At 37.6% G+C, this 144,179-nt stretch overlaps 1 protein-coding gene and 1 pseudogene across 3 annotated transcripts; one reads left to right on the top strand and one right to left on the bottom strand.

Annotated features, from left to right (window-relative positions):
• Window positions 1-71,712: 71,712 nt before the first annotated feature.
• On the top strand, window positions 71,713-137,337 carry ZC3H12C (zinc finger CCCH-type containing 12C). Of its 3 annotated transcripts, XM_028516006.2 has the most exons (7): window positions 72,109-72,505; window positions 88,229-88,231; window positions 104,157-104,911; window positions 123,623-123,762; window positions 127,819-128,053; window positions 129,779-129,885; window positions 130,548-137,337. In XM_028516006.2, the coding sequence occupies exons 1-7, from the start codon at window positions 72,428-72,430 to the stop codon at window positions 131,942-131,944; spliced, it is 2,715 nt and encodes a 904-aa protein (XP_028371807.1). In that variant the 5' UTR covers window positions 72,109-72,427; the 3' UTR covers window positions 131,945-137,337. The 3 variants fall into 3 exon arrangements, with proteins under 3 accessions (XP_035884491.1, XP_035884492.1, XP_028371807.1); XM_036028598.1 differs by lacking the exons at window positions 72,109-72,505; window positions 88,229-88,231 and adding an exon at window positions 71,713-71,890; XM_036028599.1 differs by lacking the exons at window positions 72,109-72,505; window positions 88,229-88,231 and adding an exon at window positions 71,986-72,076.
• On the bottom strand, window positions 128,061-129,131 carry LOC118501210 (annotated as a pseudogene).
• Window positions 137,338-144,179: the final 6,842 nt, after the last annotated feature.

Raw genomic sequence — 144,179 nt, 5'->3', positions numbered from 1 at the left:
AAATATATACTATGCAAGCATTTTACACTTACCTAATTATATACAATATTTACTGTGTCAAGCATTTTCTAGTTGCTTTCCAATAATGGTATAAGGTTATTACTGATTTTATCTCCAATTTTTTTTTTAAATCATTGTTCAAGTACTGTTTTCTCCTTTTACTCCAATCCATCCCACCCACCCACCCCTCCCTTATCTCCAATTTAAAGATAGGAATACAAGGCAAAGAGAGATTCAAAAAAAATTTTTAAGGTCACATGTGAGCAAGTGTTGTCACTGGGATTCAAAGCTACATTGTCAGATTCCAGAGTCTATGCACTGAATGGATTTAGAACAATATTCAAGGGACAGTATGCCAGTCACAGGAGTCTAACACTCAGGTTCCATTCAGTTGTAAGGAGTTCTATAACTGCAGGATACAGTTATTTTACAATCCAAAGCTTTTGACCCAAGGCCCACCTCTTCCTGGGCTGTCCTAACCAACAACCACAAGATTAGGGTACTGGATCCTGGCTGCTTCTGTCCAAAGTGGGACTCCTGTTAGCTTGGAGGAAGCTGTCAGATCTCTTCTCACCAAGATGGAGGTGTAGGTAGATCACTGTGCCTCCTCGCACAAGCAAAAGGACAACAACAAATTTAAAAACAAAAAGCAACCAGAACTACCAGAAAATCAAACTGCATGGAAGTCTGACAACCAAGGAGTTAAAGAAGAAACATTCATCCAGACTGGTAGGAGGGGCATAGACAGGCAGCCAGGGCGGAGAGGACACACAGCAAGGAGGAGGTTGGAGGACCAGGAGGGCAAGGAGGTGGCTGGTAGACCAGGTGGTCCCACATTTCCATGCAGATAAACCAGGAGGAACAACTGAGGAGCAGGAATGAGAAAGACCACACAACCCAGGGTTCCACTATGGGGAAATAAAGTCTCAAAACCTCTGACTGAAAAAACCTGTGGGGTTACTGCAGTGAGAGAAACACCCAGCCTTACAGGAGAGTTTGTTTGAGAGACCCACATTGTCCTAGAATGTACACAAAACCACCCACCCAGGAATCAGCATCAGAAGGGCCCAATTTGCTTGTGGATAGCAGAGAAAGTGATTGAAAGCCAGCTGGGAGCCCAACAAGGGTCATTGTTCCCTCTCAGACCCCTCTCCCACATACAGCACCACAGTACCACAGCACAATGAAGTGGGTTGCTCCACCCTGGTGAACACCTAAGGCTCCACCCCTTACTATGTAACACATGCACTAAGACAAAAAAAAAAATGGCCCAAATAAAAGAACAGATCAAAGCTCCAGAAAAAATCCAACTAAGTGATGAAGAGATAGCCAACCTATCAGATGCACAGTTCAAATGCTGGTAATCAGGATGCTCACAGAAATGGTTGAGTATGATCACAAAATAGATGAAAGTGAAGCCTATGAAAAGTGAAATAAAGTAAAATGTACAGGGAACCAACAGTTATGGGAAGGAAACTGGAACTCAAATCAACTGTTTGTACCAGAAGGAAGAAATAAACATTCAAACAGAACAGAATGAAGAACATGAATTCAAAAGCATGAGGAGAGGCTTAGGACCTCTGGGACAACTTTAAACATTCCAACATCTGAATCATAGGGGTTCCAGAAGGAGAAGAGGAAGAGCAAGAAATTGAAAACTTCTTTGAAACATAATGAGGAAGAACTTCCCTAATCTGGCAAAGGAAATAGACTTCCAGAAAGTCCAGGAAGCTCAGAGAGTCCCAAAGAAGTTGGACCCAAGGAAGCACACACCAAGCCACATCATAATTACATTACCCAAGATTAAAGATAAGCAGAGAATCTTAAAGCAGCAAGAGAAAAAGAGATAGTTACCTACAAAGAGCACCCATATGACTATCAGCTGATTTCTCTGACTTCTGCAAGAAATCTTGCAGGCAAGAAGGGGATGGAGAGAAGTATTCGAAGTCATGAAAGGCAAGGACCTACATCTAAGATTAGTCTCTCCAGCAAAGTCATCATTTAGAATGGAAAGGCAGATAAAGTGCTTCCCATATAAGATCAAGTTAAAAGAGTTCATCATCACCAAGCTCTTATTATATGAAATGTTAAAGGGACTTATCTAAGAAATAGAAGATCAAAAACTATGAACAGTAAAATGACAACCAACTCACAACAATCAAACCTACAAAAACAAAACAAACTAAGCAAACAACTAGAACAGGAACAGAATCACAAAAATGGAGATCACATGGAAGGTTATCAGCAGGGAGTGGGAGGGGGAGAATGGTGGAAAAGTTACAAGAAATAAGAAGCATAAATGGTAGGTACAAAATAGACAGGAGGAGATTAAGAATAGTATAGGAAATGGAAAAGCCAAGGAAATTATGTGTATAACCCATGGACATGAACTAAAGGTTGGGAGATGTGGGTAGGAGGGCAGGTACAAGTCAGAGGAGAATAAAGGTGGCGGGGGGGGAATGGGACTACTGTGAGAGCATAATCAATAAAATATATTTAAAAGAAACTGTCAGATCTGCACAGTGGCCTGAGGCTCACCCTGCTCAATCCTGCTTCCTTTCTCTTCCTTCTTTCACAGAGGTTACCCCCAATAAACATCTTGCACTACAAATTCTGTCCCTGCATCTATTCCCCAGATGAAATATTTGGTCTTCCCAGGCACCAATCTCACTGAGATCTCACCAGTAAGGAGCAGTATGAAACTTTAATAACAAAAGTCCAAACTGAAGGAGAGGATCACAGACTCAGCATGTCATCAAATGGCCTCATTGTCTCACCAGCACTAAAACATTTCATGTTCACTCAAGAACTGATTTTAATCTTATGCTGGGATACCTGTTTTCCTCTTGTGATTTCAACACAGGTAAGTGGATTAAATCTGACTTAATTGCAGAGTACTGACATTTTGGCAGATACAAATGCTTCCTACTCCTCCAGATTTTCCTGGAAGAGAATACAATGTCTTATGCCCCACGCAACTCCACAACTGAGCTGACTTCATCCCATATGAAAGGTGACAGTTCTCTTTCAAAAGGCTACTAATCTTTTATGTTCAGTCAAAACTAGATGTTTCCTTAATTAATGTTCTAGTAAAATTTATAGAATCATATTGTAGTAAGAAGAGGAAGATGGGAACACACTGAGATTTCTCTACCATGGACTAAGTCTCCAGGAAATAAAGATAGCACATTATAGATGGAACTGGAGAGCATTATGCTAAGTAAAATAAGCCAGGCAGTGAAAGACAAATACCATATGATCTCACCTATAAGTGGAACCTAATCAACAAAACAAACAAACAAGTTAAATATAACCAGAGACATTAAAATAAAGAACAAACTCATGGTAACCAGAGCGGAGGCAAAGGGGGATAATGGGGAAAAATGGAAAGGTCATCAAGGAACATATATAAAGGACAAATGGACAAAGCCAAAGGGGGATAGGATCAAGGGTAGGAGGTAAGGATGGGTGGGGCAGGGGTAATGGAAGGGGGAAAATGGAGACAACTGTACTTGAAAAAAAAATTTAAAAATGTGAAAAAGAAAGTATTAAAGAAACCATTAGGGAGTAATATGAGACCTGTTTAGAAAAAAACCAATCATGGTTAATATAACCAGAATGGTTTGTGCAACATCGATGTAACCTGGCAGCCAAGGAGAGTGGACTGGAATGCGCATGAGTGAACAATGACGACTTCACTGTACTAGTTATTGGGGGTGGTAGATGCTGTTGAGTGAGCATGTGTACCATGTGGCCATCACATTCAGAATGACAGAGTGAGTAGAACAACAAGTCTGCATCAAAGAGCAGCAATTTTGCATGAAGCTTGAACATTCCTCCACAGAAACTATTTGGATGATTCAGAAGGCTTTTGGGGGTGATGCAATGACAGCAGCACAAATAAAAGTGTGGTGCAAATGCTTCAAAGGTCTTTGAGAATCTGTTAAAAGTGATCCACATTCTGGAAGGCCTATAACAAGCAGCACCTGAGAATGTTGAACGTGTATGGGCTGCAATCAACAAAGACTGGTGACTGACAGTGCAGAAGCTGGAAGCTGATCTTGGGATTCCAAAAATTACTGTGTCTGAGATTTTGACACAGGATCTTGGCATGACACAGGTTGTGGTAAAATTTGTTCTGCAGCATCTGCTACCAGAACAGAAGAAACATCGTGCTACAGTTGCTAATGATACTGGGAGAACTGTGGAAGATCCCAAGGTGCCTACTTCGAAGGGGACTGAGACATCATTTTCTTATGTACAGTGTTTCTTGTATCTTGTATCTTCAATAAATGTCTCTATTTTTCATATTACATGGCTGGATACTTTCTGACAGACTCCATATTGTAGAAGTATTTAGATAGTATTAGCTGGCACACCACCATGTACAATGGTAATATTAGTTAAGGTTCTTTAATTGTAAGCAGTAGGCAGCAACTTTAACCAACTTAAGTCAAAGGTATGTATTAGGAAGGTGTGAGGTTCACAGAAAGAATGGAGAGAAAGAAAGCAGAACTGCAACAATGGAACTACAAACAAATAATTGTGTAATCTAGGAGTCTTGCTAGGGTGGAATGGAAATCCAACTACTTTCAGCATCCTTCTGTTCAAGATTCAAATTCCAGGGGAAAAACAGCAGACTGGCCTAGTTTGCCTCCCAGTCTTTGGGGAGAAGTAAACAGAACTCCTGATTATAATCCCAACAGACGATATCCACTGGGGAAGAGATAATTCCTAAAAAAAAAAAAAAAGAATCAGATTGCTTTAAAAAGAAAGGAAGGAAGGAACTAAAAAGGGAAGAAGGGAGGAAATGAATGCTGAACAGTCAAATAACTTTTAACTGTCACACTACCCAATTAGTACAAGTTAACAGATTCAGTAAAATGGAGATGACTTCTATCAGCCTTGAGGCTAATCAGCCTTGAGGCTACTCAGCCTTCAGTGGAAAGCATACACAAAAATAAGGAGATGTCTCAGTACTATTGGATCAGTTCCTTGAGAGAAATATAGATAAATCAAAGTATCTTTTGAGAGGGTAGCATCAGGATGGCAACAGAACCATCCTGATAAAACAATAATAAGAAAAGTTAAAGGAACTAGGAATATTTATTCAGAAGAAGATCTCAGAGGGATTGGTCACTGCCATATATTAGTGACTTCCAAGCCACTGTATTCCCAAGAATTAGACTTGGAACCAATGGGGTTTAGCATCATGAGATAAATTCAGAATAAATAAGAGGAGCTTGGGTCTATGTTCACTGGGATGAAAGGTCTACCTTTCATGTGCTAATATCATAGTGGCAAAACAAAGAAAATGCTTACTCCAGATCCCAAGAGGCAAAACAAAAGAATCCGTAGAAATGGTAAGATTATTGGGGGTTTTTGGGTTTTGCATTAAAAATTTATGGAACTTTTTATTGTGTATTTGTATTATGGATTGTTTGTGGACTCTTGGAGCACCATTGCACCCTCTGTGGGTATGCATACTACAGTTTCTAAGGGGCAGTCAAATATTTACAATATAAAATTTTTTATATTTTAAGTATAATATACAATATTACATATACAATATATATGTGATGTTTTTAAAAATATTTAGGACTATCTGAAGATGGAATGGACTATCTAAGGAAACTTATAAATAAACAGGATAACATCCAGGATAACAAAAGGGTGAGGTTAAAACCAAGCCCATGGACAAGAGTCCTTCTACTTATCTATCAGAGACACTCTCAACCCCTATCATTCAGAATCATCTCAACACTAGAAGCTCCAAGCACAGTGACCAGCAAAGGGGAAAAAGTAGCAAAATGTCAAGGACCCATAGAAGCTTTAAAAAGGCTCCCAAGTAGACAACCCAATAGGACGAACTAATTTTTTTGCTACTTTAATATGCTCTAAGTCCCATTTCTCCTATTTCTACAATGAACAATAACATGTTCAACAAACTTTTGTCTGTGAGCCAGAGAAATTATTACATTTGTTGAATTATTCAGACTGTAGAGCTGAGAGAAATCTTCATATTCATTTTTTCCAACCTCCCTCATTGTACAGTTGAGAAAGCTGAATTTCTGGGGAGTCAAATGGCTTGCCCAAGATGTTGAATATTCTTTCTGCAAAGACAAGGTATGCTGTGATGCAAAGAGAAACTTGAAAATAGCACACTCCACCACAGCCAATGTCCTGGCCTGGTGACCTCGGGCATGTTGTTACCCTTTCTGAACACATTTCCTTATCTGTAATGTGGTAATCATATTTCAGTGGACTCTCCTGAGGACTTAAAGAGGGAATGTTCTCAAAGAAGGAAGCACAATACCCAGCACGTGGAGGTTGCTTACAAAAATACTCTTCTTCTCCAGTTTCCTACCTTTCTTATTGGATCATTTCCCAAGTCTTCCTGGTGGTACATAGTTCTAATAAGAGTGGACTTTCCTCTTCCCTTTCCAAGTCATACAAATGAGAGAGAAACACAGAGACAGGGAGATGGGGCCAATCAGTGAAATATTAGCTGAGGAATCTGGATCAGGGGCATCTCAGAGCTCTTTGTTCTTGACTTGCAAGTTTTCTGTTTAAGAATTAAAATCATTTCAAAACAAATAATTTTTAATGGAAAGATAAACCCTATACCATCACATTCTAAAGCCCCATTGCATAGCAACTGGACTAAAGTCTTTAACACCACATTCATCTTAAACTGTATGTTAGTAAGGGCACCCTTCCAATCTCTCTGTTCTAGAGGAAGTTACGGTTTGTGATTAGTCTTTCACTTGTTGAACATATGACACAAGGAGGAACTGTGGCCAGGCTTAGGGAACAGGCTGAAGCTCAAAAGTGCCTCAGTTTGAATGATAAATATATGGTCACCCCCACATTAACCACCAATTAAGAAAAGGTCATGTGCTAAATTGGAAAAGTCCCAATGTAGGAGAAAGCAACTGAGAGTCTTTTGTACCCAAAATAGTACAAGTAGGTTCCATCTGAGAGGAAACACAAATTTGTTTTTCTTTCACAATGATCTTGGGCAAGATGGACAACTTTGCCTTTTGGAGCCTAATATACTACTTCTGTTATAAGAAAAAAAAATAGGCTCAGCAAAAATGATGTCTAAAGATCACATTATGTCAATAACTCTAAGAAACAAACTTCAACTAAGACTTTTCTGCTAAGACTTTTCTTAAAGGTCTCTGTATATGCATCTAGATATAAGGTTAAAAGGAACATGAGGAACCTTCTAATCTACCCCGGCTAGACTGTCTTATTTGTCTTTACATTTCTTATTTCTAGCATAAAAAACACTCAAATGTTTTCCAGCATTGAGCCACTGCTAATCTGATGTGTGAGTTTTCTTGAACATTATCTCTAACACATGGCCGTTGGCCAATGCATAGAATGCACACCTCAAAGGCCAGGAAGCTCACTACTTCTGGAAGCAGCCCATTTATTTTTCAGGCACCTGTAAGTGCTGCTGGCTGTCTTTACACTGAGCCAAAATCTACTCCCTGTAATTGAACTTATCAAAGAAAAACACTTTAGGACACATGAGAAGAGAGTAGTGAAAGGACAAGGCTACCCATGATTTAACAAGCCATAGAGTGACAAGTGTCTTTAAAGGTTTTCTTTGAGCTTCCATTTCACCCAATATGTAAAATATTCTATGTGAAGAGAGAAGACAAGGATACTAACATTGTGAACAAAAGAAAATGGGGTGAAAGTGAACCAGGCCTCTCTATGAACAGGGAGAGTGTTCATGCTTTTTTATGAATAAAGGATGAGAGGGGCCAAAGTCCAAACTATAAATGACCTAAGGGTTCTCCTAGCAATGAAAGAGAGAATGTGAAAAACTCAAATGAATCACTGTCTTGATTCAGACTACAAGGCAGACATGACAGTGAAAAATGTGTCCCAAGAGTAAGGGTCGTGCCTATTAAGACAAGTACAAAGTCACTTCAAACACAGATTCCCTGTGCTCTGATGAAAAGTCTTGCTGGCCATTCTCTACAGGGAGTGTCCCATTCATTGCCAACAGCCCTGAGAGCAGGAGCAAAGGCTGAGACTGAAAAGATAAGTTGTAAGTAAAGTGCAACATAGAGTGGCCACCTGCCAAGGGTCAAGGGTTAGGTTTAGGGTCATTATCTCATTGGTCCATTTTTGTCCTGTGAGGGCATGAAATATTGCTGGCTGTACATGAAGAATGTAGTTTTGTGGAAAGAAGAGTGATGCTTTATCTCTAATTGATCAAATCCCTTAACCCCTTTTTATTCCCCTTAACCTTTTTGTAATGTCATGTGTCCATCTCTGACTAAAGGTGGAGGGATGTGACACAGGCCTTCTATTAGGTCTATTTATCAAATCTTGTATTCATGTTATACAAGATCATGTTATTTTCTCTATCACAAATGCTCTGCTCCTTAGATTCTGAGAAGGGAATGTGTAAGTTTTCCTACTAAAAACACTTCCCCCAGCAAACACCCATAGTAGTGGGCAGCACTGTTGAGGAGTTTCTTGGAACTCCACCTTTGCTATGATCTCCTTCTAGGGTCTTTCATTGTTCTCATCTGAAACCCAGCCCAGAGCTACTGAGGGAACAAGTTGTTTCCAGAAATTATGAGTCACTCACAAGACCTATTACCAACTTCCTCCCTCAAGGACTCAGGGCTTCCCAAGCAAGTCCAAAGCCATGGCCAGTTTTCTTCATATTTTAGTGTCATTACCTACAACCTACACTAGACTTGACACAATTACATAAAACAGTTCCCAGAGGCCTTGAAAACCAGAGAATAGGTATCATAGGGTTCAAAAATGGCCACTGAACAAGTCAATGAGCTTATTGGTGTCAGGGGATGGGCAGATACTTTATGGCTAAACATGTTAATCTCAGATCTAACATTTTTTGCAGTTTTTAAATATATTTTTCTTTATTTCTTAAATGTATTTGGACCACTTGATCTTTTTTAAATAATCACTGAGGATATGTCTTTTTTTTATTATGATTTTAGAGAGAGAAGAAGGGAGAAAGAGAGCAAGAAACATTGATATAAGAAAGAAACATCTATCAGCTGCCTCCTGTACACTCCCTGACCAGGGATTGAACTTGCAACCTAGGTATGTGCCCTGACCAGGAAACAGACCTGCACACTTTTGATATAGGCAAATACGTTCACCTATACCTGGGCCACCCAGCCAGGGCAGGAGCTCTTGATTTTTTTAAAAAGCAGCATCAATTAAAACATTTGTAGTAATATACACATCTTTTCCTTTTTTTTTATTGTTATTTTATTGTGGTAAGAACACAACATGAGATACCCTCTAAACATATTTTCAAGTATATAATACAGTATTATGGACTATAGGTTATAGAGGAAGGGGAATTCCCTCCCCACCCCCAACCAAAGGTATTAGGTTGGCCAAAAATTCATTTACTTTTTTCTGTAAAATAAAACATAGATTTTTTAAAATTTTCACCAATAACTTTATTGACCTGGATATTTTGAGTATGTCAGCTATCTCCCGTTATAGGCCTCTAGTGGGTAGAGGCCAAGGGTGCTGTTAAACATTTTCCAATGCATAAGACAGCAAAGAATTATTTGGACAAAATGTCAATAGTACCAAGAAACTTCACAAACCACTTTTGACATGTTCAATCAGCCACAACACCTTCCCCATCCATACACTGCACAAATTTTTTTTTGTTTCAGTTGCATTTTTTATGTTTCTTGAAATAATAAAGGGTAATATGCTGAAAATGTTGTGTATCTTCTTTTATCTTCAGTATTAAAATGGCTGCACAAAAATTCACCAACTTCAATAAGCCTTTTTTAATGCACACTCCTATGACAGCTATCACAATACAATCTAACAAAATGGTTTTAAATGAAGTTAAAGACAGCTAAGCACTACTAGAGCCATCCTATGGGAAAAACTAAATGAACTTTTTGACCAACACAAGAAGTCCCCCATTTTGAGTTCTTATGACTAGACTAATAACAAAACTGATATATGACCAGATTAAAGGGAGAAAAAACAATTTGATACATGTACACAGGAGATCATAAATGCTGCTCAGAGAAATAATGAACCAACCAGTTTTTTTATACTTCTTAGACGAAGAAATAATAAATCTGTGAATATTTGACAAGCAAAGAAACTTAAGCTTGGTTGCTCTTTAGTGAGGCATCTAAGCAAAGTCTGGGATTGGGTAGTAAATTAATACAGAAGTAACAAGGTTTGTCAATTACAGGCTTCTTTGTCCTGGATTCTTAACTTTAGTAATAAGAGTATCTCTCTCAGCCACTCACTGAAGCTAGGAGGACACCTTTCACAGGGCAGATTTATTTTCTTCATTAAAGGAGATAAGAGAGGGTCAAAATGCCCTTCTTGAACCAGCTGCTGGTCAAGTACTAACCTTAATTCAAAGTAATAAATATGTGGGATATTAGGGGGCAGCCTGCCCTGGGCCTTAGTAAGATACAGTGTTGTTGTACAAAAGATCTCTAAAATTTATTCATCTTGCTTAACTGAAACATTATGCTCATTGAGGAGCAACTTCCAATTTCCTGCCCACCTCAGTCCCTGGAAACCACCATTGCACTCTTTGACTTTATGAATTTGACTATTTTAGGTACCTCATATAATTGGGATTATGCAGTATTTGTCCTTCTGTTACTGGCTTATGTCTCTTAGTATAATGCACTCAAGTTTGATCCATTTTGTTTTATGTTGAAAATTTTCCATCTTTTTTTGAGGCTGAATAGTATTCTGTTGTATGCATATACCACATTTTCTTTATCTGATCCTCTGTTGATGGGCATTTAGGTTGCCTCTCATCTTGTCTGCAAATAGTACTGAAATGAACATAGGAGTGCTATTATCTTTTCAAAATCCTGATTTCAATTCTTTTGGATAAACACCTGGAAATGGAATTGCTGGATCATGTGGTAATTCTATTTTTAATTTTTTGAGGAACTTTCATACTGCTTTCCACAGAAGCTGCCCCATTTTCTATTCTTACTAATAGTATACAAGAGTTCTAACTTCTCCAAATGTTTGCCAAAACTTCTAGTCTGTCTTTCTTTCTTTCTCTCTCTCTTTTTTCTCTCTCTCTAAATACTAGCCATTCAGACAGATGTGGGGTTTTAGCTGCATTTCCTTGATGACCTTGAACATTTTGTTGGCCATTTGTATATCTTTTTTGGAGAAATGTCTGTGCAACTTCTTAGCTAATTTCTAATCAGATTATTTTAGAGCTAATATTTTTTATGATACCTTTCTGAATTTTACATATGCCAGTAAAGACCAAAGTAATATTGAATGGAAAATAATACAATAATTAACAAACAAGAATAAACCCTGTGTTTCATTAATCATAACTATAAATGTGCTTTTGCCAAACCTTTTATATTAATCATAGTAACTGAAAGCAATTCCATCCTGTGACTTTCATGAATTATAATAATTATATTTTATTTAATTTTTCCAATTTTCCAAATAAATTCAACCATGTGCTATACCACTAGAGTTAATTAACAATGTCTTAACTTTAATTTCATAAAGACATCGTTATTTCTTGTTTTTGGCCAAGTATTCCAAAGGCTCTGAAGTATTCCAAAGTATACCCTAAAAAGAGCTATTATTTTTCAGTTTTAATGTATAAATTTCCCACAAATCCACACTTCACCTGTTTTTTTCTTTGTTCATTCATTGTCTCTTCTCTGAGCCAAGGTTCATGTCGTGCTTCTCTGTTCCTTTTCCAGTAGTCTTACCTTTTCTCTGTTTCCAATGGTTTTGGCTCCCTCCCATTCATCAGCATTTTCTATTCTTCCTCACTGACATCTGCTGCTGAGGGTTTCTTTGTGTTCCCTGGCCTCAGTGCAGGGCTTCCCTTCCATTTTCCTCCCTCCCTCACTGTCCTTCCTTCCTTCAAGCTTCTTTGTCTTTTATGCAGCTGATCACAGCCGTACAGGCTTTGAGAAGGTCATGAGGAGGCAGAATTCTGGCCACAGCTAATGATCCAAGGCTCTTTAATCTGCAGGCAACTTGTAACATTCAGGCAGAAAAGGGGTGCACAGGGAAAACCTCTGCTGCTGCCTTTCCATTAATGTCCATGTTCTAAAAATAGAATAGGGACTGATTGTACTTAGTGTTCAAATCAGCTTACTCCTCATTCAACTAATATTGTACATCTTGTAGTCAGGCTCCTGGAGTGGGTGCTAAAGATCTTTTCCCTTCTAGTGAAGTTTGGGTTTGGTTTACGTTTTGTTGTATTGTTTGTTTGTTTACCAAGAAAGCAGTTTCACTTCCTATGCTTTGCTTCACCCATCTGCCTTGCTGGGAGATTTTCTGGTGCTTATTCATGGAGACAATTGTTTCTCCTTGCTTGGTACCACCCTGGAGAGAGTTTTCCCAGAGACAAGGGGGTCCCAAACACAGCAGTGCCAACATGGCCTCATGGGGCATTTCTCAAGCAGCCTTGTCCTACCAAATCAACATGGATTTCTTTGTCAGTTGATGATACTGGAATTTATTGGATACGTCCACTGCCCTCATCCAGGAGGCAGCAATTTAGGTAAGGTCACATGACTAACACAAACTGAAGAAATAAAGTACTCAAGTAAGACCACTTGTGATTAATTGAGGGAGACAAATTGTAAGTGAAACCAAGGTTCCTTTTGTCTTTGATTAAATTTAGCTTTAAATCCTAGCTCTTCAAACCCTGTCTGTCTATCTGTCTGTCTCACTCTCACGATGATAATCAGCAGAAGACAGTAGCCCAGACCTGACTGATGGTCACAGAGTCTAGACCTCTGGCAGGCACAAGATAACACCTTGACCTAGGTTACGTTTTGGTTCCTGAGCCCTAAGGTACAATAACCCCCCAGCTACTTTCCCATGAAACTGGACACCAGAACAGGCCTCAGAGTTGTCCTCAAACCCAGAAGAAATGATTCATCACCCTTACCTTGCCTCTGACCAATCAGCTCCCAGCACTACCCCTAACCCCTAACCTATAGGCTCTTGAGATTTTTCTCTATATAATCTGTAACCTACGTGCCATTGGGGAGTTCGAGCTTTTGAGCATCAGTTTCCTGTTCTGGGTACACCATTCATAATAAAATAGCCAGTCTTTCTCCACTGCAATTCGGGGTGCTTGGTATTCAGCTCTGCTAATGCTAGGTGGGCAAACTCTTTCTGTTCTGTAACTTAGGAGCAACTGGGATTGAAGTAAAGGCAAAATCAAGGTTGATTGGGAAAAACAGTAAGACTCTGGCTTTGAGCTGGGCCAAGAAGAGATAACATTAGATAAGGAAGATCCAGAGGATTCTAGGCCACAATTGTTACTTTTGTCACCCTACATGATTGCAGAGCCCCAGGCACCTGTCCTTGACCCTTTTTTCTTCTCCATCTGCATTCTTCTCCCATGGCTATACCACTACCTAATCTAATAGATTAATAATTCAGATTCATGACTCAAGCCAGGATCTTCCTATTCCAGACTTGTACTTTTATTGCTTACTTGATATTTCCAATTGGTTGTCTAATAAACATTTCCACTTTACATGACCAAAATAAAATTCTTTTTTTTCTTTTCCAAAATCCACTCTCCCCCATAGTCTTGCCTAACTAATTAAATTGCACCACCAGTCATCAGTTGCTTACACTGAGAATCTAGGGGTCATTCTTAAATTCCTCTCCTTCCCTTACACTCATTTTCAATTAGTAAGTTCTGATGTTCAGCTCTAAAGCTTGTCACATGTACTACCGTCCCTGCCATGTCTGTTGCTGAAACCCTAAGCCAAGCCACCATCATCTTTCCTAAACTACTTGATAACCTTCACCTGCTCAGCCTTCCTCCACTACTAACCCTATAGGTCCATTACCCACACAGCAGTCAGAGTGATCTTTTCTAAGGTGAGAGTCGGGGCATTTGCTCCCTGGCTGAAAATCCTCCAGTGGCTTTCTATTCCAATAGAATATAATCAAACTACTTACCATGGCCCTGCATGATCTGATGACCTGTCTCTGTTTCTGACTTCATCTCTCACCACTCAGCTCCATTTCCACTGGCCTTCTTTCAGTCCTTCCAACCTCCCAACCTGAGTCTAGCCTTGGCCTTTGGACCAGCTGTTGCCTCCACCTGGAAAGCTCTCTCCCCCAGTCTTTGTGTGACTTTCTTCTCAGTTTAGGATATTCAGATAAAATGTCTTCTTGAAAAAAGAAGAAAAAAATCTCTATTGTAGCTAAAAACAAACAAACAAAAAAATTCTCCCTGCCTTCCCCACTCTCTAATTACTGGTGTTGTTGTTGTTTTTTCTTCACAGAACTTATCTGGAATTATACTATACAGAACACTTATTTACTTTTGAGTTATTTTTGCCTCCATTGAGTGCAAGCTCTGTGAGTACAAGCACTTTCTCTAGCACTAGCAAGTGCTCAAAAGATAATTGTTAATGAAGGAAGCTGATGTGGAAGGAGGCCCTCTAAGGATGGGGAAAAATTCAGTCAGAATGAGGGATTACAAGGTTGGCATGGGGACAGAGCTCAGGGATGAGGTGGTGATCACAGGACACATTCTCTGTGCAGACACTGATACTATCTCCTCATCCAAGCAATTTGGACTGTGGACTTTGGGAAAGCCCTCCTAGAGAAGGGTTCAAATAAAAATGCACCCCACTACCATTTCTATACTTACTGAGGGCACAATGCAGGGTACCATATTGGTATGTCATTCTTTCCACCAGTTTGACAGGAAGGTAGTTTGAACTTACTGCAAGTCTTTTCCTACATGCTTTGTACTTACCATAATTAATTCACACAACAATTATACTGTAAAGTAGGCATTATTATTTCCATTTTATAGAAAAGAAAAATCTAGGCTCAGAGAGTTTATATAATGCCTGAGGTCACAGAGCTACTAAGTGGCAGAGAAAGAATACAAACACATGACTGCTAGATGCTGAAGCCAGTGCTCCTCCCAGCCAGCCACACTTTCCCGTAAGAGGGAACAGCCATAGTCACAAATCAAGAGCTGCTGGCTTATCAGTGGCCAAGGGTCTGCTCACAGTGCCCTCCAGGGGGCCATGGGCACTTTGACAGGAGCAGGCAGCTCTTCTTTTGAGCTCTGTCACCGTAGTAGGAAGCAGTGAAGAAGGAGGAGGCTGCTGGGCACTGATATGAGGTCTGTAAGACAATGTTCCCACTCCCCCCATGAACTTGTCCTGAAGTAAACAGAGGATGTGGCAGAAATGGTGTTTGAGATATACAGCTAGCTGGTGAATCAAAGAATCATTGTATGAATTTCATTATTGCTTGTGTCACCCGGGTGTTTACAGTCCTGACTCCTCATCCAGGTTTGGTCCCATTAGACCCTCTCTTGTCATCATGTATCTTTCCTTCATAGCACTTAGCATAGCTATAACTTTTGATTTTACATGGAATTTTGCACAGTGAAGGACAAATTCTATTTTATATTCATTATTATGTGAGTGTGTTATGTCACATCAGAAATACATATGTGTGGTAGTTCTAAGCACAATGATTCTAAATATGATCACTAAGTTGAGGCAGCAAGAGCCTGATATCTGCATTGTAAGGTACATTTCTCCCTGTGTGATTAGAAGAGTAAAATAAAAGAAATCTTCGGAGTGATATTTTGATAGCAGTAATTTGTAACCCAGGCTGCTCATTAGAAATCACTTGGAAGGTTTTAAATACCTTGATGTCCAGAACTCATTCCAGACCAATTCCATCAGAATGTCTAGTGGTGGCCCTGGCTGGTACAGTTCAGTGGATTGAGCGCAGGCTGCGAACCAAAGTGTCGCAGGTTCAATTCCCAGTCAGGGTGCATGCCTAGGTTGCAGGCCATGACCCCTAGCAACCACACATTGATGTTTCTCTCTCTCTATCTCCCTCCCTTCCCTCTCTAAAAATAAATAAATAAAATCTTTAAAAAAGAAAAAAAGAATATCTAGTGGTTGGATAGAGGTATCAATAGTTTTTAAAGCCTTTTAATGATTCCAGTGAGCAGCTAACTTTGAGAACCACTAATAATTCTGCCCCAGTTTTTTCACTAGGGGTTGAAAAATTAGTGCTTTTCTGATTCTATAATTCCTTCTCCCTGTTTTAAAAAGAGCTTTCCCTCATCAGTGGAGTTACCTGACTATTCTAAAATACAATTCTATGGAAAAGGCACAATAAATTCTTAATTCTTTTCTCATATGCCTTCTTACTTTGGGAAACTCACATGGTTAGATTATTCTGATGTCCAAGACACTAATGTATCATTTGTAATCATTGATATCCTTGTTGTGTGAGTCTCTGCTGCTGATTTTTTTTTTTTGGTTGACATATTAGTTTCCTACTGCCACTGTAACAAATTAATACCAACCAGGTGGCGTAAAACAACAGAAACTTAATTTCTCATAATTCTGCAGGCCAGAAGCCCAAGATCAGTCTCAATGGATAGAAATCAAGGTGTCAACAGGGCCAAGCTTCTGCTGGGCTCTTACCGGGAGAATCTTTTCCTGGCCTTTTCCAGTTTCCTGTGGCTACCAGCCTTCCTTGGCTTGTGGCCAAATCATCTCAATCTCTGCCTCTGTGGTTACATCGCCTCTATCTCTATTATGTGTATCACACGTCCGTCTACCTCTGTCTTATACAGATGCATGTGTTTTTATTTAGGGAAAATCCGGGATAATCTAGGATAACTTCCTCATGTCAAAATACTTACTTATATCCACAAAGACTTGGTGTGGGGGCGGGGGGGCAGTGAGCAGGCAGAGGTGCATATAAGGTAATATTCATAGGTTCTGGAGATTAGGAGGTGGATATCTTTTAAGGGGATACTATTTTTCAACCTACCACAGTCTCAGGAGAAAACAGGCCATTTGGGGAATCAGTTAAAGTATAGTTATCCTATTCTTTATTTTTTTTCTCCCTTCTCCTAAATTTTATTAATCTTACCTCATTTCCTATATCCTACCAGCAATCACCTACTAGAATAGGTGATTATTCTATTTTAATGCTTATCCTCCTGCAGTTATTAGCAACTCAGTTTCCTTAGCCCCTCCCTTTCTATCGCTCTATCACTTTGCTTCTGTTTATGTTCCAAAAGACATAAAAATGATCTTTGTTCCTACTGATTCTTCCTGGCCCCAGAATTCGGTCTCTCTTTGACCTTATACATGTTATCTTCTATTTCTCATCTTTATGTAGTTCAGCCTTTTCCTTTCTGCCTGGGAAATATTTGCTCCAGAGTTCATCTCAGAAAATGTTGCCTTCCTATCTTTTAGCACTCCTCAATAAATACAGGTGATGACAAATTTCAACAGACACGTGAATATGATTCCCATATTATTCCATATCTGTGCTATTTTCTGCAGAACAGTTTAAATTTGCCTTTCTGAAGCTTGGCTAGGCACATTGGATCTCAATTGGTTCCACACTCTTTTCCTCTCCTTGAGTTCTCAAATGACTCTATTTAACATCAATATTTCTTTCTGTGTTCATGGCAGGTGGTAATTCAGCTGTAAATGTTCATTTGGCCTTGAATATCTTTCACAGTATTCTGCTGCTATCAGAGGAAAGCAAAGTGCAGTACAGAGGTGCTTACCAGCATGCCAAAAAACAATCATACCTTATGCTGGGCATCCATTCCAAGAAACTTCACACCAGGCTTTTTAAAAAGAACCCCTTGCTTTCCAGTTTCCCAGGGAGATAGATGTGTGCCCTCACATTTTACAGGGGAACAAAATGGGACTTTGTATTTAACTATAGCAATCAAGATGCTAAATACAAGAACATTATTTTTTTCAGTTCTATTCATTTATAATAGAGAAAACCCTTTCTATCAGGCCAAATGAGGCCGATTTTTCATTAACTCCTTATCAAGCCAATATCACTACTGTGTGATTCTCACTGCTGAACCTCAATTACTTAGGAATCTTGAAAAATTCAATATGTAAATAATCTAATTTTCTGGTGACTCAAAAAAAAATTTATTCCCAAACTTTATTATTAAATATTTTTCTAAAATGTGAGTCTATTTTTTAGTCTCAGTAAACATGGAATAGTGGTCATGATTTACTCTATTTCCACATGATTAGGAATCTTACAATATTGTGGGCTGAGTATTCTGAAGAGTAATTATGATTAGAGCAAAGGTTCTTAATCTGGAGTTCATGGTTGAGCTTCACATTTCATGAACTTTCTGAAATTGTATACAAAATAGTTCACATTTTTCTGTGAGAAAATTGGCCATAACTTTCATCAAATTTTCAAATTGGAATGAAAATAGACCACTTCTTTATTATATGAAATATATCTAGAACATGATATTATTTATACAAAGTTGTCAAAACTGTTCATGGATCTACATAAATATAATACTATAAAAGTATAAATCCTACTTGGAATTGACAAACACCAAATTCAGAATAATTCTTACCTTTACAACTTAATCTGCTTGGGCTGCTATAACAAAATACCATAAACTGGTGGCTTAAGCAACAGAAATTTCTTTTCTCACAGTTGAGAAGTCCAAGATTAAAGTTCTGGCTGGTGAGTACCCTCTTCATGGTTTGAAGACAGCCACCTCCTCACTGTCTTCACATGACAGAGAGCGAGCTCTGGTATCTTTTCCTTTTTTTAAAAAAAAAAATTATTACACAAAAGAACTAATGATGTATTTAGAAACATTTGTAGTTGGAATAACAATCACATGATTTGCTACTGTTTACAGCTAATAAAAATACTTGCATCAAATGAAGTTGTCTAAATCTAGATTTTTTTGTACTTCCTGATCCAGTTGAAGGTCATACTACTTCTCCTTTACTATTGTATGTTGACTCTTTCACTGCCAATTCTATATCTTTAAGTGATGCTATGTCCTGTTGCTCTCTTAGAGGCTTGCCTTCACAATCATAGCCAAACCAAAGTGGAGGGTCATTAGGGCTGTATTCCTGCTACTGAACTATAGATGACATTTTTTTAGCTGCCTCCTTGGAAATAAGTCTGCAGTATTGCATCTTAAGGATTCGAAGTTGTTTGCAGCCTATCTCAAGGGTCTCAAACATTTGGTCAGTAAGTAGTACACAATCGGAAATATCCAAAATGTGCAGGTAATGGCATTTTGTTGATAACATCTCCATCACTGAGTCAGTAATTGTTCTGGAGTCTGAGAAGTCTAAGATCAAGGGGCCCACAGATTCACTGGTGAGGGCCTTCCTCCTGGCTTGCAGGAAGCTCTAGTGAGCAACCTTCTTGCTATCTCCTCACATGGCAGAGAGCTTTTGTTGTTGTTGTTGTTGTTTTTAATGCACCAGCTCTAAAGGGTCAGGACACAATTCTTAAGACCTCATTGAACCTTACCACCTCCTTATAGGTCCCATCTCTAAATACAGCTACATTGGGGGTTAAGGCTTCAATGTGTAGATTTTTGTGGGACATGATACAGTCCACAGCATTCTGAAAGGGGGAGATGGAAAGGGAATGGGTCTGATTTCCAGTACCCACCTGACACCATACATAGTTATACAATAATATTGACTATGTCCCCTATGCTGTAGTTTACAACCCCTTCACTATTTTGTAACTTCCAATTTGTTCTTCTTTATCCCTTCACCTTTTCCCCCAGCCCCAACAGCCCTCCCTTCTGGAGCCATCAGTCTGTGTCTGTATCTCTGAGTCTGTCTCTGTTTTGTTTATTTATGCTGTTCCTTAGATTCTACATATAAGTGAAATTGTATGGTAATACATTTTGTTATAGAATTCTCTTTGCTTAAAATGTTTTTTTAAAAAAAACAACCAAACAAAGCTGTATTTATATTTCTCTATAATATGAATGTCATGTGAGTAGGGTTTTTGTTCATACTGTTCCCTGCTGTATCTGCATTGCTTACAAGAGTGCCCAATCCAGACATGGCATTCAATAAATATCTGTTGAAGCAACCTAAGTGCTCATCAGTAAATGAATGGATCAAAAAACCATGGTACATTTACATGATGGAATACTAAACAGCAGAAAGAAGAAAGGAGCTCCTACCCTTCCAAACAGCATGGATGGATCTGGAGAGCATTAGGCTAAGTGAAATAAGCCAGGAGAGTGAAAGGCAAACACAATATGATCTCACCTCTAAGTGGAACCAAATCAACAAAACAAACAAGCAAGCAAAATATAACCAGAGACATTGAAATGAAGAACAAACTGACAGTAGCCAGAGGGGAGGTGGGAGGTGGGTGGGAAAGAGGGGAGGGTTGTCAAGAACATAAATAAAGGACACATGAACAAAACCAAATGGGAATAGGATCAAGGGTGGGAAGTGGGGATGGCTGGGGTGGGGAGAAAAAGGAAACAACTGTACTTGAACAACAATTAAAAAATGTAAGTAAATAAATAAATAAATAAATAAATGTCTGTTGAATGAAAGGAAATGGCTAGAGAATTAACTTGTCTTCTTACTGAGCCTGAAATATTCAGCAACCAAAAACTTTTAGTTAGGTTGTGTTCCTTTTCTAGAATTTCTTTACATAGGTGATTATTACAAACCACACTGACATACAGGAAATATGGTCCTAAATGTCAAAACAATCATTGTAGTAAACCTGGGTATGAGACACTGTGTCTTACTTGTCATAGGATTAATATGAGTCAGAAGAGGTTTGAGGTTAAGTATGATTTTTTAAGTGATTCCTGACAATTACATTCACTTCTAAAAGAATATGAGTTCCCTGCAGTTTTGCTAAAAGGGTAGCAGCCACGTCTTCTAACACATAACCTACCACTTGCTGACTATAACTGACTGAACCAGAATGGGAGCTGATCTCAGTGTAGCTCATCTATTGGTTGGCCAAGAGTCTACCACTGTTTCATAAAGATGAGCTGCACCTGTCAGTTTCCTTTCCCATGGGAGAAATTAAATGGAAACTGGCAGACTGTGCAGTTGACAGCAGAGACAAAAACTAAAAATTAAGAACTATCAGCAATTAGAGAGGAGAGTCTATCATCGTGGACCAGGTGAGGATAAAAGTTCTAAGAAAATGTAAACTCAAGAGGACTCACAGGAAGACAAATGGTGGAGAGAGAAGAATAGAACAGACCTACAGAAAAAGAGCTGTTGAGAGAGAAGGAAAGAGAAGAGCCTGAGGGTATTTCTAAAAGCCAAAAGCAGCCCAATTAAAAATCATTTGGTCAACCTTCTTAATTTATAAATGAAAAATCTGATGAGTTTGTAATTTGCCCAAGGTCAACAAAAGTAATAGAGAGAGACATAATGATGTTTTTACCATCCTTTAGTGCTTTTCTAATTCTTACAGTGTAGTGATCCCGTGGCAGAGGGGGATGAACAACTCCCAGGATGTGAAGGCACAGTCTAAAGCAAGTTAGTTTAAGAGAAAAATTTCATTTTAGATTTATTTTAAAATCTTGCACTCTACTCCATAGTGTCTCTGGTTTAATATACATATGATAGTTATATACATAATTATTAAAAATGTATCATATTTGGTCTCATGGTTCTAAGCCAAACTTATTTTCATGGGGGGTGTCAAACTCATTTTCACAGGGGGCCACATCAGCCTCACAGTTGTCTTCAAAGGGCCGAATGTAGGGCTCCTTGCCCCTAGTTAAGGAGTACACAGTCCAAAAATTACATTCAGCCCTTTGAAGGCAACTGTGAGGCTGATGTGGCCCCTGGTGAAAATGAGTTTGACACCCCTGTTCTAAGCTCTGCCCAGCACACTTACTATCTTCCCAATTTGAGAATGTCCCATGTCAATCCAGCACTTTCTTCTTTCCCAGAACACATCTGGCAGTTTCACATGGAGTTCTTTGAATGGTGAGCTCTCTTTCTCTGAGCATGTAGATATTCACTTGGACCAGACCAGGGAGACACACTTTAGGAGATTCTTGCATCCTTATGTATCACCTGCACCTAGGAGTCCCTAAAGCCTCTGGACTGCTCTGTAACAGCTTATTTCAGCAGCTTCATCCTTCTTTTCATAGGCTGTGAGAAGGCCACCATTTTCCACCCTCCTTGGGGTGCGTATGTTTTCACTGACACATTTCACCTCAGTAAGCTGCTCCCACTGCATTCTCAATCTGACTGAGTGCACCCTCAAACAATATAGCTGCATTGCTCCAATGTCTGAAACACATTGTGCATGTAAGTGTGAGCTATCTTTGTTCTTAAACATTGGGATATTGTTCCTATCTCTGCTGCTCCCAGAGCTCACACCCCTTTGTTGGGGAACTACCTATACAAACTTCAAATTTCTCTCTCTGTCGTAGGCAAAATGGCTCAGGCCTCTCTGGTCCTACTTTTCCTTTCAGGTCCATGTCCTGTGGGCATCACCTTCCATTCATGCATTTTTACTAAGGGAAAGAAACATCAGCCTAAGCAAATGGAAGTTTGTAGTATTAAATAGGTGAGTCAGGGTAAGCCTCATTATAATGTGAGATTTCAGCAAAAACTTGAATGCATTAGGGCAGCTGGCTAAAAGATTCTTTGGAGGAAGAGCAAAGGTGCTCCAGCAGGGAAGAAACTGGTGTGTGCACAGCAGAGTGAGCAAGGATATAGCAGTAGCAAAGGAGACAGGAGCATAAAGAGGGGCTGATCCTTACTGGGTCAGAGCTTGTAGCATGTGGTGTGAACTCTGGTTTTTACTCTGAGTGAATAAAAGCTATCTTAGGGTTCTGAGCCAGAGAAGTGACATGATCTGACTGGTCTTCAAAGGACGCTGCTTGAACTGGCTAAGAGGACATTTGTGTGGGTAGGCAGCCTGGCACAAGATATCTTGAGCCCAAGAGGGAAAGGAGGGTATCCCAGGCAGTAGCAGCAAAGAAGGGAGGTTGTGTTGGGGAGGGATTTCCACAGTAAAGACCACTATCTTTGTTAAAATGCCCGATTCCAAGGCTCAGATGGGTAAATTATAAGATGAACCTAGAACATCTTGTGCCAAGGAAGGAAAGAAGGGAGGGAGGGAGGGAGGGAGGGAGGGAGGGAGGGAGGGAGGAGAAAAGAAGGGAAGGAAAGGAGGGAGGGAAGAAGGAAGAAAATGTTTAAAGAATGATAGGAACATGGCAAAAGTATACAGAAGCCAGCTTGAAAGATCACTCACTAACAAAATTAGGGACAATTTGAGCACAAAATAAATAATTATAGTCACTAGTAAAAATTAAATAATAAAATAAATAAAATACATAAAATTAAAACTTACTATAAGAAATAATGAGTCCATACAGATATAAAAATACATAAATAAATTGTGTGATATGGAATGATATATCCACATAGTTTCCAAGTAACTTCATGCAAAATACTTATTAATTGCAAAGGGGAAAATAGTTACTTTACAGTGGAGAATATTGACAGACACTAAATGAGTGATCACATTCAGTCTCATCAAAGTTGTGTACCACCTGATAAGATGCTTCAGGAGAAACACTAAGCTCATTTTTGTAATATTCTTGCCAAAGCAGCATAATTTGAATCTATTTATAAGGAAATGTGAGACAGATTCATACTGGGAACAATTTAACAAAATAACTGGTCTGTGATCTTCAAAAATATCAACATCATGAAAGCCAAGGGAAGACTGAGGAATAGTTCCAAACTAAAGTTGTCTAAAGAGATATGACAATTAAGTGCAATGCCAGTTATAGAACTGAGTCATTTTGCTATGAAAGGCATTATTGGGACCAAATAATGAAACTTAAATATGGTCTGAGGATTAAGTAATTGAGATGTATTATTAACTTCTTGATTTTCATAGTTGCATTGTTGTTACATGGGATAAAGTCCTTTTTTGTAAGAACACATGCTAAGGAATTTGGGGAAAGGAAAGTGATGAGGCATCAGGTCAGCAATTTATGCCCCAATTATTCAGGAAAAATAAATCCTTTGTACTGAACTTCCAGTTTTTCTGAAATGTTTTGATTGCCTCAAACTAAAATAATAGTAACAGTAAAAGAACACTTAAGGCTGCTGGGTTCAGACATTTAGGAGGCTATATTATAGGTAATATACCATATTAATATAAATATTATAGGTAATAGTGATTTATAAAAAAACAGATAGTAGCTCTGGCAGGAATGAGCAGGGGTCATATTATAAATCTGTGTATTGGGATATACAGAATATTGTATAATCTGCATGATTTCCTGATTAATTAGATAAGGAATATGACAGAAAGAGAGGCATTCAAGAATTCCAGTTTTGGGGGTGGGGGGGGCTGAACAACTAGAAAGACAAAGTTAACTGAGAGAGAGAGAGAAGGGTGCCTGTAAAGCAGATTTGAAGCAGGGAATGGAAAGGAAGACCAGGAGCTCATTTTGGAACATGTTGAGTTTGATATGACTATCAGACATCTAAATGGAGAGATGAACCAGGCCTTATAATAGGTGAGTCTGAAGTTCAGGAGAGAAGGGTTTGCAATGAGGTATAAATTTGGAAACAGTCAAGATACAGATGGCATGTAAGCCAGGAAACTAGATAAGGTCATCAAGTGTATGACTATAAATAGAGGAGAGAAGAAGACTATATCCAAGGGTCCAAATTTATATACATAATCCCAAACACTTATTATTTTAAAAAGATAATATGGCAGTTTTATGCATAATGCTCAAACTTAGAAACAACCAAGATGTCCTTCAGTACGTGAATGAATGAATAAATTATGGTACATCCAGACAATGGAATATTATTCAGCACTAAAAGGAAATGAAGTATCAATTCATGAAAAGATATGGAGGAAACTTAAATGCATATTACTAAGAGAAAGAAGCCAATCTGAAAAAGCTACATACTGTATGATTCCAACTATATGACATTGTGGAAAACACAAAACTATGGAGACAGTAAAAAGATCAGCGGTGGCCAGGAGTTGAGGGAATGGAGGAGCAGGAATGAAAAAATAGAGCACAGAGGATTTTTAGGGCAATGAAACTAACTACTCTGTATGATACTATAATGGTGGGTATATTATATATTTGTCAAAATTCAGAGAATGTACAAAACCTACATATATACTATGGACTTTGGCTGATAATATGTCAATATAGATTCATCAGTTGTACCAAATGTACCACTCTGGTGGAAGATGTTGCTAATGGGGCAGGCTATGAGTGTGTGGAATATATGGGAATTCTATGTGCTTTCTGCTCAATTTTGCTGTAAACCTAAACTCGCTGCAAAAAAAAGTTTTAAAAAAGAGAGTGAATATTATAAAAGAAATATTATTTTTTATTTGCCACATCAAAATTTTAGTTCTGAAACTGAATAATATTCTACAAAGAATGCTTGTCTCCTAAGAATACCAAGAGAAAAAGAGACTCATTATACTGAATGTGGGGGGCATTTGCTTTAAAATTAAATTCTCCATAAACTGATGAACAACATGGAAACAGGGGCATGGTCACATGGAACAGGTTGACAGCTGTCAGAGGGGAGGAGAGGCTAGATTAAAAAAAAAGGTGAAGGGATTAGCCAAAGAACATATATGCATTTCCCATAGTCACTGACAACAGAGTGGTGATGGCCAGAGGGAAGGGGTGACGGGGCCTGGAGGTGAGCAAAGGGCAGAGTATAAGGACATCTCTAAAAGACACAAATATAAAGTGAATATAAAATACAATAAAAATGTCACTTGTTTACAAAATAACTGGTTTCTTATGCTGACCTGAATTGTCCTGGATTTTACATTCTTGTCCCAGGTGGCTCTGTCTTGGATTCTAACCCAGATCATGTCCTATGGGCTTGGCCCAAAGCTTCCCAATTCTAGGACACAAATGTCAATTTGTTTTTTTTATTGGAAATCTGAAATCAGAAATAGAGAAAAAATTAAGGGAATATTTTTACATATTTTCACATAGGAAACAATAGTAGACATAGTGGAAAATAGTAGACATGTAATCAAAGTGTGTTAAGAAGATATAATAGATTTATAATTGATATTAATTTGATGATTGAAAGAATAAATGTGTTTTAATTTGTAAAGTGATTGAAATGCTCAGCTTGTACTTAGTGCTTTTCTTTCTAAAGTTTGGCCTTATTTTTAATTTCTTATTTAATTTCTCACCTAAGAGGACATTTTGCCTTGGCTATTTATCCAACATTTAGATATTTTAACATCCTTAAACCCATTCTGCATTTTCATTTTCCCATTAGCCAGAAGTTGCAAGGTGCCAAATCTGGGCTGTAGAGGGGCTGAGTCATTTGGGCAATTAGATGTTTCACCAAAAAACTCTGCACAAGATGTGATATCAGGTGTGTTGTTGTGATGAAGCTGCCAATCACCAGTTGCTTATAGCTGCAGCCTTCTGAGTCACCTGAATAGTTTCTGTGGAGGAATGGTCAAGCTTAATGCAAAATTTGATGCAGATTCATTGTTCTACCTGCTCAGCCATTTTTAATGTGACAGCCACACAGTACACATGCCCACTCAACAGCATCTACTGCCCCCACTGACTAGTACAGTGAAGTTGTCATTGTTCATACATGGAAATTACAGTCTACTGTACTTGGCTGCCATGTTACATTGATGTTATGCAAACCATTCTCATTATATTAACAATGGCTGGACTTTTGGGACAGGCTGTGTGTGTATGTGTGTGTGTATAAATTGAAAGTAGAATGGTGGTTTTCAGGAGCTGGGTAGGGAGTAGAATGAGGAGATAGAATTTAATGGGTTCAGAGATTCTGTTTGAGATGATGAAAAGATTCTGGATCTGGATGGTGGTGATGGTTTATACAATGAATGTACCTAATGGCTGAGAACTGTACACTTAAAAATTAACTTGGTTAATTTTGTTATGTATGTTTAATCTATCTTAAAAAGGTATACTCCAACCTGAACACACAGTGCAGTACACCAATCATAAGTTTTTATTAACTCACAATATAAATTAAAATAGATAAAATTAAGTTACTGAAGACATAAGGAAAGAAAGTCTTAGATAATATAATAAAACAAGAAATATAAAAACAAAGCATAATGTTGAAAAGGAAGAGTGAAATTATTATTATTTATAGATAGCATAATTTTATAAATGGAAAACAGCATTGTATCTACACAAACACTAGAATAAATAAGTTAAATTACCAGGATTGGATCATATAAAAAGTTGAATTGTTAGACTATTTCCCACCAACAAAAAACTGGAAAATAAAACTTTTAAAAAATTGCATCAGCCCTGGCCAGTGTAGCTCAGTTGGTTGGAGTGTCATCCCATAACAAAAAGGTTGCAGGTTCTATTCTCCATCAGAGCACATATCCAGGTTGCACTCTCGATCCCCAGTCAGGGTGTATACAATTCCTGGTCAGGGTGCATACCATCCCTACTTCAAGTATGTGTGATCCCTGACCATACAGAAGGCAACCAATTAATGTTTGTCTCTCATATCAATGTTTCTCTCTCTCCTTTCCACTCTCTCTAAAAAGTAATGAAAAAATGCCCTCAGGTGAGGATTAAATAAATATGGTATTAAAAACATCAAGTTCCTGGAAATACATCTAACAACCAGTAAGTAAAATCACTAACTGAAAACTATAAAACATTGCTAAAAAAGTCAATGGACTTCTAATAAATGTTTATGGATTTGAGGATAATATTATTAAGATACCCATTATTTTAAAATTAATTTATGGATTTGATACCTGTCTATTAATATTTCACCCAGTTTTTTATAGAAATCAAAGTACTTATTCTAAAATTTACATGGAAATGCAAAGAAACTAAAACAGCCAAAACAATCTTGACATATTACTTTCTGATTTAAAGATTTATTACAAAGATACAATAATAAAAACAGTGTAGTATGGATTTAATGATAAACAAATAAACCTGTGGAATGGAATAGAGAACTCAGAACATATTTACATATGTGCTCAACTGAATTTATTATCAAGGCACCAAGTCAATTCAATGGATTAAAAAAGCCTTTTTAACAAATGCTTGTGAAACAAAAGGATATTTTTATGGGGGAAAAATGAAGCAACTTCTGGTCAAGATGGTGGCATAGGTAAATGTAATACTCACATCCTCTCACAACCACATTAGAACTACAACCAAACTCCAGAACAACCATCATTCAGAACCACCTGAAATCTACCTGAACAGAAGTCCTACAACTAAGGATATACAGAAGAAGCCATAGAAAGACCGGTAGGAAGGGTAGATACACAGAACAAGCTTGTCTTATGCCAACGTGTGGCAGATAAAAATCAGGAGGAAGCCCTGGCAATTGTGGCTCAGGTGGTTGGAGCATCATCCCATACCTAAAGGTTGCAGATTTGATTTCCAGTCAGGGAACATACCTAGGTTGCAGTTTCAATTCCTGGTCAGGGCACATATGGGAGGTAACTAATCAATGCTTCTCTCTTGCATCAATGTCTCTTTCTCTCTCTCTCTCTCTCTCTCTCTCTCTCTTCGTCTCCCATCTGTTCTCTCTAAAAGCAATGAAAAAACTGCTCAAATGAAGATAAAAACATTTTTTTAAAAGTTGGGGGGTATATATCAACTACTGAGTTCCTCCTAGAGGAGTTGGGGCCCCAGCCCAATACCAGGCCTCCAAGCCTGGGGTTCCAGTGCCAGAAAGAGAAGTCCACATAATTTCTGTCTATAAAAACAATTGGTGATTATGGCTGAGAGAGATGGTGGTTTTCTGGAGTCCTAGGCATTCCTCTTAAAAGGTCTGTGCTAAGACCTTTTACTTGGTCTTACTTGGACTCACTCACTCTAAGATCTAGGCTGGGGAAGCAGCTTGAAAGGAACCAGTGACATTCAGAGTGGAACTGAGTTGTCTGGCATCAGGATGAGAGCTGGAGGGGCAGGTTTTCCTAGCCAGAAGTGCTGGCAGGTGCCATTGTTCCTTTTCTGAGCAATTCTCCCATGGAGCCAGCAAGTGGGCACCACATCAGTTTCCATCTACTTGGCTATCACTGTTTTCTGGGCCCTGGTAATCCCTGAGATCCTGTCCTACCCTACTTGCAGACCCAGCTAAGGTGCTTCTGAATGGTTTGTCTTGGCTCATGCTTCAGACTTTCTAAAATATCTCAAACAAGCAGCATCTAGCCTCAGCATGTCCCATACCCCTTGTTTAGTGGTCCCAGGCCCAGCATTAGTGGCATTCAGGTTTGGTTCACAGTATGGCCTTTGCTAGACACCTCCAAGCCCAGCATAGGTAGCAGCCATCTGCAGATTACTTTGTAGCTCATGTGTGGTAGCCCCAAGCACAGCACAGTTGGCAGCTGACCAATGCCTGGGTCTCCCAGGTGGCCTCTGAGCCAGTGAGCAGGGTGGACAACTTCAGACTACACTGGAGCACCATCCAACAAACTCCACAAGTGACACACTCAAGGAGTAGACTCAGCGGGCACCAGAGCCCCACTGAAATAAGTCCTGCTCCATGGGTGGGGTGGCCCTGCACAACTGATCCTCCAAGGTGATCGAAACTAATCTTTGGAGCTGATCAGCCAGGGATAAACCCCTTCTATTGACACACCAACAGCAATCAAGGGTCAATATAACAGGACAGTGCACATAGCGCACACAAGGGTGGGAGCAGAGGCTGTACCTGCAGTGACAAGATCTGGTGAATGAGAGGCTGTGTCACTGTGCCCTGCAGGACACCTACCACATAATGCCATTCTACCAAGCCCAGGAGATGTACCAGCTCTGCCTAATACATACAAACAAACACAAAATGTCTGCAAAAATGAGGAGACAAAGAAACATGTACTAAATAAAACAGACTTATGGCCAAGATGGAGGTGTAGGAAAATATATTTTGCCATGTCACACAACCAAAAGAAGTACAACAACAAATTTAAAAACAAAAAATAACCAGGACTACCAGAAAATCAAACTATATGGAAGTCTGACAACTAAGGAGTTAAAGAAGAAACATTCACCCAGACTGGTACGAGGGGTGGAGATGGGCAGCCAGGTGGAGAGGACTCACAGCAAGATGGCAGCTGGCAGAGTGGGCTGTCCCACATGTGTGTGCAGATAAACCAGGAGGAACAAATGGAGAGTAAGACAGACCATGCAACCCAGGAATCCAGCATGGGCAAAGAAAGCCTCAAAATCTCTGATGAAAAACACCTGTGGGGACTGAGGTGCTGGAAGAAACTCCTAGCCTCACAGGAGAGTTCATTTGAGAGACCCACAGGGTCCTAGAATGTGCACAAACCTACCCACCCAGTAATCAGCACCAGAAGGGCCTTGTTTGTGGGTAGGAGGGAAAGTGACTGAAAACCGGCAGAGAGCTGAACAAATGGCATTGTTACTCTCTCAGACCCCTCCCCCACATACAGCACCACAACACGGTGAAATGGGTTGTCCCACCCTGGTGAATACCTAAGGTTCTGCCCCTTACTACATAACAGGTAAGCAGAGACAAAAAAAAAAAAAAAAGGCCCAAATAAAAGAACAGATCAAAGCTCCAGGAAAAATACAACTAATTAATGAAGAAATAGCCAACCTATCAGGTGTAGAGTTCAAAACACTGGTAATCAGGATGCTCACAGAAATAGCTGAGGGTGGTCACAAAATAGAGGAAAAAGTGAATGCTATGAAAAATCAAATAAAGAAAAGTGTACAGGGAACCAACAGTGAAGGGAAGGAAACTGGGACTCAAAGCAATGCTTTGTACCAGAAGGAAGAAATAAACATTCAAACAGAATAGAATCAAGAAGCAAGAATTTTAAAAAATGAGGAGAGGCCGAGGAACATCCAGGGCAACTTCAAACATTCCAACATACGAATCATAAGGGTGCCAGAAGGAGGAGAGGAAGAGCAAGGAATTGAAACTTATTTAAGAACATAATGAAGGAGAACTTCCCTGATCTGGCAAAGGAAATAGACTTCTAGAAAATCAAGGAAGCTCAGAGAGTCCCAAAGAAGTTGGACCCAGGGAAGCACACATCAAGACACATCATAATTACATTACCCAAGATTAAAGATAAGCAGAGAATCTTAAAAGCAGCAAGATAAAAGGAGACAGTTACCTACAAAGGAGTGTCCATAAGGCTATCAGCTGATTTCTCAAAAGAAATAATGTTGGCAAGAAGGGGCTGAAGAGAAGTATTCCAAGTCATGAAAGGCAAGGAGCTACATCCAAGATTGCTCTATCCAGCAAAGCTATCATTTAGAATGGAAGGGAAAGGAAGTGCTTCCCAGATAGGGTCAAGTTAAAGTTCATCATCACCAACCCCTCATTATATGAAATAATAAGGGAATTTATCTATGAAAAAGAAGAAGATCAAAAATAGAAATAGTAAAATAGCAACAAACACAACTATCAACAACCTAACCTAAAAAAAAAAAACTAGGCAAACAACTAGAACAGGAACAGATTCTCAGAAATAGAGATCACATGGAGGGTTATCAATGGGGAAGCTGAAGAATTGAGGAAAATGTGCAGGCAATAAGAAGCATAAATGGTAGGTATAAAATAGACAGGGAGGTTAAGAATAGTATGGGAAATGGGGATGACAAAGAACTTACCTGTATGACCCATGGACATGAACCAAGGTGGGGGAGTGATAGTGGGAGGGCGATACAGGGTGGAGGGGAATAAAGGGGAAAAAATGGGACAACTGTAATAGCATAATCAATAAAATATATTAAAAAAATAAAACTGAGAATGAAAAATTAAAAAAAGAAACATGTACTAAATAAAACAATAGAACAACACTCCAGAAAAGGAACTAAATGAAACAGAATCTACTGGAATCTACTAAGCAATCCACTAGGTGCAGAGTTCAAAACACTGGCTATAAGGATGCTCAATGAACTTAAGAGAAATAGTAGATAAACCACGAGAATTTAAACAAAGAAATAGGAAACATACAAACTGAACTAAAAACATAAAAAAGGACCAGTCAGAAAAGAAGACTACCTTAAATAAAATGAAGAATATATTAAAAGAATCAACAGTGGAGTATCTGAAGTAGAGGATCACATCAGAGATTTAGAAGAAAAGGAAGCAGAAAACACCCAATTAGAACAGCAAAAAAAAAAAAAAGGAATAAAAAAATGAGGATATTATAAAGAGCTTCAGGAAAACTTCAAGTGTAACATTCACATCATGGGAGTGCCAGAAAAAGAAGAGAGAGATTAAGAAATTGAAAATCCATTTGAAAAAATAATGATGGAAAATTTTCCTAACCTGATGAAAACAGACATGCAAGTTCAGAAAACACAGAGATTCCAAAACAAGATGAACCCAAAGAGATCCACACCAAAACAAATCATAATTAAAATGCCAAAGGTTAAAGTCAGAGAGAGAATCTTAAAAACATCAAGATAAAAGCAGTTAGTTACCTACAAGGGAGCTCCTGTAAGACTGTCAGTTGATTTCTCAACAGAAACTTTGTGAGCCAGAAGGGATTGGCAAGAAATATTCAAAGTGATGAAAAGCAAGGACCTACAACCATGACTATTCTACCCAGCAAAACTATCGTTTACAATCAAAGGGCATATAAAGACCTTCTTAGACAAGAAAAAGCTAAAGAAGTTCATTACCCTTAAACCAGTATTACATGAAATGCTAGAGTCTTCTTTAAGAAGAAGAAAAAAGATTAAAAATATAAATAATAAAATGACAATAAATACATCTATCAATAATTAAATTTAAGAAATAAAATAAACAAGCAGAACAGAAACAGACTCATAGATATAAAGAACATTTTGACAGTTGTCAGATAGGAGAGGTTTGGGGGGATGGGTGAAAAAGGTGAAAGGATGAAGTACAAATAGGCAGTTACAGAACAGTCATGGGAATGGAAAGTATAGCATGGTAAATATAGTCAATAATATTGTAATAACCATTCATGGCATCAGTAGATACAAGATTTATTGGGAGGATTACTTAGTAAGGTATGTCTAATCACTGGGCTGTATACCTGAAACTAATATAATATTGTATGTTAACTGTAATTAGAAAATAAAAAAGTATTTAAAGTAAAAAGTGTGACATATATAATGGAAAAAAAGGAACCTTGATTTCATCTCACTCTATATACAAAGATTAATTTAAAATAAATCATACATCTACCTATAAAAGCCAGAACTATAAAGCTTCTTGTAGAAAACAATGAAAATTATCTTTGTTACCTTAGGAGTAAGCCAACACTTCTTGAAAGGAAAAGAAAAAACCTAAATAAAATATTAATAAATATAATCAAATTTTAAATTCTCTAATTTTTCAAAAGTTACCATTAAAAATAAATAGTTAAGTTACAGAATAGGGAACAAATGGATTTCACAGTTTCAATATATGACAGATTATATTTATAGTGAAAATATATAAATATCTCCTAAAAACCAACAATAAAAAGACAATCAACTAAAAAAATGGGCAAAATATTTAAATAGTCACTTAAAGAAAGAAGATATGTGCATCATGGAAACGATAATTAAAATTAGAATGAGAGAGCACTTCACCCAGACTAGAATGGCTTAAACAAAAACTGGCTACGCCAAATATTGGAGAAGATGAGGAGCAGCTAGAATCCCATATGTTACTGGTGGGTACATAAAATGGTGTAACCACTTTGGAGAACTCTTTGGCAGTAACTTATAAACAGATATTTACATACGAACCAATAATTCCATTCATAGGTATTTACCAAAGAGAAGTGAAACATGGGTTCACTGAAAATAAAGTAATCTTTTGTAGGAATACTTATGGAAATCTTATTTATAATAGCCAAATAGTGGGAACAACCCCAAATGTCCATCAAGAGAAAATGGCTAAACAAATTGTTGTATATTTCTATAAAGGAATATTAGAAGTAAAAGGGAGCAACCACTGACAAGCAACAATGTGTATGACTCTCACAGACATTATGTTGAGCAAAAGAAATCAGGCACAACAGAATACATAATGTGTTTTCATTTAAATGAAGTCCAAGAACAGGCAAAACTAATCAACAAGTATTGAAATAGTATCAGAAAGCAGAGTCCTGACTTCCGGCAAGATGGAGGAATAGGTGGATGCACCGTACCTCCTCGCACAACCAAGATTAGAAAACCAATAATTTACAACAATAATTTACTATTAGAATAACACCCAGATCCGGCAGAGGATTTATCTGAATGGAAGTCGGGCAGCTAAGAAGTTGAAGTAGACGCGTTCATCCGGACTGGTAGGAAAAGACGAGCCTGGCAGGCGCAGGGCTGGCTCGAGTCTGCGGCGCGCAGAGGTCGGGGGAAGGTTTGGCGCGAAATCGGTGCAAAAGCCATCTGGCGTGCAAGAAGGCAGCGGTGATCCCTGAGTACGCAAGCTGCAGCTGGCAGACCCAGAGGGGTAGCGATTGTGGACCAGGGCAGAGCTCGCGGCCCAGAAGCCCAGACAAGGGTCTGAGCCCAGGAGAACGGAACTACCGCCATTGTTTTCTCCCGCCCCGCCCTGCCCCCACATATAACATCACAATCTAGCGACTGGGGTGCCCAGCCCCGGTGAGCACCTAAGGCTCCGCCCCCCACCGTAACTAGAGCAACCAGACCAGAAAAAAAAAGGAGAGACAAAGGGGAAAAAAAAAACATGTTTTCAACAGAGCAGATCAGTCCCCCAGGACTCATCCTTTTGAGCGACCAAGAATTAGCCAGTCTATCAGATGCGCAGTTCAAAACACTGGTGATCAGAAAGCTCACGGAACTGGTTGATTTTGGTCGAAATTTAGATGAAAGAATGCAGATTACCATAAAACAGATGCAGGAAGACACGCGGAGGAGAGCCAATAGTGAAAGGAAGGAATATGAGTCTCAGAACAATACAGTGGACCAGAAGGAAGATAGAATCAACCAAGCAGGAAAGCATGATGAAATAAGAATTCAAAAAATTGAGGAAAAGATTAAGAGCATCCAAGACACCTTTAAACGTTCCAATATCCGAATTATAGGGGTACCAGAATTGGAAGAGGAAAAGCAACAGATTGAGCATGTATTTGAACAAATAATAAAGGAGAACTTCCCCAAGCTGGCAAAGGGAACAGTCTTCCAAGAAATCCAAGAAGCTCAGAGAGCCCCAAAGAAGTTGGACCCAAGAAGAAACACACCAAGGCACATCATAATTACATTAGCCAAGGTAAAAATGAAGGAGAGAATCCTAGAAGCAGCAAGAGGTAAGGGGACAGTCACCTACAAAGGAGTTCCCATTAGACTGTCAGCTGATTTCTCCAAAGAGACCTTACAGGCAAGAAGGGGCTGGAAAGAAATATTCCAAGTCATGAAAGACAAGGACCTACATCCCAGATTGCTCTATCCAGCAAAGCTCTCATTTAGAATGGAAGGGCAGATAAAGTGCTTCTCAGATAAGGTCAAGTTAAAGGAGTTCATCATCACCAAGCCCTTATTTTATGAAATGCTGAAGGGACTTATCTAAGAAAAGAAGATAAAGAAAATACATGTATAGTAAAAGGACAGCAAACTCACAAATATTAACAACCACACCTAAAGCAAAACCAAAAGAAACTAAGTAAACAATTAGAACAGGAACAGAACCACAGAAATGGAGGGGACATGGAGGGTTAGCAGCAGGGGGGTGGGAGGAGGAGAGAGGGGGAAAAGGTACAGAGAATAAGTAGCATAGAATGTAGGTTGAAAATAGATAGGGGGAGGGCAAGAATAGTACGGAAAATGTAGAAACTAAAGAACTCATAAGTATGACACATGGACATGAACTAAAGGGGGAAATGTGGGTGGGAGGGGGGTACAGGGTGGAGGGGAGAGAAGGGAGGAAATGAGACAAATGTAATAGCATAATCAATAGAATATATTTTAAAAAAAAAAGAAAGCAGAGTCCTCTGGAAAGGATTATGAGAGAATTTTCTGATGTCATAGTAATAATCTACACCTTATTTTAGGTTGTGGCTGAATGGATAAACACAACTGAATGCTTAAGATCTGTGCATATTAGTATATGTATATTATATAACAACTTTTAAAATGTGACTTTAAAAAAATAGAAAGCTATGTTAAAACTGGCTAGAAAGTTGACTGTTAAAGAATATTCTGGTGAAACACCTACCAGTCACCATACTTAGCAGGGAAACACAAGGATTCCCATTAAATTCAGACATAAAACAAGGATCCTTAAAATGACTGCTATTCAACATCATCCTGGAAATGCTTGTCAAATAATATTACAAAAAAAAGAGGAAAAATTATCAGAAAAGAAAAGGCAAATTTCCCGTTTGCCAATGATTATCTAAAATATTAAAGAGAGTCAATGGAAACCTATTAAAATTGGAATTGCAGTAAGATGGTCAAATATAAGATCAATATACAAAAACAATTTTATTTCTATTTCCTTTATAATTACAAAGCATTATGAAAATCATTCCATTCATAATAGTATCAAAACTACAAACAGCTAAGAATAAACCTGCCAGGAAGAGTAAAAGAAAACAATGGAGAAAATGACTATGGGAAATAAGAACTGCTTTTAAAGACCAAAGTAAATACAAAAATTGTAAGTTTCTGGGTGGAAAAACTCAAAATTGTAAAAATGTCCATTTTTCCCAATCATTCATTCATTGGGATGATTGAATGTATGATTCATTCAATCACACATTCAATACAGTAACTAGATAAAGCCTCAACAAGAACTGTATGACTCTTAAGCTGATGCTAAATTTTATATAAAGAAAATACCAGGTAATAGCCAAGAGTTTTGTGTTTTTTTAATTTTATTTTAATCATTGTTCAAGTACAGTTTTCTCCCTTTTACTCCCATTCCAGCCCACCAAGAGTTTTTAAAAGAATTATAAAAGGAAACAGCTCTGCCAGGTATTTTTTAAAATACTTTGAAGCTATAGTAATTATTACATCTGTATGATATTGATGTTTAAATATGTAGATAAATAAACCATAAAAAGTCCAGAAACAGATTCATTTATAAATAGGACGTTGTTATATTCCATAAAGTTGGCATTTACAATCAGTTAGGGAAAGATATTCAATAAATAGAATTAAATAAATATCCATTTGGAAAAAATAAAACCAAACCTTTTCTTCAAATTCTACATACACACACACACACACACACAAAATAATAATAATAATAATAATGGCAAATGTAATAGAAAACTAAAAGTGAAAAATAAAATTAAAAATTAGACTAAGGACATGCACAAAAAAATGTTTTATTATCACAAGACTGAAAATGTCCTCCTAAATTTTAAAATTTTAGAATTCAGAATGGGAAAGATTGATTGATTTAGTTAAATGAAACTTTAAAAAGTTTTAATAACAAAATTTACCATAAATAAAGTTAAAAGACAGTATTGGTAGAAAATAATAGGACATAAAACAAATAGAGAATTATTATTCAGTCTGCATATAAATCAAAGTTATAAAAAGGTAATTGGCAGAAGAAATACAAATGACCAATAAACACCTATCAAAAGCTGCCTGACCTCACTAGTAATCAAGAAAATACACATTAACTTAATATTATATTTCTTCCATCAGATTCATAAGAATTTAAAAGATTTATAATACCTACTATAATCAAAGATGCAGGAAAATAATCACTGTTAGTGAATAAATTGGTAAACTCTTTTTGGAAAGGGATTTGGCAGTACTTAATGAAATTGCATATGAATATACATCTAGTCTTGCTATTTCATTTCTAGGAATTTAAAGAAATTTTTCCAAATGTACAAATAAATATGCATTATGATCTCCATGAAACAATAATGTGGACTACTTATACAACATTTACCAAAGCTTCTGGCATGCAAAAATCTCACATGCATAGTGCAGTTTACAAAGCAATACATATAGATTGAGCCCACGTACACATTTTAAATGCATATAATATATATATGGTATAAATGTTTAGAAAAATAGAAGGATACACTTAAAAACTTAGTAGATGTTACTTCTGGGAAGGCTAGTGGGAGTAAGGATAGACACCATTTAACATTTTGTTCTGCAGATTTTGTATTGTTTGAGTCTTTTATTAGGTTATACCTCTTTTATTAGATTGGGCTATTTGATATTGCCACTGTTCGACCATTTTGACCCACAAAAATGGAAACTTCATGAGATACAGTTTAGGAGAATAAGAATTTTTAGTGTATTGCCTTTATAATTTAAATAAATAGATAAGAAAAAAGAAAAATTATGTATATTATATATAATATAAATATTTACTCCCTTAGAACCAAGTGAAATGGGCAGAGATGCCCAGGATGCTCTAAAGATTTATGAGAAGCTGTCCAAAAAGAGGGCAGTGCTCAGTCAGTTCTCCTTTAAAACGGCTGCCCATCCATCATGTTGTCATTTTGCTCTTTGCCCAGAAATGTTATAACCTTCTTAGCATTGGAAAGACAGGCCCTTTGCCTTCTCCCTGATTGTGGGACCCTGGCTATTAAGTGTGGCAATGGTCTCAGAACAATGTATCCCTCCTCTTTGGACTGACTCATCTTGACATTTTTGCATGCTAGAATAAAAATTCCTCATTTTACAAGAAGCATTGAGAATTGTAATAGTCACTGTTTCTACACCTCCATTAGTAATTTTCTAAAATCATCCTGAGTACCATGGCAAATTACTGTAAAAACAATGACCCAGGCATCTTTTTTTTGTCTTTACCGAAAACCCCATTAACAATTTTATTTTAATAGACTGAGCCTTTTCCTGTAAATACTGCAAACAATTTTGAATTAATCCACTTTTTTAAAAATGGATATACAGTTTTTAAAACTTTCATTTAAAAATGTGCTTTTTAAATGATCGTTGCACTGATTCACTGAGAATATACAATCATAGTTAAAAAAAAAAGGGATCTCTTCTAGTCTATTCAAAGATGACAGGTATAATAATTCACTTTTTAAATTTTTATCAGAGTAAATTTGGATAAGGTCTGTAGGTTAGATAATAGTCTTAGGTTGATGTTAATTTCCTGATTTTAATAATTATTCTGTAGTTATATCAGAGTGTGTGTGTGTTTAGGAAATACTGAAGTATTTAGAGGTAAAGTGTCTTTATATCTCAATTTACTGTAAAACATCAAAAATTATACATACACACATAGAAAAAGAGACATATAAAATGAATAATAAAGCAAGTATAGTAGAATGTTAACATCTGGTAAAAATGATTGAAAAGTAAACAGGAGTTTTTACACTATTTTGCAACTTTTACTCTGAAATTGTTTTAGAACAAATTTTTTTTTAATATATATTTTCTCCTGTGGATGAAATGGGTTCCATGGAAAGTAACCTATCAGGGTGATCTGATAAATCCTAACTGGGCAAGTCATGGTGGGTAGTCAAATCCCAGGCATATAAATTCTTTAGTAAAAGTGTTATCTTTGCCCTGTTATTGTGCACATCCAGGTCAACAAACCTTGTAAATGCCCCTTCTCAGACCCCTACTCCTTCTGGTGATAGCCTTCAACAGAATACATAATCTTAACTATCTGGTAATCTAATCCCTGCCTTGCCTTCTCTCACTTTATACAATTCTTACACTCTCTCCTTAATCCAAATGCATACAGGAAGCTGCAAAATGTCATTTCTTTGAAGCATTTATCTCAGTCTGTTGAGATCTTTCTTTTAGGCATATCCTCTGTTTGACTCAAATAAATTTTTATGAAAATTATCTACAGGTCTGGATTTTCTTACATTAGCACTCCCAAAATGATCCATGGATTCAATAATTATTACAGCCCCTAATTGCCTCTATGTGCCAGACATTGGCTCAGGCCTTCATAAGAACTATTTCTAACTCCAGTCCTTGTGAAGTGATATTACTCTCTCCCTGTCTCTGGGCACATGAGGGTCTCCACCAGTAGCTCAGCAATGTTCTCCTGTGCCTCTGGGCAGCCCTGATCTACTGGCTTTAGGGGCTGTTCTAAGCCTTCAACACCCTCTTCAAACCCACTTCCTCCCTTAGTCTTGTTGCATCTTCCACCCCCTCAGCACATTAATTCATTCCTTTGTTCATTATGTAATTATTTCCTTCCTCTTCTATGTATTCTGAATCTCTTCTTCCCAACTGACTCTGCTCTGGCCATATATACATGGTACAGTTACTCCCATTCTATTTTAGGAGTCCCCTCTTAATCCAATGCCCTGTGCTTCTACCTTCTTGGCTTCCTTTGACAATCAGGCTTTTGAAAAGAATAATGCATATGCCTAACCCTCACTTCCATTCACAACAGTGAAGAGAACTCTATATCCTATTACATGACTGATTTTTGCTTTTTTTTTTTTTGGTATAGGCATGTAGTAAACAGGAAAACTGCATTGAAAAAAAAAGATAAGGATGGTGCCTGCAGGAAGGAGAAAACAGACTTTCTCCTGATACGCAAAAACATACAATGAATGAAATAAATAGCTACTAAATATCAATGTAGTTTAGCTACTGGATGTTTAAGAGAAACTTCTTGTTCAAAATCTATTTCTAGCTGTTAATATAAATCTCACTATCAGAAGCAAAACAAATGCTAAAGACAAAGTTTCTATTTTTTGAGTGTTTTATGAGTATTTATTTTATTTTATTTTTAGAGAGGGACAAGGGAAGGAGAGAGAAAGGGAGAAAAGCATCAATGTGTGGTTGCCTCTCACACACCCCTAACTGGGGACCTGACCTGCAACCCAGGCATGATCCCTGACTAGGAATCAAACTTGAGACCCTTTGGTTTGTAGGCCAACACTCAATCCACTGAACCACACCAGCAGGGTTAAAAACAAAGTTTCTTAAAGTAATACAACAGAATTGATTCAAAGAATCCTCTAGTTTTTTAGATCAAATAAGATACTGGCAACCAAGTAAAAGGAATAAAGACTGTTTCCAGGTCTTTTATCATTAAAGGAGAATCAAGTAGCATACTGAGGCAGGAGACAGCATAGAAAGAACTCTGAGACTGCAATACTGTCACTGGCCAACATTTAGCACCCTGGTTGCCAGGAAACACCTTTTACCAATTAGGCGGAATAAATAAGTAAACTGAGGCAGGAAGGAGGAAAAAGACAAGTCTCACATGCTAACTCAGCAGTCCTCAGCCTGGTCTGATAATATTGCCAGGTGTTCCAACATCACAAGAGACACTATATTAGTATGAAAGAAGGAAAGTCCTTGAAATTCTATGTAATATTTCCACTATCTGGGAAAGAAAGCCTTGAAACTGCTTTCATCCCAAGGCCTGAATGTGGGAGAGGGTCCCTGGTGCCCAAAGAAAAAGCCCATAAAACAACTTTGGTTAATTGCCTACCTCTGGTCACTATCTGTCTTACAAGGGAGTCCCTGATGCTTACAGAAAGAGACCATAAATAACTTTGGAAAGTGCCCCAATTTTAATTAACTGCCTCCTGTCACGTATTTGTTTTACAACAAGATGACCAAATGGAGTCTCAAGCAAGACAAGGATTCAGGCCAACAAACCCCCACACATCCCTAAGTTTGGGTAGTCACATTCCCCCAGGAAAGCTGGCACCACATTTACCCATTAATCAATATGTAACTTTTTTCCCTCCTATCCCACCAACTATATAAGTCCTGAGAACAAAGGTGTCCCTCTCTCCCTCCCTCTCTCTCTCTCTCTCTCTCTCTCTCTCAGGCTCAGGGTTCTCTTGGTTCTCAGCCACAGAGACTCTGGCCACCTGGCCTCAGGCTGCCCAGAGGCTTGCCACCCTGGTCTTCAGCTGCTTTTGCTTTTCTCACCCTGCTTTGCCCTGAAACTTTGCTTTTCACCCCCTACTCTACCCAGTCCTGTTCTCTTCCATGGGAACAGGCCACAAATAAACTGATTACATACTACTAGATTTGCTGATATGTAATTCTTTACATGCATTAGCAAGAAGAACCAGGTCTCTCCTGTCAACAACACCATTTAAAGAAAGCTTAAAATCCAGAATAGTTTGGGACTTTGCTTGTGTTTTTCGATGCAAAGTACCTTATGGATCAGGTGAGACTACCAGTGGACCCTAATCTCAAATTAAATAAGCCCCTCTCAGTTGCCTCCTCCCTCCAGAAGTGGGTTGTAGTTAGTTTTCTCACCATTCCCTGAGACCCACCCACACTCCACTCCCTGCATCTGGACACTTATCACCATACAAGGACATTTTGGAGCTGAAGGAACAGGAGCAACATTCAGCATTGTAAAGTGAAAGGATGAATGAATGGATTGTATCTCTAGCGTCCAGCACACAGATGAAATTTTATGAATATTTGTTGAATGAATAAATCAATTGCACCCAATAGATAATGGGACAAATTTACTGGTCTTGCAGTTATAATGCCAACTTTTTCCCACTGACCTCCCCAGCCTACACACCCACCTCCCCAGACTTGTCCCCATCCTTTGGAATCATGTAAGGGCTCAGCTAAGGCTGAAGTCCAGAATTAATCATGTTTTAATCTAAGATCATTTCAGAGCCAAATGAAGATAAAAACAAACAACTTGAGGTGATGGCCATCTCAGGGAGTTGTGGGGTTGACTGGTGGCTCAGTGCCATGAGATCGTACTGCACAGTTTTTCTTAGTTTCTACCTTGATTTACTTATCCATTCTTTCAACAAATAGTTATTTAAAAATTATTGTGAGCCAGGCAGCGTCCTAATCCCTGGGGCAGAGTGATAGACAAGCCAAAAAGGTCCCTGCTCTTATGGAATTTACCTCTTGATTCATTCAAATAACAAATATTAACTGAGGAGCTACTATGTACTAGGTCCTTTGCTTAGCAGAAGATATACATTACTACATTCCTGCCTCCAGGATATTTATATACTAGTAAAGGAAAAACAGAAAAATAAATAAATAACATATTGTATATTGGGAGATAATAAATTCTGGGTGAAGGTTGAAGAGTATGGGAAGGTAGTGAAACAGAAAAGGTGATGGAGTATGGATAGGACATGTGCTTTTAAATGAGGTGCTCAGGTAGCAGTCACTGAGAAAGTGATACTGAAGCCAAGTTCCATAGGAGCAAGGGAACAGGATATTTAGGGAAGAGCATTCCAGGGAGAAAAAAGCAAATTTAAAGGCCCTGAGCTAAGAACATTCTTGGTGTGTTCAAGAAACAGCAAGGAGCTCAAAATGGCTGAAGCACAGCAAATAAGGAGAAAAGTGATGAGGTAGAGGAAAAGGAAATTAAGTTGACCTTGTTGACCATTTTGCCCTTTTCTCTGACTGAGATAGGAAACCATCAGATAATTTCTAGCAGATGACTAACATGAAGTGACTCAGGTTTTAACAGGATCACTGGTGCCTGAGCTGAGAACATGCTGCAGGCTGGTGGAGAAATGACATGGTAGCTGTGGCATTTTGTATGCTGACAGATATGCTCTGGTGAAAGACAAAAAAATGATGCTCCAAGAAAAAGAAAGGATAATCCTGGAGAAATGACCCTAAGTAGTCAAGAGAAAGGGCTATAGTAGCCAAATGGAGGAGCTAGGGACACAGAGAGTTCAGTAATAGCATGAGGGGAAGGCAGAGTTTATGTGCAGAGATGAACACAACTGGTTAAAGGTGGTAGTGGGAGTTGGTGTTATGTCTCTCACACTCATCTCAATTTGTCAGTCAAGCGGGAAGCAAGACCATCAACTAAGAATGAAGATGGAGCAGGGGGTATTATATGTTTTAAAAGAAAAAAAATCATCCCTACATGAATACATCTTTAAATAATCCCTTGAAATACTCATAAAACAATACACATAGTAGCAAAATTCTGGCTATAGATGTGGTTCCAGAAAAAAAAAAAAAGACCAGAAGACATTTTCACACATACACACAGCATATGTAAAGCCATCTGAGTACAACAACATGTACAAATGAAGTGACATGATTTGACATGTTTCCATGAAGCAATAAACACTGTAAGTCAATTCTCTAAACGCCATTGAGTTTTGAATCAGGCAAACATTTTTTTATTACTGGAAGTCATTTAAATTTACATCACTGTAGTAAGAATTAAATACTGTAGTGTAAAACACATGTCCAGAGTTGGGCAACTGAGAAACATTGAGTAAGGAACATGATTGTAGCATCTACCTCATGAACTACACTGAATTCTAGTGTGAACTGCCTTTCTAATCCAGTTCAGTGTTGTACCTCCCCAGAGGAAGGGAGCCTGAAATTCCCAAGATTTTTTTAACTTTCTCTTCTCTGGTATTAGGTCAGCCTACAATTCCACTATAGGAAAACATGCCTAGAGTACCCTCAGTGCCACAACCAGATTTTACCAGCTGGGTAAGACAACTTTATGGTGCAACATGCAAACAGTTAAGATGAATTAAAAACCCAAGCTCCTTTGTCTGTTAATATCTTTAAACCTGAAACATTTGAAAGCATTATGCACTTTCTTGGTATTTTGGAGCCTGCTCTGCAGCCCAAACTTTGACATTTTCCAGCATCCAAGCTGTCGGTGTATCAAGCTGGGTTGTGTATGGTGGGTAGGCACAGCTGTCCCACAGCACAGAGAGCATTTAACATGGACAAGTGGACATGAGTGGGAACCAGCAGTAAAAGGGATAAGGGATAAGCTTATGGGTCCTTGATCTTGGCCTTCAGCAATCTGGGGACTATCTTGGAAGCTTTGGAGATTTGTTCCTACACAGAGGGGTTAGCCCTAGAATTTTTATCTGTTATCCATTTTCACTTTCATTTTTAACTCAGTGCATTTTAACTTTTTAAATTTTTTAATCTTTGGCTTAACTGAATTATTTTAACATACTATATTATTATCTTTATTTTTTAATATAGTCTGTATATGATGGTTTTCTTTTATCTTCATTATATTTAGTTTATTTTACTAACATCTCATTTTTAGTCAATTTTAATTGTTTTATTCTTTTACTACTTTTTATAAGAGCTATATATTTATTTCTGGTTTTTGGTTTTTTGCTTTAACTAGTTTCAGGATTGCCTAGTGACTCCCCTATTCTTAGCATTGCCTAGTGGCTCCCCTATTTCTCCCCGTTTTAACAGCCACTCCCCACCCCCTCTCCATACTGCAAAACTTCCATTGAAAACCTTTAATCCAGAGAATTCATGAATAACTCCCACTATTACTTCTTTGGACAATAAATATCCTCTTCTAACTGCTCATACTTGCACATTTGAAATGGTATTTATTTCTCACACTGTGCTCTGTAATGTCCTTCTAGTTCTATGGCCTCTACTCTACAAATCAATGGATGGGAACCAGTCCTGTGGAGGATCACTACTCAACAGGAGGAGGAGGAAGGTGCCAGCTTTCTTTCAGAGAAAGACCACAACATACTGTCACCATGCTTATTTTTACCAGGGGCGGTCTTGAGACATAACTTTCCTATGTAGAAGCCACATTAAGAGACCAACAAAACCTTCAAAACCTTCAAACACCCTCTCAACTTGCTATAACTAATATAATTAATCTGTTTCCAAAACCTGATATAAAAAATTCTATTCTTAGACTTCCAGCAAGATGGAGGCATAGGTGGACACACCGTACCTCCACACACAACCAAGATTAGATCAACAACAATTTAGAGGCAGAATAACACCCAGAACTGACAGAGAATTTATCTGAATGGAAGTCGGACAGCCAAGAAGTTGAAGTAGACCCATTCATCCAGGTAGGAGGGGCAGAGACAAGCAGCTGGGCTCGGGTTGCAGCCTGAGCAGTGGGTGCATAAGGCAACTGGGAGCACATAAGGCATCTGGGGCGCACAGGATAGCAGTGGGTGGACCCTGAGTGTGTGAGCAGTAGCTGGAGGACCCAGTGAGGCAGCGATTGTGGACCGAGGCAGAGCACGCAGCCCAGGATCCCATGGAAGGGACTGAGGTCCCAGGAAAGCAGAGCTACTACCATTGTTCCCTCTTGCCCCTGACCCCACCCCCACATACAACGTCACAATCTAGCGACTGGGGTGCCAAGCCCCAGTGAACACCTAAGGCTCCGCCCCTCACCATAATGGGAGCAACCAGACCAAAAAAAAAAGAGAGAGAGACATGTCTCAAACAGAAAAACAGATCAATGCCCCAGGGCTTATCCTTTTGAGCGACCAAGAGATAGCCAATCTATCAGATGCACAGTTCAAAACACTGGTGATGAGAAAGCTCACAGAATTGGTTGATTTTGGGTGCAAATTACATGAAAAAATGCAGGTTACCATAAAAGAGATGAAGGAAGGTGCACGGAGAACCAACAGTGATGGGAAGGAAACTGGGACTCAAAACAATAGAGTGGACCAGAAGGAAGAAATAAACAACCAAACAGGAAAGAATGAAGAAATAAGAATTCAAAGCTTAGGAACCTCCAGGACATCTTTAAACATTCCAACATCCAAATTATAGGGGTACCAGAAGGGGAAGAGGAAAAGCAACAGATTGGGTACGTATTTGAACAAATAATAAAGGAGAACTTCCCCTTCTGGCAAAGGAAATCGACTTCCAGGAAATCCAGGAAGCTCAGAGAGCCCCAAAGAAGTTGGACCCAAGAAGAAACACACCAAGGCACATCATAATTACATTAGCCAAGGTAAAAATGAAGGAGAGAATCCTAGAAGCAGCAAGAGATAAGGGGATAGTAACCTACAAAGGAGTTCCCATTAGACTGTCAGCTGATTTCCCAAAAGAGACCTTACAGGCAAGAAGGAGCTGGAAAGAAATATTCCAAAGCATGAAAGACAAGGACCTGTATCCCAGATTACTCTATCCAGCAAAGCTTTCATTTAGAATGGAAGGGCAGATAAAGTGCTTCTCAGATAAGGTCAAGTTAAAGGAGTTCATCATCACCAAGCCCTTATTTTATGAAATGTTAAAGGGACTTATCTAAGAAAAGAAGATAAAGAAAAAACATGTATAGTAAAAGGACAGCAAACTCACAATTATTAACAACCACACCTAAAACAAAACCAAAAGAAACTAAGCAAACAACTAGAACAGGAACAGAACCACAGAAATGGAGATCACATGGAGGGTTGGCAACAGGGGAGTGGGAGGAGGAGAGAGGGGGAAAAGGTACAGAGAATAAGTAGCATAGATTGTAGGTTGAAAATAGATAGGGGGAGGGTAAGAATAGTATGGGAAATGTAGAAGCTAAAGAACTTATAAGTATGACACATGGACATGACTAAAGGGGGGGATATGGGTAGGAGAGGGTGTACAGGGTGGAGGGGAGTGAAGGGGGAAAAATGGGACAACTGTAATAGCATACTCAATAAAATATATTTTAAAAAAGGAAAAAAAATAAGCAAAACAGACTCATAGGTGGAGAACAGGATGACAGCTAAGGGCGGGGGAAGGTGCTATTAGTGGGTGGATGGATCCAGCAAAAAAGAAAAAGGACCAATGGGCATGGACAACAGCGTGGTGATTAGAGAGGGTGGAGAGGGGTATGAGGGGGATTAAGTGGTACTGGAAAATATTCAATAAAGAACAAAACAATTTTTTAAAAAATTCTGTTCTTGAGTAGGCCTCCCACTTATCTTATTTGAAGTTTCAAGGAGAAATTAGCTCTGGCAGCAATTATCCCAAACAGGGTGTAGATTTTGTTTTACTTTACTTTGGTTTCCTACAGCTATATGAAAAAATATATATACAAACATTAGATTAAGCTGCTCTTTTGCTTTGAATCTGGATTGCTTGGAGACCAGAATTTTATTTAGCAGCCTGGGTACTATGAACCCCAAAGTCCCACAAGAATGTGTCAAGTTCTGTTCCCCTTGACTAAAAATGGGTCATTTTCCCACAAAGGAGGGACTAAGGAAAGATATCTACACTCTGTTCAGTTCCCCTCCCCCCACAAAAAAGCCAGATGCCATTTGGGTTAAATTCAAGTTTCTAAAAACAAGCAGATAAATTGTCAAGGCCTGGCCCACATTCACTATTCCCCTAAACTAAGGGAAATTTTGCCAGCTAATTTTTCTGCTTATATTGTCTAAAGAATGTTTTTATGCAAGAATCTACATCTCTCTCACTCTCTTCCCCTCCCTTACTGTAACTCCCTCCCTCTCTTTTCCCCTCCCTCCCTCACTTTCTGACATCTATTTATCCATTACTGTTATCATTGTAGTCCCTTTCTTTGCAAAAGTTCTCTTTGGGCTTAGAGCTGCTGCCTTTCTTACTAACATGTAACTCTTGTTGTCTGTACTGTCATGGTTGCAGGAATTCTTCTCAGTTGGCCACCTCAGGCCATAGGGACCCTTGTGTTCCTGCTGAGCTTTCATGGGTCCCTGAAGTCTTTGCCTCCATAAAGTGTTCAGTCATGCTCTGCCTTATGTACCTCAGCAGAGGTGCACTGAGTCAAGCCATTTCTAATTCCCTTCTCAGCCAATAGATATGCTCATGTCAAGATTGGCACCTGGCTTGCTAATGTCTTTCCTGAAGATGGTTTACACTAAAAGGATTATCTCCACATGGTGTGGACCACTTCTCTACAAAGACTTATTTTAACCTAAATGAAAAAACACTGTCAAATTTACAAACTTCACCAAATATTGCTAAAGGGCAGCCTAGTATAAATTCACTCAAATTTCAATTCTCTTACATTAGAAAGGTAGAAGGGAAAATCACTAAAATATATGGCAGGTGAAATTTGAAGTGTTACAACATTTTAGAAAGCAATATGGTAATATCTATAAAAATTTAAATTATTGCCTTAGCTGGTGTGGCTCAGTGGATAGAATGTCAGCCTGCGAACCAAAGGGTCACAGGTTCGATTCCCATTTAGGGCACATGCCTGGGTTGCGGGCCAGGTGCCCCCATAAGGTACACACAAGAGGCAACCACACATTGATATTTCTCTCATTTCTTTCTCTCTCCCTTCCCCTCTCTAAAGATAAACAAATAAAAATCTTTTTAAAAATAAATAAAATAAAAATTTAAATTATGTATACTTGTCAACCTATTAATTCCATTCCTAGGAGTTTAGCCTTTGGAAATAAAAGTGCCAGTATACAAGGACGCATGCAAGACCCAAGAAGTGAAAATATAAAGCCCATTAGTGAGAGTGGATGGCTGAATAAATTGTTGTATACCCATGGAATGTCACATAGCCACTAATAAACTAGAGCAATACAAGATGATGTGGAAGGTCTCCATAAGCTACAGTTAAAGGGGAAAGCCAGAAATAGAAAAAAGTATATAATTTGTTTCCTTTAAAATATTACCAAAAAATCTATATGTGATGGGCACAGATATAATAGGCCTAAACAGAATTACACAAATGTTTATTAAAGCAAAAAAAGACATTCACTAGTATTAACATGGGTCACTTGAAATGGTCGAGGATCAGAAATGGGATAGTAAAGCCTAGGCAGTTTGGGATGATGTATCTATGATAAAAACAGAATATATGGTATGATACTATTCCTGTAAAATCATATTTATGTATTTATTTGTATTTTTATTTATACTCCAAAAATGCTCATGAGAACAATGCTAACCAATAATGGTTATCTCAGGGTAATGAAATTTTAGATGTTCTTTTAATTTATTTTTTATTTTTTGTTTATTTTTATTTTTTAGATTTTATTTATTTTTAGAGAGAATGTAAATGAGGAAGAAAGAGAGGGAGAGAAACATCTATGTGTGGTTGCCTCTCTTGCACCCCTTCCTGGGGACCTGGCCTGCAACCCAGGCATGTGCCCTGACTAGGCAATCAAACCTGTGACACTTTGGTTCACAGGCCCACATTCAATCTATTGAGCTACACCAGCCAGGACTATCTTTTTATTTGTTTTATGTGTTGCTTGAATTCTTTAAAAAGAGCATGTGCTACTTTATTTTATGTAAATGTATTTATATCTTTTATCTGTAGAAATAAACAAAGACCAACCAAATGAGAAAAGCAAAGACTATTTATTCCAAGCTTGCTCTATAGCAAGAGAGTCAGCAACCATTGCTTATATTTTGGCAGAGACTCAAAGGCAGGCAGAGGAGTGGGAAATGTTATAGTTGGGAAAAAAAAAAGAGAAGGCTGCAGGTGTGTCCTGATTGGAGGCTGTAGGCATGGGGAAGCTGTGGGCAGGCTAACCAGAGCAGGTATCCTATGCAATTGGTCAGGGGTGTACATTTGGCTTTCTCTGGTTGGTTCAAAGCCAGAGGTGGGGACAAAAATTAAGGAAGCTGTTAATTATTAATCAACTTCTGGCCATTTTGGAGCATTTGTTACACAATTTATTGTTTAGCTTCCCGGATTGTTACTAGAGATAGCTATCTGGCTCCCGGCAACTGTGACTTATAGTAGGCTGGTTTCCAGGACTGACTATTCTAGATAAGAGGGTTGGTTTCCTGGGCACATGCTGCAGGCTGTGAGTCATAGTACTACTTTTAAATACAGTCAGGCCATTGTCTGTTTGTATATCCAGTCTCTCATATTTTACTATATTTATAAACAAATATATTTATATGTGTTAACAAACATTTTATATAATTTATATTGAACATAAATAACCCATTTATATTTTATATAAAAATAAAACTAACTGTGAAAAGGGCAAAAAATAATAAATAACAAAATAAAATAGGCTAATAAATGATGAAAAGCAAAAATGTCCCCTCTTCCTAGCCCTTATTACCATAATATGGTAGTGGCTTTCAAACCTATTTATATATATCATTGTACTACTAAAAATAGTTTATTAAACTGAAATGGGAAAGATATTTCTACTTATATAGGAATATTTTTTTAACTAGAAGAACTTCTTAAATTCCTGTCCTAATTGCTCTACCTACCTCTTATTGATGGACTGTTCCCTGCATCACCTTTGTTATGGGTGTTTAACGAGAACTGTTAGGTATTGAGAATAAACCTGGCTTGATTAGCAACATGCAAAGGAACACACAGAGATGTGCTGAAGTGGCCTGGAAGCACCAGGATCAGCCATCCCAATCACAAGTCCCAAGTCCTGTCATTGGGGAAATTAAAGGTGAGAAACACCCAAGATGGGAGGAGGTTGGAGTTAACAAACAGTTAGCCAGGCACTACAGCAGACCTGCTATTGGCTCCTTAAATAAACTAACAGTCACTGGGTTTGTTTTTCTCTCTGCAATCTGGAAACTAACACATGTACCCACTCAAGAAATAAATATCTAGCCCTGGCTGGCGTAGCTCAGTGGATTGAGCGCGGGCTGGGAACCAAAGTGTCCCAGGTTCGATTCCCAGCCAGGGTACATTCCTGGGTTGCAGGCCAGAACCCCCAGCAACCGCACATTGATGTCTCTCTCTCTCTCTCTCTCTCTCTCTCTCTCTCCCCCTCCCTTCCCTCTCTGAAGATAAATAAATAAAATAAAAAAAAATCTCAAGGCTTATATTTAAAAAAAAGAAAGAAATATCTAAATTTTCAAAAATTACTTCCAAAAATGAATTTAACAGATCAAAATAGGAGGTCCCATTCTTGTTTTGTATTATTAATTGTAAAGGTGTCTTTATTGAGTTTTCCACTGTATAGCTTTCAGAAAAAGGTATTGAAAGCACAGACCAACATTAATGTCTGAATGGTCTATTTCTTCTAGCTTTACAATTCTAAATGATTTTTGCATGCTCGAGTTTCTCATGTTTCATACACTGTAAATCCCTCTTGGATTGGACCTGGTCACTGATCTTGCAATTCATGTAAATAAGCTACTTAAATTGAAGTTTAGGGTGAATGACTATCCTTTGTCACAGAGCCATTTAGTTCCTGTTCACCAAGGACTTTGCTACGCTCTCATCTCATACAGCAATCAGAAAAGAAAAATTTAAGACTGAAGAGTAAACGACTACTTGAAAATAAGTCTGTATTTTTTTTCCTTCTCGTTCTCTCTAAACACACCTCTTAGGAAGAGATGAAGAGAGATTTCATGCAGCTACCCTTAGACAAAGACAAGACTGCAAGGATTAAAGTTAAGCAACCTTGAAAAGACAATGTAAGTGATAGGGGACTCAAGAGTTAGAAAATTTTAGTTTAAGTAATAGTTAATAAGCTTAGTAATCAATGCAGGTAAAAGTTGTTATTCCAGGAAATGAAGGTATGACCCACCTTGACTCTAGGAGACCATAAGCAGTTCCATCTTTGTGCCTCAGGAGGACTGCAAGCAATTCAAGATGGGGTCTGACCCATTGTACTCCAGAGTGAGATGACCACTGCCTGGGGCACAGCTAAAGACCACCCCCCAGGACAAGAATGCTGCAGTTTTTAATCCAATTAACTTTCCCCTGAATTCCAAACCCCTTACCTGCACTTTGTTCTCCTTATAAAAAGGGCCATTTTACAATGGAATTTAAGACCGTTAGGGTATGAACAGACCATCTTCTCAGATTGCCAGCCATCTGAATAAAGTGCCCATAAAGATTCAATCCCTGTCTCTGCTTATTTGGTTCGGTATGTGACAGGCAGCACAAATGCTGGTCTTTTCTGGCTTCATAAGGATTTAGGGTAGCTACCCTTCCAAGACAAATATGAGTAGTTAGGGTGGCCACCTTTAAAGGGAAGAAAGAGTCCCATTATCTGAAAAGTGGGTGAGAGAAGAAATGAGGTCAAGGGGGACTAGGAAAAGGACAAGACAATGCAGTGTGTCTGGGGTTGGATGCCTAGGCCTTACTCCCAAGAGAGTTCTAATTCCATCTGAGCTAGCACCAGGAGAACTATTCAGTGGGGCATCATGCTTTGCTCTCTAGAGCTGTAGCAGGCTATTCCCTGCAAAAGGGGAATATCAGGTCTTAGCCAGCCATTGCCAGCACATTGCAGGAGAAGGCCCACTGTGCCCCTAGTGCTTTGAGTCCACACACACCAAGTCACATTCAGGCAACCACCTGCCTCAATCCAGGACACATGTAAACCACTAGATACCCAGCTGGGGAAGGGAAGGGATGAAGGAGCTCTTTCACACCTGGATTCTACTGCCAGACAATGGTTCACTAGAGCAACTCTAGCAGGGAGAGTAGCACAGACACCTCCATCACTACTTCTTATGCTTTCAAATGTCCTGTCATTGGCCTTTCCTTTGGGAGTCAGGAAGTGGCTTTGGGCCAAGCTACATGACCTCAATATAGCCTCTGACTATTTATATTCACACAAAATGACAGTAAGCATGAGTGGTCCTCTGACAAGTCAGATGATAACCTCTAGTAGTATGTATTCTGCCCCAATGCTTTTTAATTTACACATTCATAATTTGAAATTAATTTAGATGTCCTGAAGGATGTCCTCTCCCATATATAATAATAAGACGAGTATCTTCTACATGCTATTAATAAGGTTTTGTTATGAACCAAGGATTGTATTCATAAACAACTGGTCCTTGAAATCTATTGGCAGAAAGGGAGGCTCAGTATTATGTAAATGCATTGTCTTTGATAGTCTCTAAAATTAAACAGCAAAGCTTAACATAAAACAACCAGTTACCGTTACAATTTGATTTGTTATCTAGAGGTACATTTGCAACGGTAACAACCAGTTACCGTTACAATTTGATTTGTTATCTAGAGGTACATTTGCTGTTAACTTATCTTGAAAAATGTCCCAGGAAAGCAGCAGAAAAGCTCTAAAATCCATCTCTTCCTCATTATCAACTCTGCAACTCTCTTAGTCTTGAGTGCTTCTTAACTGGACCACTACGACAGAATTCTAACAAGTCTCCATGCTCCTGGTCTGTCTCATCCTGGCTATGAAGCATTCAATAAATCCATTCTGCTCACACAAATGTGTGAAAATATAAGAGTCCCACCACATAACACTCCCCGCTGCAGGTGCTGGCTTTTCATCTTGGAATTGATTGATCATCTGTTCCATGCATTTCAGCCTGGTACTTTTTGGTCTTGTCTCTTCTGGGTCTCTGACTCCAGCTTCAATTGTTCCCTTTGCACATTCTGCTCCAACTCAACCTCAGCATCTCCCCTAGACATAATCCTGATAATCACCTTTCAGCATTCTCTATCTAACACATAGGTAAGAGATACTTCTAACCCTCCTCACACCCATCCTTTAGAACCTCTGACAAAGGAAATTAGAAAGTTTCCAGTCTTTTCTCCTTGAAATGTATCCTCTAAGCTGAAGTCAGATTTATTTCTCTAGAATGAACTCTGGCCATCTCTCTCATGCTTAAAACCCTTCAATGGCTCTCATGTGGCTTTAAGATAAAGTCCAAACTTTCTATGGGAAACACATCGGACAAAATCCTTCACGAGGCTGCTCTAACTATCATTTCCAGCCTCCCCACTCACAACTCCTTTCATTTTAACCATTAGCATATATTTGCATACCTCCCAATGTACCATGATTTCCCACCTTTGACATTCTTCCCTATCAGAATGTTCTTTCCTGTATTGTTTACCAAGTGAACTCTAAGACTTTAAATACAAATGCTGTCTTCCCCAGAAAACTTTCCTCAACTTCACCAAGCAGAGCTTACCATGTCATATCTGATGGTCCTACAATGTGTTTCACTGACCTTATCATACAGTTGATTCTTGAACAAGGCAGTGAGTAGGGGTGTTGACCCCGCGGGGTTGAAAATCTGCACACAACTTAAGTCAGACTTCCATATACATGGATTCCTAGCCACAGGTTCCCAACTGTTGATCAAAAATATGATTGTAATTAAATATTAGTAATAATTATTTTTAAATTATAGTAATGTTTTATTATTAATTTAATTATTATTATAATATAATGATAATTTTAATACTAATTTATAATTAATAATTTAAATATTATTTTTTTATCCACAATTGGTTGAATTTGCAGATGCGAGACCTGGGGATATGGAGGGCAAACTGTATAGTTATTCTTTTAAATTCTGCTATAGCTGGACCCATGCAGTTCAAAGATCAACTATATATCACTATAATCATATATTTTTAATGTTTGTCCTCCCACTAAACCACCAAGGGAGAGGACTGACTGTCTTTTATTATCTTTTAATCCCTAGTTCCTTGCATAGTATCTGACCCATAAAGTTGTGGAATAAAGCAACTGACAAAAAAAAAGGAATTAGTGAATGTTAGAGAGAATCCAAAATACATTTAGGGAAAATTTTTAATGTTACCCTTAGATATATAACTCTACCAGACTTGGATAACATCATTTGATTTTCTTTAAGGTGGAAAAGAAGAAGCATGTGTTCTATAGTTTGGATCAACACTTTGAGAGTTTCGCTGGGACCTGATGATTCTTGCCCATTCTCCAGGAATTCTGAAATAGAAGAGGTTGTGGTGGGAACAAAGGGAAGGAAAAGAAATCAATAAAAAAAGATAGTAGCTGATGGTTTTCCCATGTAAAAAAATTAAACTTTTGCTTTGATAACATTTTCAAATATATGAGCTAGCAGGAAAAAGAGCTATAACCAACCAATTATTACACAAGTTAGGAGAGAGTTAAAATTTGTACCCAGTGAGTAATCTTAGGTTGTGTCAGTGATGCCATAAGGAAAATCCTGCTGGCAGGCAGGATCAATCCTGTCTCAATCCTGAATCAATCTTGAATCATCTAGGAAGAGATGACACCATAGAATTGTCATTATTAGTAGAGTTATATCAAGGTGTTCATAATTCTGTTGTTATTTTCACTCTTAATGAAGGGAAAATAAGATATTCTTGTGGCATCGGAGAATAGAACCCTGAGATTCATTTTAAAACTTACATAACTGATTATGTATGTTTTTGATGGTTCTGTTGAATTTTTATTATTTTTCTAAATTCTGAAGAGTTGAGTGGGGAGGAAGAATAAGTTTCCTCCCCAACTCTCTACATCTCATAGGCACTGTACTTATGATTCTCTGGTTCATTTCCATGTAGAGGTAGAAATATGATCAACCAAGAGTGTACTTAAAGACCTTATATATTAATAATAAGAGGACTATCTGATTGCTATTATTTATTTTCAAAACACATATCAGTCTCAATCAGCCACCGAGACCACTGATGCATAAGGCTCTGGACAGAAAAGGTCACCTCAGCATTATCTGCCTCCTACCCAGCACCTATCAAGAGCCTCGCTAAGTGGTATTGTTTAAAACTTATCTTTTATGATATGCAACCCCACTGTTCTTCTAGGTACTATGTAATAGCCTTAATTCAAATCAAACTGTCAGATGATATGTTTATCAACAAAACTGCAAAAAGTACTCATTAAATTCCCTATTTCTTTTCCTATTTAAAAAAAAATTGAGGTCATTAATGACCATCTCTCACAGAGAGTTTCCTGTGTAATGTTTCTTTAAAAAAATGTCTTGGCTACTCTGAGAGAAATTGTGTATGTTTGCCCTTTCTAATAACATCAGTCAAAACTGTAGACCAGTAGCTGACTTTCCTGTTGCCTCTGAGCCCAGTTCACAGTGAAATCTCTGTCTAGTCATCTTCAGGTAATATGGTCACTCTTAATTTTACTATCTCTTGAGTTAAGAAGCTAACTTCTCCATTTCTTCTTGCTTTTTCTCTATTTTCTTTGGGCTTAAGTCTTTTAAGTAATAACTTATCAGTCTTATTCTTTTACTCATTCATTCAACAAAATATATTGAGAGGTATTGAAAGTCTACTATGTGCCAAGTATTGTGCTATGTATTGAAGACTGTAAACATGATAAACAATAATGGAGCTTACAATTTAAGCTAGGAACCAAGATATGCTAGGTTTTCTTTAGCTCTTTCACAAACCAACAATTCCTCTCTCAGAAATTCCAGGCTCTTTGCAACTCTGTCACCCCCCAATCTTTGTCCTTCCACCTCCTATTACCAACACAATGTAATTCTAGGTGTTGAATTTGAGTTCATTGGTAAAGGTCAGTAATTCTTGATGTCAGACAGAACTGGGTATGAATTCTGGCTCCAAGCCATTAACTAGTTGTATGACTTTGGGTATGTTACTTAACATCTCTGGACCCACTTTTCATATCTAAATAAAGTTATTTTAAAGATTAACTGAGATAACATATTTTAAAATTACAAGTATTGTTCTAAGTGCTTTATACGTATTAACTAATTTACACTTACAAGTGTCCATTCCATAAGAAATTTAGGAATAAATATCACACCACCATTTTACAGTGACTTTTACCAGCCTACACCTCCCCTATATGCCACACTCTGTGCCTCCCAAACACAAAATAAAGGCAGCTTTCTTACCCTGGCTGGCCTTGAGGTACTCCTAACCCTAGGCATGCAGCCCCCAAGCCCTTCTGAAGAAGGCCTTCGAGTTCACTGTGGCTGCTCCATTCAGATCAGCAGCCTGCCACACTTTGCACTAGCTGCAAATGCATCTCTGCATTTTCATCTAACAGAGCTAGGTTTGCTGACATTAAGGACATGGTGCAAAGCACAGCTCTTTAGTTTCCAAATGAATGAAAATGGCATATTAAAAGTGAGGCTGGCCACAGCATCAAGCTAGAAAACAATAATGACTCACAGGAAAGACAGAGACTGAGTAAGCACCAACGAAAGGCCATTCACGCCTTTATTCACATCACTTGGGAAAATACAGTCTCAGTATGGCACAACCACAAACACATGGACAAAAGGTTCCCAGGTTTTTGAGGATAGTCTAATTCCCATCTGGATTATAGTTTTCTAACTTCTAAATTAGCTATACTAGGAGTTGGGGGATATTAGACATTCTTCCATGAGGCATGCATCTGCATCCCAACTGGCATTGCTAATCAATTGTGAAATGACTGTTAGACAGCTTTGATAAGAGATCTTGTTATTTACTGCCTAGCTGTTGGACCACAAAAACATTCCACCGGTGACAAAAAAAGACTGAAGCTTCTTTCTGCATGTATGTACTGTCAGCAGTCTAGACAGAAATCTAAAAAATTAAATAAAATCTAAGAATAAATAAAATTTTAATGTTTTACTCTTCCCTTGTTTCTAGTATTATTAGTAGTAGTAGTATTATGACATTTAATGCTACATAATCTTGTCAAATCTTAAGCATGAAACTATCTTATAATACATAAGCTTTTCTTTCAATTTATTTGTTATTTTTATGGATGGGCATTTATTTAATGTATTAGCAATTATCTTTGCACAACAAAAAACCCACCTTGATTTTTAATGCTAGTAAACCTCCAAAATTCTGAACTAAAAAACTATTTGCATAGTATTTCACAGGGGGAAATTACTTAAGTTAAAGGGTCTAGTGAATCAGTACTGAAAGCTAAAAGGAAATGTGTAGAAGATTGGGAGTTGTATGCTAAAATATCTTGTATTAACTAAATCAAGGGTTTGCTGACCAAAATGAAGCATTCTTAGAAGACAAACATTGCATACATGTTTAATGCTTTTGTCTTTCTAGCATCTAAACCTCTTTGCCCTGCATGAGAAACCTTAGAGCAGAGCCCACCTACCAGGACAAACTTGAACTTACCAGGTATTAGCTTGCTTAGCTATCGTGCTGGCACATGACTTAGACTCCTCTGACTGGATGTGCTCACCTCAGATTTTGTACCAGGAGCTAGTGACTTAAGAAGGAACCTCATAGAGTCCATCTTGGCAACAGTAATAGCAGAGAGAGAAGCAATGTTCATTTTCCAGAGGCAGCAGGCACAGCGGTTCTAGTGTCCATCTCTAGTGCCAGCATCAGGCTGGAGGTTGGGCAGGCTGTGGTATACCTATCAACAGAGACATTGGTACCTTGCTGGGCTACTTCTGTGGGGTGATGCTGGACATGGTACCTGGATCTTATGGCCTCTAAGCCTAGTTTTCGAGCCTTTCTAGAGCTTATGTCAGATAAGCAATGTTCTTTAATAAATTCTATTGTATGAGACCAGAATTCTGACTATTTCATTGTATTTACTTTTTAAAATATTGGACACATTACTGCAGCTATATATTGTAGGCTGAGAAACAAGGTAGTTTCTTCTAGGTTTCTTCCAGGTTAAGAGAGAAGAAAATATAGAAACATAAGTACTGTAAGGCAGCTGGCAGCCATCTCAAAAACATCTGCTATCAGATTTGGGCATGCTGTCTTTGAATTTCAGAATGTATTTCCAGGTGGCAATAACTACGTATTAACATGTGATGGGTATCAGCATTTACCTGTTTGTTTCCTCTCACTTGTCCTGGAGTCCTCACACCATACCATGGCTTCCAGCCTGTTCTTTCTTCACCCTGACTGGCCCACTTGGGGTGCTTGATGGACTAATTCTCAACCACAGAGAACAGTTTTGAAATCCTAGGCCAACCTTCTTATTCCACTGGACTTTCCCTCATTGTATTCCTTCTATTTCTACTTTCTCATCAGAGTTCCATAGTACAATGTCTTCTTTCATTGAAGAAGTGCCTTAATTAGCTCTTCTATTCCATTTCACCGTAAATCTTAAGAGATAAATTCATAGCAGTAAAGTGTACATTTGTGGACTGTCTTGCTGAAGTTGGCCATATTACCCCTCATTAGCATCAAGAAATTTCTTCTTCTTATATGTCTGAAAATAAAAATGAAATATTTGGGGGGAATTACATACTTGTCCTACTCACTGAGTATAGTGCCATTTTGAGCAGTATCTTTAAAAAAGTTCCAGCAATTAGCAAGTCAATTAAAACCACCTCTACTACTAATCACAAAGGTTATTTAGGACCTGGATGATTCCAGGTGATTAGTTTACATGGAGCTTTCCAAAATGAATATTTATAAAATGATAAATGTGTTGACTTAATAAAAGAGAGCCTGGGCATCAAAGAAATTTACTGACTTTCTCAAAGCACAGAGCTGGTTCAAAGTGAAACTGGATTAATGGGACTTGAAACCAGGCATTAGACTTCACACCTCACACCATTCTTCAACATAACTGCATCTCTCAACTGTAAGTGCCAGTTGGGCAATTTGCCACACTCAGCACCCACAGTCACTTCTAATGAGAAGGAAACTACTCCTTCCTGAGTCCCTGCTGACAGGGCAGCTCTGGCCAGGCCTGATGGCTTGTGGTGGCTGGGTTACATCCCTCTCTCATCTCTACTTATTGAATAAGGATGAGCAGCTGACCCCAAGGAAACCAATCCACAGACTGGCCAGCAGTCTGTGAGGTGGCCTGACACAAAAAGTTTTGACTCAACAGAGGTGACCTGAGTCAATTAGATTCTAGCTGAGTCTTCTTCCTTCTAACAAAGAGACCCTCACTGACTCAGCTTATCTGCAGATAATGGCTGCATATACTATTCTGATTAACTGATTGACTGGAATAACCTTGTTCAACTTTCTATTTTACCACTGTTATGTAGACATGTCTTAACAGAACAAGACATCACATGTTTGGCAGTTCCCAATTTTCTTAACTTCTGATAACTACTTTTCTTCTAGAAACATTCTTCCAGTAGATTCCATAGCCCCATACTATCTTGGTCTTCTTTCCACTTTTTGCTCTCCCCTTCCTCTACATGCTAGGCAGCATTCTGAGTGCTTTACATAAACTATCTTATTTAAGTCTCATAATAACCCCATTAGATAAATGCCATTAATATCTCTGCTTATAGATGAAAAAGGCAAAGTGCAGAGAAATGGTGGTAGTTTGGATCAGCATGGAGGCAGAGGAGAAAATAGGGCATGTTGTGGATATATTTTGAAAGCAAACCCAACAAAGCTTGGTTTCCAGAGTAGATGTGGAGGTGAGGAAAGGGAAAAATCAAGAAAGTTGCATAACAGGGTGAATTTTGCTGACATTTATCTAACCTATTTGTCACCTCAGATTGAATGTTCCAGAAGCACCTCCAGAAGACAAGTTCAACTGAAATTATCATTTTTCCCATAAGACCTTCTTGTCCTTTTAATATTTTCCTTTTCAGAGTGTTATTGTTATAGTCTACAGGGGATTCCTCCCCACCTATCTGGGTTCGTTTTGCCCGCCGCCTGAGGAAAGATGTCTCTTAATACCAGAGATCAGTGAAAAGGAAAGGAACTTATTATTCATTTGAAATAACACAAACTAAAAGTTCCCCACAAATGCACACACTCCTCCCAGCACCCTCCACATGGCAAAAGGGAGCACCTCCAAAGCCTCATGGTCCTGACTCTCACCCAAGCCTCAGGGTCCCAACCAAGACACCAAAGCCACGTATTCCTAAATAGACATGTGGTCCCAATAAGAGAGACCTTGACTCTCACCCCATGACTATTGTGCCTCTGTTTAAATCCCAACGCTAATCCTCTGCAGCCCCATTTCCGACTCCCCTCAGAATTGGCCACAGCTGCCCACATTCTGGGCTGGTGTGTCCCTGTGGTGTGGAGCCAATTATCTCCAAGCTCTTCTGGACCCTATTACAAATTCCTATTTGGGGCTCCCCTCTTGGCTGCACCCTGTTACATTATCATCACTACTATCAAGTGGCAGCTACTTTACAGAGAGGGATGCAAATGACTATACTAAAGATCTTTCTAGATATTCAAATTGTTTTCTCCATATTATTCATACATTTACTAAACTTTTATCTCCCTCAGTTGATGGAAAGCTTCTCAGGGGCAGAGATTATGTCTTTAATTAGAGTTAACATTTACTGAGTATTTTTCAAATATCAGGGCTCATGTTAAACACTTTATGTGCATCATCCCAGGTGCTCCCAACAGCTTTATGAAGCAGCGACTAGAGCACGGTGGTTAAGAGGGTGGGCTGAACTGCCTGGGTTCAAATCCTCATGCTATCACATGATTTGGGTGAAGTTACTCAACGTTTATGGGCCTTGATTATCACATAGGATACTGGGAGCATAGAGGAGGGACATCTAACCCAGTTAAACAAGATCAGAGAAAGCTTTCTGCAATAAATTGCTAAGCTGAATCTTTATTCACAAAGTATTAAGGTAAAGGTATTATAGGCAGAGACAGTAGGCTATGTAGAAGCCCCAAAACAAACAAAAACATGGAACGTTTTTATAACTGACAGCGACGTTTACCAAAAACAAAGAAGGATTACAAACTCAAATACTTACAAGAACCAGGCAGGTAAATTAAGTAAGAGAGGCTGGTCAGAGGTGAGATAAAGCGAAGACATGAGGTCTGGAGCAAGTAAGTGGGCAGGACCTACCTAAGGGGACCACCCTCCACTCCCGCCAAGCTCCTTTCCTCTCACCAAGCTTCACTAAACTGCTCTTCATTCCCTTCCTTGAACCTCCACTTCTACCACCTGGAGGCTCCTTCACTTGCTTGTTCCTCTACCTGGAATGTGCTTTGAATGACTGGCTCCTCTGCATCATTTTAGCTCAAATGTGATTCAAAAGAGGCCTTCCCTAATCACTTTCCATGAGCCAGTCCCAAACCTGGTAGCATTCCACTCTAATTCATTTATTCAGAGCATCTACTATTATGTGAAGTTATTTTGTTTATTTGTAGATTTCATGTATTTATTTAATTGTATACTGGTTATATATAATATAAGTTCTATTGGAGTACAAAACTTTTTCAGCATCTACAATAATGGCTGACACATAACAGGAGCTCCACCACCCTCATCCACCTGCCAAAAATGCTGTTTATTCATTTTGAATAAATAAAATATGCTTGTATTGTGTACCTACTAAGTACTAGGTGCTAGGTAGGGGCTGCTGATAACGATTTGGCAAACATCAGAATATATGTGGTAGTTAATGCCACAGGATGGGTGAGAAAACCCAGAGTATGTGTGTGGATCCGTAAGATAATGGGTCGATGGGTCAGAGAGGAATTCTTTGTAGGCGTAGACAGAAGAAAAGTCCCAAAGAAACTGGTCAGGAGAGACAGGGAACCAGGAGAGAAATGGTAACAAAAGGCAGAAGAAAACAGAGTCCATGATGAAAACGACAATTTAATCAGATAATTTTCTTCTGGTATCTGGTGATGTGCAACAGATACCTGGACAGCTGAGACTTCTGTCACTACTTTGTCTCATTGTTATATTTGTTTAGGGACTTCTGAAGAAATCCTTACTTACATAACTACTGTCTGTCTGGGTTTCCTATGATTTCTCCCGCTAGGGATGTCATATCTGTTCTTTCTCTTTTTACCTTACTGAAATAAAATTTCATGCATTTTCATCTTCAGAAGAATAAATTCCACTTATACATGCATCTTATCTGGAGATTGGATATACATAGAATTTTTTAAATTTTATTTATTTACTTTTAAAGAGGGGAAGGGAGGGAGAAAGAGAGGGAGAGAAACAGCATTGTGCAAGAGATACATGGATTGGTTGCCTCTTGTATGCCCAACCTAGGACCTGGCCGGCAACCCAGGCATTTGCTCTGACTGGATATTGAACCAGCAACCTTTTGGTTCACAGATCAGCACTCAATCCACTGAATCACACCAACCAGGGCATACATAACATTTTTATAAACACTTTTTTTAAAAGCAGAATTAGGAGATGGATTGTAACCAGGATATATATGAAGGGAGGGAGGACATGTGTGATATTCTAGATAAGGTATTGAGGGATGGGTTCTCTAATAAGGTGGCATTTGAGCAGAAATCTGAAGGACATTAGGGAGCAGGCCTTATGGATATTTGGGGAAGGGTGTTCCAGAGTCAGGAAATAGCACAAACAAGAAAGCCATGCAGCTCATGGAGAATGAGTGGTAGAAGATGAGGATTTGGTTGTGTACAAGATAAACTGAGCAAAACAGAAGTGCCTTCAGCTTAGGAATTCTCCAAGTCCACCTCAGGAAGTAGATACATTCTCACAATGGCAGGCACAAAGTAAGTGCTCAACAAACATTTGCTAAATGAATAAATTCCTAAGGTGGACAGAGAATTGTTTTCAGATCCTAAAGATCACAGCTAAGTGAGCCCCTAACTCAGGCACGTTTGGCACTTGGTTATATTTAATTTAGTATTTTCTGTAGATTTTTTTCAAATGTATGTCTTATCTTTCTGAGAAAAATTTGATTCCTTTAAGATGTGGACCATGTCTTTTATTTTATGGTTCCAGTTGCAGTGTTTAAACCCAACAAACACATGTTTAATTAACTTAAATCAAGAAAGGTAGTGGAGCCCTGGCTGGTGGGGCTCAGTGGATTGAGCATGGGCCTTTGAACCAAAGGATCGATGGTTCGACTCCCAGTCAGGGCACATGCCTAGCTTGTGGGCTGTGTCCCCAGTGGGGAGCACTCGAGAGGCAATCACACATTGATGTTTCTCTCACTTTCTTCTTCCCTTTCCCTCTCTCTAAAAATAAATAAATAAAATCTTTTTTTAATTATAAAAAAAGAAAGTTAATGGAATATAAATGTAGAATGGAAGAAAATGAAAAAAGTGTAAGGTAGTTATCTCTGGTTGATGGGACAAGACATAATTTACATTTCTGAAATCTTATGTTTTATTGTGCCTTAAAATTTTCTACAATGAGCATGTATTACCATAAGGTCTCACTTATATGTGGAATCTAATGAACAAAATAACTTAACAAACAAAATAAAGACAGAAGCATAGATTCATAGAACAGACTGACAGCTGTCAGAGAGGGGGTTTGGAACTGGGTGAAAAGAAGGTATAGGGATTAAGCAAAATAAGTGGGATAAATGGGGGGTAAATTGGGATGGAAAGAGGCTTTACTCTGGGCAATGGGAGTAAATGCAGTGTGCAGATGATGTTTTGTCAAGTTGCACATTTGAAGCCTGTATGGTTTTGTTCACAAATGTCACCCCAATAAACTCAATAAAATAATTTCTACAATTATTTTGAGAATGAATTATTTTATAATTTAAAATAATACATTAGAATACTAGAAGGTACTAGATGCTAAAGGCAGTGAGATCCACCTCCATTAATTCTTGTTCAAGATTTGAATCTCAATTTCACTATTGGTTGGCTACACATATAAGAGTCTTAGAAAATGACAGCTCCTTCTTTTGTGTGGAAATAATTGACCACCAGAACAGTACCAGTAACTGTATACACCCAATCCTACCAACACTCTAGAATGTTCTTATAAACACATATTTTAACCAAGTAAACCACAGAAAGTGATGATCATATATTTTGTCAGGACAGTGTCTTCTAGTAAACAACTTGTTCTTGCCAAAGATTACTGAACATTTAACTGCCTCTTGTAGTTATCCCAAGTAAAATGACAAATTCCTGAATTTCCCTTAGCAAAATCTCCATTAAAAAGTAGGGAAGACACAAGACAGATAATGTTTACTTTTCAAAATAGATGTTTATAAGTATGACCCAGATGGCCTACCTCTTCTCAATAATCCAGGGTTCTGTGTATAAATTTAAAAACTAGAGGAAGTCACAGATGTATGAAGAGCTAAAGACACTTTAGACATTTTAGAGGACTACTGACATTCTTTCAAATAAGATGAATGTTTTGACCAAACTCAAGGGCCATGAGAAACAGCCTGACTCTACCTCTGCCTATAAGTCAAAACCTGTGTGCTCTGGATTGGTCAGAGAATAGATGAGATGGAAGACAAACAGTTTCTCTAAAATCAGACCTACCAAAACCATTAAAAGTCATCAGGTAGCTCCAGTCTATTTATCTCTTCAGCATCAATTATTTATCTCCTACCTAGGCTTATAGGTAGGTTCCACTTTGGATCCATGGAGATCTGCTTAACACCTCCTGCCTGGTTAGACTCTTCATTTCTAACTCTTGGATGCTTGTTGGCTGAATGTTCCTTGGAATCTCCACCTTCAAACAAAAAGTAGCTGACAGTGTAAATTTCCCATGGATGTGAGTACTTAAAACCACCTAGGTTGGCTGTTTCCCCTGATTCCTTCTGGCCTTAGTGACTAAGCTCACTTTTCTGTGTCCTATCCTAGACTCTGAAGCCAACCTAGACCCTTAGTCAATGGCTTGCCCACCACAGCCACCCAGCTCTCTGGGGATATAGTGACTCAGCAGCTGACCTGCTCTGCTGATAACCCTGCTTATCCTGTGAACCATAGCCCTAATTAGGTAACTATCCCTTCCATTTTATTGTTGTGATGTTTGTTATTTGCTTGGGGGAATTGTTTTTATTTTAATGTGTTTGCTGGTTGGTTACTTTTTCTTTTATTAAGCCAAGACCCTATTTGGTTCTGCTGGTTCAGCAGTAAGTTCCTTGGCTTATTACCCCATACGTATTTTTCTAACTCCTCAGTTCCTTTTAGATTTGAATTCTGCTTTGCCCACTATTTCAGAAACTGGAATCTTGAATCCTTCCTCCCATGGCCATGTCTTTACTACTTTCTAACAGATTAATGCCTAAATAAGCACCCAGCAGCTGAAGAATCACTGGATGTTATGGCCCAGAAGTCTGGAATCAACCTGAGTGACTTCCATGTGCCAGACACAGCACAGCTGGGGATGCTGCAGGAAGCAAGACACACAGAGCTCCTGTCTGCTGATGGGAACTTCCCTGAATGTTCCCCTTAGTTAAGCCAGTTCCCATCAAAAATCTTTTAGAATCTGCATTTGGAACTTTTGACAAGTTGTAAAATCAGTGACTAACACCATTAATGCTGGCTGGGAATCTTTTAGCAATTATGGGATCTCCCTTTCCACATGATCATAGAAATCTTTCCTTTGTCTGGGAAGCCCCAGACTCCACATGTGCAACTCATAGGACTCCCACAACTTCCTCTTCCTTATGGTGCTATTTGAAAAAAAAACAATAAATATTTATTTACAGAATCAAATAGAAAGGCATGAACAATAGCACACATAACCAATAAATGTGGACTTTAAAAATATTTTCTAAATAGCTCATTCAAATACCCAAATTTAAATCCAAAAGCTATAAAAGGATATAGAGTAAAAAGCAAATCTCTCTTTAACACTTTCTTCCTAGTCATCCAGTTCCTCAGCCCAGAACAACCACTGTTACTGGTTTCCTGTGTGTCCTTCCAGAGATATTATATCCATATTTAAGCAAATACAGAGATATTCTCTTTTTTTTACACAAATGGTAACTTACTACATACACTGGTTTTCACCTTAATTTTCCAATAAACAATGGATCTTAAAGTGTATTTCCATACGGATAAAGTCACTTCATTCTTTTTAATAGGTAAATGGCATTCTAATGTATAAAGATACTATAATTTATGTAAATAGTCTTCTATTAATGGACATTTAGGTTGATTCTAATTTTTGCTTCTGCAAATAATGCTGCAATTAATATTCTTGTGACATAATCTTTTAATGTAAAATGCACTCTAGCCAGGAAATTTTCAACTCTCTCAGTTTTGTGCATTTGTAATTCTACATGCCAATTTTCTTTTAAAAACAACAGATGCTTACAGCAGTATGCCTCAAATTCTATGTTGAAATAACAATTTCAAAACTTCTGAGCAGCATGAACTGCGATGACAGGTGTTGTCCTTGTCAAGATGGCAAAGTGCCACCTTAGGAACAATTTTTTATTCTATATTAAGTGCTAATTTTTCTCAAAACTCCTGTGTTGGCCAAATGCAGTGAGAACAGGGCAGCCATGCTGTCTCATTCAGGTAGAAAACCAAGCACATGACTGCACAACACAAGCATATTGAAACCGTGTTGTTCTGGCTCTCTGGTGGCTTCCCACAAATGCTGAAAAAGAGTCATGCTGCTAGTGTGGAATCTTGTGGTAACTCATCAAAAGAAAGAAGCTCTGGGATTGGTCAGCAGCACATATCTCATATACTCTAGTTTCCTTTCCCTAAGAACTTGGTATTAAGAAGCAGCTCTAACCAGTCACTAAAGCACATGGTCAAGAACCAATGTTATCCCTATGTATCTGTCTTACATAGGTCATGTGCTTAGGAAATGGTTGTTTAGAATAATGGTATTAAAGAAATCTTACATTTCATAGGTTGTTGGAATTAACCAGGACTTTTCTGAAAAACATAAAGAAACTGTGTGTGAAAAATCACAGTAGTCACTTGGCTATTGTGAGTGAAGTTCTTCAACTATAGGAAATTAAGTGCTGGCCAAGGAGCTGAAGATGAAGGTGCTTCTGAAGGACTTCTGACATTGTTTCAACTAAGGTAAGTGTTTTGGCAGAAATGGCAGAGGCAGGAGACATGAGAACAAGAGAAATGATTCTCTTGCACCCCCAAGTTTAGCCACTGGCTTCACACATGTTCAATGACAAAACTGCTCAAGACGCTGCTGGTAAAGCTGTGGATTGAACTAGAAGCAGTTGCCAGGGGTGTGTGTCAGCTTTGAACATGAGGGTGACCTACAGTCAGTCCCTGGAGGTCTTAGATAAGGTGGCCCAGGCAATTAGAAGTTCTAGGTTGAGGCATCGAGGTAGGATGTTCTGGGCACCTGAAACTTTGTTTTATAAGGTTCAAATGTGAATCTAGTTTTGTGGTAGTCTACCACAGTGCTATATTTTAAAGAGAAATGCAGCCCTTGCAATCATTCTCCCTCCCATCCCATCCCCAACCTATTCTTTTCAAAAGCACTTGCTTTTAACTAGTGAGGCTGTTCAAGGTTTGCCTGTTAGGGAGTCACAGCCACTCAAAATTTCAAATTATGTGCAATTCAAAGTCATAATTCAAGGCCTGGATTCAATATTATAACTCAAATACCAATTGGCTATACAGAGTTGGTAATAACAAATGTATCATACTTGGCTGATGCCTATTTTGAAGTTTTGCTATTAGACACTGAAAATTTGATCCTCAGTTTTACCATTTGCAAAATGAAAAGCAGAGTCAGATTAAATGATTTCTAACTTTTCTTTCACCAGCCTTACTTTCTCTGAGTCCATGAAATTTCTTTCTTATATATTCTCTTTTCTTTTTAAGCAAATATAACTTGGAGTAAAGAAAAGAGGAATTCCCTAATGTTCATTTATCTCAGAAATTTTCTTTCAACTCTAATACTTATCACTTATAATTTTCATACTCTCTCAATAGCAAATAAAAGCCTCATTTACCCAACTATTTGCCCTTTCTAGATAATACTATAATATATATTTCCACATTCATAACCTACTATTACCACAAATATATGCCTGAAACCAAATTATTCTAAACATTTGCCAAAAAAAGGTAGTTCCTCTGCCTCTAAACTTGCCCTTTTTTCCACTCAGTAATACTATAGGCTTCACAGTCACACCCACTAAGTCATTTTGGACTTCTCCCTTTTCTTAATTTCATCTCCATCAAGTTCATCCAATCATTCAACAAAAACTTGCTGATTGTTAAGTCACAGGGGCTCACTAACATGTTTTTTTTTCTCTTTCTCACTGTTTACTTCATTATTTCATGTCAGTGCTTCCATATAGGTCATTAAACTTGTGTTCCTGCTTCAATCTCTCCCCTTTCCAAGCCATCTGATAACCATCACAACGCTGGTTTTCCTAAAATAGGATATTCTCCATGGCACCTTCTGTTTAAAACCCTTCACAGAGTCCACACTGTATAACCCCCAACTCTCTCTCTTCTTCCCTTCTTCCCTCTCCCTCTTTGTTCAAGTCTGTATAATTTAAAGCTCTGCAGCTTTTTTTTAATCCCTATTTTCCTTTTCTCCCTGGCATTCTCTCTTGGTTTATGAAGTTTCATTGATATGCCCTTCCTTATCCTCTCTGCTTATCAAAATATTACTCATCATTGCCTAGCTTAAATTTCCCCTTTTTGAAACTCAGAATCATCTGTATAGACTTCCCAACCACTCCAACCTAAAGAGACTCCTCTGTCCTCTGACTAACCCTTCATTGTATTTCTTACCCATGACACAAAGTTAACACTTATAAATTCTCTCATTTTCTTTATTTGTCTGTGTTTTTATCTTCCCAACTACACAGTAGCTAGTAATTAAGAGCAGTATCTTATTCATGTAATGGTTCCTGATTCTAGAATCAGACTGCCTACATTTCAATCATTGTTCTGTTACTTACTGATTGTGTTTTTGGTCTCAGTTTCCTCATCTGTAAATGGAAATAGTGATAGTTATTCTCTCACAGGGATTTTGGGAGCACTGTATGAGAGAACATATCCAAGTGCTTAGATCATAGTAGGCATTCACTAAATTTTAGCAATTATAATAATTACGCATGTCTCTTACTGTGAAGGACCTCATATAGTGCCTTGCTCTATAACTATGTTTAGGCAATGGAATTTAATTGTTGACTGAGGGGAATAAAGTAGGCTGCATGGGCAGTATACTGGGGAGTAGAGGGGAATTTCTGGCTTTGCAAAAATCATGCCAAAGATACCATCACTTATTGTTATCAGCCAGCCAGCCAGCCAGCCAGCCTGCCAGCCAGGCTCCTTCTAATTCCCCACCACTTCCTAATACTGCTCAAGAGACTTTTGAGAGTTTGGTTTAGTAAACTGGAGGTACTTTCCCAAAGCATGCTTCCCTACCTGCCAATCAAAACAGGTCTGGCTGCAGAGAGCAGGTTGCCAGACTTCCTAAGGGTCTTAAAGATGGTACCAAAAATCTTTAGGGTTTTCTTATGCTCAAAATGAAGTCTATGAGCCAGCTATTCTAATTATTACACCCCAAGACTGGCCTACCGAAGTGGAGAGCAGACTCAGTGAGAAGCTCCCCTTCCATCTCCCAAGCAGTGAGAATGCTGATAGCACCAGCCAGGAGAATGCTCTCAGCTGGGACCCCATCATCAATAGCTAAAGAGCAACAGAGAGAAAAAGAACATTAAACTGGAAAATATCGAGTTTGAGCCACAATAAGTATCATGGGTATCACTACCATTAAATAGACCAAGCATATTCAACAAATCCAGGCATAAACCATAAATGCTCTATTGAAAACTATTCAGAAAGGGAAAAAATTTTATTGAAGGTAAAAAAGTGCTATCCAAGGCATGAACTCTGTTCCAGCGAAACAAGTATGTGCTCAGGATGCAAACATCTGAAACTGTGTAATGTTGGGAAATTTTTCTAACCTCAATTTTCTGACTGCTAAAGGGGATTATAACCTAGCTCACAAGGCTGTGGTGAACCTTAAGTGAGATAATGCAGATACATCGGGCTACCTAGTCTGTGGCACAATCCACATAATTCCCCTTCCCTCTCTAAAAGCTGATGCATACTGCCCAAGGCTAGGAGTGAAGCACCTGGTGACAAGTCCACAAACCGGTGAATAAGATTATTTGAACACTTCTGAATTGTTGACCTAGATTGTGCTGGGTGTTGTATAATTCACAGAGGTGACAGCTCTCTGTTGCCAGTGATTTTCACACAACTCAGGAGCCCACCTCAGTGGAAAAGGCCGTCTCCTCCCAAACTCCTGAAAGAGATCTAGATTTGTCCTGGCTTTAACCTCGATTTTGATGTGTTGCCATTTCCAACAAGGCCAATTTCCTTGCTGAAAGAAGTCCTTCCCCTCGAAGAAATCCCAACGGCTTCATTTAAGTTCCTTTATTGGTCTTGATAATGCCGGTTGTGATTTTTCCTCGTTACGGTTTATTGATATTAGAAACAAACACGGGAAACTTGCCCTAAGAAGGCAGACTCTCGATTTCCTTGACTGCCCAGGGATGATCCGTGTTATCGCTGGGTGAAGAAGATGTCGCGGAGGGAACAGGCGCTGGGGGATTGGGGAGGGGAGGTGGGGACCCCGGGGCTGGGCCGGGTTGGGGAATGGGCGCTGGAACCTTAGACATCCCCAGTGGCTGAGTCGAGCCCGACAGGTTCCAGCAGCTCCTCTCACTGCGCTCCACGCCTCCCGGGTTTTCCCCTCCGCTCAGGGTTTCCTGTTTCAGTTCTCGGTGATCTCCAGCAGCAGGTGCTGGTTTGCCGACGTCGGCTTCAGAGGAGACGAAGGAGAAGGAAAAGAGGGAAGGGGAGGAGGAAACGACGCAGCGGCAGCGGCGGCGGCAGCAGGCGGGAGGTGGAGGAGCCAGCAGGCAGGCGCGACAGGCCGGTTCGCTCTCGCCCTCAGGGCAGCGGCGCGGGCGGCGCGCCAGAGCCGGGCCCCGGCGTGTGGCGGGGCGGGAGGCATGGGGGGGACCTCCCGCTCACCCGGCGCCCTAGCGGCGGCCCTGGGCTGAGGCGAAAGACGGCCGGCCGCTGGAGGGCCCCGGGGCTGCCCCGGCTTCCCGGGCAAAGTGATGGCTGCTGAGAAGAGATTGCAAGTAGGTTGAGCAACACGATTGAGCCTGTGTGCGCGCGCGTGTGGGGAGTGAGTTGTGCAACCCCGAGGAGGGGGCGCGGGGGCCCCGGCCCAGGGGGAGGATCGAGGTGGCCGCAGTTGCCGCGGGCGCTGCCGACCGCTCACCGCTTCCTCGTGCGGTCGGCCACGCCAAGTAGCGGTCCCGCAGGTTGTCCCTCGGAAAGGGGGTGGAGAGGGCCCACTGCGGTAAGTACTGGTCTTGAGGGAGCCGGGAGAGGGGAGGGACTCGGGCCGGGAGGCCGCGCCCGAGTGCCGGGCGGAGGAACAGGGGCCGGTGATCTCCAGGCCCCGGGGGAGTCCGACGCCTGGGGGTTGAGTCATTGAGCTCCCGCGACCCCCGGGGCTCTGGTGGAGCCGAGGGAAAACCGAGCGCATCCGCCGGGCTGGCGGAGCGGCACCGCCGGGATCTCGGGAGAGGTGAGGCCGGTCTCCTCGGCCCCGCGGCCTAGGACACCGGTCCACTCCCGCCCGCCCCAGGGCACAGCGGCCGCCGCGGAAAATGGAGGCGAGCTCGGGCGCCCCAGAGGGAAACCGAACCACAGTCCTGCTCCTGCGGCTCAGACCCTCGCGCGCTCGTGTACTGAGGCTACATCCGACATCGCAGCCTCAGCCATTAGCTTTTATTATCCCTCCATCCCTGCATCCAAACCGCCACCGCCCTCAGGCCGACCCTAAAGAAAATTCCTCACCCTATCTTGTCCCTCCGGTACAAGCCCCTCACGCTTCAGTACCAGCTGAATTTCCATTTTCACCCAGTATGAAATTGGAAATTTTGGTCTCAGTTTCCTCATCTGTTTCTTCATGTTAGCTGGGCTGGTTTACATTTTTAACTCCATACAGAGACGTATTACAAATATAACTTCAAGACATGAATCCTGCTTTTCTTCCCTAGACTGCCTCATCGTTCACCCCTTTTAAGTTCCTTAAAAAACAGCTTTACCTTTCAAGTACAGATTACTCGAACTTGGTTTCTTGCCTTTTGGGTAACTGATAACAGTCCTGGTTCATGCTCTGTGTTTTGTGATAAAGAGATGAAATGCTAATTCAGATTTAGTGCAAGTTTTCCTATTGGTTGTAAGACTATTGGAATATCCTCAGGCCTCCAAGGCCCTTGTTGATTCAGATCTTTTTTGTTTGTTTTTGACCATCTTAGAATAGATGCAAAAAATACTTAGGGCTACGTATATTTAGAAATTTGGGAAAGTTTTTCATTTCTTATTTCACCATATTTTTCTAATTCATATTATAAACAGAAAACAGTGGATATGCCTCAAACATATTTTTCAGACTTTCCAAGAACCACAAGTCACAAACACAGTTATTTTTATGTTTTAATTTAAATTGTGTTTATTGTTTATGGTATTATAGTTGTCCCAATTTTTCCCCCTTGCCCCCCTCACCAGCCCCCCCCACTCTTTTAGGCAGTCCCCACACCATTTGTTCATGACTGTGGGTCATGCATACGTGCTTTTTGGAGATATGTTTATATTTTTAAACTCTTAATGTATTTAGGGTTCAATGGGTATAACTTCTATTTACTTGATCACTTACATATACAATTAATTTTGGTAGCAGTTTTTTAACATTGGTGTTATCTGATGTTTAAATATAAACAAAAATAGTGGAATCAGCTCTGGACGGTTGGTTCAGTTGGTTGGAGCCTCTTCCCCTGCACCAAAAGGTCGTGGGTTCCATTCATGGTCAGGGCACATACCTAGGTTTTGGGTTCCATTCCTGGTCAGCGTGGGTAGGAGATGCAACCTATCTGTGTTTCTCTCTCTCTTTCTCCTCCTCTCTGTAAAGTCAATAAACATATCCTTAGGTGAAGACTAAAAAATGATAATGGTACCAAATATTTGGGAAATTATTTTGATAACCAGAGGAAGATGCCTATTTCAGACTTCTCTCTCTTCACCTCTTTTCTTCCAATTTGGCATTCTTATTTTAAGTTACCTAAATGTGTCTACTTGAAGGTACCCTAAAAATATTAGAATAGTCTAGTAACTGACTGTATATCTATAACTCAGAGTGTTTAATTGGGTATTTTTACTTAATTTAAGGATGGGCTTTACTTTTCAAAGTAAATTAAAATTCTGCCTGTAGCATCTGGTCATTACAAAAGTACTTAAACACTATAAGCAAAGTAAAATGAACTTTTAAATAAAACGACTACAAAAAAGCCACCATTTTTTAGTTTGCATTTAATAATGGAAGTCTAATGAAACTATTTTATTATAATGGAAAATATTAAAGGATCAGAAACTTGGAATGTCTGTATACTGATGACAATTTTTATTAGTTACTTCCTTTTACTACATTTTTGTTTTAATTACAAAACTAATAAAAATAGCCTTTATATTAATGACTTCTCTGGAGCTATGTTTTCATGAATTATATTGCCACATTAGACCCCAAGTGGTTAAGTGAAATTGTATTTTCTAAATACTTTTCTCATTCTATAATTGGGTTACCTTCTCTTCATTTTAGCAGACAACAATCATTTCTACATTAATTTTAATTTTTGTGACAGATGTGAAAGTGTTGCTCTCATTTTAAAGCTTTTTATGCCATTTTATACCATCTTGTACCCTTAGTGTTTTCCATTGTCCTTGTACATAAATCCAGAAGAATTCTACTTTCTAATTTTATTGCAATTTTAAAGAAACAAGTTATGTAGTAGAATGTGTTTTGTTTTGGTGTTAGAATTTAGGATTGTAAACTAATCTCAGTTGCTGTTCATTTAGGACTGGTAAACTACTATTCCCTGTGCAAATAGTTATTTAGTTTCAGTCTAAGTGCTATGTAAGGCCCCTGACCTGTAAAAAAAAAAAAAAGAGAAAGAGAAAGATTATGAAGCAGTAGAACATAGTGCTGGATCAAATGTGATCATTGACAGGAGAGAAGAAGTAAAGTCAGGTACTGGGGAGGGCTACATTCCAGGCCTCAAAGGCAGTATTCAATTACAGGGAGACTTTGGAGATGTTGTGGGTTTTGTTCCAAACCACTGCAATAAAGTGAGTGGTGATCTTTTTGCTTGTGGAGGGTCTTCCAAGATCTGTGAAGGGCAATAAGACAGGGCACAATAAAATGCCTGTAGGTAGGGTTGGGTGGGAGTCACTTCCCAAGGGTCCTGGCAGGAAATTAGAGAGTGAGTAGTCTAGTGTGTCCAGAGCATTCAGTGGTAGACTTTAATTCAGAGTGTTAAGTAACAAGGTCAGTTAAGTAACAAAAATGTATTACATCAGGATTCCAAATTTACACCAAAAATATTGAATCCTAGTGTTGAATCTCAAATATACCAAATTTTCTAAAAAATCTTCATGTGTTTTAGGGATTGATATGCCTCATGGACCTACAGCATATAAAATTCTCATGTCATTACAAAGCTATAATGTGATTCATCAAAAACGTTATAATCATTGCTGCTGTTTCACTATCAACAGTTCAGCAAAATTACCAACAATTGAGAATGTGATGTATTTTTTTAAAAAATATTTCATCCCACAATATATCTAGTGTCTTGGTAATTCAGTATGATATTTCTCTCTTTAATTTTTCTATTTGGCAGGATCATTTTACTTTTCTAAAATGAAAATAGGGAATAATCACCAATAAAGCATAGCATTTATGATCATGTGCCACAAGACTGACAGTAATTCTTACACATCGTGAACTAGCCTAAATAAAGCAAAACCCATAAGCACATTCTGAACATTCAAAGCATTCCACCTTTAAGATAATTATCAAATTGCTGTGTGTGTATAAGAAATACATAGGAAATCTCAAGGTCTCCCTGCTTGTCTTGAACATTTTTCCCTAGCCCCTCCACCCCTTACCTTTTGTTTGGCTCAGCCTTGTTAAAAAATTCAGGCCTCAGCTTAGATTTCTGTTGGTTTACTCCATTGTAGTTTAATAACTCATGTCAAGCATTTTCTAAGTGTTCCACCTGTATTAACACACTTAATACTTACTACACTCCTATGAAAAAGTATTTCATGGCTCTTTTCTGATGAAACCAAACCACAGTGTGGTTAAATAACTTGATGGGTCTCACAATATTGGCAGAGTGAGAGTACCAAGGCTGAGTCTCTATGTTAACCGAATATTAAGGTCTCTGGAACCTAACACATGTTAATAAATGTGTCTCTTATTGTGAAGATTAAATAATATCATGGAATTCTCTTTCTTGGGAGTCTGGTCCTTAAAATACATATCTTTTTCTCATACAATTGGAATTAGACTTTTTATAGAGCTTTGTGTTCCACCTTCCCTTCCCCTTTCAACACATACTAAGGATTTTCTTACACCATTAAAAATGTTTCGCCCTGGCTGGCATAGCTCAGTGGATTGAGTGCGGGCTGGGAACCAAAGTGTCCCAGGTTCGATTCCCAGCCAGGGTACATTCCTGGGTTGTAGGCCATAACCCCCAGCAACCGCACATTGATGATTCATTCTCTCTCTCTCTCTCTCTCTCTCTCTCTCTCCCCCCCCCGCCCCCCCCCCCCCCCGCTCCCTTCCCTCTCTAGAAATAAATAAATAAAATCTTAAAAAAAATGTTTCGAATGTTATCTTCTTAAGAACATGTCATTTATTTAATCATTCTCCTTTGCAGTTAAACTTTTGGGGTTTTTTGGGGGACCCATATTTTAATACCACAATGCTTAAGTTTAACATCCCAGTAAAACATTTTTTTTCTGATTTTTTTTCTGCATATGTTTCTCAGCATGGATTCTAAGAAGTAATCATCTAAGATATAAATATACTTTAAGGTTGTGATGACCAAAAAGCTTTCCAGAAGAGTTGTACTGATAATACATATACCCACTAGCAAAGAGTGAGAGTGGTGATTTCATACTGTGTTTGAATGCACTAAGAATTAACTTTCAAGTTTTTTGACAATTTGTTAGATGAGCATTAATATCTAATTTAAATATTTTTCCTACTTATATTTTAATTATGAAAGTAGTACAAGCTGATTAAGAAAAAAACAAAGTAAAAAGAAAATTAAAGCCACCTGGAATCTCATTATCCAGAAATAACTTCCATAAATACAATGTTTTGATACATATTTTCCTGTCAATGTTTTATTCCTATAGTTATACTTTATATAATCTTTATTTGGGTTTTAAAGTAAAACATATAAGTACTTCCTGATCTACCAGTTTTATGCAAAATTATTTGCTTACACCCTGTGTTTTTCAAATACTGTATATTTTCTGTAACATTTGCATATTTAATGACAGTTAACTGTTTCTTCTTTATTTCTTATTTTTTTCTGCTTTCTGTGTCTCTGCTGTTCATCTAGAAAACAGAAAATATCACCTAGACTATAAGAATTAACTGATAATACAAAATGTTGATAACAGTGACTTATAGTGTGCCTAGGAATTTTTTTTTTATCTTGTTCATAGTCTTTAGGCTCCCTGAGGGTAAGGACTCTGTGGTTCCTGTCTTCTAGAGCATTTGCACATCGTAGAAAAACTTTATGAATGTGTTCTTTTTGTTAAAGATCATACAGTACTTTAAATATTAATAATCTGCTGATGTGGGTAGAATGAACAAAAGTACATGGTTAAGAGATGGATACAATAATGCAGAGCAAATAATACAGTTCTTACTACCTACATCATGTTTTTAAATTAACTTAGAATGTATGATATGATTTCTTGAGGGGCTATACATATTTGTCTTGTAAGAATATAATTAACCTTAACTACCCCACTAAAAGGGGAAAGATATTATAGAAGTGAATTTTCTAAAAGGTTAGTTTCTAAAGTCATTCAAGAGCAAAACATTTATTTCAACTATTTTAAATGGAAGAATGTATACAAATGCATTATATTTTTCTACCTTCAAATAATATATATGTAGCCTATAATGTCCCTTATTATGAAATATAATAATAGCTGCCATTTATTGGGCACTAACTCTATGCCAGGCATAGTATTTAGCACTTACGTTATCTAATTTAGTTTTATAACGATTCTATATGGTTTACACTGTTGTTTTACCTGTCTTCCAGGTGATGGAGCTCATGCCTGGAGATGTTAACTTTACCAAGGTTATGGAGATTTCTGATTTATCCTAAACTAAATAGTGATATTTGTTATGCTTTTTTTCAAGATGATGGGGGCAGCAGGACTCCATGCTTTATATTGATTTATATCAGTGATTGTTTTGGTGTTTTCTCCTTAATGTTAGCTGTTCCTTGCTGACATGGTCACTCCTTTCTAATATACAGCAGATACCTGCTGTGGACTATGAAACTGAATAACAACTGCTAATATTATGGCTCAAATAAAAGTATTTGGGCAGTGATTAAAGGCTTTTGGGATGCTCAGGTAGTCTGGGTTGCAAAACTGAAAGCCTACTGTATGGAGAGAGCAGGTAGGACCTCTGAAATCAGCCAAATCTGGACTTGAGTTCCAGCTCTGCCTGGCTGTGATTCTAGGCAAGGCCGAGTTTCTCTTTAATTTCTCACCCATCAAACACCAACCACTTTCAGAGAGTTGTTTTTACTGATTCAAGATAATAAATGTAAATGTTTCTGGCACATAGAAGGTACCTAATATTATTATAAAACAATTTAACAATCTCCATTGATTTGATTGGACAGAAATTTTATTTTTTCTGTCTACTTATTCACTAGCCCTTAATTGTGTTCTGAGTAACTGGGATTACCAGATATGAAATTTCTATAAAATCGAGTTCACTGTTACTGATTTTAATGTCAGTTTATATTAGATTTTTTAAAGGGCCTTCAAATCTACTACCTCATGTCTTTTAGGGTGAGGCTAAAATTAGTTTTTGTTCTTTGTTCTTAGTCATCTACACTCATTTCCTATTTAAAATTATGTGGGCTTAATTTAATCCTTATTCTGTGACTTGGTCTGTTTTAAATCTTAGTTTTTTTGTACACTACAGTGAGCAGGTTTTCCCAAATAATTGAAGCTGCCTCCTAATTGTTTTCTTTGATTGCCCCACTCAGTCCCACGTAGTTGATTGATTATGTATTAGTACTTTTTTGGGAGTTTTGCTGTAATTTTAAATGATTAATACAGCCCTGGTCAGTGTGTCTCAGTGGGTCAGAGCATTGTCCCATAAACTGAAAGATCATGGGTTCATTCTCTGGTCAGGACACATACCTAAGCTGTGGATTTGGTCCCCAGTCGGGACATGTATGGGAAACAACCAGTTGATGTTTCTCTCACATTGATGTCATTAATCAAGCATCCCACTCCCTCACTCTGTCTCTGTCTGTCTGTTTGTCTGTGTCTCTTTGGAATCAATAATCCTTGGATGAAGACTAAAAAAAAAGATTAGTACAGCTCTAAAAAGCTTTAAATGTACAGTAAGTTATTTTGATAAAGCAGGTATTGTTTCTGTTTTTGCTAAGATAGAAAAGTGTCTTAAGTAACATAAAAATCTTATAGTAAATTATGTTAAAATTAGCAATATCATACATAGGAAAATAGTTGTAAATAGGGGAAATGTTTTCTAAACTGCATTTCTGTTATTTTGACTACACTTTATGTTTTAAAATTAAATATTGAGCTTAATATTTCAATGTATGCATTTTATCACATTTTCCAAATACAGTCAAAGTATAAAATGACAGTGAAAGTTATCTACAGTTCTCACCTAGACATATAACTTGAAGTTTTGGTATCAGTGTTTCCATTAAAAAAAAAATTCTAATATAAACACACCCTTTAAAAAAGTTAAATGCGTAAGTAGTTTCATTCAATATATCATGTTTCCTCATGTCATTAAATATACTTTTAAAAGATTAGTATTATTGACCAAATGACTTTCCAACATATGTAACTACTGCAATATAATAAAATTCATATTGTTGAGTATTTAGAGTGTGACAAGGTTTTTTGTTGTAAACAACAGTGCAGTGTTCGTGTATATAGACCTTAGTACACATTGATGAATATATTTTTTTAACAAATTCCTATTAGACCATGCAGATTGCCATCTAGAAAAGTTGCACCAATGTATATTCTTATGACCAATACCATTCTCTGCTGTCATCACCATTTCCCCACACAACCTGTCTTTGTTATTTTGATAGATAAGAATGAGCATAATAGTGCTAAGAAACCTATTCTGTAGAGTCAGAAAGACTGAGTTCTGTTCTGACAATGGCAATGTGATCTTGGACAAATTTCTTAATTACCCTAAGATTTAGTTTCTTTGTGTATAAAATTGGGCTAATAGTATCTGTTACCATGGTAGTGTTGTGTAATACTATGTAATACTGTGATTGTGGAGATTAACTGAGTATGTATAATTGAAACACTTAAGACCTTTAGAGATGTTAGAATGCGATTTATCAAGAATGAGATTTTCCTTTATTATATTTTATACTTGGTATACCTATATTTTTACCTGATAGTGGCTGATGTAATGGAAAATTATTCATTTTTAAATACCCATCTAGCTCCCTTACTGAACTCTTTTACATACTGTTCATTAAATTAAAGGTCTTAGTCCAGCACTTTTCTAGTTAAGTCTCTTGATTTTTAGGATATATAATAGTGAACCAAATAACATCAGTTTTTTAAAATATTGTAATTCTTTTTTTCTTGTCTTATTGCATTTGTTGAAATCAAAGAACAGTATTAATAGTAGGCATTTGGGCTTATTTCTTATTTTAATGGGACTTCCTCTCTGGTATTTTTTAAAAATTCTGATGGCTGTTATTTTCTAACACAGGCGTCCCCTGCTTTTATATACATACTCCTGAAAATATAAAAGTTAAAGGTGAGAAACTTTGAAATAGATGTGCATATTATAGGAGGATTCCATTGAATTATTAAATCCATAAGAATCTTTTAGATGTACCTTTAAAAATGTTTTTCATCACTTGACTCATATTTAGTTAAACATACAGTCAATTTAAATGCAGTAAGTCTTAAAAATTTACTGCTTTCAGTTCATTTAATGATTACATTCTTGTCTCAGTGATACAAACTTTGAGACCTACTCTTATTTTCACAATTGTCCACTGTTGCATTATTTATAAAATATTATCAACAGGCTGGGATGGGAGTAAAGGACAGAAAACTGTACTTGAACAATGATTAAAATAAACTTAGGGAAAAAAAGAAAGTAACTTACAAGAAAAGCAGCAGAGGCAATAAAATCAATATGGCACGAAAAAAATATTATCAAAAGTAAATGAAACAGTTTTGCTGTCTGGAATAAAACTCATTATTCAGGCTGGCATAGCTCAGTGGATTGAGCGCGGGCTGCGAACCAAAGTGCTGCAGGTTCGATCCCCAGTCAGGCCATATACCTGGGTTGCAGGCCATGACCCCCAGCAACCACACATTGATGTTTCTCTCTCTCTCTTTCTCCCTCCCTTCCCTCTCTAAAAAATAAATAAATAAAATCTTTAAAAAAAACAAAACAAAAACAGGCCCTGGCTGGCGTAGCTCAGTGGATTGAGCGCGGGCTGGGAACTAAAGTGTCCCAGGTTCGATTCCCAGCCAGGGTACATGCGTGGGTTGCAGGCCATAACCCCCAGCAACCGCACATTGATGTCTCTCTCTCTCTATCTCTATCTCCCTCCTTTCCCTCTCTAAAAATAAATAAATAAAATCTTTAAAAACAAAACAAAACAAAAAAAAACTCATTATTCAGGTGAAGTCTTAAAATCAAGGTCCCAGTGCCATCTTTACTCAACCTCTTAGGCATTTTTCAAAACACTATTTGAAAACTACTGCTCCCCTCAAAAAAAGATTCAAATAATATAAAAGTCCCCACAGTGACAGTGCTGCTGAAATTAAAATTTTCAGAAGCTAGCAGGAAGACCACCTTTTGATATGAGGGGTTTTTTTAGCAGGTTTTGTACAGATGTCCTAAGTTAGATAGATGTGTTTTAAACCTAACCTAGGATGTTTTTTAAAATGATTAAGCATAGCAACATAAACTACATGAAAATAGAGTCTACACAAACCTAGGTAGTGTCTATCTTTATTTTACTAAAATTTTGGTTCTGAAGTCGTTTTTTCCGTATAGTTTTCAATCCATCCAATGCTATATTTTTAAATACCATCTACATGCTGATGACTACCATAAGTCTATCTCCAGTCCTGACTTCTGTCTTTTTATACAGCTGTCTATGGATAGTTCTACTTGGATAGCTATTGGTATTTGAAATGAAAATTAATCTAAAACAGAATTTTCATCCTTCCAAATCTATTCCTTTCCAAATCTTCTCTTCTCAGCTGCTCAAACTAAAAATCTAGCAGTTCTTGATTCCTCGTGTTCCTCTTTCATCTTCCCCACCCAATCCAACACGAGAGTCTTTAGTGAATATATGTAATGAGTTGAATTAACAAGGTTGCTCAATATTACAAATATCGATTATAGAATAAAACCTGCTGGCTTAATATGTATCATTATAATTTGATTTACTACATAAATTACCTTTCTTAAATTTAGAACTTTTGTATATAGTATAAGTAAGCCTATCCATATATTTGGTTAGTTTTTGTTCCATCTTTGTTGTGTTTTGCCAACAGAATTATGCTAGCCTCATAAACCAGTTTGAACGCTTCCCATTTCTTCAGTGCCCTAGAATAACCTAAGTAACATAGGAGTTGGATGCTTTTAGGTTTTTCTAGAACATAGCTATGAAACCTACAGGTCTAGCATCATTTGTCAGGAATATAATAGAGGGTATATATCATTTTCGAAATTATATTTTATTGATTATGCTATTACAGTTGTCCCAATTTTTCCCCCTTTGCTCCCCTCCACCCAGCACTCCCCTCCCTTAGGCAATCCTCACAACATTGTTCATGTCTATGGGTCATGCATATAAGTTATTTGGCTACTCCATTTCCTATACTGTATTTTACATCCCCATGGCTATTCTGTAACTACCTATTTGTATTTCTTAATCCCTTTACTGCTTCATCCATTCCCCCATACCCCTCTTCCATCTGGCAACCATCAAAACATAGTTCATATTCATGATTCTGTCTCTGTTCTTCTTGTTTGCTTAGTTTGTTGTTTAGATTCCATTGTTGGCAGATGTGTTAATTGTTGCCATCTTATTGTTCATAATTTAGATTTTCTTTTTCTTCAATAAACCCCTTTAACATTTCATGTAATAATGGTTTGGTGATGATGAATTCCTTTAGTTTTTTGTCTGGGAAACTCTGTATCTGCCATTCCATTCCTAATGATAGTTTTGCCGGATATAGTAATCTAGGTTGTAGGACCCTGCTTTTCATGACTTTCAATATTTCTTCCTAATTCCTTCCAAAGTTTCTTTTGAGAAATCAACTGACAGTCTTGTGGGAACTCCCCTGCTTTTAAGATTCTTTATCTTTAAGCTTTGGCATTTTAATTATGATGTGTCTTGGAGTGGGCCTCTTTGCATCCATCTTGTTTGGAACCCTGTGCTTCCTAGACTTGCATGTCTATTCCCTTCACCAAATTAGGGAAGTTTTCTTGCATTATTTTTTTCAAATAGAGTTCCAATTTCTTGCTCTTTCTCTTCGGGGACCACTATGATGTGAATGTTGGAGTGCTTGAAGTGGTCCCAAAGGTTGCTTACACTATGTTCATTTTTTTAGATTCTTTTTTCTCCCTGTTATTCTGATTGGTTGTATTTTACTTCCTTATGTTCCAAATCATTGATTTGATTCTTGGTTTCATCCACTCTACTGTTATTTCCCTATAAATTGTTCTTTATTTCACTTAGTGGATCCTTCATTTCTAACTGGACCTTTTTTATTCTGTTGAGGTCTACATTAAGTTCCTTGAGCATCCTTAAACCAGTGTTTTGAACTTTGCCTCTGATAGATTACTTAACTACATTTTGTTTAGTTCTTTTTCTGGAGTTTTAATCTGTTCTTTTATTTGGGCCATGTTTTTTTTGTCTCCTCATTTTGGTAACCTCCCTGTGTTTGTTTCTGTGTATTAGCTAGAGCTGCCTTGACTCCATGTCCTGGTAGCATGGCCTAATGTAGTAGGTGTCCTGTAAGGCCAGTGGCACAGCCTCCCCTATCACCCAAGCTGGGTACTTGAGGTGTGCCCTTTGTGTGGGCTGAATACACCCTCCTCTTGTAGTTGACCCTTGGTTGCTGTTGGCTGATCAGTAGCATGCCCCTACCAGTATTTGCCTGGGGCCACCCTGCCTGAGATATAAAGTTATCTGAGATGGCCGCTACTTGTGCTGGGCTTGGAGATTCCCAGGCAAAGTCCAGCTGTGAATTTAGGCTGTCTGCTGCTAGTACCAGGCCTGGGTCCACTTAACAAGAGTTTCAGGGACTGGGCACTCACTGGGACTGGCTCTTGCTTGTTTGAGAGGATTTAGGAAGTTGTGAAGCATGAGCCAAGACTAGCCATTCATATGGAAAAGTCACTTTTAACAGTTGGGTGGGTGGGATGGAGTCTCAGGATCTCCAGGGCAGGGCAAGCAGTGTTAGTCAAGTTGATGGAGTCTCATATATGCCCCTTCCCCCGCCTTGCTGGCTCTGTGGATGTGTGGGGGGAGGGTTCAGAAAAGGGACAGTGGCCTCTACTCGCCTTTCTGTCTGGGAAAAAGCTGTCCCCCAGCTCTTGCCTTGGTGCTAGACACTTCAGTCTTTCCCTGTATCCCACCGGTTCCTTTCAACTGCCACCCTAGTGCTGGAGCTTAGAGGGACTGAGTCTTAGTAAGTCCATGTGTGGGTTCTTTAAAAGGAACTGCTTGGGACCCCAGAAGTTTCTTCCACTGACTCGATCCCCACTGGTTTTTGCAGCCAGAAGACATCAGGACTTATCTTCCTAGAACCCTGGGCTGGGACTGGGGATGCCTCATTCCTGAGATACCCCTCCTGAATTTTTATCTGCCACAGAAGTGTGGGACAAGCTTATTCCATGTCTCCATCCCTCTAACCAGTCTGGATGGATATGGTTTCTTTAATTCTGTAGTTGTCAGATTTCCATTCAGCTAGATTTCTGATGGTTCTGGGTGATGGTTCTATAGTTTAGTTGTAATTTTGATGTGGTTGTGCAAGGAGGCAAGCCATGTTTACTTACCTGTGCCACCATCTTGGCTGGGATTTGAGAGTATATCTGTAACAGAGTTTTTATTTCTTCCATGGTTATTCACACTTGCAGCCTTTTCTTACATTAGCTTCAATTATGGATTCTTGAATTATTGGATAAATATTTATGCAGAGAATGCCTTCTATGTCATTGAACACTGCATTTGTAATATTACATATTTGCAGGGTTACCCAACCTATTGGTCACACTTTTAGGAGGTTACTCACTCATTCATTCATCATTCAGAACAAGTTCTCCATGTTATTAACCAATTCTTTTTTTTTCTTCCTAATTTATTTGTGCTTTTAATTGTTATTCCTTCGCCCACCTTTATTTTGTTTGGTTTGCTCATTTTAACCTTTCCAATTTAAATATTAAATTCCTTTATTTCTTATTTTTTATTAAATATGTTTATAGTATTTTTTCTTTGAGTATCAGTTTGGCCACATTTTATACGTTATAATTTTATTATCATCTAATTCCAAATGGCTATAATTTTAGTCTTTTTCTTTTTAACTACAAAGTTATTTGGAAGAGAGTTTTAATTTACAGGAAGTGGGTTTTGAGGGTGGGGGTTAAATTTGTTTTTAGCTGTCGTCTGCTAACTTCTCATTTTTTGTTTCATGGTCAAAGTGTTTCCATTCTGTTGGTTTGAGTTTTTTCCTAAGGCTTGAAAAGGTAGGCTAGCCCAATGTCTGTCTGTATTGCAACTTTGAAGTTAAACAACTCATAATGAATTATTTGAGTACTTGAGATAAGGGTCATTTTTATTGTTTCTGTTTAAATACTGTATACCCCGGAGTTTAATGCCATCATCATATTTAATTCCTATGGATAAGAGAAGTAAATCTAATGCTTCGGATTGTTGGGGCTTTTTGTCATGTTTGTGTAAGGGTTGAATGGTGTAACTTGCAAAATAAGCTGATTTCCCAGTTTGTTTTAAAAGTATTTGAGTTCCTTAAATGGGGGTTTCTCTGCTTTTAGATCTTCTCACCTCCTCCCCTGGTGTGCTCCCCTCTGTGTGTTTCCTAGCATCTCTATGGGGTTGGAAGAGTCAGAGCATCTGTGGTTTCTCCACAGCCCTGCTTATGCTCTTTACCAATGTAATTATAGTTCAGAGAGCATCTTCTGACTTCTTCCCACTTTCACCCCCAAGATTCTAAAGCTTTGGGGGAAATATTAATTATTCTTTCCTGACCTGTTTATGGATGGGATGAATAAACTAGCCAAGGAATAGCAGAATTACAGGAATTAACTCCACGTTCTTGAAAATGGAGAGTGGTGGCAATTCTTGAAATTCTTGTAGGAAAATTAACCAAGTACTTTTTTTCTGATGAAAAGAATTCTTCAAATCATTACCCTTTTATTTTTTCTTAAGTTAGCTTTTTTCATTGTTCTTTCAGGTCTTTCTATTACATTAAAGAGAGATTCTCACATTGGTCTAAATGTCATTAAAACCTCCCTTTTGAATAAGCACATCAGCAAGGAACCACAGGCAGCTTATGTTTAAAGTCAAATTCCAATCCACAAATTAGAAAGATTTTCTGTATTAAGAGAAAGACTATATTCAGAGTATAGGTAGTATATGTTTAAAGTATGGTTTTGAAAAAATATCAGAAGTTGGCATATAAGAAAAATGTCACAAAATTAATTTCGTTAGTTTGGTTGAAGTAGGAAATTTTACTGCTGGCCTTGGTGGCTGGGAAGCATGTGCCAGGTTGGCAGCCGCAGCTTAATTTCCAGATCATCCCATGCTGTGATAGCACCTGAGTGCAAACGAGGCAGGTGGAGAAAGCACTTTGGAACTCCTGAGTGCCATCCAGAAGCCAGAATGACAGTTTGGCAAGTGCACTCTTAGGTGCTGAGTCTTGGACCTGAGCATTCCTCACAATAACAGATAGATCATAAATATTTGTTTCCTACTTTGATAGCAAATGAGTACTTAATTTCTATGTGCATTTTATTTGGGTACTTATTTGATGATAAACTCCTAAAATAGGCAGAACAGTTCAACATGGATTTACATTTGATCAAAATGTAAATCCATGATCAAAATTCTGAAATAATTTTCTTTTTAATGTATGATAGCCTCTTATTCAACTTTTTGTATTGCCTTTAAAAGATAATCAGAATTATAAAAAGATGATCAGAAATATAGTATAATATAATATAATATAATATAAATAAAAAGATAATCAGAATTATAAGGAAAAAAGCCCTTTCCTTATTTAGAAATACTGGTTCTGAAGACTGATTAATTTGTTTAATTGCCAAATCTTTGCTTCCCAATAGGTTAAGAACCTCTTCTAAGGTGAGAAATGGGGTACACTGATTCTGTCCTCCATGTACCTGCTTCTGTCCATGCATGTGTACGCTTTAACACATACGAGTGGGGAGAACAGCCACAGGCACAAGGAGATCAGGGACCTGAAATAGGCTGCTTCTTATGTTTAATAATCTCTTTATCTAAAAAGTCATTTGGTTTAACAAACTGTCCTTATAATATTCATTGCACCTTCCTTAAGGATGTTCACACTTAGATGTTTTATAGTTATTTTAAGCTTACAAGTATTCCAATACCCTGACTGATCTTTCATTTGGAGTTTTGATTTTTGGTGGGAGAGAGATTGGAAAAAGCAATTACCATGGGAATATTTAGACTGCCAAATGGCAGCATTAGGCCTCTAGGGATTCTGAGAGCTGGGGAAGAAGATTGAAGATGGGTTAGGAAAGGAGGCAGTGGAGCTACAAAAAAGAACCTCCTGCTCCTTGAGGACTGGCAGTTTCTGCCACATGTCTTTTTCTTCCCCGTTCACTCTTCACTCCCAGTCATTCCCAGCCCACTGGGTCTTACAGAGGCTGGGAAGAATGTTGAGGGTGGTAGACAGAGAAGCACTTCACTCCTTTCCTTCTTTTTGTGTCTAAATTATTGTCCTTTTAATTATTGTCCTTTGTCCCTTCATTCATACACAGATGTGCATACCTTTTTCCTCTCTCGCCCCATTGATTCTGTTCTCCTGGTTTAAAGTTCTAAAAGGAAAAAAGAAAGGAAAAGAAAAACGTAATGCTTCCCTGCCAACCCTAAAACTATCTTTTTATATCTTATTCCCTTCCTGACAGACTCATTAAAAGAATACATATGCCACCATCTCTTCTTCAGCACATACTTACCAGGATTTTTTTTTCCGAGTGTCTGAAAGCGCCTGCCTGTGAGCCCATGGATGCTGTGCTCACTCCTCAGGGTGTGGCTCCTAGGGTGCTCTGGTGCACAAGTGAAGCCTGGCAGGCCACCGCAGATTTTTTTTTTTTCTTAACCAGGAGTTTGTAACCTAGGTTCTGTGGTTCCTCAAGGGTCTGTAGATAGAATTTGGGCATTCTTGATGCTGGGTGAGAAAAAAATTTACATGTTTATATTCATATGCTGAAAGTGAAATTATGAGAATTATGAGTGTAAGCAACAAAACCAATATTAATAACAGTTTATGTGACTTTATCACCCATAGAAATCATAAATATTTCTCTGTTATGTTATAGTCAAAGTAAATATTTTGAAGTATCATTTTAATTTAACAACTACAAAATTATTGTGGTGCCCTGGCTGGGTGGCTCAGTTGGTTGGCGCCTTGTCCTGTACACCAGAAAGGTTGTAGATTCTATCCCTGGTCAGGGCACATGCCTAGGTTGCGAGTTGGATTACCAGTCAGGGCGTGTACAGGAGGCAACCTATCAATGTTTCTCTTATATCAGTGCCTCTCTCTCCTCTCTGTCCCTCTGTCTCTTGCCCTCTCTCCTCCCCCCCTTCCCCTCTCTCTCTCCTTTCTTTCTCCCTCCCTTCCTTTTTCTCTAAAATCAATAAACATGTCTTTGGGTGAGGATTGAAAAAAGCTAGTAGGACACAATTGTAGTCTTTGCCCGCATAATATTCTTTTTTTCATAATATTTTCTCCATTTAATAATAAAGAGAAAAATCTTAGATTAAGTTGAGAACATAAACTAATGAAAATGAGGTTTTCTATTTCTTTGTATTTCAATTTCACTTTTAGTGTAAACTTTTCTAACACTTAACATTTACTACATGCCAAGTACTAAGTTTTTATGTATATTAACTCTTTTAATCTTCATAAGAACCCTATGCTGTTGGTGTTATCATCTCCATTTCATAGTTAAAGAAACTAAGACACAGAGCAGTTCAATAACTTGTCCAGGTTACTTGTTAGTTGTCGTAGAGGGGTGCATGGTAGGGTGTTGGTTCTTATATACATAAACTATAAGATTTCCCTCTTGCTCATCTCTTGTCTTTGAACCACATGCTGGAGTAAACTCTTTTCTGAAATTTATACTAAGGGTTCAGGGATGTGTTTCAGAATACCACTAAACCAGAAAGAATAATGATGTCTTTCTACGAGCATATGGCCCAGTCTAGTCTAGCTCCCTTTGGTACACTGGGCAGTGGGTTTGCCACTGAGAAAAAGTTTGGATGAAATACCATATCCCTTTTCATAATGTCAGCAAAATAATGGTGCCCAAATGTGGCAAAGCAAATAAGTTAAAGAAAATGACAATCCAGTCTTACAAGCATTGATATAAAAAGTTTTAGGGAAATGCCAACATATGTAAAAATCCTTCAGAAATGTAATCATGTTACTGTAGTAGATAGTCTATTCATATACTTCACAGTAATAAGTCAAAGAAAAATATAATCTTACATCATTTTAATGAAACCCATGTTTTAGATTATTTTCCCAAATCTTTCATGAAGGAGGAAAATATATTTCTGTAAATGATTGTCAAAGGCTATATATAGCATGTTATATATACATATAGATGTATATAAACATATAATTTCTGGTAGTTAACCCTTATTGAGTGCTTAGGATATGCCTGGCACTGTTCCAGTTGTTTTATATTTATTAGTTCAGTACATTTCAAAATAACCATATTAAAATATTTTTTACAGTTGAGGAAACTGAGGCATGGAGAGGTAAATTTGCCCAAGGCGAAGTGTGTGTGGTATGTGTGTGCCACATATCATCTGTGTGTGTGTACAGCCTAATCAGCAATCAGCATAATGCTTAAAATATTAGAGGTATTCCCATTAGCATCAGGAACAACACAAAATCATTGTTTATTAATATTGCAATGTAATGAGATAAAAGTATGGAGCAAGAGATATAAAAATTGGTAAGGAAGACAATCTGATGATTTTATTCTGTGTCTGGAAAACCTAAGAACCCCAATGAAACATTAATAGAAACATTAAGAGTTCACTGAAATACCTAATTAAGAAAAGTTTGTACAAGAATAAGAATAGAAGTACTTATTTTTAGATACCATCAATAACTAGATGGAAAATATAATGTGGAAAGAAAAACCCTCCATTGATTTATTGCAGCAAGAACAAAAACAAAATATTTTAAGATAAGTTTAATACGAAATTTGTAAGTCCCTATTAAGAAATTTAGGTAACTATATTGAAAGAAAGAAAATTTCAGTAAATTTTTCTTGATTAATAAAATCAGCAGTGCTTCTTAAGCAGATATTACTGCAGCACAGTCTCCATCAAACTCTCAACAGCTTTTTGCTTTAAAACTTGTCAAAATAACTCTAAAGTATCTGAAAGCATGTACATGCAAAGACAGCCAGGATAAAAATATGAAAATAAGAAACACTAATGATAGAAGATTTGTACATGCAAGGTACCCAATATATTATAAATCTGCAGTTTTTAATATATGGTACAGGCACAGAAATAGGTAAAGATCTATGTAACACAATTGGAAGTGTGGAAGTAGGCCAAGCTTATAAGACATTGCTATAAAACAGGATCATATCACTCCCTCTGCTCAAAGCTGGTGGGTCCATTGACCGATAGCAGCAGCAGCAGCTGTGGGCTTGTTAGAATGTGGAATCTCTAACCACATCCCAGACTTCCTGAATCAGTCTTCAAGATCCTCATATCTTCAGTTGCTATGTAAAGTTTGAGAAGCATTGCCCTTCAAAGTTCTACATGACCTGGCTTCTCTTGTCTGTACCTTTCTGACCTCATCATCTGACTCATCCCCTTGCCACTTGCTAGCTGTTCTTACTATCCACCTTGCTGATCATGAACACACTGTCTTCTCAGAGCTTTATGCTTAATCCTCCCTGTTACATATTTCCTTTCACTTCATTAGGTATCTGCACAAATATTACATTATCAGTGAAGCCTTTCCTGATTCAAAGTTTCTTTGTAGGAGACACAGGATTAGGCTCCTGTGAACCTCAGGTCAAAACATTTTCATTGACCAGTCAGTGCATAACCTTGTTATATATGTCCTGGTGTTTGAAGACACCTTATTTAATATATATTGTTGATTCATTAACATTGAACTCACACCAGGAGCACAATAATTTATGTGTAAAAAAGTTACTTAACACCATTTTCTCCATAAGGAACTTCACAACTTTGCACTTAGGAACAGTAGATCCTTGGGGGCCATTTAAACAGCAAATTCACCTACAAATAGCACCAAAAAATTCAGAAAAGTAGCATTAAATAGTCCTTTTTAGGATACTTGTTTACAGTATGAGAGCTGAAATAAGAAGAGAGAGCCTCACTTTGGTCAGCCCCGGCTGGAATGTGTGCCTTGGACCACTCACATTTTCTGCCTTTCTGCACAGGCACACATGTCTGTAGAGTGACTCCAAAGCACCACGAGTGTTAATTTTGGGGTTACAAATTTTACCAAGTAGTCCAATTTGCAAATACAGAATCCATGAATAATAATAACCCATTGTACATCATTCCTTTAATGAATATTTATTGTATTTCTACTCTGTGTCATGCTCCCAGAATTATTCACCACTCCAATATTTATCAAGTCCTAACCATGTCAGGCCCTGTGCAAAACTTCAGTAATCCAAAGGTTATTCTAACAGTGTTCCAGGAAAGTTTTCATGGCAGAGTTGGTTTTTAGCTTAATCTTCAATAATAGTGGGTGGGATTTTAACATGCAAAGTGTACAGAAAGTTGTTTTAGAAAAAAGAAACTTTAAGTCAGTGTTCTTAAACATGGCTACATATTAGAATCACCTGGAGTATGGCCAGGCTTCACCCAGAACAAAAATAAATGAATAACCCTCTAGGGGTGGAACTCTGGCATCCAGATACTGTATTTTAGCCCTCCCCGGATGATTCCAATGTATAACCAAATTGAGAGAACCAGTGCTTTAAATACTTGTGTTTGGCTGGAGTGTAAGTTATGTAAAGTAAGCAAAGAACAAATAAATCTGAAAAAGGGATTTTGGCTGTGGTATTGACCTGTGACCATTTATTTAGCACATGTTTATTAAGTGCCTGTTGTGTGCCAAACACCCTGCTGGATGCTGCAGACAAATCAGAAAACAAAACAAGAATCCCTGCCCTCTGAGAGGCTGCAGTCGAATCGCATTGGCAGCTATTTAGGATGATTCATATTCTAGGTTTAATTATAGTATATGATGATTAGTGTTTAGAAGTAATCGTGTCCTAAATGCTCAAAATAATAAATTTAATGTCTTAAATTCTTACCTCACCCTTTGGTATGAACAGAACTCTGTGAGGGAAAATTTTGTTATGAACTTTTGTGCTAATTTCACTGAGCATATTTTTCTAACATTCATTTTGTTCACCTCTCAGCAGTTTTCAGTTTCTTGTACACCAGGACAGTTGTCTAAAATCAGTAATATGCAGTAATTTAAAATCAGTAGTGCGAGGACCATTAGAAGTATTAACTCAAGCATTTTGTTTTTCCATCTTGTAAGAATTGGTATATAAGGAATGATGTTCTATCTTGATCATTAATAAGAACTTAGATCAAACATAATAAACAAAGGACTTTTATTTGGTCATAGTTGTTCGCAGTTTCTTTTGTATTATTTGCTGTACACCATGTTTTATTTTCCTGAGTTCCTTTACATTTAATGTACTATTACACTCTCTTCTAGACCATTCGTAAAAAGAGACAGACCTAATGATAGAGCCCTATTTTAATTCTGTTTGATAACAGTTATTCTTTATAGCCTAAATCTGTCAATTTCACTTTAGCAATGCTTTTGGTGAAGCCTCTTTGAAGTAGTTTTCTAAGCAGAATTATTTAATACCTAAAGAACAAGACATGCACCCATCCTCAGCTGGTATTTGCACCCTGAAGGTATTATTATGTGCAGATATAAGCGCATACTAGGTACAAAGTGAGGAATGTCAGCTTTGGCCAACGTGACGCGGTTGGAGCACCGTACATAACCGATGGTTTGCAGGTTTGAGTCCAGTCAGTACATAACAAGGTTGTGGGTTCGGTCCCCATCCAGGTGCGTATAGGAGGCAGCCAGTAGGTTCCTCTCTCTTGCATCGATGTTTCTCCCTATCCCTCTACCTCTGACTAAAAGCAATGAAAAAATATCCTCTGGTGAGAATAAAAAAAATGAGGATAGCCAGAGAAGGAGATAATGTGCTGCAGTATCCAGAGAGGAGTTGTGACTAGGCTTTAATGATGATGTAAATGTTGTCATTGCCGTACAAGTTAAAGTGTCATTTAACTACCATCCAGTTGTGATATAATTCCGAGAATGTCATGTATTTTTTTATATAAAGTTACACATTTTGGGTCAGTTTTTCCTCAGAGTTTCAGTTATATCTAATATAGCTGGGTTTTGTCAGTATGGGTGATACCATGTGCTTTCTACCTCTTTTAAAATCATATACTATGTACCTTTTTTCCTCAGGAATTTTCTCTCCACTACTCCCCCATTATATTAGTTGCTTTAGTAACCTATTACATTAGCATTTGGGATGTGATTTGTATTTCCTAACCTTTTCTAAAATTTTGTGCTTCTTGAGTATTTACAAGTTTTATAAGAATTTAAGATAATCTGTTTAAAGATGTATAATGAAATTTTTAAAATACTATATGGGAAGCCAGTCACTGGGAAATATTTGAAGTCTAAGAATTTGTGTTGTCACTTAAATTACTGTGGAAAAGTTTCTGTTTTTAGACCACTGGAAAGAAAAACTGTTTTGTGAATTTATTTAGTATTTCTGAACCCTAAAGACAGCTGAAGGTGGCCTGCTCTTAGCGATGTGGCACAGAAAGATTTTTTTTGAAATTCGAAGACTTTTTACTTTGAAGAGCATTATCTTCTTTCTTTATTACAGATTAAAAAAAAAACTTTATATTTTAAAAGTAGTCTGACCAGAGTTAATGTAAGTCTTTTTATCACCTTTTTTCCTTAATAGTTCTTTATAATAAAACTTTTTAGTGTTGAATATTGTCTGAGGGGGTCTTTTTCCTGTCTTAGTTCTGAACCAGCTGAGAAATAAACAAAGAAGCCAGGCAGGTGGACATCAAAATGGCAATTTTATTTATTTTTTGATAGAACTATTGTAGAACATGACTTGAGATCACAGCATAAAGGGCTTAGTTACCTTGAACCCCCAAATTAGAAAGATTTCGGCACTCAACCTGAGGCAGTGCTGGAGAACAAAGCAACCATATACTCCACCTGGACAGATCCTGAAGCTTTGTGAATCAGGCTGGGTTTTGCCTTCCCAGTTCCTCTTCCCAGATTTACCCACCAGATTACCATAGCCATCCTCTGTTGAGGAAGCAGAGGCCCTGGTGTTACTCCAACAGATGCCACTCTAGGTGGGAAGTCAAAGGCAGAGAAGGAGACTTCAGGTAAAGGCCTCTCATCCCTGAGAGGCTTGAGCTCAATCAATCCCACAGCTGCCTGTAATGGGGAAAGCAGCCCCATTGGCAGAACCAGGGCTACAGGAACATTGCAAATAGCTTGAGGCTCTTTGATAAAATAGCTTTGTCTCTAGAGAAATAAAAATTAGCAGGGAAGCATTTTTGTCCGTGTGAATGCCTGCATTCATATTTGCAAGAGCTTGTTTTGTTTTGTTTTGTTTTTTTACTGGTCATAGTTTTCACTCCAATGGCTTCTAGATATCAGCACATTGCTGCACAAATAAGTTTCTTCCATGTGGTTTATGGAAGACTGCCCTCAAGAAGCTTACAGCCTGGTTCATAAGTGCTTGTATTATGCAGTACAGACTCTTCATGCTGTAAGAATGCAAAGGAGTTGGGCCTCAATAAAAACTGAACCAGTCCAGGAAGGTTTTAGGGAAAAATAAACCTTGAGCTGGGCTCAGAATAGCAGCAGATGATCTGGGTAGAGGCAGTGCAAGAGAACACTTCAGTTGACTTCACTTGTGCTGTCCCTTCACCTTCGGTGAAATGGGAAATAAGATGACAGGGCCAGCAGGGACCGTGGCTGTAGCAACAACCTTGAAAACAAAGCAGAGAACCAGAGATTTATGATTTGCTACTGAGACTTTTTTTTTAAGCATAAAAGTGGTGTCTGTGAAAAATCACTTCGGCAGGGATGTGCTTAGGGGTTATTCAAGGAAGGAGTAACTTAAGAAATGAAAGTAACCAAGACCCAAAGAAAATAAAATATATTGAAGCCCTCGTGGCTCATCTGACTTCTTAAATATAATAACCCAGAGATTAGAATTAGTGCCTGATTGGTTTTGCTCCGTTCTCTTACACCATGTGTATAAATTAGGGGGTTTTTTTGTTGGTTAATTAGTCTTTATTTTTAACTCTCAAAAATAATTTTTTATCTTTTAAGGGACAATTGGTAAAACTTGATACAACAATCTTACCTTTGTGGTGTTATTGTTAGGCTTGACAGAGATTGCATATTTAAGGAGAACAAACCCAAATTAGGAGAAAGGTACCAGGAAGAGGGCTTGGGTCACCACTGACAAAGATTCCAAACACTAGCATCAAAACTCAAGTTTCACATTCATACCTCAGCAAATATATAAGGTCTGGTCATATGGTTGAAGTTGCAGATGTTAGACATGTTCTCACAACTGACAGATTTTAGTATCCACCTAAAACTACACTGTCTTGTTTCCATCTGTCATAACTGCACAGTCATTTATGGCAGTGATCCAAGCAGAGCCAACCCCTGTTGGTATTGGCTCTGCAGTGGGAAGTGGACTAGGGCAGTGTGAGTAAGAGAGACAGGCTTGGGCCGTCTTTTCACCCAGATGTTTTAATGTGCTTAACATTATCCAATACTAGCAACCCAGAGAGTCTAAATACCACAGCAGGATTTGATTAGCTTTTTCAGATCACTGGCTTTATTTGCTGTTGCAAAAAAGCTTAATCCAGTGCTCAAGATCAGGCTGCCTGCTGAGCTCTTGGGTAGTTTTCTCTCCTTCTTTGTGTCCACAGTGGCAGGAATTAGCGAGAAGAGTCCTCCTCCTGAATTAAAGCTATAAAACAGCAACTATAGTAGCAACGGATAAAAAGAAGAAAGAGAATCCAAGGGAAAAGAGAAGGCTGTCTATTCATACTAAAGAGTTTCTTTTGTAAACACAAAAGAAAAAGTTTTTAATATGAATTCATAAATATTGACCATACATATTGCTCTCTCGCTGGTTGGTGTATAGCTTAAGTTTTATGAGGTTTTAGTTTTAACTATTTTGCATGAATATGTATTTGTCATTTTTATCTTTTTAAATTGAACTCAGTTTTACCACAAGTACATTTACTAAACCATACTGGTGGCTTCGATTTTTTTTTTTTAAGAGAGAGGAAAAGAAAGGGAGAAAGAGAGAGAGAAATATTAATGTGTGGTGGCCTCTCGTGTGCCCCACACTGGGGATCTGTCCCACAGCCTAGGCATGTGCCCAGACCGGGAATCGAACCAGAAACCCTTTGCTTCGCAGTCCAGCGCTCAATTCACTGAGCCACACCAGACAGGGCCTGGTAGTTTCGATTTATTTTTCCTACTCCTTTCAGGGTTGGTACCTTTTACTCATGAAATTTCAAAAAGAAGTACCACCATACCACCAAAAAAGAAAAAAAATGATAAATTCTATTTTTTGGCATTTCTTTAAAGTTCATATGCTTACCCAAGACATAAAATTTGAATTCTGTATAATTCACTTTATAATTTCCAATAAACTATATAATACTAGACATTTTTAATCTTTAATGGGCCTATGAAATTAGATCATGGGCTTAACTATTGCAGAAGCATTACTGCAACCCTTGGCACACAAAAAGACAGTAGTTCTTGCTTTAGAAGTTAGTATGTCATTCAAAAGCAAATAATTTCATTTAGTTAAAAATTTTAGATTTTTAAATTTTCTAATATTTTTGAGATGACATACTTTCGAGCTCTTTTGAGGAAAAATGTTTATAGACAAGTGGCGATCTATATCATACTTTATATTTCAATTTTTCCTGAAAACAATTTTTAGGCTTTTAATAGGCATAAGGAATACTTTTAATGAGATAACTGAAACATTTTAACCATATAGAGTACATCTTCCTCTTATTTTGTACAGAGAGAAGAGCTAATTTACATTTGAGTACGCACAATAAAGATGCGACCAAGAGTTCCAATATATATTATATTTTTCCAAATATTCACAGATGATCTTAATTATGAGTAGCCTCTGTGAATGTGTGTAAAAGGAGAGGTTGTAGATTGTAGACATGTAGATTGTTTGGGGTGCTCTAACCAAATTTTATATCTTTAGAGTTCATGATTATATGTGTAATGGAAAAGCCTAGGCTCTGCCTAAATCACCGTATTTCCAAAAAATAATATTAAGAACAGTTTTTTGCCTTTTTAAAAATTTTCACTGGAATGAAAAGGGTGTGCTGGTGTGTGTGTGTGTGTGCTATATCACGTAAGTCGTAGTAGGACAGTTCTAGATTCCCTTTTCCTGTAGTAGGGAAATTTTCTCACATCTGGTGTTTAAATTTTGACTGAGAATTTAAACACCATGTTTAAATACAGATTTTCGTATACTATCCTTCAAAAAATCACAATATTTCTGGTTTTCATATACTTTCCTTCAAAAAATCACAGTATTTCTTCTTTTAAAATTTATTAGTTGCTGAACCAGAATATGAATATTACATCTTACAAATTTTATGAAGTACAAATACTTTGAACAGATACAAAGGTTTCGCTTTTATTTAATTGCATGATTAATGATATCCATCATAAAAGAATTTTATGCTACTATTTGACATACAGAAGATGGACTGGCTGGTGATTTTAGGTTGAAGTGCTATCTATATGTACATTTCAGATGAATCATTTGACACAAAGCTGTACCAAACTTGTTTTATTGAATACCTTACTACACTATACTTTAGGGAACTTTGAAAAATCAATTCTGTTCATAAACCCTTAGACCTTTATCTTTTGCAATGTTATTTTCATCATCTCTTTTTACTATTTATTGCAACAAATTAACTGATACTTTAGATTTCCCAGTATTTCCAGGCAAGTAGTTTCATTATAACCTTCTGTCTCATGTCACCAGTAACTCATTTATTACAGAACATGGATTGCTGCAGTCACTGATTGCTACTTTGACACATCTCCTGTTCTTTATTTCTCAAAAACAAAAAGCTGTACTAGAGTATAGCCTGCACTTTTTGGAAACACGCAACTTTTACTACTTTAAATATAATTGGTTTCTTTGTTTCATGCATTAAAAACAAGGAGGAAAAGCTGATGTCTGCCCAAGCCAGGTGTTTCTTGTTGGCAGCCTGCTGTCTAATGACTGTTCTCAAAGAGCAGCTGCCTACTAGTCGGCTTTGTACGGCCTATTGTTGCCTCACACCCCTCGGTAATACACATGCTGCCCAGGCCGACCCCAAGAGTGACATCAACTTGCTTATCTTAAAAACCTGGACGCAGGGTGCTGAGGTTGGCTTGCATCTGCCTAGCCAGCTAATTGTGAGCTTTCTGGCCTATGATTGGCTGTTACTCCACTCGGTAGTAGGTTAAGCAAAGACATTGCCATTCCATCTGTTCAACCATTCATTGTTCTTCTTGCCTGCCTGAAGTCTGCAACTAAAATAGTGTTAAGGAGTTACTGCTGAAGCTGCTACAGAAACCAATGTCTTTGTATTTTCCTGCTAACGTGAGTATCTGTGCTACTTAATGCCTTGGAAGTTAAATTTTAGTAAATATTCAAAGTTTTAATTTGAACTCTGTAAAGGATAGAAAGCACCTCAAATGAAAAAGAAAGCCTTCAAGTTACCACATAGTGCCAAAATACCAGAAGATTGAAATCTTTGTGTAAATATGTGAAGCATATTTTTTATATTTTTATAATTCTGGAGTTTTGTAATTACAGCTTCACGAGCATTTGCAAGGTATTAGGTTTGGCATATAATCATTTGGTACTTAAAGATAAGTGAGAACATGTTATGCTATTTTGATAGACAATGAATTTAGATTTTATCTTGTCACATTTTTATGTTTCTTAGTCACTGTCAGCCCTAGGTGCTATAAAGCAAAACTAAAATTTGATAGATTTTTTTCCATTATCTTAAAAACCTAGCTCGGGGAGATGGATTAATATAGGTAGATGTTTCAAAAACTTGTCTTAAATATGATCATTAAGCATCCAATTGCCTTATAGGTAATTTCAATATTCACAGAGTTACTAATTTCTTCTCTCCCATCTTTTTGTTTCCTTGCACTAGTTCCAGGTATTAGATTGAAGATGTCATTTAAAGAACTATTGCTTTTAAGAGTTCTGTAATGGGGAAGGAAGGAGGAAACAAAGACTTTCATCTGTCAGTTGGGAGGGAAAGCAAGGGCATAAAGAGTTAAAAAAAGGTTTTTATTTCTACCACATGCCCTATTGTGTGAACATATGCATAAGTCTATTGAAAGTTTTCAGAAGATGGGCAGGCCACCAGTTGCTGGTCTCCTGCAGCTCCAGTAGACATCTGTTGCCCTGGAGCATTAACCAATCTGTTCAAAGGGACATCCTTCCTTTGTTAGCTAGAGCCATGCAGACAACAACACTCACTGAAATACAGTGGTAATTAAATACACAGAGACTACAGCAGTAGGTAGTTATTACATATTCATTATTTTATTTTCATTGTTCTCTTAGTATTACCATTTGGATAACAACCAGGACCCACTTTATGGCATTGTTACTTTACATTACAAATAACTTGATGAAATAAGTTTATGGTCTAATATTCCTGATTAATATGAGGCTCTTCAGAATACTTTTTTTAAATATATTTGATTTGAGAAGAAGGATTATCCAAGTCATCTAATGAGAACTTTCAGAAAATTTCACTAAATGGGGAATTTGTATGTATGCAACAAATTCTAGTAAATAGCCATTATATCATTAACCTAAGATAAAGTTTCTTTTGGCCATTAAAATAATTATACTTCATCATCATCTACAAAATTATGAAAATTTAGTTCTTTTTTAACAAATATTATTTGATTTTTAACTTATCAGGCCTTTAGCAAGAAAAATTGTTTTCATTTTCAGTATAATATCTGGAAGGAATCTGTAGCTTCATAAGTGTAGAAATCTGTTTTCAGACCATTATATTTTTGCCCAATATCTTTTGTGTTTATAAATATACTATGTAAGACCAGTTATAATGGATTCCTGGTATTAAGCTTAAAAGTTAGTCCATATTTCTTAGAGTTTTTTGATAACTCTCAAAGTATAAACCGACTTGTGTTCTCTGTGAAACTTGGTTTGTGCTGCTTCTCCATGAACTGGGGAAAATGACCTGTATCAGTTAATAGTTGATTAATTTAACGATGATCTGTATATGCTTCTGAATAAATATAAAATTTAAAGTCTAATAAACAATTTAGAAATTAAAGACAAGGCTTTTTCTATCTTACATGTAATAAATTTTATGATGTTATTAGAGTCTTTGCTATCTTTTCTTTTTCCAAAATTATATTGGTCATTTTTAAGGCACTAAACAAAACATCATATACCATTCTTTATCCTAAGATTTCTTATAATAATTACTTGTTTTATACATTACATTACATTGACATGTTCTGCAGCATATAAAAAAATATTTCTATCAGTTTTTAAACCTGAGCAGTTAATTTTTATTGAATGATTTCAAGATATTGCCAGATTCTTTTCTAAGTTCCATATTAAGTTAGGGCAACACTTTATAACTTACAAGTGGGCAAGGAAGCATTTTAGAGGTTAAAGTTTAAATAGAAAAGAAATCCTTACCATTTAGGCCAGTGCAAATCAGGTTATTTCACATTTATATTAGGTAGTGGAGAAAACGTATGCAGTTTATGAGCCTGGTATTTGAACTTAGTTGACCTTATCTATACTATTTCATACTCAGTTGACACAGATACTAAAAATTATTTAACTGCTTGTTTAGGACAAGATGACATTGAATAATTTTCTGGAGCTAACCAATTAAATCTGGAAGATGAAGAGAGGCCTTTCAATATGAAAAAAGTTAAATCAGAATCTTTTTAAAATTATTTGCAACAAAATTAGATGTTACATTTTTTAAAAAGTAGGTTAGATCAAACTTACCTTTATCCTTAATAGTAAAAATCATATTTCAGACATTTTATTTAAATAGTATGTATAAACTACATGAATTATCAGAAATTAAATGTGTGTGATATTCACTAAGTACATTTGTAATCAAATGAGTTTTATCTGGTTTAGTATTATAAAAAGCAAACAACCATTATCCCTTTTTCTCTATTTTATCATAGCCATACAATAAAATTATATTAGCATATTTACATAGTATCATCAACACTTTTTATGTTAAATTGAAGGTAATATAGAAAGATTTAAACACTTTTTAGGGTAGCTAATTTTCATATTGAAAACTTAACGGTATTTGGTTTTGTTTCTTTGAAAAATATAAAAGTTAAGAATAATTTAATTTACATCGTAAACATAACATTGCATTCTAATTTTCTTCACTGGCCATATTTTTCATAAAGTATGTATCTTGTTTGAAACAGTTCCTAAGAAAAACACTACAGCTCAAAATTAAAATAATACTTCCTAGTTTAGGGATTTGGTCAGTGACTTATCTTGAAGAATTATCTTACAACAGTACTTATGCAAAACCCAAACTTTTCAGAAGAGATCAAAAATGTTGCCCATTAAATATACTTCCTACAGTCAGAGCAGATTGTGGGGTTTACAGAACAATGATGTCGGAGCTTCCAGATTGGTTTGGCAGCTTCATTGTTCTCCGGGGGTAAACCAGACGCGCTTAAGTCCCAGTCTCTTTTATAGGCTTTTGTTCATACCAAATTATTCTTTCACTGTGCTAGCATTCATGATGGCATGTTAAAAGAGTGCAGCTTAGCAACCAGCTTCTGGTTGCCAGGCAGCCCAGCTTCCAATGGGTTTTCCTTGTATAAGATACTTTAGGTGGGAGCTCTACGAAGGCCACAGTGCAGAATTTTCTTTTAACTGTATCCCTTTATTAGGATGCTGTTGTGATTTGTTACTTGCATTATGCTGTCAGTATATTACAGTAGTTAATAAATCAGTGAGTGTAAAGATTTGCTTTCAAAGTCCCTTCTTTTAATTCTAAATAATTGGACTCATGCATATCCATATTAATAGAAAAAATAAAATGGATACAGCTTCATAATGGAGCAGATGTATATGGAGCTCTCCAAAGGAATATTTCTTTTTTTATCAGTTGTGCAATCAGGAGCCAGGGGAGTTTGATGTTTCTTTAAAACTAATGAATGTTTCATTAGTAGAACAGTAAGTTATCTGTCTTCTCAAAGGATAAAATCTGTAGAAACTCCTGTAGAAGTGTGTAGGCGTTCTACACTGAAGGAATTTTAAGTGTATTGTATCAAGCCAAAGATTTCCATGTTCTCTTTTCTAGTATTTACCATATCTAATATAATTTATTTCATTATGTAGAAATATTTAACTCTCTAGTAAGTTCACCAAATGTGCATTTAAATGACTTTAAAAAATCACTTAGCATTTTCTTTTAACATTTGTGTAATAGCTCCTTTCTAGTGTAAATAAGATGTTGATAAGCTTTAGAATGAAATGTTTTTCCAGTTTCTTTTTTAAGGTTATTTAAATAGGTATTTTATAGAGTCTCAAATTCAGCTACCACTAGCTTACTAATGTTATCCATGGATATAACGCCAGAACTGCCTTAATAAGTAAACGACTGAGATAAATATAATCTGTACAATGAAGCACAGGAGAAAATAATTTTATTTTGTTAACCTGTTCCTGGTAGAGAAGTAACAATTATTCCCAATCGACTATAAGGAAAATAGTAAAACAGCAAAAGCATTTTAAACACTAAAAACATTTTTATTGGCAAAAGTAGGAGGAAAAGATGACTTTCTAATCAGATGCAGATAATGGTTAATTAATTATCTGATATGATATAGAAATATTTTCTGCCATAAAATTCAAGAAATTAAGATAACATTATTCAGTGTACCTAATTATTTGCTGCTAATTTTATGTGAGATATTTTATTTCTCTGCTTTCTGTAAATGTGCATAGAATAAAAGAGCTTTTCCTTGCTCCCTGGAATGAAATAGACTGTAGTGTTCCAGGCACTTAATAAAGGTATCACGTTAAAATAGTCACAAAATAAAGATTATTAGGACAAAAGTACTCATCTCTGAACTGGAATATAATTAACTCTGTAATTATGTAATTCCTTGTTGGTTGTTACTGAATATGTGCTCTTTCAACTCAGTACTGGAATTATTTTTGAAATGTCTTTAGATTGTTAGAATTATTAATTTTATAATTAATGATACTTTTACAATCATAAGTTAATGTTTTCCTTTCTTTCCACATGGCTTTCTCTTTAAGAGAATTTTTACAAGTTTTTTATTAATTCCTTTAGAAAAAATGTTCCTTAACTATCATAGCATATCTAAAAATGCTCTTTGATAGTATTTTATATGTCACTGCAGAAACACTGGTAGGCCTTTCTAATACTGGAAAAGTCTCTTCCATCAAGGCAGAAAAACAACATAGTGAGAAAAATAGGGGTTTTAGAGTCAGACAAAAATTGGTTTAAAAAGTCCAGTTCCATTACTTACTTACTTGATTGACTTGGAGGGGTCATATGGCCTTTCTAATTTCTAAAGTCATTTGCAAAACAGGGTGTGATGCTGTCTAGGCAAAGGTGTTGAGGGAGGAGAGAGAGTAGATATAATTTGAAGTGGGTATTTATAGTTTGGTAATTCTCTTCCAACTTGTGTATTGAGACAAATGAAATAGTAAATATGAAATTCTAAATATTTTTACATTTTTTTCTCTAGGAATACGGGGTGCTTTGCATTCAGGAATATAAAAAAAACAGCAAAGTGGAGTCAAGTACACATAACAGCTTCATGGGCTTAAAGGATCATCTGGGGCATGACCTAGGCCACCTTTATGTGGAGAGCACTGACCCACATTTGAGTACATCTGTACCTTGGTCAATGGTAGAAAAACCAACAATGGATAGAGTTAATTCTGGGAAGGAAGAAAAAGAGGTGTCTGAAGAGAATGTGAGCTCTGGTGACTCAGAAGAAAGCACAAATTCTGATAATGAGTCAGAGCAACTGAGTAACATTTCAGTAGAGCCATGTTTATTAACCAAGACTCACAGACAGCTATGTAGGTCTCCCTGCTTAGAGCCTCCTCACATACTTAAACGCAGTGAAATTTTACAAGACTTTAAACCTGAAGAGGCCCAGACTATATCCAGGGAAGCGAAGAAACCCCCTGATGCAGTGCGAGAATACCAAACAAAACTGGAGTTTGCACTTAAGTTAGGTTATTCTGAAGAACAAGTTCAGCTTGTGCTAAATAAACTTGGTACTGATGCTTTAATCAATGATATTTTGGGAGAACTTGTCAAACTTGGAAATAAAAGTGAGGCCGAACAAACAGTTAGTACAATTAACAGTATAATGCGGGAAACATCCTCCCTGGAATCTCAGAGGTCTGATTCTCCAATGCAAGAGATTGTAACAGACGACGGAGAAAATCTGAGACCAATAGTTATCGATGGCAGCAATGTGGCAATGAGGTAAGTGGGAAAATCTTCATTGTGACTATTTCTCTTCTAACAGTCATTAGAATCAAGATTATTCTCCATCCTGACATTAGCTTGAATATTTATAACTATTTCTTTTAGTTTTCTCTACTTCCAGAGTGGTCAGCCATTTTCACCCCATTTGTCCCTACATAGAGACCCCCCTTCCTCAGACGTCTGGTGGTTTCCACTCCTGACTACATTAGCACTTGTTCGCAGTTTAGTGTTAACCACTAGTTTTAAGTGAGGAACTTGAGTACCATAATATTCAACAATTTTGGAATCTAGTCAGGTAAATAGACAATTTCTACACAAAGTCAAATAACCAGAAGGAAAATAAACTATTTTTATGATTTGGGAACAAATCAAAACTATAGTTTCAAATGTTTTGTTTCTTTAAGGGTGTAATTCAGAAATAATTCTTTAGGAACTAGGCGGGGGATAGAACAAGCACAGAACTTCTAACAAAATATGTTTTATAAACTTTGATGGCGTAAAATTTAAAGTACATCTAATACCATGTGGTTAAACTTCCCTCAGTGTTCAGATAACTGAGGATACAAAGATATATATATGAAGGCATCAGTTCTTTTATAGAGTTAGAATTTTGTATACAGTTGTCCTTCGCTATATTGCAGTTCACTTATTGCAGCTCCACTGTATCATGGGTTTTTTAAAAACATATATATCTAATTCTGTATCATGGAGTTTTCGCTATATCACGGGATTTTGTGGTATACCATCCCCATATAGAATTTTATATGTTAAAATTACGTAGGTTTAAGAGTGTAGAAAGTGTTTAAGAGCATATGAAGTGTTTATAACAGTGTGGGGAAGGTTAATAAGAGTGGGAAAGGTTTATAGGAGTGTGAGAAGGGTTTATAAAGTCTTAAAATATACATAAATAATAAATATGTCACTACTTCGTGGGTTTTCACCTATCGCGGGAGTCTCTGGAATGTTACTCCCTCGATAGGTGAGGGATCACTGTATTGTTTCTCAAAGGGTGACCTGAGGGTACCTACCACAGAATCATTGGGACAACTTGTTAAAAATGCACATTCTAGAACATTGTTGTTCAGTGGAAATATAATGTGTGGCATATATGTCATTTTAATTTTCTGGTACCTACATTAAAAAGTTAAAAGAAACAGGTACGATTAATGTGAATAATATATTTTGTTTAGTCTAATATAGCCAAAATATTACAACATGTAATCAAGTAAAAAATTATTAATGAGGTGTTTTGCATTATTCCTTTCATATGCGTTAAAACCTAGGTTCTGAACTCACAACATTTCTCACTAGTGGCTACCATATTGTGCAGTGTGGTTCTGGAGACCTCCCAACTCCACACACAGGCCTATTGAGTCTAATCAAGGTATAGCCCAGGCACCTCCTTCTGTAAAACATATCCTGCTAATAACCATGCCTACTGAAATTTGAGAACCACTGTTTTTAGTAGGTGGTAACAAGTACTTCTGTGTAGGATATGAGAAAGACAAACTTCCTAATCCTCCAAATAACCTTGTCAGGTGGAAGCTATATTATCTTACTTGCCTTTACAAGCAAATGAGACTTGCAAGATTTAAATTACTTGGCCAAGTTAGAGTATAATTTCAACCCAAATATGTCTAACTTAAAAGTGTATACGTTTTTAATCATATAATGAAGGATAAAAGCAAGTCACAAAGGTTCAAGGCAGATCTTACAAGGCCTTGAATACCAGGCTAGGAAATTTAATGTTGGCTCTAATCCAAAGTTAATTGAAAATTTTGAGGAGGGGAATGCCAGGAATAGTTATTCCTTATACTGGTGTTTGGCATGGGTGTTTAGAGTGGATTATAGGTGGTAGGAGATAAGCTTGGATGCAGACTACCCTTTTATAAAGAGTGCTTTAAATGTCATAGAGATTTAAAGAGGTATATGACCTTGAGCAGTCTCTCGGTAAAATAATCTCTTTAATCTGTCCCAAACTTGGCCACATAATGATTTTTTTCTTTATAATAATCCAGAACTAGTGAGCAATTACCTTAGCAGTGTGGTAACATGCAGTGTCAAAATACCATGAATTTGCCAATGGAGAGAGTAATGAGAAGATGTAAGAGATCTGAGCAGAACGCCTGCAACTTGGCCATGCACCTCAGTCACCAAAGGGTTCCTTACAAATGCATCTTCCAGGGCTCTGCTCTTGGAGAACCTGATTCAGTGTGGAGCTCTTGTAGAACCCAAGTAACTACATTTTAAAGGCCAAGGCATTTTTGATGCATAGCTTGTGTTGAAAACAAGTCAAGATGAAAAGTGTGGATAGGTACAGGTCAGGAGGTTAAAAGAAAGTGAGATCCAGGGGAAAAGTAGTGTGAAAGACAAGTGTTAGAAAAAAGCATAGTGTTAGAAAAACCCAAAAGACATGCAAATGTCATCAAACTCAGAAGAAGAGACTTTAAGGAGAGAATATACTGTGGGGTGTACTGAAAAAAAAATCAGAGGACAATGACAGCCAGGAAGTAATTTCCTTGAAGACAGTGCCATGTGGCATTAAAGATAGAAGTCCAGTTGCAGGATGTCAAGAAATAAAGGAATAGAATCAGACTTCTATTCTAGAAAGTTGACATAGGAAGGGAAGAATGGGAGGAAGAAGACTGGGGAAAGGATTTTGTTGAGTTTTGTTTTTAAGAATAAGACTATATCAGCTGAGGGGACAGGGAAAGTGTCTCCACAGGAGAGGAGCTGAGCATGACTTTAATTTTCAAAGCAAAGTTCTGAAGGAGGAGACAAGAAAGGTATAAGTGGAGAATTTGGTGTTGGAGGTAAATGCAGGCATTGGAGGGGAAAGATAACTTTAGATTTATGAAACATAACCCATAGAAATGAATTTTTAAGATGGGTATCATTTAGATAAGTTATGTCACAGTTGGGTCATCCTGACATCAACTCACATGACTGAAACCTCAAAATGAAAAGTTCTTCATGGAAATGAAAAGTACTTGGATAACTGAAGATTTACCAAAAACTCGAAAGGTTGCTCACCCTACACAGTGATAATTATCCACAGAAAAACTGTAATGCGAAAAAGAGATGGCATAATCAAGGCATTTCAATTCTGTTTTTACATAATTAGGAAAACAAATTTCTGTCCCCACAGTGTTTCCCTTGAGTAAAGGTGAAGCAGTGCGGAGTCAGTTCTCTCCATCGGGTATTTTATTTGAACACTTACTGAAGTGCTTCAGGCATTTCAGGACAGAGCAAGTTGACAGGAAACTTTTATTATAGCAGTATTATACTGTCAGTCACAATAAAATGTACTGCCTCCATAACTTTGAAGTACCAGAACTCATAAAAAGTCATAGTAAACTTTTTATAGTCTGCCATTTATAAGACCTACATAAAGTAATCAAGTCATGTAAAAATGCCTATCTACTTTGGGTACAAAATCTTAATTTAACTAAAATACAGAGAGATTTCACCCATTTCATGTTGCATTAACTGTGACATACTCTTACTTTTGATATTAATTTCTTATAAGTTAAACCTATTATAAATGTATATGTATAGTAACAAAGTATAATAATAAGTAAATATGGGGTGGAGTAAGAATAGAGTACTATTTTTTTTCTGATCATCCAAACAGATATATCCCCTATATGATGAATATATTTTGATCTCATTTAAATGCTAGTCATGGAACTGATATAAATGATTCTTTAGACGTAACTTAAAAGTAGGAAAACAAAGGCATTTTTATCAAAATAAGCAAAATAGACTTTAAAAAATTTAATTCTCTACAGACCACCATTGTGATTCTGAGTAAGTTGTTTAAACTCTCCAGCCTCAGTTTTCAAGATTAGAAAAAAGGGAAATTTTTATTTTGCAGGCTTGTTATTAGATTAGAGATAATTAATACCAGATACCTGGCATATAATAAGTGCTGAGTAAATTAGAGTTGTTATTACATTAAGGAGCCAGAATATAGTAACTAATGTAATGAAAATTTAGTTATCCCAGTTTTTCATTCAATATTTAACAAATACAGCAATTTAGCCGTCTGTTTTATTATGACCTATAGATGTATTTTAATATTTACTTCAAATTTATGACATCAGTGGTTTTCAATGATGATTTCTACAGTTTCATAAAGAAGACTCGGGCTCTTAGATCTGGGTAACTAACTCCAGAATTGCCCAGCAACAAGCCACATAGCCAGAGTACCTAGCAGAGAGTCCCAAAATTTCAGGGATCCTGTGTTACCTTGAGGAGCATGCTTCTACTTTTGGCTTCCTTAATATCCTTTCTAAAATGTGCTACTTTGATAGAAGCTCTGGGTAAGTTCGTTGAATGAGCAACTCACCAAAAATTGACACAAATACCTGGAACTTAGTCTAGCATAATTTGTGATAGGTATTTCACCGCTAGATATAAGAACAAAGAGGAGGACCTAAGTATGCAAAAATAGAAATTAGGGTAAAGTGAGTTTAGAGAAAACCCTAAACTTTTGCATATAAAACATTAAGCATTCAAAAAGCACTTGGTTTCCAAAACATGAAAAGAATGAAATTAACAGTTAGTGGAGTTGGACTAACAAACAGTTCCTGATAAAAAGCTGAAGTTAATTTTAATTCTTAAAAAAAAAATACTTTCAGTAGTTTAGCAAATTGGTCATTCAGCAAATAGGCCTCTTTTATGGCAGATACTTGATAATATAGATGTGCCATGAAATGTGTATTCCAGATATAGACACAAAAATTAACCATAATTAATATATATTTCTGAAATGAAATTCTTATAATATTGTGATTTTTATTTCTTCCAAGTAGCTTTACAAGCCTTCAAAATCTGTGCTTCTGTTTAACTGGATGTAGTTCAGCAGTGGAGTATAGAACAGCATAGAATTAGTTTCTATCCACATGTGTTCCATAGTTTGAATTCGTTTTTTTCCTTAAATGAATCCAGCACTCTTTTAATCTGCAATTTTAGGTTCAGATGACATGACATATAACAAAGCACAGCCTTGTGAGCCATCAGGGATGGGAGTATTATCAGTTGGTTATCCGAGCCCTGTGATTCCTAAAAGTCCTTGATTTCTTCAGTAGGCTCTCATGATCTAGTCACCCGACTTTATTAACTATATCTCCATATTCTACTTTAGCTTCTACCAAGTATTATATAAAATAAGAACAAGGAAAATCTCAGTGCCTCATCCCTACCTTTACATTATGCTGTAGCACAAGTTCTTCTGTTGAGTAGAATAGAAGCTACAGACTTTTGTGATATGAACAAACTATTGAAACTCCACTGTCACCACCCACCATTATAAGCCTTCTATCTTGGTCGACGAACCCAGGTTTCTGGGATTAGATCAAATCTGATTTATGGCTAAGACTTATTGATGCATATTTGTGCAGAGTATTAGGACAGATATTTTCTTTGCTAATAATCTCAGGTGGACCACTTTTAGCCAGTAGGATTCATTCTCTTATCACCTCTCTCTTAGTGATAAGAAAACCACCAAGAGAATTTAAGTGAGGATGAAGTGGCATGTCATTGGCCTTTAAGAAAGATCACTCTACAGAGACATTTAGAGAAAGGCATGAACACTAAGACTGGAGACAAGGAGACCTACTTCTATTTTTAAAATGCATGCAGAGGTTAAATTTTAGGCATCTCCTGGAACAAAAATGAATTAAGAATATCATAACTTTTGATACCTGTCTATTAAGTTTTGATACCTGTCTATTCTATACCATTTGACTGTATACCAGCCAAATGGTATAGAATAGAGAAATAAAGTAACCATTTGCTTGACACTTTACACCCCAACACCCAAAAGGTAACCTGTTAGAAACACTCAGATAGTACAAATATGAGTGTTAACTGGAAATAGAAAAGCACTCCAGATCAATCCTTAAAGTCATTTACTTAAAGTTGAACAGAAACCAAATATAGATTTTAGTATTAGAATTTGAACAGAAAAAAATGCATAAGTTGTGATAACTTAACCTTTCTAGTAAGAAGAGTCCATATATTTATAAAATGAAGCAAAGTTTAGCAGTGTATATAAATAGGATTTAAGCTTCTGATGAATCTTTTTAAAAGCACAAAGCCTTTCATATATCTTACCTGGTTTGTGAAGTTATATAAGAAATTGAGAGTTCTTTTCAATGGCAATTGAATTTTTATTTTTATTCATTGATTTTTAGAAACAGAAGAAAGGGGAGAAAGGGAAACATCAATTTGTTATTCCACTCATTTACACATTCATTGGTTGATGCTTGTATGGCCCTGACCAGGATCAAACCTGCAACCTTAGAACATCAGGCCTGTGCTCTAAGTTATCTGGCCTGGGTGTTAATTGAATATTGAAGGCCATTTTGCCTAGCCTCTAGAACTTGCCTACAGTAGTTAGGAGGGTTTGCTGTCATGTTGCCAGTTTGCCATTTTTGTGCCACACTGACTTATAGTTAATAAAATCCTCCTGGTCACCTAGTCTACATGTTCTGTGTAGACTGTAGGGTAGACTACCAGTTGCCACAGTTCATTCAAATTTGTTTTTTGTCCCTCAACAACGAGTGTTGAAATGATGTGCCATGGACCTGTGTTACCCAATGTGTTAACTGCTAACCACATAAGTTAATTGAGCTCTTAAAATGTGTCTAGTCCAAACTGAAATATTCTAGAAGTGTAAAATACATACCAGATTTTGAAAACTTAGTACAAAAATATGTGAAATAACTTGTATATTGATCATGTGTTAAAAAGATTATTTTGATATATTGAATTAATAAAATTTATAAAAATTAATTTCAGTTGCTTTTAACTTTTTTTAAATGTGCTATACTAGAGCATTTAACATGATATATGTGGTTCACACTATATTTCTATGGGATAGCCTCTCAGTAGAATGTTTGCAGCCCCAACTTAGTAGGGGCTTAATATCAATTAGAGGACAGCTTAATTTCCCTCTAGGTGAGTGTCATAAGTAATTATTACAGGTTACTTCCCCATTTCTCTAACTGGTTTTGGGGGGGTTTTCCAAACTTTTTTTTTTATTTTAATTGTTGTTCAAGTACGGTTTTCTGTCTTTTACTCCCATTCCAGCCCACCCCCTCCCACACTCCCCACTTCCCTCCCATTTCCACCCCCCCCTAGTTTTTGTCCATGTGTCCTTTATACTTGTTCCTGTAAACCTTTCCCCTGAAATTCCCTCCCCTCTCCCCTCTGGTCACTGTCAGCTGTTCTCAATTTCAGTGTCTTTGGTTATATTTTGCTTGCTTGTTTCTTTTGTTGGTTAGGTTCCTGTTAAAGGTGAGATCATATGGTATTTGCCCCTCACCACCTGGCTTATTTCACTTAGGATAATGCTCTCCAGTTCCATCCATGCTGTTGCAAAAGATAAGAGCTCCTTCTTTCTTTCTGCTGCATAGAATTCCATTGTGTAAATGTACCATAGTTTTTTGATCCATTCATTTACTGGTGGGCCCATAGGTCGCTTCCAGCACTTGGCTATTGTAAATTGTGCTGCTATGAACATTGGGTGCATAGGTTCTTTTGGATTGGTGTTTCAGGATTCTTAGGATATAATCCTAGCAGTGGAATTGCTGGATCAAAAGGCAGATCCGTTTTTAGTTTTCTGAGAAAATTCCATACTGTTTTCCATAGTGGTTATACCAGTCTGCCATCCCAGTGTACTAGGGTGCCCTTTTGTCTATAACCTCTCCAATACTTGTTTGTTTCTTTGTTTATGATGGCCATTCTGACCAGTGTAAAGTGGTATCTCATTGTGGTTTTAATTTGCATCTCTGATAGCTAACGATATTGAGCATCTTTTCATGTGTCTCTGGATCCTCTCTATGTGCTCCTTGTAGAAGTGTCTGTTCAGGTCCTTTACCCATTTTTTAATTGGGTTGCTTATCTTCTTTGAGTGGAGTCGTGTAAGTTCTTTGTGTATGTTGAAAATTAAACCCTTGTCTGAGGGATCATTGGCAAATATGTTTTTCCCATATAGTTGGTTCTCTTTTTATTTTGATACTGTTTTCTTTAACCGTGCAGAAACTTTTTATTTTGATGAGGTCCCATTTGTTTATTCTTTCCTTTATGTCTCTTTCTCTTACTGTTTTAAAGGAAATCCTTAGAGACTACCAAAAGAATCAAAGAATTAGAATTAGTTTTTTTCTGTTGTTTAATTAGATCACGTGGAGTCAAGACAAATATTAGTTATAGTCTACTGCATCTCTTTATAACCCTAAGTACCTAATTTTAGTTTTCATCACATGAATTTTAATAGAACAATGGTCAATAAACTTCCCAGTTATCTCAGATAAGTTTGTCTAAACCCTACCCAAGGACATGGCAGCCTCAGTAGTCCTATTACATATGAATAAAGTTAACTGCAGTTCATCTGACTAGTGTTAGCAATGATCAGAAATGGGGAAAGTTACCCAATTGTAAGAAATAGGAAAAAGTGATTAGAGTTGATGTTTTCACTTTTGTTAATATTCACTTTTACATCTACTTAACAAATATACTCTCTTGAGCATTTTTAGGCTAACCACCCCTTTGGATTGGGATTAGCTAGATGTGCTTTCTATTAACTTTGGCTTCAAATTATGGACCTTATAAGATCAAAGGGATCTTTCTTCCTTCCTTTTTTCTTATTCTTTGTGAAAACTCTCTCCCTCTCCCCCTCCCTCTCTCCCTTCCTCTCTCCCCACCACCCCCCACACTGCTATTATGTGCATACCACCTAGAGGGTGTTAGTAAACCTTTTCACATCAAGACTTCCATTGTAATTTTGATGTTGGATATTTTCATTCTCCTAAATCAGTGATTTCTTTGACTTATTTTCATTTAAAGCAGTACAGTTCTGCAAATATTGCATGGAAGCCCAGTACTTAAAACAAACAAAAGCAGAGATCTGTTTGAATTGGGGGTCATAGGTGGGACTGTGTTTCCCACCTAAAGATTGTCCCTGCCCCTTAGAACGGCCTCAGAGCCACACTGGAGAATTTCTGTTTAGAACACAGCCTGATAAACATTTATTAAATGATCTGTAATAGGGGAGCATGGATTAACTTTCTCTTGGTATGTTCAAGATTTAGCATCCTGACAACTAGGTTTAGCTTCAAAGCGATCTCAAAAAAAAATCACAGATAATAAGTTGAGTAGTTAGAAGAGTGACAAAATGAGCATCAATCAGTAGTATAAAAAGAAGAATTCTAGATGCCCATGAGTCAGCACATGGAATTAATAGGTTCTTAAATAAAATATGAAATTTAATTAGATAACAGTAATAGAAAGTAAAATACTCTTGTTTCCATATTGAAGATGATATCTAGCTGCACTCCTGCCTCCCCACTTAAGGAATGTAGGGTAGATGTAAGAGAATTTCTTTGTAACACTCATTAAACATGGAAAATGTAGCCCTGGCTGGCATAGCTCAGTGGATTGAGCTCGGGCTGCGAACCAAAGTGTCGCAGGTTCGATTCCCAGTCAAGCCACATACCTGGGTTGCAGGCCACAGCCCCCAGCAACCACACATTGATGTTTCTCTCTCTCTTTCTCCCTCCTTTCCCTCTCTAAAAATAAATAAATAAAATCTTTAAAAAAAACATGGAAAATGTGTTAATGAAGAAGGTAAGGTCTTAAAGGTATATTTTCAGAAATTTTTTATTTTAAAAAGATTTTATTTATTTTTAGACAGAGGGGAAGGGAGGGAGAAAGAGAGAGGGAAACATCAATGTGTGGTTGCCTCTCTCACACCCTCAACTGGGAACCTGGTCTGCTACCCAGGTGTGTGCCCTGACTGGGAATCAAACCTGAGACCCTTTGGTTCATAGGCCAGCACTCATTCCACTGAGGCACATACCAGCCAGGGCTTTTTCAGAATTCTTATCAAAATCTATTTTCATATGTCCAACTCTGTGTATAATCAGGCCTAAAAATTGAGAAAAAATAAAGTCAACAAATATTTAACAAGCACCTGAGTATATTAATAATTTAGTGTTCAGTAAGTATTTTTATAATTTCATTACTGTTATCCTGTGATCAATGTTCAGTGTTTCCTGACTGTGTGTGATATAATTAAAACTAACTATATCTAAACTTGAAGTACTTTGGTACTAAAGATTCAAATAGGTTTTCTAATTTAAAAGGATACTTTATTCTTATATTTTTCATTGTAGGCACTTAACTGAGAAGCCATGATAATTTGTGTCCTTATCATCATAGGGGAGCTTGATACAATGATCTACTAAAGTCGTAGAAGTTTTATAATCATACTCGAATCTTCCAGTAAAGGGTATAGCAAACTTACAGGTTAAGTTTTTTTATTTAAATAAAAGATGATATATAGGGAGTTACTCGAAAAGCAATTGATTGTCTTTTTGAGTCCTCTGATTACTTTGATCTCTTTTTTTCTTTTAAAAACTAAATCTGTTTAGTGACCTTCACACATCAAACATAGTGCTGTAAATAAAGATCACAATTTACTATCAGTGGTGAGATTAAAGCTATAAAGATCTATTTTATTGGTTTTATTTTTACTCCAATGAAAGCTTTTTTTTACATTTTCTAAAAATTAGGACTAAAGGGACATGAGAAAGTAAAATCTCCAGGTACTCTTGTTCAGTTCTTACAGCTCTATAAGGTAGGTGGGATTACCTCCGTTTTAAATATGCGAAAATTGAGGTTCAAAATGAGTAACTTGGTTAAGGTCAAACAGAAAAGTGGTAAAGAAAATACTTAAACTCATGGCTGATTCCAAAGACTTATTTTCACTTTATAGGTCTACTCATCAAAAGCCAGCTCTATTTATTAGTAGTAGTACTAGTTTTAGTAGTAGTGGCACTGGTACTATTATAATCATTGTTAGTAGTATTAAACAAGTCATTCTAGGTATAATTTTATAATTAGATTTTAGATGACTTATGGAAAGACTTTTTAAAAATAGCCTTTCTTTGATCATATGAATAATATATTTAATAAATTTTAGAATATAAGAAAATAACATGATTTTCAAGGTTCTGTATAACACAAGTAATATGTTAATTCAAAGCAAATACTCAAACTAAAGCAAAATCAAATTTGAGGAAATAAGATAATCGAAAAGAGGTTCCTTTGTTCTCCCTTTTTTCAATGCCATGAAAAATAAAAAGAGCAGTTCCCTTTAATAGATGACTTCATTCCCTTTTTAAGTTTCTCTGTTTTTCATTGACTTCTCATGTTTAACACTGAGAGATAATAGTCTTAATTCCAAAATAACTCTTCCTGCCTAGTAAATGATATGTGCATGTGTGTATGATATGTATATGTATGTGTGTATGTGTGTGTGTGTGTGTGTGTATGTATAAGGAAAGTATAATATGTGAAATTACATTTCCTAGATATGTCAAATGGACTGCATGGTCATAGTGAGGCAAACTACTTTAAAATATATGGTCCCCTGCATTTTTCTCCACATTACAAAATACACTTTTATTATCTATTAACTGTAATAGGTGACTAACTTAATGGCATATTACTGAGCAAGTATAATTCAATTCTCTAGTGGAAAATATATATGGTGTTGGTAAAAGATGTAGCAAATATTGTATTATTTTGACTGTTTATTGAGTTGACTGAAGACAGAAAAGTAGAATTTATATGCTTTTCAAGTTAGTTACAGTAGTATATGTGAATAAATTAAAGATAATCCCATTAGATATGAGACAAAGTAAGTTTGCTTAATAAGGAGTAGTTATGACAGTGAAAGTCTTATGTTTGTCAAGATAATCTGTCTTCTTAGCTTCCCATGGTTTCCTGTTTCTCGTTCACAGGGAGTTTCATATGTCTGAAACTGAATGGGAGTCCCTAGACAGAAGTAATAAGGTTTTAGTCCATACCATAGTAGCCCTTTCACAGCTTGGTCTGCAAATTGACTTCATTTTATTGTCTGAAATAAGTTCTATAATTAATTATAGAAACCTGTGGGGAAAGTTGCAATGCCTAATAAATCAGCAGTTAGTTGCCCTTGATGTTAGACAGCCTCTTCTCCAAAATTCGCCCCACAGAGTGGCAGACCCCCTGTACATATTTACTAACAGTGGAGATAAGCACATGTTCCGTAACTCAGGTACCTTGCCTCCCAGGAACTTCAGAAACACTGTGCCTGGAGTATAGCCTTAGTTTACACAGCAGATCTCTTCCCAATAGATTGACAGCATTAAGAAGAGTAACATATTCCTTCCACAGCCCACCTATTTGCTCAGGAACCTCAGAGGAGCAAGAACAGGTAGAAGGTTATTCAGTGATACCCACAACTTGTATGTTTTTCTGGGTTCAAGTAAAAAAAGAAAGATCAGTAAAAATTACAGAATACCTGGCTCTAATAAAGGACAGGACAAGATTAAGACAGGAAAAAAAAATGCATGTATAAAGGGTTCCCATACCCCACTCAGGAGCTCTCCAGTCATGTCAGTTTTGCTCATTAGTTTGCACTATTAGCTAGTTACTTCCTGTCTGATCTCCTGGAGGGAAGAGGCTCCTGGTGGACGGACATCTTACAGCTTCATAGTTAGGGTGCTTTCCTTGCATCTTCCCCAGTCCCTGTCAGCCTTCCTCTTTCCAGTCTTCCTCTTTCCAGTCTTTGGCTTCTTCCAATAGTGGTGTACTGACTTCTCATTAGGGAGTCCTGTCTTATTTGTTGTTGTTCCCAGAAAAGGGTTTGCTTCATTTGTGAATAATTCTAACTGGGCAGGTAACACTGCAGTCTTGAGTTTCTTTTTGTCTTCACCTTTTTCTGTTTTTTTTTGTTGTTGTTGTTGTTTTGTTTTTGTCCCTAAAACTGGATTGCTGTTGCCAATACCTGAGAAACTGTCTGTCCTTGTCATCCAGGTACCTTTTCTCACTTAAATTCCAGCAGCAAGGCTACCACAAAACTAGAGAGATTAAAGGTGTATTCTGATCTTCCCCTGAATCCATCCCTGTTAATTTAGAAAATGCCTTACTGAACCACTGATAAAAATCAGTGGGGGCTGATGCAGCAGCCGGGGTCACCTGTTGCAAAAGGGATTCAGAGACTGCCCTCAGTAGTGCCTCACAGTGGGTATCCCTGGCAGAACAGCCCAAGTAGGAGGAGGTGCCCAAGGCCATGGCACTCCCGCTTGAGGGTTATCATTTGGCCCACTATGCCTATTTGATTACTCGAGCAGAGTCATGTAACTTGTGCATTTTTGCAGATCTTTCCAAAGTGCTGGAAAGTAACTCTTAAGGTGGGTAATATGAACTAGGCAAAAGGGCATGTGCACTCTCACCACATCTGATCTACCCAGCAACCCTGGGTAAGAAAAGAGTTTGCTCTCTTTGTGAGAGCGAATTCACAGAAGGCATTTGGGTCCCTGGGATACCAAGAGATCAGGTCTGATTTTTTATCACATTGAGATGAAAAGTCAGTTGGTGTGGTTTCATTCTCATTTTGCTGCTTCCCTTCCAAGTTACATGGGCAACCATTCACCAACCTGATGCCTTAATTCTAGGACAGTCTTTTATCTGAATTCTCAGACTCCTTGTTCCTTCCTGTTAATCATCTCTGCTTCTCTGGCTGTGTTTTGCATATTGAGTGTCAAGGGATTTAAGGGTAGAATCCATATCAGAACATTTAAAAAAGGCTGGTGGTTCTCTCTCTTCCAAATGGAAGTTACCCCCAGATCCTAAGGCCATTGGAAACCATCCATCCAAGAAGTCAACAATTGAAGCAAGGAAGGGTGAAGGGGGAATAGAGGGAGCAGGAGCAACAACAGAGAAGGTTTGCAAACCTGGAGAAAGTGGAAGGAGCTTTCAGTTTCTTAATTCATTCTTATGGCTGTCCAGTTCATTGATTTATTTCCTAAGACCCAGAGATACCAATAATTCTTTTACTTAAAGTTTGATTTTTCTAGACATCTCTGTAACTATACCAGTTTGTGCACTTCAAATGAGCCTTCCTCTGGCCATTGCAAAGCCGGAGTTTTATATGCTTGCTCTTCGAAACATGACAGTAAAATAAGCCTTTTAAGAAAGAGACCAACTGGCAGGCTTTTTGTATATTTCTACCACTGAAATCAATGGTAAATCACATGCAGACTTCAAGCCTACATTACCCAGTTTGCTCAACAGTAACTCAAAATTTGCAATAAGGGTTTGGAATTTTCCCTGGGAGCCCAATCCCACTGAGCTAAAGCAGATGAAGGGATACTTGTTAGCAAATATTCAGGGTTTCCTAGCTAATCAAAAGTGACCAAAATCTTCCAGTAAGTTTACCCAGCAAAGGACTCACTTGAGGTATACCATCCTTATTACCAAATAGTCACAATAAAAAAGAAATAGAGGCCCAAAGGAATATACCAATTCATAAAAATATAATTAGCTATTTTTATTACTGAGGAAACATAATGCTGAATTCATGCAGATATAGCCCATAAGTGGCTACAGTAAACACTCAGTTACTTTGTACCAGTAATTACGTTAGACTTATTTTAACACCCTGTTTTTCATAGTTTTTATCAGACTTAACTCTGTTATAATTGTTTATCAGAACCTCCTCAGTTGCCCCTTATATTGTATTCAGTACATGTGATTAGTCACATCCTTCAACATGCCTCACTCAGTAGGGTTAGAGTAAGTCCAGTCTCCCACAACCTCTCCTCGTCTGTGGAAGTCCCACCTGCAGTGTGGACCCAGTTAGCAGGTCTGCTTGGACTTCATATTACCAGGAATGATTCTGGGCCTTGGCTGGCAAGAAATTCTAAGGCAAGTAGCAAATTCCAGGGATTTCCTAGTCAGCATTCATTTCTCTGGCCTGGTAAGGGGAAGATTGGCTTTCCCCCTCCCTGTAGGAGATAAAGATATTAGCCTGTCCCCTTGAGATTTAAGGCTGGGTGGAAGATGAAAGCCATCTGCTAATTGCATTAAATCTGATTTCAAGTTACTGTTGGGTTTGACTATACCTAAATGTGGAATACTGTGTTTTAGAGAAAACACGCCTTCAACTTTATAAAGTATTGCCAGATTGCTCTCCTGAATTGTTACCCAATTCACACTCCCACCTGTAATGTATGAATTCTTATGTTCACACATCCTTGGCAACATCTGGTGTTTGCAGACTTTATTTTTCCAATCTGATGAGTGTGAAGTGGTGTCTCATTTTGGCTTTAATTTTCATTTCTTCACTATTGAGCATCTTTTCATCTTTGTTGGTCATTTGGGTTTCCTCTTCTGTGAATTCACTGTTCATATCTTTTACCTTAAAAAAAATAACTATTACTCTTCTCAATGTTAGGAGTACTTTATATATTCTGAGTACTAACCTTTTGGTTGGTCCTATATGTTGTAAATACCTTCTCCCAGTCTATGGCATTTTTATTTTGTTTATGGAGTCTTTTGCATAAAGAAGTTTTATGTGCCCAAATGTATCAGTCTTTTCCTTAACAGAGCATGTGGTTGCATATCTTCTTTAAGAAGTATTTTTCTATCCTGATGTGAACGTCTCCTATAATTTCTTCTAAGAGCTTTACAGTATTTCTTTTCACATTGAATCTTTGATCTATCTACAGTTTATTTTTGTGTATGATATGAGATAAAAATACAAGTTTATTTTTCCCATATAAATAACCAATTGCCCTAGTACTTACTAGTTGTTGAATAGTTTTCTTCACTGATTTATATTGTCACTTTTATCATTTATACATGTGTATCACCTTAATCTCACTTTTCTGTTACATGTTCTTTCTTTCTTTATCTTTGCCTATACCAGTATGACATTGATTGGATTTCTGTAGTTTTATACTAAGTATTGATAAGTAATGGGGAAGTTCCTCCTCTTTTGTTCTTCAAAATTGCTTAACTATTCTTGGCCTTTTGGTTTTTGATACTAATTTTAGGATCAGTTTCTCAAGTCCCAGAAAAAACCCTTTGAGGATTTTTATTGGAATTGCAGTGCACTATAGATTAATTTGAGAATTGCTTCTTCAGAAGTTGAGTCTTACCATCACTTAGGTCTTCTCATATTCCCTTTAATACAGGTTTTCAATTTTCATTTTCTTTATAAATCTCTCCCATATCTTATCTCTTAGGTTTGTTTAGTTTTTGTTACTGTTACAAATGAAATTGTTTCTTAAATTAAAATTTTTAATTGGTTTGCTGGTGAATAGCAATACTAATTTTGAACTAGAACTTTACATTTTCAATGTAATAACATTGTCAAAAATGTTATCTGTGTAATGCAGATGTATGATGTCTGTTGAAATCTGTTCTGTGGCCTCATACACAGCTAATTTCATCAGTCTTTTCTATGTTCTTGAAAAGGTTTTCTCTTCACTAGTTTTGTGCAGGGTTTTGTATATGTCCATTAAATGAAGCTTTATTGATTGTTTCATCCTACAGTCTCACTAGTTGCTTTCTGCTTTATCTGTCCATTGTATGATTGTGGATTCATTCATTTCTTCAAGTAATCCTGTGATCTTTTGCATAATTCATATGGAATCTGAGTTTACAATTATAGCTTCCTTGTGAATTGGTCCTTTATTGCTATTATGTAATAACCCCCCTCACTGGAGATTTTTTTTTAATTTGCATTCTTTTTTTTCTCACTTTTTTTATTGTTTAAGTACAGTTGTCTCCACTTTGCCCCCAGCACTCCCCCCCACCAAAGGGGATAATGGGGGGAATATGTAATAACATTTTTATCACTAGTGATTTTTTGCCTTAAAATATTTTTCCTGATATTAATATACAGCGTTGCCAGTTTTTTTGGTTTATGGTATAACTAATGTAGCAGTTAAAGATGTAAATAGCTTCAAATAACAGAAAAATTGACTACAGTTTTCCTAAAAAAATGAGGAAGGGTCTTTTTTCCTCAAATAACAAGATCAAAGACAGATTTGGGTCCATCTGCTCACAAACCCAGGCTCTTTCTGTTCCTGTTGACTGACTCTTCACAGTGTGGCACCTTTCATCCTCCTGCCCATTTTCTCCCTGTGAGGCTTCGTGGGGTGGGGGCTGGGGATGAGGGGCAGAGAGGAAAGGGACAATATGAAAACAGACTTTATTATCAGTATTGCATGGTACAGTGTCTTCTTTCAGCATATATAGAATCTTTGTCTTACGTTTGCTGCTTACCGCGTTTTACAAAAATTCTTTAACTCAAAGGTAGACTCTTCTTTTCCTATAGTAAAATGTGACAGCTATTCTTACCAAGTGGGGAAGAAATGCTTATAGTGGTCTCTCAGAGCCAGAAGTTTCAGTAAACTAAATGTCATTAATGACAAACAAATAATCATATGCTTAGATTGCAAAGCATTGATGCAACATAAAACAGGTTTTAGCAAGTTGAGTTTTTGTATTTAGGAATGGTTAGTATATATATCCTCTCAAGAAATGCTATTGTCCTTTTCTGTAGTTTTTCGAAAGACTGATTAAATAATATTTTCCATGAAACCTAACATCACTTTGTGTCATTTGCTGGATCATTGGTGTGAGGCTCTCCAATAGCCCTTCTCCATCTAGAAAATGTGACTTCAAACTCCTCCATCCAGTATCCCTTCCCCTAAAACCCCCAGTACATCTGATTTCAGCTCTGATTATGTCCCAGCTCATTAGAATGGGTGTGTGGAACCACAAAGTCTGTGTGGTTTGCTTGCATAGCCTTCAATATCTAAAAAACAAGATGGTTTATCTCTTTTTTGTTTTCAAAATGGTTAACCATATTTAGATGGTTCTAGTGCTTCCCGGGGACCACTAGAACAATATATTAATATACTTAATGTTTGACTTGTGCTAAAAGTTAGTAAAGCATTTATCTATTTCATTTATCCCTTCTCAGCCATAACAAGTAAAGAATATCTGTTTCCATTACAGATAAGAAATGGAGCCTTCAGAGCTCAAACTATAAAAGAATGTTGTTATTGCATTCAAAACAGTAGACTTTTTTTTTAAAACCATTAGAAGTGTTGTGTTGAATTATTAGGTTACAGTCATAAGCAGAACCTGGTGCTATGTAAATACATGTTCTTAGGCATTTTCTTTTAGGCACTACAACTGCTAATCCACCTTTGGATGCCCTTTGCCATCATTAGTCCTTGGCTAACACAATAGTGTTAAATAGAAACCAGGTGTCTTCTCCATGAAGGATATGGAAAGGGCTTCTTGTATGAGATTAAGCATTGTGCATGCATGTATTTTCCCTTTTAGTGCACATGTGTACACTCTTTTAAATGGTCACCATATAAGTTTTGTGCATTACTTAATCATTATATTGAAATACACACATAAGAACTCTTGAGAAAGAAGTTTTTAAAAGCAAATGGGTATTGCATTCCATTGTTTTTACGGATTTTTTTTTCTATGTGACTCGTTTTTTACATTTGATTGAAATTATTGTTGCTGTGTTTGAGGACCCTTTCTTTTCTTCCCATTCTGGTTAAAGAGATCATGTAGCTTTCTGAGTAGTTAACCTTTACAGCTTTACATTTGAAAACTTAATTTTCTTTATTCTCCACACAATAATCATCCCAATTTTATTTTTTTCTCACAGATATTCAATGCCTAGATTATCTTAATGTTTCTCAAAGCTATTCAACTCCACCCTAAATTTGAAACTTCCTATTTCTGTTGTAATTAGGTGATCATTTCAGTTTACAAATTTGAATTAATTTAAATTTAAGTTTTGTTGCGTTGTGTTTTAAAATAATCTTTCAGCCATGGAAACAAAGAAGTATTTTCCTGTCGAGGAATAAAATTGGCAGTGGATTGGTTTTTGGAAAGAAGCCACAAAGATATTACGGTTTTTGTCCCTGCTTGGAGAAAAGAGCAGTCCCGACCTGATGCTCTCATTACAGGTAAGCCGTGGTGTCTGTATATTTTTAGTTTCCGTGTATCCTTGTGCAGGTCTGGCTCTGGCAGGTATTCTATTGAACACTATGTTAATCTTTTTCTGTCTAACCAGTGTAACTGCACATGGTCTTGGTGGAATATCAGAGTTATTTTCAAGTCGAAAAACTATCTGATTATGCTAACTAAATGATAATCCTTGTTACATAAGCCTCTTTTTTAATTTGGAAATTTTTACTTCAGATTTTGTGAAATTCTGACCTTTAGAGACATGCTAGGTGTTGGGAGACCTAGATTCAAATTCTGTCTTTGCCATTTACTAGCCATAGTCTACCCTGAACCTCTTTGGACCTCAGTTTTCTCATCTGCTGTAAGAATCAGACAAAGCGAATATCAAATTACAGTGACTACAGATCAGAAAATATCTGTAACACTCAGGATATGCTGTCTGGTGAAGAGGGCAGGAAATGACTCTATTCTAATAAAGTATGTCATTTTGCAGTGTTTTGTAATTTCTAAGTATGTGATTTTCAGGCAAAAATGCCCTTTGTGGCTGCTAATTGTTGCTGAACATTTTGCTGAAGTTAAGTGATTCTCAATGAGCATCTAACCCTTCTCACCCCCTCCACCTCCAATAGCAACAAAAGCTAAGGGACCTGTGTGAAGAAAATATACTTCAAAGTCAAAAGTAAATGGAGAAACCACTTACCATGTACCTGAAGTCTTATTTTAAGACTTTTCTTTTTATCTACAATCATTATCAAACTAGCATAAGAACAGGTAGGCAAGTTATGGTGAAGTTCAGAGCCATGGACTCAGACCCCAGCCTATATAAACTGTACAGTAGGAGAGGTTGGCGTAATCCAACCAGTCATACCAAGACTCTGGATAACTCTATGGAGAAATTATACATACTTAGATCCTTATCTTATACCATGTAACAGTCGATTCCAGATGGCTGAAGAATTAATTGTCAAAAATTAAATCATTAGAGACTATAAATAGTCTCTGAATGGCTGGGAAGACCTATCTAAATTTAAAATTTTTAGAAGAAATTATGAAGGAAAATATATTTAATTGCATCAAATGTAAACTTCTATATTTGGGGAAATTTTCTTAAAAATGAGAAATCTTTTTATTTGCCTAAGGAAAAAAATACAACTAATAAACACAGAATCCATGTCCTTAACATAAAAGTAACTCATATACATTGATAACGCAGTTCTCCCCAATATATAAATGGTAACATGGGAGGAGGAGACAGCTCACAGAAGAATGCAGGTGCCAAACAAGTGAAAAAAGTGTTCAGCCTCATTAGTTATTAAAGAAATGTAAATTTAAACAAGTCTTATTTTTCACCCATCAGATTCACAGGAATAAAAAGCTGATAATACTCAGCGTTTTGAGGGAGTTACTTCTCCAGTGCTATGGAAACATAAATTGTTACAACCATTCTGGAAGAGTTTGGTCTTAAAATATTAATACTCTTGGATCTACTATCTCCATTCTATGAATAATTCTACAGGAAACAAGCCGAGGTCTACACAGACTTCTGACCACAGAGGCATTCAGTGCAATATTACTTATAATAGAAAAAAAAGAAGACAACCCATACCTTCTTTTAAAATATGGTTCAACAAATTAGTATATATTGATAGAACAAAATATATATTAGGTTATTAGGCAGAATTTTTAATGACCTGAGGAATGTTCTTTTACATAAAGGCAGGTTTTATTATTGTGTATGTGTATATATACACACATTTACATACATATATAAACAATGGAAAGAAAAATATGCAGAAAATGACTAGAAGGAAACATGCCCAAATATTAACAATAATCAAACTGAAATAGACAAATAGTATTTAAACATGAAAATGAATAGAAAGCGTCTTGAGCACCAAGGAAATATGAGATCAAGAAGTTAAAATGTAACCTGGCTGGTGTAGCTCAGTGGATTGAGCGTGTACCTGCAGACCAAAGCATCACCTGTTCAATTCCCAGTCAGGGCACATGCCTGACCAGGTCCCTGGTGAGGGGCCCCCAAGAGGCAACCACACATTGGTGTTTCTCTCCCCCTTTCTCCCTGCCTTCCCCTCTCTCTAAAAATAAATAAAATCCTTTTTTAAAAAAAGTTAAAATGATGGGGAAGTGGGGCAGGGGAAAGTGGTGGTGGGAAAATGGAGACAGCTATATTTGAATAACAATTAAAAATGATAGTTTAGTTTTAAGAATTCTGGCACCATGTATCTGGAACACGAAGGAAAGTGCATCTTTCTACTGTCAGAGGTTGTTAGGTGTTTTCTCCTCCAGGATGATAATTCTCTTGACTCAAACCTTCAAACAGATAAGTTGAATAGTCCCATATCTTTTCACTCAATCAGAAAAGAAACTTGATAAGAAATATTTTCAAGTTCTCAGATATAGATTCAGACTAGCAGTTTTTCTAGTCTTCTGTTGATTTATCAAATACTTAACAAGCAGATACTCAGCTATGTATCAAGTACTGTGCAATGACCTAGAGATTCAGTTAACTCAGTAACTATACTAAACCGATATTTACTTAAGTTAGGATTACTTATCCTAACCAGTTGTCATCTAATTATCACTAATTATCATCCTAATTAGTGTCCTTTTTTTCTCATTAGCTGTTTAAGAAATGCAAAGTGAGCAAGATGGTGGTGACTGTTAGGTCAGCACACCAGCTCCTTCAGTCATTTTGATGAAGAACCAGGCATATTTTACATAACTAAACATTCTGACAAGTAAAGTTCCCTGGATTATTCTTGAACATAGTAAATAAACTGGAAGACCTCTGAATGTACGTCATTAAGTAGCTAATATATTCATTTGCAGATGTTTATTGAGTATCTGCTGATGTGTTGAGTGCTGGTAGATACAAAAGACAAATGAGACAATCACATCTGCCCTCAAAATGTTTATCAGGGGAACACGTAATAATTATAAGGTGACAGATGAGACCGGGCTTTTAATTTTGTGTTTGTTTTCTGTGACTTTTAAAGGAGACCAACAATTACATACATCCATAAACAAAATTAAGTAGAAGAAAAACACAGTGTTTATTGAGAGTTTTCCAGGCACTTTGCTAAGTGCTTTTACACATAAAGAACTCATTGACTCCTCATAGCCCATCAACTGCTTTGGAGGACACACAAAAAAAACAGGCTTCGTAGACTGATCACTGTATATATAAAGTAGCAGAACCTGAGATATATCCATAACTTGCTTATTTTAAGACCCACATTTCTTCTACTTCTCTGCTGTTTTTCAAAACCAAAGGTCTCATCTTGGTGAACTTGGAAATTTTATCAGGAACATTATGAAACCTGTATGCTAGTATCGGAGCAAGTTGACCCATGTCGCTGTCCCACCCCCACTTCCCCGGTACCCCCACTTCCCCAGTACCCTCCTCATACTTCTGTTGTAAACAAGGGCAGTCACAACCCTTGATTGCCTAGTTTACATGTGTATCCAGTCCAGTACCTGACACCTTCCTGAAGAGAGGTCACTCTTAATTTCGGTGGCCATTAGCACTTAGCATAGTACTTACCACAGAGCAGGCATGTAGGGATTATCTGCTCAAGAGATAGAGTTTTAAAAAAATCAGTAACTCAGGTTAATAAGCACTGAGAAGTAGCAAGCCTTTTTTTAAATGATGGTATCTGTTGGCTTACACCTGGCACTCTGTGCCAGAATTCACATGGTGGGACAACAGGGAGTAGAAGAGCAAAAGCAGGGTGAAAGGATGTAAGTCACAAGTTATTCAGTTATGGTTAAATTTTATGCTTTTAATTTTTTTTAAAGTTTTGAAGTTTTAAAGTTATGTTTTGTAAGTTCATTGGAGGGGGCTATTTTTAAAACTTTTGTTACTGGAAATCCTGAAGGGAAAATATTATTGGGAGTTATAAATTTGCTACATCTACAAACTATTAATCATAATCCCTAATTAAATGATTACATATATCCAGTTTATCTTATAAAATATTATAATGTATGAAGTTGCTATATGTGTTTTGTATTCCTGAAATTCTATCCTGAAGATCAAGAAATTCTTCGTAAATTGGAAAAGGAGAAGATCCTGGTGTTCACCCCCTCCCGGCGAGTCCAGGGTAGGCGAGTGGTGTGCTATGACGACAGGTTCATCGTGAAGCTGGCTTTTGAGTCGGACGGTATAATCGTGTCCAATGATAACTACAGGGATTTGGCTAATGAAAAACCAGAATGGAAGAAGTTCATAGATGAGCGATTATTAATGTACTCATTTGTCAATGACAAGTAAGTAAAACGAATTACTTACAAGTAATACTGCTTTCCAGAATTAAGATTATGAAAAGCCATTAAGAAACATGGAAAAATATGTTAAAAAGAGAAAGCATAAACTTTGTATTTGTAAAATGCTGAATGCATACAGAAAAGTGACTGCTAGGCAACACAGAAGCAGAAATGAATTGTATTAAGATTGTAGGATTGACTGTCTTCTGTTTTTAAACTTTTAATGTCATACTGTTTTTATATTAATAGTAAACACTGTATTTGCTAAGTGTTATTACTCAGCCATGTTGACTCTCCCTTAAGAGTTCATATATTATTCACATTTCATGGGTAAATACTTGGTTTATTTCAAGTTCAAACAGTGACATAACTAGTAGCAGAACTTTTTCATTATAACTGCTTTTCATTAGGCATGCCATGAGTTCTTGGTGCCATCGAACAATCAATCCAAAATAATGTTTTTTTAAGTGAACATATCCTGAAGATTTTATTGTCACATAATAAAACAAAATACGAAGCTTATAAAACAAAGTATGAGAACTGGATCACTTGGCCCTTTTTCTTCTTATCCCCTGTCAGTTCAAAATGCCTGCATCTCTTAATAGCCAGTATTCCTTAGATCTGCCGCTGGGCTCGGCACAGTCGGGCCTCCGCACAATCTTTGTAGTTTTAGCCTTTCTTCAAAAAATCGGCTCAGTCTGCCCACCACAGCCACTCTGCTTCCTGTCATAATGCCTCCTTCCCTGCACACATAGAGAATCCCTGCCCTTCTTGTCCTGTGTTACTTTGTGGGGCTGGTGCTTACCACACTGCTTACAGAAAGTCTGGCGGCTTTTAGGAATGTTCACCTCTGATCCCATCACCCTGGCCCCGAAGCCAGGTCCCTTCTGGGTCGAACATAGCAGCACCGGGTTTTCTTTGCTGCAACAAGTCCACAGAGGTGCCTGGACCCATCACAGGATGGCACCATCTATGGTGGAGGGAAGATTACACTGAATGCCACGTGTCCCGGCCCCAAAATCCTGCCATGTTTTATCAGTTTATTTAAGACATTTTCTGTATCTGCTGAGAAGTACCTTAGTAAAGTGGGAAGAGAATGGACTATGGAGTTAGACATCTTGACTGTGCCATGTGAACTTAGATAAAAGTTACTTAATTTATCTAAGCTGGGTAAAAAGCTGTAAAAAAATATTAATTTAACTTATCTATTAGAAGAGTGTATTGATCTATAAAATAGAGCTGATGCTTCAGGGATCGTACTAGGATTAAAGGGATGATGTGTGCACAGGAGCTGGCACGCACTGGGCGTTTGGTTAGGAACGGTCTTGCCCTCAGTTTATACTGCATCTCCCTTCCTTCCTCAGCTGCCCTTCATCACTCCCCCTCCCACCCCCAGTTCATACTGCTTCACGAGATTGGTGTTCATAAAACTCTCCTAAAATGTCACAAAATCCTAACACTGAGAGGAAGGAAGAAATACTTAGAACATGCTAGACTCAAAATTTGAGTTAAAACAAATATGAGTTCAGCTTGAAACAGTTTAATTTTGTTTTCATCAAGAAAAGAGAACTTCATAAATTAATATTTTTATCCTATAAATGTTGATTCAAAGTACTTGGATTAAAATAAAAAAAACAAGTACCGTATAGTAATAAATATTTACACTCTTTTGGGAATTAAATTATCAACTTCCTACTTAGGTATCATTTTGTGTTTTATCCATGACAGGTTCATGCCTCCTGATGACCCTCTGGGCAGACATGGCCCAAGCCTGGATAATTTCCTGAGGAAGAAGCCTATTGTTCCTGAACACAAAAAGCAGCCTTGTCCATATGGTAACTTTCTTTATGAGCATTTAACATATGCCTTTAGAACACAGTATGTTGTTACATTTTTGTTAATAAACATTTTTAGTTTTGTTTGGCATACTATGTAGTTCTTTTGATTATAATTAAATTTAAGAAAATATCCTAACCATGAAAAAGTAGTGATTATTTTTACCTAGTTGGGGTTCAATGCAAATACATTTCTCGGAATTAAAACATGGTTCCAAAAACTCATTTAGTAAATTCTACATGAGTTTTCAGGTAGGTAAAAATTTGGAGTTCTTGTATCTAGATGCACATCAGATTGAAATGGTTTTATCACATTACAGCAATATAATTTTTTCCCCCAAAACAGAATGTCCTACCTGATTATAAAGTCATACTGTAATGTGACTGGAAGAGAATAGGTAGGTAAGAGTTGAGGACACAGGGTATTAGCCAAAAACTCTGGGGGTGATTATTAATCATTCAGCCAGCTTTCTTTAGTGCTGTTAACAGTGCTGAGGAGAGAAGGCTAAAAGGTGGCATTTCTCAAAAGTAAGGAGCAGAGTAACACTCAGTATATCTCCCATTTCTGCCTTTGCGTCTTTTACAAATGAAAGTAGTCGTGTAGACCAGTTTTCAGGACCTGGTGGTGTGCTTCTCTGCCTAATGAATTTTACTCTTCATAGGAAAGAAGTGCACCTATGGACACAAGTGCAAATACTACCATCCGGAAAGGGGCAGCCAGCCACAGCGGTCAGTGGCTGATGAGCTTCGTGCCATGTCAAGAAATACAGCTGCCAAAACTGCAAATGAAGGAGGACTGGTGAAAAGCAACAGTGTCCCCTGCAGCACTAAGGCTGACAGCACTTCTGATGGCAAACGAGGTGCTCCAAAGAGGCAGTCGGATCCCAGTATTAGGACTCAAGTCTACCAAGACCTAGAGGAAAAGCTTCCCACCAAAAACAAACTGGAAACCAGGTCTGTACCTTCCTTAGTTAGTATACCGGCTACTTCTACTGCAAAACCCCAAAGCACTACATCTTTAAGCAATGGCCTTCCATCTGGAATTCATTTCCCACCTCAGGATCAAAGACCACAGGGACAATATCCTCCAATGATGATGGCAACCAAAAATCATGGAACGCCAATGCCTTATGAACCATATCCAAAATGTGACTCGCCTGTTGACATTGGATATTATTCCATGTTGAATGCATATTCAAATCTGAGTATCTCAGGCCCACGAAGTCCTGAAAGGCGTTTTTCCTTAGACACAGATTATAGGATAAATTCTGTAGCTTCTGACTGCAGCAGCGAAGGGAGCATGAGCTGTGGGAGCAGTGACTCCTATGTGGGGTACAATGACCGGTCCTATGTCAGTTCTCCTGACCCGCAACTAGAAGAGAATTTAAAGTGTCAACACATGTACCCTCACAGCCGCCTTAATTCCCAACCTTTCCTGCAGAATTTCCACGACCCCTTAACCAGAGTGCAAAGTTACAGTCATGAAGAACCAAAGTACCATCACAAGCCTCCTCTTCCACATCTGGCTGTGCATCTGCAGCACCCTGCTGTGGGAGCCCGGTCCAGTTGTCCTGGTGATTACCCTTCTCCTCCAAGTTCAGCACACTGTAAGGCACCACACTTAGGACGGTCCTTAGTAGCCACAAGAATAGACAGCATTTCTGACTCTCGGCTGTATGACAGTTCTCCTTCAAGACAAAGAAAGCCTTACTCCCGCCAGGAAGGGCTGGGAACCTGGGACAGGCAGGGTTATGGGATTGAGGCGTATGGCTATAGGCAGACTTATTCCTTGCCTGATAACTCCACACAGCCATGTTATGAGCAGTTCACCTTCCAGAGCCTACCTGAACAGCAGGAGCCAACGTGGCGAATACCATACTGTGGACTGCCGCAAGATCCCCCAAGGTATCAAGACAACCGAGAAAAGATTTATATTAACTTGTGCAACATCTTCCCCCCTGACCTTGTGAGAATTGTCATGAAGAGGAACCCTCACGTGACAGATGCCCAGCAGCTCGCCGCAGCCATCTTGGTGGAGAAATCACAGCTGGGTTACTGAAAGATGATGCATCTTTGTGGTGTTTAGTTTTTTGTTCAGCTCAAATGCTGAGGGAGGTTTGCTACAATAGCACATGTGATCTCCTCACCAAGGAGGTTATATAGTATCCATTTATGTGAAATACTGTATCATGGAATCTGTATGTATAGCCCCACATAGTGGAAGTATCACGGGATTGCTTTACATTCAAACTTTTTTTTAACATTTCCTTTTTAGAGCTATATCCTCGGCTGGAAATTTTTCCAGTTTGATTTATTAGATGTATCTGTGATCTTTGATATTAATCTTTGGTGCATCAGGGGTTTATATGCAGCACTTTTTATCCTTATTTCATGTTTTATTAACTTGGTGTTTCTCTATCAATTGCAAGCAATTACAACACCTTCAGAATGTTGAACATTTGACTAGACCTAGCAAACAAACTATTTTTTCAAGCCAAGCTTAATTGGAATCTTTTACAGCTTTTTAAGTTATTTTTATTTGGGGAAAGTGGGCTTCTTTGTGCTATAATCATTATTTATAGAAACAAAGATATACTACAGCACTGACTTTATATTTTAAACAAATGTAAGTTACCAGTTTATGTAGAAATGGGTAACAGTATATACTAGGATGATTTACAATATGGCACTTTTCATTGTTTTATTTTTGTTTGGATTTTCTTGTCTGTTGAGTAATTTAATATGGTGGATTTAAAGGAAAGCAGATGCAATCAATGGAAAAAATGTTTCCATTTCTTTTTTTTTTTTATGACTAAGGCAAAAGCTGTAACTGTTACAGTTTACAGCTTTGTTATCCAACTATGGTGTGCTTCTAGATGGTAGAAATGGAATTGAATTCCTAGAGTTCCATTGACCTGTATTTTTAATGTTTGTCTTTTTGTTTGAGGGCACAACAATACTGGATAAAATAACCTTTTTGCAGTAATTGCCTGTTTTTAATGAATCTAATTATTCTCAATGCAACTTTTATATTTAATACACTCTTTAGCTTTCCTGCTATTTATCAAGTCTGGCCTGGGGTGGCTTTATGTGTTGAGGATATGCAACATTTATTGGCACTGCACTATGGAAATGATGATGGAGGAGTTGTAAATGGTAACTTAAAATTTTTGTAAGATACTGTATATTTTCCATTTTCCTGAAGGTAGTTTTATGGGGGGCCTGTTATATTATTAAGGCCAGATTCTTGCCACAAATAGTGTAGTTTTAGATACAGACTAAAGTCTGTTATAGTATTAGTAAGGGATATTTCTGGTTTCAAAGTCATGGGTTTTGCTAGATGCGAATTCATTTTTGTTGGTTAGAAGACAGATATTGGAAACAGTGGCAGTTATGTGATTGACATGACTTCCCTGTTGCCTCCAGTTTTTGAATTTTACTCAAGTGTAATGGACTTAACTTGGATCTGTTTATGTAGACTGCCAAGATACCCTGGTTATTCTGATTATTCCATGTGCTACAGTTTGGAGTAAAGCCCTAAAAAACCAGAAAGTACCTTTTACTGTTGATACAAATTGTATCTTTTTAACTATAAGAACTATTTTGATTTGTAGATCTAGTTAAAACACAAATGTGTAACTATGATTAGACTTTTGGGCAACATTTTATCCCTTATTTAAATACAAATTTTTTAAGTAAAATTGAGGTCTAGAATAAGGTAGAAAATTAAAGTAACAGTTTAGGTAAATAAAAGTGTCTGTCCTAGTTTTATATAATATATTAAATATATTCATTGCCATTTTCTTTCTTCTAAAACTTATCTAGTGTGAACTTAAAATAAAGGTAAAATGCTGCCTGAAAATAGTGTCCAAGCACCTTTGACTAGGATAACATTTTCACTACTTGTGTGACACTGTGTGTTGCATGAAGTAGGGTTTGGGTATATGGTAAATGCTTCTAAAAGGCATTGTGCATATTGACATACCCAATAATCTGAACCGTGTTCAGCAAACTTAATTCAGGAAAGTGGTGTTCTACATAATTATTGCTGTTGTTTTTGAAGTGAGTGTGGCACTCCTCTGTACCTGGAAATAATACAGATGATGCCACACAAACCATTCTGAGTGGTGGCTGTCCGAGAGTAACCCCACTCACTTGTGAAGTTGTTCTCCTTGATTTTGTGGGTCACTAGCTGTAGAACAAGCTTAAATGTAGGGGCAAAACCAGTGCCAAAAATGGGGATACAAATGTGTAGTACTTTTTTTTCAAGTCATATTCTAAGCCCTTTTTTTTTTAGTGTAAAATCACTTTTAAATTGTACATGAAGGTTTTGCTTCCGTTTTCTTAATTTTGGTATCAAATGTTTGGAGATTCTGCCAAACTTTACTAAATGTATTTAAATGAGATATTAGGTAGAATGTATGTCACACCTTTAATTTGACCTTCTAAACATTTTTAGCTAATAAGTTGTCATAGCTTCCTGGATTTCATATACTATCAGGAGTAGTGTAGCTGCCACCACCTGTCCTGAAGTGAATAGCTCTGAACTACCCACTCTGAAATCCTTCAGTATAATTGTAAGTTAAGATACAGCCATTTCCTTATGTCAAGGACTTTGTCCCCCCTCCTCCGCTTTTTTTTTTAAGCACTAATATTGTTTTCAGAGCTTAAGAATCAGATGTTTGGCAGACTTTGGATACAGCAAATTCTTAACTATCTAGTGCAATAAGTAAAAGGATCCATCATTAAATTAAATCCAAAGCTGACTTCAAACCTTTAATTTAGCTAAAACTTTCACCTTTATCATCTTTTACCAGATTTGATAATAAATAAGAGAGGTGTGTTAATAAATAGTGAAACTGCCAGGAGAAAGGATTTTGATTGGAATATTCTGCCCCTGAATAATTGAGAGTTGACTGTACTTTACACAGTAATTAGCCAGTTTGTTGTCTCTGTGTCTTAGTACAGAGGGAATAGTACCCAAGTGGCCAAATACTGGCCCTTAGTATCACCTCTGTTCTTGCATGTGATACATAAGTTTTCAGTCTCCTTTTTATGACCTCTGTATCCTGACAGAGCCTGTCATTGACTAAACATTTGAAAGAATGCAAACCAGTATAAAATATTTAATACTGGTAGAAACTAGAACTTTTGTGTTTTTATGAAAATACATTTATAAGAATGTACTATAATTAAAAAGTGTTTTTATATGTATACCTACATGCACACATATTTGTTATGAAGTAATATTAACAGTGGGAGGGTGTTACACTTTTGATGGCTAACTTTTCCTTAGTTGAACTGTTTCCTTGAGTTACACATGCCTGAGTCTGGGTGACCAATGACAAGATTTAGAAATGCTTGAATGGAAAGCAACTCTTCACTGGTTTTATTCCTGGTATTTTTAAATATTTTGATAATTTTAATAGAATGTGTAATTTTAAAATACACAAAAACCTTAAAGTAGTATTGATTATACAAATAATTATTTAACATGTCTTTTATGGATGTATCTCTTATGTATATAAACAGTAATATATTTATTAAACAAATATATTTTATGTTGTAACTATTAGTTTGTGATAGGTGGGAGGGTGGCTCTGGATATGTATATGTGTGTTCTGAAAACTATTGAGCTGTTTTTCCTGATTGAATGTTATTTACCCTAAGGTATATTAGGTTTTGGTTTTGGTTATTCTTTTTGTAGTCCAACTTCCTTATTCACTATAAAATAAGATGTACAATTTTCTGGCCATTGTGTTAGTGAATGGCTCATCTATTCTATTATCTTCCACATCCTGGAGCATTCCAGAGTGACCTGAAATCAAACACAGTATAGCCAGAGAGAATGCTGTGTTCCTAATATTATATGTTAAACATGGGAACTCAGCGAGGTTGTTGACTTTGTCGGTATATACCAACAAATAAAATGAAGTATAAAATACATGACCTGTACACATACATTAGAATAAGAGAACGAGTGTTTATTCTAGAGAAACATGCATTATTTCAGATTGGTCTGGAAAACTCCCTGGGACAAGAGTTGACAAGCTTTCTATAAAAGATCAGATAGTAAATCAGGCTTTGAGAATCATATAGTTCTAACTATGGTGATGAATTACTCACCTCTGCCCCCACTGCGTGAAATTAGCCACAGACAGTACATAAGTGAATGGGTGTGGCTGCATGCCAAGAAAACTTTATTTACAGGAACAGACAGCAGGACAGACATGGCCGGGGGCCACAGCTTGCTTATCCCTGCCCTACAGGGAGAAAAGCAGACATTTTAAACATTCAATCCCAATATATGTTAATATAAGAAATCCTTGTAATTGTATTTCAGTTGGCATTGAAATCTTTTTATTGATGGCTGCAAAAGAAGATTTGTGAGTCATTAAAGCATCTTAATTCACTTACATATTTTATCTGCTCACAGTCATTGAGACATTTCTTATGTTTAACCACAAAAAAGCATTCTGTAAAGATATTTTAATAACTATTGAAATTTTTTCATGAACTTCATATTTTTACTGATAAGTAGGAATTACTTCCCTACCTTTTGTTTCTTAAAGACCTCATGGACCAAAAATTCTATTGTATTTTGAAAATTAGCATATAATTAGCCACAAAATACTTTAAAGACTGCATTTTATCAGTTACATTTTTTTCCTGGTTTTTGACTTCCAAAAAAATAACAGATGTGTCCTTCAAAATGGTTTTAAAGAAGATAAATACATTATAATTTCACATGCTATGGCTGTATTCTGTAAGGCTAAAACTTGTGGCTGGTGTAGTGGTAGCTGAAATGTGAGCGCATTCCCTGTGTTGGTGTCTCTGTAAAAAACAAAGCATATCCTTGCTGTCACCATCCAAACCTTCAATGCAGAGATTTTTAAATGATACCTTGGAACAAACAGTCCATGTGAATGGTATTCTTAACATGATCATGTGTAATTGTAAATTCATTGGATGTACACACTGTAGAGCATGTTCACAGTGGTTTGTAAATTGTTACATCAGTTACATCATTTCCATCAGTTTTGAACATTACCATCCACTTAAGTAGTTATACTTTCTTTTAAAATTGGAATACAGCTCTAGCTTTTAATGGTAACTGGTTACTTGGTTTATTTTTCTTTGATGCCATCTGTCCATCTGCTTTTTTACTTCTGTTACAATAATACTGTTATGTGTTAGGAGTGGATTTTCCCCTAGGATCCTTAGTCTTTCAGATTTAAAAACAACAACGTTTTGACCATTTGGCAGTAAAAAATGTCTATGCATATTTTAATTCAGTTTTATAAAATTTGTAAAGTTTCACTTTCTAAACCATGTACCAAATTTGCCAATTTTCTGTCTGGATTTTTCTGATAAATAACAAATGGTTGTCCATTAAAGGGTTTTGGACTCCTTTCCTAAAGCAGCTCTGTCTCAAGGGAAAAAGACATTGAAGATATATATAGAGATACACACACACACACACACACACACACGCACCATCTCTCTTGCTCTATATATACACACACATATATATATACACACACACGCACATATACATAGTATATTTTAGGTTTTCTTAGATTTTTTTTGAAATTATAAATATCTCAGCTAATAAAATTACCCACAGACATGCAAACTTCTGCAGACATGGACAGCATTGCAAGTGAACCACGTCACTGATTTTGTCTTTTCCTTTAGGTTTTTTCCTCCCAAATCGAAGTTCTATGCTGATAGTAGAATTTCCAATTTGATCCTTGACATATTTCTTATAGGAAAATAAGGCAAAGAATATCTTTAGAACTACCATCTGATAAACTGATGTGATTCTATTTATCCTGTGTCTGTTCTGTGTCTTTATGTAATAGAATTTTTACAACTCTAAAAAGCAGTATTTTAGACCTAACTGGAAATCGTATCAAAATGGCTATGTGATTCTGCCACTGAGAAAAAATAATTAAAAAATTCATTTTTCTTTTGGTGGTTTGTTTTTGTTTCATGAAGAAATGGACTTCATCCAGCAGCACAGATGCTAAATACATAAAAACATCCTTCTCGGGTCCCACAACTCACTACAGTCAGTGGTTCATAACACGTGAGTCCCCTTAGGATACGCACACCTTCATTATCAGTCTGTTAGAGCCATATTTACATGAAACTAGAGATTAAATACCAAAGAGAACTAGTCGTACCTTATTCTAATTTTCTATCAGCAGTTAACCTAAGTTATTTCTGCCCTGGCCTTGAGCTTCTCTTAACTCCTGTGACCTGATTTTATTGTGTAAATCTAGTTTTCTGCATCTTTCCTTGCACAAATGAAGCTTAGTATCTAGCAATCATGTAATATGTTCGTTCATGAGGTCCATTTGGAGTGACATTTTGTCCTTTAAAGAGATATTCAACTGAGGGCAGACTGAACAGCTTATGCACAACAAACAAGAGGCCACAGAAATGGGCAGGATAGAGACATGGCATCATGGGAACCCCAATCCAAATGTATCAATGTGCAGGAGGGTAGCATCACTAAAGCCCACACACAAACTTGCCCATCCTGGAGCACTGTGTAAAGACAGTGGTATAAAGGGCACCTGGACTATACTGGAAAGAAGCTCATTTACTAACCCTCGAGCTGTCTGAGGTACCAGAGGGCACCATTTGCTGTGTTGCCCCTCCCCCTTAATTGCACTGCCCAGGTGCCCTACCTGCCAGCCAAAGGGATCCCAGTACACACCAGGCTCTCCCTAGTATCCCCCATAGCCTGCACCTGCTCCAGCCACAGCTCTGGACTGTGGTTACAGTTTATCCTTGGGTCTCTCCTTGGCCTGCTCCAGCTATAGCTTTCATCCAGCACACCGAGGTGGCCTCAGTGCTGCTTGTCCCTGGGATTTCCCACAGCTCCTGCACCAGTTCAGCTAGCCCCAGGGACATCCTGCAAACCACTCTCACTTCAGCCACACAGTACCAGGCTTCAGCACAACCTCCAGGACTTCCCATGATCTGAGCCCACTCCAAGTACAACTCTAAATGGCCTGCCAAGGCATTCCCAGCACAGCTGGCCCTTGGGACTCACCATGGTTCGCATGTGCTCCAGGTAAAACTGAGTCCCAGTGTGGCTTGCCCCCAGGACTTTCCACAGTGCATGCCCACCTCAGCTATAGCTTCAGGCCTCAGGTCAGTTTACTTCTGGGGCTCCCCTTGGCCCAAACCCAATCCAGCTACAGCCTCAGCCTAGGCAGCCTTGGGGGGGCTCCGCCCACAAGGCCCCCCCGGCTGCCACGGATGAGAATAAGTCTACCAAGACATGATCTGCTTGGGGAGGAAAGGTGGCCGATCTCTCACAGGAGAAGGACTAAGAGCCTTTTCCTCAATGGCTTTTATTGGGTTCGTTTACACAGGAATTCAGGTAAAGTTCATTACTCATTGCCAGGAAGTAAGGATCAAATAACAAGGAACTCTGAGGGCCTATTTTGAGTCAGGGTCAGATAGCTAAAGAGCTGTAAAACTTTGAGGAACAAACTTACTTCTTGCTTGGACCTTTATCAGTTAATTGAGAGCATTCTAAACAAAGCAGATGTCACTGAGATTTTACATATTCTTTCTTAGGCCTGATCACCCGGGGAAACTGCTCTTTCCAGCACAGAGCTGCACCACCCTGTCATTGTTTCAGGCTTACGTAGAGCAGGGGAAGTAAGGCAGCCAAGAGATTAGGAGATTTTCTTTCAGACAATGAGGACTCAGGCTTTTGTCAAAGCTGAGGAGCAAGGGTCCATCACCCCCTTTTGCTGTAGCTCCCAAAGTCTTCCTTGGGGGCCTCCCACATGATCATGCCTGTCTTAGATCATTCCCCCCTTGGAGTATCTTACCCATCATTGGCTAACCAACCAAGCATTGGGGGCCAGGCAGGGTGAAGTAAAAGGAGCAGAAGTGGTGCTCCTGCCAGGGAGATAAGCGTTTGTCTCCTTGCTGGTTTACAGCCCAAGGTCGTTCCCTCAGCCTTAGCCTTGGTGGGGGTTATAGCTTCTGATACCTGGCAGGGCAGTTCCCAACAGCAGCCCCTTGAAGGCTTGCCCCCAGGGCTCCCTGTGGCTGACTCCAGCTCCAGCCCCTGCTGCCCTGCAAATAAACTCAGTGCACACAATGTATGAAGGGAAAGCTCCTGTGCAAGGCCACTCCTTCAGGAATAGGAGAGGTTGCTGTTTCACCTAATTCATAGAAAAACAGAGATAGCCAAAATGAGGACACTATGTTTAAAAAAAAAAACAAACAGACAAGCAATCTACCAGATAAAGAGTTCAAAACAATGGTTGTAAAGATGCTCGACAAATGGGACAGAATAGATGAACTCAGTGAGAAATTCAATGAAGAGAAAAAAAACCTATCAAAACCGAAGAATACAATCATTAAAATAAAAAAAAAAAAACCACTAGTAGGAATCAACAGCAAATTAGATGAATCAAAAGAATGACTTAGCAAGCTGGAAGATAAGATACTGGAAATCACCCAATCAAGATCGAAAAGGAAAAAGAATCAGAGCATGAAGACAGTTTAAGGGACCTCTGGGAAAACTTTATGCATGCTAACAAATCAGGGTTCCCAGGAGAAGAGAAAGAAAAAAGGAACAGTAAACATATTTGAAGAAAATATCTGAAAACTTTCCTAACCAGTGGAGAAAACAGACATCCAAGTCCAGGAAGCAGAGTTTCCAAAAAGATGAGACTTACACCAACACATGTGATCATTAAAATCCCAAAAGTTAAACAGAATCATAAATTCAGCAAGAGAAAAACAGTTAGTGATGTACAAGGCATTCCCAGATAAGACTATAAGTAATTTTTCAGCAGAAACTTTGTAGGCCAGGAAGGAATGGCACAATCTATTCAAACTGATGAAAACCTTCCACCAGTAATACTCTACCCAGCAAGACACAGAGAGAGAAAAAGTCCCAGACAAGCAAAATCTAAATGAGGTCACCACAAAACAGGCATTACAAAAAATGTTAAAGGGCCTTCTTTAAATTGAAAAGCCAAAGCTAAAAATAAGAAAATAAAATATTTTCCTAATAAAGGCTAATGTTTAGTAAATACAGTGGATCAACCAATTATAAAGTTAATATGAAGGTTAAAAGACAAAAGTATTAAAGGCAAGTGTAACTACAATAATGAATTAAGAAATACACATGTATACACACACACACAAGATGTAAAATATGTCAAAAAAATAGATGAGGGTGAGTAAAAAATGTACTGCTTTTAGAATGTGTTTAAACTTTAGTGACCATTAACTTAAAATAGACTGCTATAAACATGGCTTGTTACATATGAATCTCATAGTAACCAAAAATAGATGCACAAAAAAATGTTTAAAGGAACCTAAACAAATCACTATATGACTATCAATGTGCAAGTAAAGAGAACAAGAAGACCATCAACTTACACCATATGCCAAAATAAACTCAAGATGAATAAAATATTTAAATATAAGTTATGACACCATGAAAGTCCTAAAGGAGAACATAGGCAGGAAAATTTCAGATATCCCACGCAGCAATATTTTTACTGACACATCCCCTAAGGCAAGGGATATAAAGGAAAGAATAAACAAGTGAGACTACATCAAATTAAAAAGCTTCTGCACAGCTAAAGAAAACATCAACAAAATGAAAAGGGAAACAACAATATTGGAAAATATAATTGCCAATGATACCTCAGACAAGGGTTCTTCAAAATATATAAAGAACTCATATGACTTAAAGCCAGAAAGACAAACAAACCAATTTAAAAATGGGCAAAGGACCTGAATAGACATTTCTCCAAAAAGGACATTCAGAGGGCCCATAGACACATGAAAAAATGATCAACATCACTAGTCACTAAAGAGATGCAAATTAAAACAGTAATGAGATACCACTTCAAACAGGTCAGAATGGCCATCATTAACAAATCAACCAGTGCCAAAGAGGTGGAGAAAAGAGAACCCTAGTGCACTCTTGGTGGGAATGCAGGTTGGTGCAGGCACTGTGGAAAGCTGTGTGGAGTTTCCTCAAAAAAACTAAAGATGGAACTGCCTTTTGATCCAGCAATCCCATTTCTGGGATTATATCCTAAGAATCCTGAATCACCAATTCAAAAGAGCCCATGCACCCCAATGATCATAACAGCACAATTTACAATAACCAAGTGATGGAAGCAAGCTAAGTGCCCATAAGTAAATGAGCAGATCAAAACTATGGTACATTTGCACAATGGAATACTATGCAGCAGAAAAAAAGAATAAGCTCCTACCTTTCACAATAGTATGGATGGAACTGAACTGTATTATGCTAAGTGAAATAAGCCAGGTGGTAAAAGAAAAATACCATACGATCTCCCCTATAAGAACCTATAGGAAAAATGAACAAAACTAAGAGCTGGTTTTCTAAAAAGAAAAACCAAGTAGATAAACCTATAAACAGACTCATCAAGAAAAAAGAGAGGAGGTCTAAGATGGCAGTGGAGCAGGTAGATGTTACACTCATCTCCTCTCAGGACCAAACTGAAATTGCAACTAAAATATAGAGCAACCAACCTAAATAACCAACTGAAGACTAGCTGAAGAGAAGTCTTATAACCAAGGATTTACAGAAGCCCCATTGAGACTGGTAGGAGGGGTGGAGACACAAAAAAGGCAGGTCCTGCTCCCACAGGTGGTGGCTAAGATTCTAGAGGGATACCTCAGCTGCAAAAGTTCCTCCTTAGGAGCCAGGGTCTCAGTCCGAAGCCAGGCTCTCCAAATCAGAGCACCATAGCAGGAAAGAAGCACCCACATAACATCTGGCTGTAAAAGTCAGCAGGGATCCTGACTACCAGTGAGAGATAAGAGTCTGCTAGAGACACAGGCACCCTTTTAAAGTCCCAATGCACAAAACCTCATTCACAGCCACTCACACTGGGCTTTGGCAGAGGGAGATCAAAGCAAAACTAGAATCACATTAAAAGAGATGGGTTTGTGGCTCTGAGGAGAGAGCTTGAAGTACAGCCACCAGGATAGCTATGCTGAGTCCCTCTCCCACGCTGCAGATGCCAACTCTCTTGGGTAGAGCACTCCTTTCCATATAGCATAAACCTGGGGGCATGCAATAGCCTCACCTTCTGGGCTCCCTGTAGCCCCACCCAGCAAAGCTTGTGCCCTGCTGAGGAGTCAGCAGCCTGAGCTGGGGTGTATAGGTCTGGGCAGACACAGGAGATATCAGTGACTAAGATGTGTGGTTTTGGGCCAGAGGCCATTCCTCCCATTTCCCATGAATCTGACTTGTGGAGGATACCATCCAGCAGTATCCATCTCGGCTGCGGATGCTCGTCGAAACACGAGAAAGAACATACACAGAGACAACTCTAGACAACTCCACAGGACCTAGAGACAACTAGGTCCTGTGGGGAAATAGAAACAGAAGGGCCACTCTCTCTAGTGGGGAAAGTGCACCATATCCATTACCAAGCAGATTTTTATTGAGAATACAGACTTAGTTTGTGGATTCACAGTCTGGCAGAAAAGATCAAAAGAAGTAGGTGACTTACAAAGATGCAGACAAAACTCCTGCTGTGATTCCGGGCAAAGTTTGGAATTTTATCATTTGAAAGGTCTAACAGGGCTCAAAGGACTAGTTTTGGTTTCCTGTCTGTGCCTTCAAATTCTAATCTAATAACATCCTCCAGCAAATAGATCTCACAGGATGTTGCATATTCTATGTCCCAGGCCTGATTACCCCGGGGGTCTGCTGTTTTTGGTCTGGGCTGCCCCTGTAGGCCTGAGTTAACAGAGAAGACAGAGGCAGCCAGGAGACTTGGATTTCTCACAAGGACTCAGGCTTTGATCAAGCCAAGGGGGCAGGGGTTGATGTCGATCACCCCTTCATTTCCACAGCCCTGTGAGCCTCTTCCCTTAGGGCATACCCATGTGATTGCATCTGTCTTAGATTTATTCTCTTTCTTAGAGAATTGTTACCTGTCATTGACTGCCAATCATGCCAGGGAAATAAGTTTTGTCTCCTTAGTGGCTTCTGGTCCGGAGGCCTTTCACTCAGCCTAAGTCGTGGGGGGTTACAGCTTCCTGAGACTAGGCAGGGTGGTCCCCAACACTGACTGGTGTCTCCCCATCACAGAAGATCTGTTAGCCCTACTATCCATGTTCATGGCAGCCCCACCCTCTGGTTTCCCAGTGGCTCTGCCTTGCTGAGGTCTGGGCAGAATTTGGAACAGACTGAGTTGTCTGGCTCTGCGGCAGGGGTGTGGGGCTCTACACCTACTTTCCCCCAGCCTGAG

The sequence above is a fragment of the Phyllostomus discolor genome, chromosome 6 (genome assembly GCF_004126475.2).
Source record: "Phyllostomus discolor isolate MPI-MPIP mPhyDis1 chromosome 6, mPhyDis1.pri.v3, whole genome shotgun sequence".
In the NCBI taxonomy this organism is placed as follows: Eukaryota; Metazoa; Chordata; class Mammalia; order Chiroptera; family Phyllostomidae; genus Phyllostomus; species Phyllostomus discolor.
This window is presented reverse-complemented; position numbering and strand designations above follow the sequence as displayed.

Bases quoted from the DNA above. Each gene is read 5' to 3' on its own strand.
- ZC3H12C (XM_028516006.2), top strand. From the start codon at position 72,428: ATGGAGGCGAGCTCGGGCGCCCCAGAGGGAAACCGAACCACAGTCCTG. The intron at 123,763-127,818 runs GTAAGCCGTGGT...TCTATCCTGAAG, and splicing joins ACCTGATGCTCTCATTACAG to ATCAAGAAATTCTTCGTAAA. The intron at 129,886-130,547 runs GTAACTTTCTTT...TACTCTTCATAG, and splicing joins AAAGCAGCCTTGTCCATATG to GAAAGAAGTGCACCTATGGA.